This window comes from Diprion similis, chromosome 10 (genome assembly GCF_021155765.1).
Source record: "Diprion similis isolate iyDipSimi1 chromosome 10, iyDipSimi1.1, whole genome shotgun sequence".
NCBI classification, from domain to species: domain Eukaryota; kingdom Metazoa; phylum Arthropoda; class Insecta; order Hymenoptera; family Diprionidae; genus Diprion; species Diprion similis.
In genome coordinates, this window is record NC_060114.1 from 13,569,495 (window position 1) to 13,713,673 (window position 144,179).

Consider the following 144,179-nt stretch of genomic DNA (forward strand, 5'->3'; position numbering starts at 1 on the left):
GAATCCTTGAAAATATTCTTTGTACCAACAGGTACTGCAATGTAAATTATTCAAACTCCAATTTAAGCTCCGTATTAATTATTTATCCCTGCATGGACATGCTCGAAAGCCAATGGTCGTCTATAACGTATACGACACGGTGAAAACGGAGGCCATAATTTGAGTGCATCATCCTGTTGTGCTAAGCGGAATGAGACCCCTTCGACACCCGGCAAACTTCACATTCGTACTAATCTGTTCGCTGCTCGTAAACCGTTTAATTTCGTTCAACGATAAACCGCCTGGCACAGGCCACTCGAGCTCTGTCTTTATTAGGCACCCACCGTATAACGCGTTGTTGTTTCCTAAATACATCACGCCTCGATATATATATTATTTACACGATGAAGAAATATTGTGAACGTACCGAGATATATATATATATACATTCATAACTTGTTAGACTTGGCGTGCAGGGGAAAAGCACGGTTTTTAATGGGGACATAAAACCGACTCGATTTGTGCAATAAAAATTTGTTTATTTTACACACGACGTTATTATTCTACGAATTCTTTGCTTATCTACTAATTTGGTATTTACATTTAAAACCAACGGCTTTAGACTGGCCGTAAGCGCCATCCCTCAAACTTCCCGCTCTTACACTGAAAAAGAAACGGAATATCCGATCCGAATTTTGAACAACAAATTCAGATTCTTGATTAACGATTTTAGAACCCTCGGATACCATGTTACATGAAATTTTGACGTTTTTTTTTATTTCCGCTATGAAATAATGGTTGAAAAATGAAAGAAATATAATAATATTTATATTATAAATATAAATATAACTTGACTAACAAAAAAAAAAAAATAGTAAACCCACCCTAGTACATATGATAATATTGAAAGCGGAATTAAGCTGCGAAATATTCGTAGGTCCGGGGATAATCTGGCTCGTCCGAGGTTCACGTCACTGATATATGTATACGCGGTGGCATCTATGGTGTAGATATGACATATATTTCCAGTTTTAATGGTGATCCCCGCAGCAATAACTCTGAGCTTATTGTTAACCATTGCATTCCGTGATCGTCGCACCCGCCCGAGGGATGTCTGATCACCAATCATCGGTTATGTCTCTTGTATAATTAACCGATGTTCTTCATCCCCTTCTCGAGTCAAAATTCACCCCTTCTCTGAACCAAATTGCGGGATCTCGTATAAACGTTGTGCTCGGTAGTCGAGCTGAAATTGTACAAAAATGCGATGCTGCTTTTGATTTCTCGTTAATTGACTCGAATTTGTTAAAATTTTTTCATTAAAGAAAAATTTTCAAATTTATATTTGATAAGTATTTTTACCACCTATTTTCTACCCATTTTTTTTTCTATTTAGAGAACTTTCAACATATTTCTTTGCGGTTTACTTGCTATTTCTGGTAGCATACTGATAGATTTTCAATATTCGAAAATAATTATTGCGATTTAATGTAAATTGGTATTGCTAGTAACAAATTGATTATACCTGCCTGCATACAGTTTTTAGACCGTACTCGATCAAATTTGAGATTTTCGTCCGCGATATTGAATCCGTTATCTTAAATTTTTTAAATCTGATTTACAGTTTCGTAATCAGCGAGCTTAAAAACCTCAGAATACTAATCTTACTACCTAACTTGACTCAGCACAACAACATCTGACTCAAAGGGTTAAACAGGTGCAAAAAAAATTTTCAATATCCCTGTTAAATTTTTCTATGAAATTATTTTTCTCCCGCATGAATAAAGGAGACTAGAGAATTACGAATCATAAATCGATCTGAGTTTGCGCTTCCTAATTACTGCATAAATATTTCAATTTCCTTATCGTCGATTGATCCCAGTTGATCTCTTCCTCCTCTACATTCGATATTCACAACGTGCTTTACGTCGGTGTAACGGCTATTGTACCGAGTATATTACCTCGCCCTGACCTCCGTCAACGACGGTTATACGTCCCTACATCCCTCCTTGAACGTAGGTATATACCGAGGGTGTGTTGGCGGGAAGAAGGAGAGTCGAAAGGGGGGCGGGGGGGGGGGGCGGCACTCTCGCAAATTACAGCACGTTTCAATTATAAACTGACAAATATCCCTTGTGGACGGCAATCATTATTCTCAACGTTATTTCGGTATTATATCTACGATGGTATGCAAAACGATATATATATATATATATATACAAAGGACTTACAGGTGACTTTTCATCTCATAGATTATCTCGAAAATTATTGATGCAAATTTTTTTTTTTATCCTGCAATTTCGTTCTGATTCACATATCATAAATTTAACCCGTATCAATAGGTTCGCGGATTCGTAATAATTTACCCAAATTAATAAGATTTATCGGAGTTTTAGTAAAAAATTCCTGAAATAATGAGAATTGACTGAGAATCAATTGAATTATTAAAAATTAATTTAAATAATGCGAATTCACTTTGAAATATCTGAATTGTGGAAAATTTAGTCAAGTTCATTCGAATTAGTTTCGATTATTATTATTTTTTATTTTATTTATTATTTTGAATTTTTTCATCGTATGCATCAAATAGTTATGTGAAATGTTAATTTTTTTCACTGAAATTACTTTTTTTTTTTACTCACTTTACAGGGTAATTTAGTTTTGTCAAATATATTTTACTTTCGGAATTTTTTTTTTTTTTTCCTCGGAAAAAACGGAATACTCCGTTTTACCCACAATAAATTTTTTTTTTCTTTCCCTTCTCACCAAAATCTGAAAATGTTTTTTATTTACTTTGGTTACAATTGAAAAAAAAAAGAAAAAAAAAAGATTCAGCGGTATTTGAGTCCTCGAAAATTAAGTATTCTTTAGGTATTCCGTTTTGCCCCCCTCCCCCTCCCTCTATACGTTTTAACGCGGAAGTGTAACCCCGTGCTGCAGAGGTCACAAAAGAATTACTGCGCAGCAAAAGAGAACGGGCATGGAAAGAGAGAGAAAAAAGAGAGATTCGAAAAGTTTTATGAGCTTTAATCAGACTCGCGATGCAGCGTATAAACGTGTGTGTATATATATACGTATATATAAGTATGTATGTACAGTATATAGGTATAAAGCCGTTGTGAGGCGGAGTTCATTTGCGCTAATGAAATCACTGTTATCTTCTACAAAGCTATATATTTTGCCCACGCTATGCATTTATATATACACATACATATATATTTGCCTTCGTGTTATATCTGCCCGAGCAGTCTCCTCGAGGATGGGCCATTTCTATGCACAGAACATACCTACTGTACTCTACGGCGTTATTCGTAAACTATGCATGTGTACCTACCTACGCTGGCATCTACGTGTAGATGTGCGCATGCGTGCGCAGTACCATCGAGCAGCGGTTCCCAAATCGATCTTCTTCGATTATTTTTTGCCAGATATTGTACGGAGAAAAAAGTGAAATAAAGACGAAACATGTTGATGTGCTATTCGAATTTTGATCTACGAAATTCAGATTCGTGATTGACGATTCAAAAGCCGTTTGATACTATGCTTGCTTAAAAATGTTACGATTTTTTTTTTGTTTTTTTTTTTATTAGTATAATTTGGATCCAATGTTATCAATTTTGGAATTCTGACCTTAGACTCGTTAGCGACGTCCCACAAAATATATATTATTTATTACTTATTTCCACCAATGTTCGAATATTTTTACATTTTTTTCCCATCACGTTGGATTTGTTTTACTGGATCTTGCAAATCTGACCTCAGATTCGTGATCCAATTTTCATCCGAATCCGTTCATCCGGTACAGATATTATAATTTTTATTTATTTTTTTCTTGTAAATTTGTTGTGTAAATGAAGAATAAAAGTGATATTCGATACGCGTCGATTAGTCGATATAAGGAAAGAAAATCGTCGCAAACAGATTGATCATTATTTTTCCTTTCTTCTTTATTTTGTCTTTAAATCGATTGTCAAGTTATTCATAATAAAGAAAAGATAATGTCTGATAATTGAACTACTTGTTGGATTATGGATGAATTTGGTTTTACACAATTTCGTTCTTCGGGGACTCATTATCTTTTAAACACCGGTCCACACGAATTTTGAGTCTGGGTTCTGGACGTCAAATTTTGATTTCTTTCGCATAACCAAGAAAAAAAAAAAAATAGTTTTATCAGATAAACTTTGCTTTTGAAATCAAAATTTGTCTTCCAAATATCCTGACTCAAAATTCCTGTTAACCGGTGATTATTTTTCAACGTAAAAAAAAAGCAAACTTTACAAGTAATAAATGAAGATTTTGGTTATTATTCGAAGGTTAGAATCAAAATTTATTCATTTAAATAATAAATTGATCAAGAAAAGAACAAAAAATTTCGCCAAGTTTAATTTCTACTAATCGATTTATTTCAATCCTGACAAAACAAACGTGATTGTCGATAATAATAATAATAATAATGACGAAAGAATCTATGGTCTATTTAGATTCTAAAATTGAATTGCATCTAATCGTCAATTGATGTGATGTACATATTTTTTCTCATTTACGTTTATTTCGTTTGTCATGGAATATGTCGAAAATTGAATCACTTGCATTTTGTTGACTCGCTTTTTTTTCTTTTTTTTTTTTTCTTTCGCAGACAAAGGGAAATAAATTTCACCATATTGCGTAGAGATATCGACTTTATCGTGGGTTGATGACCGCTGATGCACGATATTGCGGATTCATACGTTACACACATCAACTGCGTGTGGGAGGGGGGGGACGGAGGACACAAACGCGCAAGGTAGAGATTATACTGCATTGACTTGTATCCCGGGATCTGATTGCGGCGCTGCGCATAAGTTCACTTCCATCATATATAGCTATAGCTGTAAGGAGTTAATAGCCGATGTGATAAAGCCTTGGCCTTAACGAGATTCACCGTCGGGGTTTCGGATGTCATATACATTTTTACCACAATTCGTCACAGTTTGAGAAAACTTGTGAAATTTTTTTTTTTTGCGAATCGCTATTACTTTGATTTGCTTGTGAATTAGGCAATTGAATAGAACAAAAACAGCGAATTTTAGATCGATTCATTTATTTTTGTTTCCCAATGACTGTGTAAGGAAGAGTGGGGCAATGTGGGCACCCTAAAATTTTTTTTATCTCAATAAATTTGGGGGCAAAGTGGGCCTCCTGAAATTTTTAAAATAATAAGAATTATTCGGAAATCATAATTACTGTAAATATTTTATTCTGATTTTAGACATTATTTTTTTGAGGGGCCCACTTTGCCCCACCTTGCCCTAATTATCAGATTGAAAATTAACATTTATGTCAATTGACTGTTTAATTTGATATTTTTAACAACATAATATATCGTAATTAAATTCTTGAACGATTATCCATAAATTCATTTTGCATTAACGGTACGATGAATTCCTCAAGGATTGCTTAATTTCGTTGTTATTTCTCTGAGCATCTGATTACACATAGCCGCGTACGGGTTAAGCTCGACCAGCTGACTCTTGGCGAATTTCGAACCGCTTTTTGCAGCCTCCGAAAAATCCCTTCTGGCTTCGTCCAATTTATTATTTTTCCTTAACAAAATTCCTCTTTGACAAAGCGCGCGAATACCGGCTCTTCCTTGACCGTTGCTCAGCTCCACAGCCAAGTTTAAATCCTTCATTGCGTCTGCGTAAGACGGAAAATGAAATGAGCAAGAAACAAGTTATGTTTAGTAGTTGTTAGTCTTGTAGTAGTAGATATAAAAGCTGACCTTCATCCAGTCCCGCTAATCTGAGACACTGAGCTCTGTCGTTCAGAAGCGTTGCCGAGTTTGCGGATTTTTTCAAAGCCTCCGCGAAAAGCCTCAGAGCTTCATCGTGGTTTCCGGTTTCCGTTTCGCGAATCGCTCGTTTGTGTATCTCGGCAATTTCTGGTATCAAAACATCTTCCTTCGAATTTTCAGCTGAAACGTTATTTTGGAATCAATCATTACGATTGCTTGATATTTAAACGACAAGTTTTTATTAGTGTACTGGATCAGTTGCCTTATTATACATCGACTTGAGAAATATTTTGTATGTCTGCTTATCGATATTAATTTTTTAACTCACTCTCATCGTCAGTATTTGTTTCCTCAGAAAATACCCCTTCGCCCAACGGTGTCAGAGGATTGAAGATGCTGTTGAGGACAGCCTTGTCGTGTTCGCTGAGCTGATGCATTATTCGTACTGATTGCTGATTCGTGCTGAACGACGGTGAATCGAGTATCAAGTAATGTTGGGAAATAGTCGGGAACGGGTTTCTCTTCCACTTGTTTACCTTCTCTCAATCAAACCGGGTATGCAAATTTTTTGGTAACATACATATAAGATATAACGTTTACTAGCGTTCGTAACGCACAGAGTAAGTTCACAGCACACCTCTAAGAGATCTGATCGTGGGATTAGTTTCTCCTTTGAATATCTTTGTCCTCGTTTCAAGTGACAATCTTCAAACGCACACTGTTAAAAAAATGGTGCCGTTAAAACTGACCAAAAACAACCAGTGTGAACTACTGCAGAACAACTTTTACGGACAATTCAGATGGCCAACATCAGTCATCAAATTATGATCCACATAGAAGTCCACACTGACATCTTCATCACGGCGCATGAATGTGGAACCTGAATTCTGAAAAATATCTGGGAATCCTGGAAAAATTTCATGTCTTCATTTTCGCATTGTATTTAAAATTGGATTGAAAATGTTTCAGCTCCCATTATCATCATTAACACTAACCAAAAATCAACCGCTGTGAACCACTATACATACCAATTTTTGCGGTCACTTTGGATATCCAACGTCAGATGGCATTGAACTGACGTTAAATTATGGTGTACCTATACACTACACTAACGTTTTTGTATCGTTGAATGGACGTGGAAGCCCAATTCTGAAAATTTTTCACCTTTTCGTCTTCGTACCGTATTTGAAATTGGATCGAAAGTGTTTCAGCCCCTCAGCATCATCAGCAGCATTGCATTGGTCGATGCGGTTGGTGGGCATGCCTTATTACCATGCCGTCGGGAATATGAGCTGCAGCTGAGGACCGGCGTTCGCTCGAGGTGGATCAACGTGGCAGTGCAACCCCCGGGCAGAGCAATGCCTTTGGCTTTGATGTCACACGCGTGATGGGGCCGCGGGATAGGTGCCTATATCGTTGTTAATAGGTTAAGCCTTCCCGCACCCGATGCAGAGCATATCGGCTCGCGTATCAAGGCGTACGTCGATCTGTCCGGCATTCTGGAGCCCGGAGGATCCGCGAAGCTTCTGTTGGTACCCCGTAATCTATTTCCATCCCTCTCCCTCTCCCTCTCCCTCTCCCTCTCCCTCTCACTTCGTCTGTCGAATGCACCGCTCCTCTGTCCCATAGCCACATAATATATTCTCGAAATGCAATTACCAGTCGGGATTATGTGCTCGTCGTTCACCTGACAGGTGTCCGTCCGTCCTTTGCTCGACTCGGCAGGTTCTAAGCGTGGGTAATTAAACTGCAACGTTATAGACGCGGACCGCCTGCCTGCCTTGCACTGCTGATAAACGACCTGCTTGTGCTAGTCAGAAACTTCCTTATTTACATGCTTTGTTTTGGTATATTTTGTTTTTATCAGGTTGACGTGGTGAGCAGGAACAAATTCGTCATCCAACTTCTCTACAGGGATCGGTGAATCATTTCCAAATCACTGCTGGAGCTGCGTCTACACTCAAACAACTCATGAAGACTTCGCGGAGGATCCTTCATCCCAGACTACGGAATCTCCATCTTCTGGGACCTCAACGAATGAAGACCTAGAAAATTCTAACTTGCAGATTTCATTGATCCTACTTTTTTTCAGCACTAAAAGCGAAGAATCTTCATCTTGAAGTCCACTCGTGGTCTGATCAGATGACTCATTCATCGTTTTTCAACATTATCAATTCAATGCTGACATAATTTTACATTGATGGAATGAAAAACGTGATGTTCTCCAAATACAGTCTCTTACACTTCACTGATGGAAATTTTATGCATACATGATAATGAACAGTGAACTTGTTGAGCCCTAATTACGCTTTGGCTATTGTGCACCGCACTTTAGACCGTGAGACTGTCTGGGAAAAAGATGGGTTGCGGGTGAAGTTAAAAAAGAGAGGTTCCGACCCGTTCCGTCCGACGGTTTCAACATTTCGATTTGATCGCACCTTGTATACCTACTACGTATACCGCAAATAAAAACTCTTTCACTCAAGTTACCCTAGTGCGGCAGGAATCGAGCGGTTACTGGATGCGGCAAAAAACAGGCGGAGGTTCTTCCTTACGATTGGGGGAAAATTACCTAAACATCCGTAAGATCGAAAAGTTTCAAAAGATTGGGATGATCCGAAGATGCGATGAAGTTTATATAAGTTTCACTAAAAATACAAAAATTCATGTCTAATCAAACGATCTATAAGGTCTCTTACGGGGACCTTGAATGCTTCTTCTTATCATTAAAGCTCGGATTCATTTCTCACCGTGATTTCCGCAGCCCGGTAATCCGTCTTTCAACGGTACAGTATCGAGGTGGCTTCGATTTGATGGAATATCGACAAACCAAGCGGATTCCAGTCTCGTGTATACAGAGAGATACAGGATAGGAGGTGCCTTCGTGATTTGTGGACGTCAATACCGCGGTAGGGTTACGCCTGACGTATCTCACCGATCATAATTACCTCCTGTTCCCAGATATTTCGCCCGGCTTCGACCCCCGATAACGCCTCGAGAAATCCGTACTCCCTGCATCGGCTAACCACTGATTTACAACCACAGCTTACGCCTTGATGCCTAATAACTAGCGGCATCTATCGTGGGACGCATGCATGCAATCCTATGAATGAGGAAACGCTTGGTTTCGGAAAGTTCAGTTTCGGGTCAGGGTACCAATTGCAACTGCTATGGAAACTGAAAAGTTCATACATCGGGTGAAAAATAAGGTTACAATTGTTTTCAGCCATCATTTAAAGTCAAGCTAAGCCATGAAAATGGTAAAAACTACCATATTGGGCGTAAGTCAAACCATTAATCAAGGCTGAGGCCGTCCGTGGAACTATGCATGCAGTATGTTTTTCTTCCTTCAATATCGGTAGGTATCTATAACTCGTTAATCGCCAGACGCAGTTAGTTCGAGCTTAATGTCAACTGGAACTAGCCTGAAAAGAGGAAAAATGATATCGCGGTGGAGGTTCGTTGAACCAGGTCGTTGTCTCCCTGCAGTGGTTGGCGGAATCGCAGGTATATTTTTCCCACAGAGCATAATGCACCTAACCTGAATGTGAGGCGAGGTGGTATGCTTGTGTTCGAAAGTCGGTACAGTTCTGTCGGTCTGTCGGGCATCTCGTGCAATTCATAAAAAACGCTAAAGTATGAGTCACCATGCTGTCCGGTGGCAGCGTCGTTGCAGTATACCTGGTCAAGAGGGCGTAGTTGCAGTGGATCATCGTCATGGTATCTGCACGCAGGTGCCTCGGCGGCAGCTCTTGATTCTTGGTAGTAAAAAGTCATACCTGATTGAAAACGAGACGTAGAAAAAGCGTAATCGGAGACTGCGGAGGGAAATAAAGATCGAGTCAGACAATCACCGTCATCATTTACACACTCCTTGATCCGAAACTATTTTTTCACAACGCATCACTCGAACCCTGAACGCTCTCTTCATTGGGAATTCGAACTGCTCTCAGAAATAAAACGTGTCATTTTCACATATTCATTCTTATGTACCTCTCCTGCAGCCGCGCAGCTGTTTTACATAAACGTCCTGCACGATCCTAGATCAACTCGAATGGAAATGGGCAACGTGGATGCGGGGCTATTAGGTTAAATACGGTTATAATACAGGCAGGGGTTAAAGGGGTATAAACACTAAACAGCCAGTAAATCAGGACTTGGCTTTGGGCCTCAGGCCAAGGGTCAGTTGGGGGGCCATCGGGTGTGGCTCATGGATCGGCTTGCACGCGATCTCCGACGTTCTACTGCACTGCTCGATGTAACGATGATGCACTGTCACCGCCATGAGAGCCGCTGACCTGGAAACTATCCGTTCGCCATTCGGCGCATGGTCTTATGGTCGGAAGTGAGTCTGATTCCATGAACGAAACACTCATTTCTCGACTACTGGTAACACAAAGGTTGAATTTCGTTTCTCAAGTTTTTTTTTTCTCTTCTTCTGCGGAGGACCTCTGGAAGAGACGCGCGATTTCCTCATCATTCTTCATTTAGACTGCCAACCCCTCCTGACGTTGGGATATTTTTCACCCGCTTTATAGGTGGCTGGGTAGTACATACTACAGTGGAATTATAAGTTTGAGTTCATTGATTAAGCGGCGTTAGACCCTCTGGATAGTCACTCGGCCGAGGGTCGGTGGAGCGATCGGGGCGCATTAATCCGCCATTAATTTAATCCCGTTGTGTCCAGCCGAGTGAAAAGTGAGCGAGTGTTGACTTTTAAACAAGATTTGAACATTTTATAAATGACCGTTGCGTCCTGCACCGAGTATCCTCGTCGGACATAGAGGAGATCCTCGCGTGCATCGCACCGCGCTTAATACAGGGGCATGTATGCATACGGTTCGCACTGGCGATTAATGCCACTGTTGCAAGGGTTAAAATCTGGTCGATTTATCAAATCAAGGGTGGAAAAACAAGATAAAAGTCAAACTCGTGGAAAAGTCTCTTCGTTCGCGCCCCTATCCGGTCAAAGCTGACACTGGGTTTCAGCGTTAAGCACGTGAGAAATGACCCAGACCCACCTTTTGCCGGATGGATGAAATCGCTGTTGACCGTTGTTACAGCCTCGTCCTCGGCTCGAGGACTCGAGCACCAGAAGCCCTCAAATGTCACCATGTTAAAAATGACAGGCGTGACTTATCTTTATCTTGTCCTCGCTCAAAATATCAACTCCTGCTTCACAGGCTTGTGTACAATAACCTCGTCAAGCTTCTTGTACGAGTCCGCAAAAATAGTGAATGGGCATAGTGGACTAGCGCTGATGACACCGGATAGACCAGCTTCTCATGCACTCATCGTTTCTTTGCACATACATATGTACTCCGTCATATCCTTGATTTCTGAGAAGTCTCTCAATTCTACGCGCCAACACTCAATTCATCTCCTTGAATTCGAATTTCTCGAACTATTTCATTCAGTTCACTTGAAACGAAATTTTGCTCGAACCTTGTCAAGGAACAACCCTTCCAGTCTCCGTACACACCGTCAATTCGTATCTTGTAGATCGGTTATAGCATACCACAGAACCCCAAGAGTGTATTCGGTATGAGTTGGGCGACAGCGGGGTGTACAAGAACATATTCGCAAACATGCAAAATTCAAAGGACTCTCAGCTCGTTCGCGTAGTCGGGTTCGAGCCTGTGTTATATCTGATTTTACGACATAATTGAGCCTTCCTCGACGAAGCCCTTTCAACTGTGCTTATACACGTGTATCTTATACGTGTATGCAAATACAGATTGAGCATGATAAATTGCTGTTGTTAAGACACCCGGCATTTCGCACGAGTCAGTCACTCAGTCAGTCAGTCAGTCAGTCATTGAGCGAGTCGACATCACGGTGTAAACCTGTTCGGTCTTACTCGTCGTACAAAATGGTACTTTGAACGTAATTTCTCCAACGGTTTCGCACCTCCGGTTCGTTCCTTCACTCCTGCATACAAGCTGATTCATTTCTCTTAGCCGTCTCGACGGCGTTTCTCGCAGGCAGAAGAGCGTCGCTAAAGTTCTTTCCGTTTCTTTTTTTTTTTTACTTTTCTCGCTTGACCATCGGTGCGCACTGCGGAGTTTCTCTCTTTGGTGTCTGGCATTCGATCGTAAAGAGAAAAAAGTCTCCCCGTTGCTTTTCGCTGCATGGCTGCAGTAGCTACCCTGAAGAGAATATAACAAGGGACCAGTTGAAAAGCCGCGATGCAAATGAGCGTCGAGAGTTGACGATGAGGCGCGACCCCCCACGAATTTGGTAATGAGACGATTTAGTTACGAAATCGGCAGTAAAACTATCCGGCAAAGAATGGGACGTCGCCCGAATTACTTCGCCCGGGTTTCTCGCATTCCAAGGGATGTTCCGTCGGGACGAGCGAGAACTTGTAAGGACCGCTTCTCTTCCTCGGGGCGTCTCACCACCCGTCGAACCTTACGTGCAGCCCTTGCCTTATACACTCGTATTTACATACGGGGAGAATGGTAGGACTGGATCTGTTAAATGACGCAGAGGCCTTTCTACCGCTGCCACCCAAAACTGACTTGACAATAAGGAGAAGAGGCGTGATGTTGTGAATAGGTTGACAAAGGGCCAGATATATTACGTAACACGATCCAACAAACAGAAGCACAAGGCGCTGTTGTAAAAAGACGGTAAATTTATAAGAGAGGGCTTGACGAATGAACCATTGAAGTTTAAGAGGGAAATGGAAACTTCGTTCCGAACCGAAGGGACAATCAATACTTACTTTTCAGGTTCGGTCTACACGCTTCAAAGTTCTATGAAATTCTTATGGAATCCTTTAAATTTCGTTAAGTTTTACAACATTTCTTCAAGTTTGACGATAGTCTCGCTAATTTGCATTAGATTCTTACAAATCCGTCTTATGAAATTATTAAAAATCTGGTTGCTAATCATTCCACGTTTCACGAGGTTCTGTAGGTACAAAGCGATTTGCAACCTTACAAAGTTTGATAAAATTTTTTCGAAAATTCCAGTGCACTTCAATAAATCATTCCAACTCATACATGAAATCACGTGACATATTTTTCGAGGTTATGTCAACAATATAAAAAACTCCAAGCCAATAGAATTACACAAAATTTTCAACATCGTTCGCAGAGACCAGGTCGAAATACCTTTTTCCAAAGTGAATAATCCTCAGTTTCTAAATCCCTATCTTCAGCCCGTTGAGTTACTTTCCTACACACTTGAAGCCCTACGATTATACAACCTAAGATTTCAAGAACTTTTTCATACCTTTACTGTACGCAAGCGTTGAGGGTTGATTAATCGTCACGTTGTTGGTTGCGAATCGATGCGAAGAATCCGCGTCGCAGGTATATTACAGAGGGGTACACGCATTATATGTGTAAAAAGAAAGGAATCAAGGGAAGAGTGCAGACCCTCTATAGGGCGGATTGTGCAAGCTGCAGCGGTAATGCAAGGAGGGAAAGGACGTTGACCTGACCTGGTGATACACATACGGATCTGTCCTTACGCGCCTGTGAACGTCATTCAAATGGGGGAGGGGGGTGAAGAAAGAGAAGAAAAGAGAGAAAGAGAGAGAGAGAGGAATGCGAACCTGCGGATGCAGGGACGTTTTTGCACGCTGTGATGCTGCGGGGCTGCACCGCATTCGCGATTCGCGCGTTCATTGTGCCCCGTATTTACCCACCTTCTACGTACCTACACCTACACCTACACTTATACTCGTATAACCGCGGCCAAAGGAGAGCAAAGAGTCGACGAAGACAGCCGACACGCACTGCACGTTCAGGGATGAAGGGGGGGGCGAGGCAATAGCGGAGGGATAAAGTCACTGCGCTCCAAGGGGGCGGCGGGGAGGGGGGGGGGGGGGGGGAGGGGATCGAGGAGCTGCTGCAAGCCTCGCGATGCGGAAGACTTAATCCTGCCCTCCAACATCCTCGTGCATAACTCGCGTTCGGTTCACGGTAGGTATCAAAAGTGCTGCAGCCATTCTCGCTCGCTGCTCAACGGCGTAATCTTCTTGGGTTTTCCCGCACTCACTTTGATGCATAGCGATATCTTGTTTCGTGCAGGAAATGTGTCGCTTTCTCGAACTGGGATTATTGTTTTTTTTTCTTTCTTTTTTTTTTTTTTTTTTTTTTTAGGCTTCCGTACCTTACAGGGAAAAAATTTAACACTTATAGGATAATTTTGTTGTCCGTTTGTCTGTTAAGATACTTTTTTTAGGAACGGGTAGAGGTTTCACGTTGAAATTGATGTCGAATACCAAAGTCTCCGGTCCCTTGGAGGTGCAAATAATTCAAGCTTCAAAGTCAACGCAAGCAAAAGATACGATCATTTATGTCACGTATTTTGATACTCGCAAGCTCACAAATCGTAATCTATAGGGTACTTGCCGTTGACCTAGAATCATGAAATTTGGCGAGAAGCAAGGTTTCGCAGTAGAAGTAAAGGAAAAAGATCGAAGATGATTCATTTTTAGTTATAACGCATAAAAAAAAAAAATTAATTTTGTACGGAACCCTCAGGGTACGATTTTTCTTGTTTTCACTCAATGCAATAAAAATTTATTTATTAACAAGAAATTGGGCGTAAAAGGGGTGATTTTTTTTATCAAGAAACAGATTGTCAAGAATTGTATTTATACGTAACGATTTCACGTGTTCGAAGACCCGTAGATTCAAACTGCCAATCAATTGGAAATAAATTCTCCTTTCCTCGTAGATATCTCTGCAACTTTTATTTATTATTATTATTATTATTATCATTATTGTTGGTTTTTTTTTAAATTTTGTATCCCGCTGCCCCGTCGCCAGAGCGTCGCGACGCTGCGCCTGTTAGTGACACAATGAAGGATGTTTTCTCTATTTTACTTCGTTTCACCTTTTTATTTTGGAAAAAAGAAGGAAGAAACGCGGCATTGTTCCGTGACGTATGGTGCAGTATTATCTACGGATATTCTATAACAAGAATAACTACGGTCAGGTGAAGAAAAAAGCTTTGCATTATTCTGCTTGTGACGCGTGATCGCGTCAAATATTTTAAATCTTCATTTTTCAAAACTTCGTATGGGTGGGAATTTTTTAATCAGAAACAACTTCAAAGGCTGGGTTATAAAATTGAAAAGGTAATCAATAACAACGCGTTTCTCATCCTTAGCTAAATCTATTCGCGGTTCTGAATACCAGTGAAAAAGATAGAAAGAATTGTTAAATTATTGAGAGAAAACACGTTAACGTTAGCAAAGAAAAGTTGACTTGAAAATTTTTCAAGAATAGGTACGTACACAACTATTGAGATCATCGCACGCAAAGTCATTATTTTGAAAAAAAAAACGTCATAGAATTTTGATTACTTGAATTCCAAAACGAGAATTAGAAGTTGCGGTCCTTAGAAATGTTTTCGAGTTGAACAATATGCAATTTGAACAAATCACTCAACAAGCTTGCGATAGAAATTTGTATAAAACAATGGGAAGAACCCTGCATAAAATTTTGGAATGCTTTCCGGAGTCAGTTCAAGCGATTTTTTTTTTTTTTTTTTCTTATTACAGTGTTTTTTGAGGATATCTGGGCTTCTGCAGGGTGAGTTTCCTTTCGCAAACGTAACTCGGGGGGACAGAGAAACATAATGTAGCTAGTATATGCGCATCAGGGACTTGCGGCACCGCAATAAGTAACTAAAAAGACATAAAACTTGGTCTACGGCTCGTAAAACTGTGTAACTTTGTTAAGTTTCGGGGTGTTGGATTCGGCCACTGTGTATACAATGAGAGGCAACCCTTTAACCGCGAGTTATTATGCGAATTTTACCGACTTTCGCAGTACGGTTACATTAACTGTCGAGTTCAACACGTTCGAAATTCCCGCCTCGCAATGAATGCCGGGAAATTAACCTGACGAAGCCTCCCCGAAAGGACCACCTGCCATCCTGCCATCCACCTCCTCACCGCCACCGTCATGGCAATAATCGTGAACGTGAAATTTCATGCCTGCTCGATGCAATCCATTATAGATATTGCTCGTAAAGGGACGGTTCTGTCTCGTATCTACATAATGCGCTCATCCCGTTGCACACGTGTAATACCCATCCGCCATGTAGCAATTCGCCATTGTTTTGTTTCAAGCTTTCTGCAATCCCCTTCCCACGCCACTCTTTTAATCACCCGCCATTTTTCCTCCGTTATATTCGTTCGCAATTTTCCAACCAAACTGCATTTATCGTCATAGAATATAGACGGAAAAAATATATAAAAGAATAGAATAGAGAATACAAAATGCGATGATCGATGGGGCAGGAGAAAATAGTTGACGAAAATTATTACGAGGTTGAAGTTAGTAACGTTAATTTAACGATGCTTATTCGAGATGAAAACCGATACGTCGCAACTTCAGGATTGTTTGAAATTCAGTGATCCATAAATCGAAGCTAAATGTACCTCAAATTGTGCAGGCTAAACTTTTTCGAAATCTTCTTTAAAAAATAGTAAATTCACGACTTTTGTTGAGATGCTTTATTACATTCACTTTACTAACTTCAATACTCTAAATTATTGTAAATTTTGCGAAACTCTGAAACGATATGCAACAAACGCTAAAAAAAGAAGTTTCTGATAAAAATTTACTCTAGAAGTGTTTATTATAATAAAATCAATCTGTAATTTCATTTAAATATCGTACATATTATTTCCAACAATCCGATAGACTGCCAAGTGTAATAAATAAATTCTATTCAAGGTTCAATCGACGAGGGGAAAAAGTTATTTTTCCTCAATAAATTTATATCTTTCGGACATAATTTAACCCATTTATAAAATCCAACGACACTTACTTCGAAGTTAAATCTGTCTTGAGCTGTATATTTGACTTCATAAATTCAGTATAACTTGTTTGAGCGAATCAAGTGAACGGAATTTAATGTAACCTCCTCCTGTGCATTGTTATTTTGTTTATTTATTTGCTTCTTATCAAGTGCAGGGAGAGCAGATCGTGACGATGGCAACAATAATCCGAGTCCTATTATGAAAATGATTATTAAGGCAGGTTAATTTTTTTTATGGCGTTTTTTCTCCTCTCGACCAACTGCACGAAGGGTTGGAATAGCAGACGCGTTTCAAGCGTTATACCCACACTTATATGTATATATTATATATATATATATATATAATATATATATATATATATATATATATATATATATATATATGTGTGTGTGGATGTATGCATTGCTGCACTATGATGCAGGTAACGCTGCTGCAGCGAGAATTGCTGGAGCAATAGCATCCATGAACAAACATGGGCTCGTGATAATACAAGTACTAAACACTGCAGGTATCGCCCCGGTATTATTGCTTGCACTCTCGTTGCTGCTGCTGCTGATGTTGGTGTTGGGAAATTTTACTCTCTGTATTCACCTATTCGTGTAACCTTTGCCCAGCGGTCTGCGTTCACTGTTCAGAATTTTTTTTACACTCCTCCTTGCTTATGCTTTTTACTCTTCTCTTGTACTTCATTTTACTGACAGTCTATGTTAGTCGACGGGAAACTTGCTCCGTTGCAGTTTATTGCAAAAAGCGTTTGCAAAAAAAACCGAATATACTTCTGGTCTTGTATTTGTTATGCTTACGTTCAATTTTTTTCTATACTTTTTCACTTTGCGTTGGTAATTTGTCATGAATATAGTTCGCAAATACTCAATTTACTGGTATAAATTAAGTTTCATATTGAAATGAGATTTAGGGAACTGAAATTTCAAGATTCTAGATTATTCACGTCGGTCTTTGGGTTCCTGGGGTTGTAACAAAAAATGCCATGAATAAAAATAAAAAAAAAATTTACAATATCAATCCATGTCAAAAAACCCAACCATAAATTCTACCATAATTAAATAACCTACATGACAAAAAAAAAATTACGATCACATCAAAAATTACTTTTTTTTTTTTTTTTTTTTTTTCTTTTTCAAATGTTGATCAATGTAAATGCGATTACGGGAAAAGAACGATGCAAAGTTTTAAGTGGGGTACAAAGAGTAACACGAAAAAAAAAAACAATTTTTTTGTTCGTTAAACAACTTCATACGTAAAAGGTATAATCTATGAATGATTTTCCACGCACAATGCATTATAACGTTATTTTTTAACTATTTTTAACTAAATTAATTACAATTAAACCCCATAGACGCAAAAGACCATCACCAATAACTGTCAGAGGTTCCGAAGTTACCGCCCCATCAGCTCGTAGCAACAATGGTACGAAAAGAAATAAAAAAAATTTAAAAAACCAAATGGTTGAAATTCGATCGGTGTTAAATTTGGCAGTATATTTTTTTAGCGCACAGAGATGAAGCGTTACGGGGAGACAGGCTCTGTTTGGTCGGCAAACAAAGCCGTTCGTATAGCCGTCGATGCGAAACGAGTTGAAAATTTTGTGAAAATCCGTCGAACCGTGGAGGGTAGCGAAATGGGGGGGAGAGCCGGGGGCGGAAAGGTTTTAAGTGAATTTCGTAGCCAATACCGGCGGCGTAATGCGCGTGCAGTGGGTGTAGGTAGACGCGTCGACGGGGTTTTCACGGGTGCAGGATGCAGGATGCAGGACGCAGGACGCAGCAGCCAGGATGCGGGGTGAATCCTGACAACTCGGCAGGAGCGAGGCTCGCCAATATATCCGGCATGTTTTGGCGTTATAACGCTGTTAACACCCACGATTGCTTTCAATCCTCCCGGTTCATCATTCCCTTCCATCGGCATCGTTATACGCACACCGAAATCACCACATGTGCCAAATTATCTCGACGGAATTACTCGCACGGCGAGTAACAAGTTCACTCGTTTCATCCTCGACTAAAATTTGCAGAAAATACGACTCGAAATCGAGACCGAATCATCCTATACCGAAACCACCCTCATCGTCTTTAAACGTGGAACTCCACGGACCTCGTGGTTGTCCTTCTTAAGGATCAACACATTTTCAGCATTTTGATCGTATATGATCATGATTTTTTGCAAAAGTCTTCTCTGAGGTCTAAATATCGAGATTTTTTTCGGTACTTTTCTTGTAGTAGGGTGACTATATCAAGTTTTGTGCCGATTCAATGAAAAACCGCGAACTTAACCTAAAATAGTCGCCATATTCGGTCCGCCATCTTGAACTTCGCAATTCTGAAGTCAGGATCGTAATCAACGATCCGAAAAACCCTCAGATCACTTGTGATTTTGAAAATTTGTTCAATACAAAAACGTCCCTCTGAAAGGGTCAAAGGCGTTAAAAAATTTTTTTTTTATCACTCGTAATTCATTACCCCCCCCCCCCCCCCCCCCCCCTCCCTCCCCCCCACTATACCAAGTTTTGTTTCGTTTCAATGAAAAACCGCGAACTTAACCTCAAATACTCTGCCATCTTGAACTCTGCAATTCTGACGTCAGAATTGTAATCAGCGATCCGAAAAACGTTCAAATTACTTATGATTTTGAAAATTTATTGAATAGAAAAACGTGCCCCTCAAAGGTCTAAACATTCTCCAGATTCCTCAGAAACTTTTCGATGGAAGAAGAGCTCCGCAATTGTTTCAGGCGAATCGTTATCGTCGCGAGATCTTGAAGGGAAAATCCAAAGGTTGTGGAGTTGCGGTTTCGGGCTTTCGAGTCGGAGGATTGAACGGTGACAGTTTATGAGCGGTCTACACGCTCATTCGCGTATGACGCAATCACGGGGATGATCTCTGAATCAAATCGAGGTTTATACGCGGGGTTTCGTCCACCCTTATACGACCTGCACGAGAACCTCCACCTACACACTACAGGCCATACGGATGGATAGACGAGAGCAATTTCACAGGGCATGAAACGCTGACTTCATTATTCGGTTGTTAATTCGCCGCGTCGTTTCAAACGAACCGCATACATATACCTACGTATCTACATATATACATATAAATTCGGCGATGCGTTGATTTCGCAGATCAAGATATAGATATGCACGTGTTAGATCGATCGGCGGTTCACGATTTACTCTTTTCCGCACCTCAATTTATTTCAATAGTAAAACGAAAGGATGAAACTTAATCGATTTCGATAAAAAAAAAAGAGGAGAAAAGTTTCTGCTCGTGTGATTTAATTCGTTCACTTAAAAATCAAAATTTCAACTCAAAATGCGTTTATCCGAGTAAAGAAACGATATTTGGACAATTTTTTGACACGTTTCAGATATTTTTTCAGTCTCACTTACAGTAATTCTACAAACTAAATAGCGACGATCTATTTGTAAAAAAAATTTACCTCTATTTCATATATACTTGACAATTATTTATCATGCAGTATATTTCGAAAAAGTTGTCAAAAAGGACAATCAAGGTTGTACACCATAGTGAATGGTCGACCCGTTCAAATGAAAAGTATGTATAATCCGATCTAATCGAACTGAATAATCGATCCATTCAATTGTAAGCGAAAAACTAAAAAAAAAAAAAAAAAAAAAAAAACATTCCACATAACTTTCTTTTTTCTAAAATCGTCATTCATTATTAGAGTAATTTAAACTTTGAAATATTTGATCTGACTTACTTCAGTAAAAATTGGTATAATAAACCGTAAGCAAGGATCGTAATCAAATTTCTATCGTCCCAAAATATGAAAAAAGAAAGAAAAAAAAAAAAAAAAAATCGAATCAAAAAAGACCACACGCGACGGTTTATTTATCCCTGCTCAATCTGTGTCCGAGTAATCAGTAGAAGTACAACGGGACGTTGTCCCAGCTTCTAAACATCCTGACGACCGCAGGGACGCGTGTATGTCCCTTGTTTGATTTTCCGTCCTGTGTCTTCATCCTCTTGGTGGTGCATATTTTTCCCCCTGTTTCTTTCTTCCTTTTTTTATTTTTTTTATTTTTACTACCAAAGAGGGAGACATAATTATGCGCTGGTTTTCCTGTAGGCATAATAACGCGTGTATCTATACGTCAAGGATATGACGACGTAGTTTTTTAATTACTGCACGCCGCACCAGCGTGTGTGATGTATAATATGAATCTCTCTCACTCTCTCGAATTTTCTCCCTACCGCGTTTTTTTCAACCCGCATGCATTGATATTTCGTTTATTTTTTATGCGTAATATTTCTCCTCCTCTTCATCATTCTTTTATTTATATATTTTTTATTTTTTTCATAAATTTTTCTCTCTTGATCCCCGTTTCCAGGCTTCGCTATCGTCCCTCCACACGACGCACTTCGCAACCTTTATTCTCTATACTTTGTCTTTGTACTGCAGGAACGGCATGTGTATAGAAACGCAAGTTGGTAGAGGGCAAATCGCTTTTGTGTCCGGTTTGCCCGGTAATGGCGTACGGTTTATACCGTGTGTCGATCAGGAAAATGCGCATCTTATGCGCGTGTGTCAAATCGTTCGAATTTTATTGGCTGATAGTTACCACCTGATTGAACTGCTCACGCAATACCAATCGCGACTGTCAGAAAATTTCCCTAGGAGCCCACAGCTAACTGTCAGAAAATGTCCCTAGAAGCCCACAGCTAGCAGTAGCAGCATTTGACTAGACTAGTACCTACATGGATTACATATCGTTTCTTTGATTCTCCTGCCGTAAAAAGCGCACCGATTTCTGCCGCAAAATATCCACCGATAGGCCTGATTCAAATGAAAATCTGTTAAAATCCTTGACGTTTCGGTCCTTTGAGGGGCTGCTGTTTTTTTCGTTTCAAAAGTTTATTATGACTTTTTTGCACAATTCATGTATTTGATGTGAGATTGAAAATTTCTTTTTTTTGTCTGGTGCTTTTTTTCGCTTCTTCTGGTTATAAGTCCTCAAGGGGCGAAGCGTTAAGTATCTAATCGAGAGTTTTTCATTTGGACCCAAGACACCGAGAACCCAAATTCACATAGATTGGATAAGGGCGAAAAACACGTTATTAAGCTATAATTTTTACCCTTTGCCTGACGGAGGTGGCAAAAATGATGGGGGTTCGTCTTTAAGGGAGGACGTTGCACCCGCGTCAAGGGGCTTGATACCACTGGCATAGATGCATCGCGCGGATTTCGATGTGTGCACTCCGTCGCCCCCTCGCAATTCCACCTGGCGCCCCTTCGACAAGCGAGCAACGTGCAAGACGCCTTCCCCATATGCCCATTCCCATGCGCCCGTATTACATGCGCCTGTCGTATGGCTGCTGTGCATGGGCATGCCGAGCAACCCGCGTATAAATATCCCATGGCAGGCGCGGTCGCACCGCAGCACCCAGGGTGCAACAATAGGCTCTTAGCGGTCACCATAGCAACCCCATCATCAATGCCTTGGTAACAGCTCGACAGGATCTTGAAGGAGATCATCTACGAGATAGGTACTCGATGACGCTGACCTGTAGGTACCGGGGGCACCAAAGCGACACCTTGAAAAATGGGCAACTCTTGGTGTTAATTAACCCTTTGCGTCATGGTGCACTCTGAGAGGTACCACCTATAAATTTCATCACTTTTTGGACATTTATTCTATGATTAACGGATTTCTGTCGAGTCCTTTGCAGTTTGTTGGTAGCTGAGATCTTACGGAGTACAGAGAAATTTTCCTGCAAACACGAATATTTATTGCTATTGTTTCATAAACGAACGATTACAAACAGAAAGTGATTTTTTTGGAGTTATTCATTTTTAACGAGACTTTTCAGAATTTTTTCTTGGAAATCAGTACCATGTGGTTTTTGAGGGTGCTGATAGCAAATCTGCTATTAGATTTGCAAAATTCCTCATCCAAGATGGCGGATTCAATACGGCGGCCTGCAATTTTTTGCATTTTCAGAATCTAAGGTCAGATTCATTATCAGCGCCGGCAAAAACCTCTGTATACGAAGTTTCGCGGAAATATCTCAAATATAAAAATGTATGCTTCAAAGGGTTAAGGGGTGCATACCCTGTAGAACGCCAAATCCGAATCGATTTTCATGATTTTTTTTTCTCTCTTTAGAGGGTAAGAAATAAATCTTTTCAGGGTCATGAGTAGTTTTTATTACGTAATTCCAGTTTTCAAAATGATTTTTGTTTATTGAAAAGTGTGTAAAAATGGCGACGATGTAAACAGTCGCTGTTTTATCGTGTATTCCGATTTTCTACTCGTTGAGAAAAAAAAAAGGAAACACGTATTATTATATACTTACTCGCTCTTAAATTTTGATTCGAACCCAAAATTAAGTTTCAGGCATGATTTTAATAACGGAAAACTGACCGTTCTTCACATTTCGATGGTTCTTACCTGTAAAGGGTTGTAGGGTAACAAAATCGGTTAGACATTTTACCGTAACCTGACTTCGGCTGAAGTACCAACGATTAATCTTCCCATTCACGCCGTAATATTGCTGCACGCTTGATAAAACACGTCAAGTATATTACAACATTCTTTTTTATCGACTAATCGAGTATCTGCATATGTATACGATATATGTCTACGTATATGTTGGAAATAATCGTGAAACATATGGCAGGACTGACTAGCTAGCTGTCGGTACGGAATTGATTGTACAATATATAGGTAGAAAAAGTGGTATGTAGGTACAGGGTTAGAAACGATTGTTGAGCAAAAACAGCCCCCATAACGAATCGCGATTTGAACACCATTGTAAAGCATTTATCACTTTGTGTTTGACCGCAAATACTCGAGATACACCTTATATTCATTTTTGTAATATCCTCCACCTGTTCAGGAAACACAGTTTGATCTGAACTTCTCGGTATAATTCTGACCTACGGTAATTTTTTCCTTTCTCGATTTCCGGTCTGCACCCGTTGTTTTCATCCGGATGCAACGAACTTGCAATCAGTGCAATGTCGCTCGTGTCTTAGAAAAGGAGAAGCGAGAAATAGAGTAGATTCAGAGCTCTTTGAGTATTATTTTTAGTCAAGAAGGGGCGGGGTTGGAATTCCGAATTATAAAAGTTCCGGAAGCTTCTAATTCCGAATTATTTGGTCGCGATCAACGAAGTTTCAAAATGCAAGATTTCGAAAATTCAAGTTTCGAAAAGTAAAGTTCCGATAGAGCATTAAAAAAAGAGCAAACATATTACAAAAGCTTTCCGGAACGCCGTGAACGTGATGGAAATTTGAAACTTTTCTTTCTAGTATCCAATTAGAACCAATTAAACAGCGATTTGTCGAGGTGCCGGTGAACTTCTCGGTATATAGGAGAAAAAAATTTAATCATAATTTCGCTTTACGCGTATTGGTATGAACTGCATAAAGCCGTGAGTGAGAGACTCACTCGGATGAAATTGCAGGTTTGCACTTCACGACACGGAATTCAAGAATCAGAAAAACCCCGAGGGAGTCGATGAGATTAAAGGACATTGCAATAAGGGTAAAAAGTAGGTGCGATAGAGATCCAAATGCGCGGTTCAATTCCCAGCGACAATTTCGCTCATCGGAGATAATGACTAACCGTAGTGTTTCTGAATTTTCGAAAGTAGCTGCGGCAGCGAATTACTTACGCGGGCCCATTCGTTATACCGTGTGTCCATAAGGAAACTGCGCACCTTATTTTTTGATTTTTATTGTCCGTCAGTTACCGCCCGATTGAGCAGCCGATGCAATGCCAATCGGGATTGAAAAAAAATGTCCCTAGGAGCCCACCGTTAACTGTGAGCTCCTAGGGACATTTTCTGACAGTCGCGATTGGTATTGCGTCGGCTATTCAATCGGGCTTGCACTGCCGGCCAATAAAATTCGACCGACTTGACGCACGCGCATAAGGTGCGCACTTTCCTCATGGACACACGGTATAATAGGGAAAAAGGTGTAACGCGTGGTGCAGGGTATTTCTGGATATGCATCGCGGTTCGCGATGCAGTGGGCATTGATTAATGACACGCCTGTTGCAGTTTGGTCACAATGCAATTTCGACCCGCTGTCCACTCGTGTGTGTGTGTGAGAGAGAGAGAGAGAGAGAGAGAGAGAGAGAGAGAGAGAGAGAGAGAGAGTGTGTGTGCATGTGGTGGGCCATTCAGCTTCGGTGTTTGTACGAAGTGACAAAGCCCTGACAAGTGTGACACGGTGACATGCAACGCCCGTCCACCGACGACAACCAATTAATCACTATGTATACACTGCATACCCTCTCCCTGCACGCTGCACGATGTTTTACCGTATAAGGTGCAAGTACGTATGTATCCGATGGACGAGTTAAACCCTGGTGTGAGTATACATGGTGTGCCTAGGAGTGAAGGTTCTTTTTCCAAAAAAGTATCTCTCTCGCGCTGGATTGGACTTAAGTAAGATGTGTACCAACGGCGCCAAAATACCCTAGATCGCTGGTGATTAATTTTTGTGACGTTGAATCTGCGTGGGGAAAAATGAGCGAGACTTTAAATAACTCACACCTCAACTATACGTGATGGTATTAACGAGCAGGGCAGCGTTCGTCAGAAAAACAATTCCCTAAAAATATAGAGATTTCTTTAGACAGTTGGTACACATCTCACTTAAAGGATTTAACCTAAAAAAAAGGCGCGTGTCGTAGGGGTTTTAGGCGCACCATGTATACTCATACCACGAGCCAAACACAATGCGGAATTCGTACGTGGAGATCGGTATTAATATTCTAATATTCCCCAGTCCTCACCGATTTGCACTGTTATTAAGGAGTGCCCTGGTCGATTTCGACGTTAACGTGCATATCTCCAACTATCCAAGTCCACGTATCTCAAACCCGAAAAAGAACTTAATAGTAGAGTAAATTTTTTATCTGAATCATGATTCTATACACAATTCTGAACAAAAATACTCCAATTCATTTTCATTTGACGCATTTATAAAGAAATGGCACGGATTCTACGAAATGGCGATAGTGAATTCGTAGAATCCATGCCGATTCTTTACTTCGGTTCAGAATTGTGTATAGCTTTCAAGCCCCTTTTTCGCGTTTGAGATACGTGGACTTATATGGTCAGATGTCGATTAGCACTTATTTGTTTTTATCCAACTTGTTTTCACACCTCTTGCTAATTATCTAACCCAAACAATTATCAGGTGCGACGGAAACTTCAGCGAGTCTCGTTTATCATGACAATATTGCAGTTTTATGTTATACACGAACAGCGAAATGGATTAATGAATAGTTGATCTAGCCGCAAATCAGATCGTGTCTTATAGGTATAAGGGAGAGAGACGCGGGGCTGGAAAGTAGACAAATTCGTTTCTCTTTCGCGAAGAACTACGTGGAATGTGTATATATATACATACACATCTCCGTTCTTTATATCCTCGTCGGATAAACTATTGATATCGATTGTTCCCTAGGGTAAAACAGAGAGAGTTCCCAGGCGTTTTGGTGGAGAGATCACGAGCTTGACTTCACCCTCTTATCAGCTCGTTACTTCTGCAATGTGGCTGCCTGCCATTCAGGGTTTGAAATTCGTCCGAAATTCATGACTGCCAATATAATGCCAATATCTGAGAGCATTGTTTAGACGTGGATGTTTTAGGGTATTAGAAACTTTTTATTTTAACGTGTGCCACACAACATGGCGATCGGTAAAGAGAGCGTATTTCTTTTTGTGTACCTATAAGGTCAACCAATTTATAACTAGAGAACTAACTGGGAATTAAACATTTAGTTAGAAAGTAAAAGTTCTACACAAAAAAAAACACCCCGTCTTTCTTCTTCTTCTTCTTCTTGTTTTTGTCTACAGAACCCTGCTTGAAATATCCTGCGTTGTACAGAAATGGAATGGGACCGACAGGAAAGGAAAGGAAAGGAAAGAGAAGCGCAGGAAAACATCAGCTTCCACTCAATGATTACCAAAGTATATTTGCATAGGACGCGAGAGCCGCGATCACTTTCCTGCCGTACACATACTGTATACACATATATTTATATATATCTGTGTATATATATATGTATATATATATATATATATATACCCGATTTACATTTTATTTTAATCGCGGTAATCGATCCGGCAGTTTCGTCTCCGCACCGCACGGATATGCGGCCCTCGTCCTCCACCCCCACCTCCCCCTCCGCCTCTCCTCACCTACCTATGTATGTACCTCGGAATTAAACCTCCAGCGAGAGACTACTTTATTTTTATTTAAACTCCTCGCGGGCCTCCATTAGGCATTACCGGACGGGGAAACTACGCTCAACTTTTAACGATTCCGATATTCTAACTGCCAATCGACGACGCCGTTACCTATTCTGCAGGGGGGATGGAATTCTCACGATCTGTAGACTGCGGGGTGAGTTTAATTTATCAATCTGATTTCCGTTACGCTTCTCTCTGCTTATTGTGTCTCGTACGGATATCGCATGACTTTATTGCAGGCAATTGGAATTAGTTGAGCGGATTGAAAATGAAAATTATAGTACGATTTCTTATTATGCGTTGATTATTCAATCAATTGCTTTCATCAATTCGGACGAATTTTTTTTTTACGTTTAATCATATTTATATCTAAAAATTGATTGATTTTTTCTCCTGGAATAATTCAATTGCGTTCGTAAATCCATTTTCAAGAGTTTTTCGATTTACGTGATTATTGATTTTTTCATAATACTTTTCGATACGAATAACTAATCAAATCGAATTTTCGCACTGAAAAACGAAGACGTCTTCATAAATAAGTTGGCAAATGGGTTGAAAAAATTAATCATTTGTGGATCAACAATTTACTCAAATTCACTCAAAAAACAAAGTAGCTTAATTCAATCATCTTCTCACGAAAGCAATTTACTCCAGATTTAAAAATCGGTTACAAATCGGTTGCAGATATTTCCTATAAACTACATTCGATGAGAATTAAAAGCGCGGGGATTGTTGAGATGGACGCTAATCTATAGGTGTGCCAATTACGCAATAACGCTTGTCGAATTAGTTTTAGCCTGTATCTTTCAGCCGCGTATAGCGAGAGATAATTGAGGCACTTTAAGGGCGGCGCCATCAATATTCCAATAATTCACAGGCTTGGGCGACTGCAAGGGGTTGCGTATTCCATTCCCTCGGGTGTTAGTCCGGTCCTCCAGTTCTCCGGCAATACATCACACTGTCCACAGTACCGTAACTCACCCTGAACGCAGAACGCTCCATACACCAACCGATCCTGGTCAATAAACACACACACAAACACAAACACATACGCATCTGGATCCGCGTGTTAGTGAAGCAGATATACGACCGGGATCACCGAACGTAGCGTCTAATCTACCCCTAATTTTCCACGAGATGGGGAAAAACCCGCGATTCCGCTTTATTATCCCGTAATATCAATTTCATAAGTCGGCTATGTTCGCCTTTCTTGGTTATTATATCTGCGATGCTGCGTAACCAGGGGGAAAAAATGATCGAAAACTTATTCATTTCGATTTTGCTTTACCCGTTTTTTTTTTTTTTTTTTTTTTTCCATTCACTTCTCGCAATATTTATATATCGGTTATGATGGTGATTTTTGCTTCGCGATGCGTGAGATTTTTCGAAAAATTCTTACCGAGGTTTGCCGATTCGGTAATTTGTTACTGAGTATACAAATTAGATTCATCGTCAAGTTAGCCAGAACTAAGCTTGATGGTATGTTTTGGGCTTTCAACCCTCTTTCCCATAAATTCGTTCCGCCTACAGTTGAAATTGGTAGAATGTTTTTAATTAGCGTCGTTTTTATACTGGGCAGGTTTTATATCAGTTTAATTGAATCATTTCAAGTTTATGTGAAATTCTTATCGTTCTTATAAAGTATAGTAATACGGTTTTTCGTTTGAAACTTTCTCGTAGAAAAAAGAAACACTGGATCAACTATTCAACGTATTCAACTATTCAATTTATCGTCCTGATGATCAACTTTCGACATGAAGAAAAAAAATCCTCTTGAAAATAAGATGTCTCTACAAACGAATTTTACCCACGCGAAAATCTTCTTTTCACTTCTTCTTTACTTATGTTCATATCAATTGGAAAATTTGAATATCTCCATATATGTATGTATCTGTGAAAAAAAAAAAAAACAAAAAAAATTTCCTAAACGTATTCAGATTTGCATTGAGTGTTTCTAATCTATAATATGGAAGAAAAACCAAAAGAATAGAAAATGACAGAGAAAAACGATTTGACAAAAAATAGGCGAAGGAGGGAAATAAAGAGAATGAAGAGGGGAACAACGGCGTACGGATTTCAATTAAATTGAACGCCTCGATTTTCCCCGCGTGTTTCCCGACGCCGGGGGGCGTCGGTGCAGAAACCTGGAGCAATACCAGGCTCTGCACTAGGTTGGTGCACCCGTCGCGTCGCGTCGTCGCATCGAGTAGCAGCCGGACAATCGGGCGCAGCGGGAGTCCGGAACCCTTTTGGTCTGCTCGAGGCCGGGGTTATCGCTATCAATCTAGATCGTATAGCTTCGGGTCGTGTAAGGTATCGAAGTGAAATGATATAACCGCCACTGAAGTGTGGCGCGGTGAACGAAGTTGGATGTAACGAAGGCGAACGCATGCTGCATACGATGAAGAGGGTGCACGCAGGGAGCAAAGCGTCAGGCCGACTAATGACCAGGTTATAACTAATGTAAGTAAGCAATCCAGAACGCGTACCGAGCCGCGAAGATTTCATTTCAGGATAAAACCCGCATTTCTAGCATCTGGCGTCGCGACGCCCCGCGTCGCTTCTGATCACAGCAGTTCGGACAGCCACTTGCGCCTAGCCAACGGCCACCGGTTGGCCAGAGGTCGCCTAGCTCGCTAATCGCTTCGGAGGGTGTATCGTAGTTAGTACACTCTGGTTCAAGAAATTATGATCCAAAAAACTGGGTGATAATGGTGTAAAAACACCCCAAGGAATTTAAATTTACCGCCGCTAGAGAGCAGCTTATGTTTTCGACTCGAGACAACGACCCCGATTTTACTTCTTTGGAACTTGGGCGACAACTTTTTTTACCCACGTGATTCTTCGTTAAAAAAACCAAGAAAATGAGACCCCGTAGAACCCTTAACGATATGGTGTATCTAAGAGATGGAATTTGCAAGATTGGGACGTTTAGGTTATATTTATCTTGATTGGCATCTCAGCTTCCGGATCATGTTATTATATTTTTGTTCAGACTGTACGCCAGATAGGTCCTTAAATACTTTTAATGCATTTTGGTTATGCCCACCATTCGTGACGCGCCACGTATCCCCCCGGGTCAAACTGATCTCGAACGATTAATGCCGCATTATAACCCTTGAGCAGTAAAATGATGGCTCACGTGAAACTCGGGGCGTTTCATTGCTGCTTCATAACTAGAAAGCAAGAAAATAAAAGTAAAAAGCTACAGTGATGATGATAACAGCGCAATATACTAGCGGTAGTAAAATACCAAACGAAAATTTTTATGGAAAAATCTTTATTATTGAAACGAATTTGCGTCGACAGATTTTTCTTCAGTTCTTAATTCAATATCACCATTTGTTGACAGTAATCGATATGAATTAGTGATATGTTGTCGAATCGAGTGTTTTTCATGCAAAAATGATTTGAAAAAAGTGCTCTATAGTGAATTTGTAGGAAATAGTCTTGGGGATGAATTATCGAGCCATTGTAGAAGGCAATGGAACAAACATGATGGACTTTTAATCATTCTGTACCAATTCGAAACGAACCATCGATATCAGCATTTTTTTCTATCGATCACAGTATTTCTTATTTTTGTATTTTCAAAGAAATTCACGAAGCTTTCGGTATAAACTTTCGTCCAAGCAACCGCATTATTATTCTATTAGAATCGAAAACAGTATAACACCGAAAGGAAAATTGATGACAGAACGACCGAATCGTGCGGGTAATTGAGACGAGGAATTTGCTTCCTCTGTTTGAACACCGCAGGTGTGTTTTTTTACGATTGCAATTAGGTACCTGCGGTATAACCCGAGTAGCATTTAGGCGTATGTGAGCGCGCTTACACACGTGCGTGTATACATAGCTGGTGGATTTTGTCGCGGCGTAAAATTGATTACCAAATACCGTCGGAGGGACGGGACGGCGTGTACGTAAAGGGAGAAAGAGGGAGGGCGAGAAATTCCCCTCAAAACACCTAAATTATCGAACCGTGGGCAGCGGCACTGACCTACACCGCAATTCCCTCGGTCGATTGCATCGCTCTCATTCGGCCACGCCGGTGCCCCACTGCTGTAAATTGATACTCGTAATCACGTCTAATTGCTCTGCCGTTTCGGATCAGAGTTTAAACAAAAAAAAAAAAAAAACACAGGCAGAAAGCAAGGAAGAGAAGCTCCGGCATTGATTTTAATTATTCTTGTTCAATTCTTTTTTTCGTTTCTTCGACAAGTGCAAAATGAGGAATCAGATATTTTATTGATATTTGTACGGATTGACATGTAAAAAAGTATGTTTTCGCAAATGTGTTATAGTAAAATTGTTCAACTTCTTAATAGCTCGAATCATTGATGAAAACATTTGTGTATATTGTTGAAATTTCACTTTAATTTCTGTTTTAAAAATATATTATCAATCAAGGGTCGTTTTTGTATAATAGGGTATTGAAAAAATTCCTAGTGTACAGTTTAGAGACAATGAACTCAAATCAAAATGTTGACTATTGTACGTCAATATTGACAAAAAATTGTTTGATATAGCTTTAATTCGATCACCCGAAGTCGTCTTCTAATGTCACTTGAGTTCAAGTAAAGCTATTCTTTTTTCTTTGGTCAAAGCCATCGTAGTTGCGCAAAGTTTTCGCAGTCTTTCGAAGTTTTTAGAAGTAATGAAAACGTCGCCTGAATCAGGTAAATAATAATAAATCGTCGATTTGCACTTGAAAAAAGAAAAACTAATATTGAAGTCATTTAAATGGTAGTGAAATCAGGCTTACCTCGAACCCCTTATTATAAATAGAATACAATAAATAAATAAAAAAAATTCAAAATTAATCCTCGTACTGCACAGAAAAATTCTAAACGCTCAATTGATGATCAATTCAATATTTACGTCTTGCCCAATAATTAATCTCGACGATTTCCACTCCGGAGTACCTATAGTATATATATATATATATACATGCCTATGTGTATACCTATATATATATATATATATGTATAAAACGTTGTGCAGTGAACACAATAACTCGAAGGTACTTCATACTACATACGCATGTAATAATGCACAAAGAGGCGCATTAGTCACACACCATTTTGCCACCAGGCGTGACGACGCTAGGTGCTCTCACCCTCTCTCTCACTCTCTCTTTCTCTCTCTCCTCGGCTTTTTTCTGATCGTTAATTCAACGATCCCCTCACCCTTTCGTCCTGCCTGCCCGCAATGCCGGCTTCCCACCCCATTATGTCATCCCCGTTCGTCTTCTTTCCTCGCCTCGTGCGACTGCCCCTATTTTCCCGCGCATTTTAAAATACAACATGGCTGACGCTTCTGACGCGTGGTCACGTGGCTCTATAGGGGCCCCTTTCCGCCGCCCCCCTTTCCGTAATGCACTCCGTGTCCCTGCATTGTTCAAGGCTTTTGTATGATAAAAACAATAATAACAAGCGTCACTACGAAGTTGATAATTATTACGACGATAACAATGACATGGACTATTTTTTTATAACAACGTACTACGTGGTTTCAGTGATGATTGTAAAAAAAAAATATGTGTCACACAACATGTAAGATCATTGCCCGTGTGGATGTTATGTTTGAAAAATTTTCATACATTCATACTGGCACGATCTGATCTACCTGAATTTGGAACATTTTTTTGTCGTGGAGAAATCGACGAACCTGAACTTTCGGGGTCATGAAGGAAACAGAGAACAAATGTCCTCAGACAAAATGTGACAAAAATAACTGTTTCAGAATAAATAAAAAATCCTTATAAAACGTGTATAAAACATTGAAATTTATAGTTTGAAACCGAAAAAAATATCGCAGACAATATCGGGGTTGAAAAATTGTGATCAATTGTGTTTCGAACAGAAAATTACTCTCAAAGATATTACTTGTTGCTCGGTGTCTGAGTAAGAATCTTTTAAACTGTAACCTCTGATAAAAAATTTTATAAATGAAAGACCAATTATCTCAGAAATAACTGATAATATTTTCACGGATTCCATATTCCGGTTTCCTCTTCCGTTCGGATCAGATAATCAGTAGACGCTTCGCGGGGTCACACTCATTATATATATATATCTACGTAATTTGCTACCAGTGGTGTGAACAACGCACATAATATAACAATTATCGCGCCGTTAGCAGCGATAACAGTAATGGCAACGGTGATACACAGAGTGATTATGTAACGACCTCATGAACCATCGTCTCATAGAATGCAATGCGCATACGCTAAGATCCACGAGAAGTTGTTTGCCAGGGTGACCAACTGTCGTGAACATAACCTCAAAAATTTCACCACTCGTCGCTGGGAGTTGTGCTCAGCAACGTCAGCCATAAAAATTTTTGAGTTTACAATATACATCGCGTCGACGTGACATTTGAATTTACGACGGTTGGTAGCCCTGACAGAGCAACTGCTCTCGAATTTTAGCACATGCGCATTACATCGCAGCAGACGACGGGCCATTTTACCCTTAGATACAGTCACTCTGTATAGCAATAATGATAATAACAACGACAATAATGACGGGAACGGTAATGGCGTCGCGTGCTCTGGATGCCCGGGGCGTCTCGGTGACGTCGGGTGACATCAAAGTGACGCTATGTACCACAGCCTCCGCAACATGCGCCAAGGCAGAACTAATGAGATTCACGTTACCAAGGCTCGATGTATACCTACCGATGCTGCCGCTGCCGCTGCTGTGCTGCTGCTCCTTGAGAGAAGAAGAGCCGCGAGATGAATCCCGGGTTAATTTTTATGCCGTCTCCCCCCTTTTTTTTCTCCCCAATTGCAGATATCTTCCCGTCTCGAGGGCCCCCACCCCACCCTCGCTTTCATTTCCTCATCTTCGTTTTTCTTCCCTTTCACTTTTTCGTCAAAGTCAAAGAAACCTGTATTTTAATTCTTGCGTTTATCGATTCTGCAGGCTTACGGTCTTTACGCGATATTTGTAATTTACGAATGTCTGAATAGTTTGTTTTTTTTTGTTGATTTTTTCTTTTCCTACTAAATTTTCAAAACTTGCGTCACTTTTTGATTCTCCTTTTTACATTTCAATTCAAAACAATATCAAATACATTTTGCATAATCAACATGTATGACTTGTGGGGAAATATTTTTTACACTGCTTCCGGAACATTAAGACAGTTGTTTAACAGTTTCTCTTTTTTTCATTAACGAATAAATATCGAGACACGAAAATTACACAACAACGCGGAATTTTAAATGAAAAAGGTGAGGATTTTAATTTTGTAACACAGACAATGTGTTGAAAAATTCTCTCCTAATTCCGTATACATAATGCTTATGTATATCTGCATAACTATATGCAATGTACGTATGGCATATCTGTCCTTATGCGCGCATTAAGCGCCTATTACAATTCGCAATTGTGTAAAGTTGAAAAAACGTGGGGCGGACGCGAGCGCGCGCATTATTCAAAAGAGCTCTGGGGGTTACGTCGCATCGATAGCTTCGCATTTCCGGTTTCCGGTGTACGAACCCCGCGCAGGGAACTCCCGTCCCATAGAACATCACTTTGTATATACGTCTATGTATACGTGTATATGTATACAATAGTGTGTCGTATATATAGTTTCGTTACCCGAGCTATTATAAAAATCACCCTTCAAGTGCAACGGCATATTTATTGCCAACATCCGTTCAATTAGGGGCTGCTGATACTTCGCGAAGAGCCAACTTACACTGCGCGTAGGTATAGGTGTAATATATTATATACACCGACGCTTTTCCTTTTCGAAGGGGGTTTTGTGTACAATGTATACATCGTGTAACACAGTTGTAAAAAAAATTAAGATTCAAGTTTGGAAAGAACTTCACCGTATGATAAATTATAATTAGTTGTTAAATTTAGAAATCGAATTATTCGTAATTATTCAAGGTATTGAATAATTGCGGTAAAAATACTGATATCTTAGTGAAATTGATGAAATTATTTTTCAACGTGAAGAAGCAATAAGGAATTTCTTCGAATAAAACTCTGACTTGTTGCAAACAAATTTTCTCTTTCCGATTGATTATCGCACGATATCTTCATCATTTCTCAGTTCTTACACAATTGCATCCTGCGACAACGTTTGATACTCTATACTCCCAAACACAAAGAGACGTTCGATTTATTACTTTACTCGTCGATATCCCGTCATTTTAATTCTTAATTTATCTTCCCAGCAAGAGATAAGATTTCATAGTTAAATTATGCGTCTAATTATAGCTATTTGTGTGGTAAAAAAATAAAAAAAAAAAGAAGTACGATTAGAAAAAAAAAAGTAACGTTTAACCATTCCGAGAATCGAGCAGGCTTGTTTATTCAATTGCAGTAATGCATCTTATCTATTAAAGCATTCGAGGTTAAGTTAGGTTATCATAATATATTCTATATATACACATTCGATTTTATCGTTATTATTTCACAATATTCTTTTTTTTTTTCTCTACTTATTCGTCTTCGTGTATTGATATAAATGCCAAAGTGAGCGTGTTTGAACTATTTTATTTATTTTCGTCTAGTTTTGTAAAAATAAATTACCTACGATGTTTTCTCTCTTTGTATTAATTCTTATACAAACAGTTCGAACAGTTGAATATCGAGGTCCCATGGTGTAATGGTTAGCACTCTGGACTTTGAATCCAGCGATCCGAGTTCAAATCTCGGTGGGACCTTAGCAATATTTTTTTTCTATTTTATCTTTTTTTTTTCTTCTTTCAACCCAGCATTCCTTTATTTTATTAATTTTATCGCAGTAAAGAGAAACTGTGTATTATTAGGAAACGAAAAAAGCATCAAACTAAGTAAATCCTGATCTGTATACCTATATATATATATAGTAAAAAACTTGCACATATATTTATACGTTATATACGATATGGGTGAAATAGTTTCTCCGAATGATCTATTTTTCATTCTAAGATAATAATAGCAATTATAATGATAATGATAATAATAATAATAATAATAGTATAATAATTATTAAAATCACATCATGTCTGCAGCGTTTGTGATCGAGAACCTAAAGGAAGAGAAGAAAGGGATGAGGTATATTATAAAATTTTGCACACCTGGAGTCTCGAGGCCGTAATAAAACCGAGAGAGACAGAAAGAAAGAGAAAGAGAGAGAGAGAGAGAGATAGGGAGAGTTTATTGAAGATTTTTCTCTATAAAATTCAAGTCGACGTTATCGTAAACAGTTTTGAAAGATTATTACCGCTCTCAAGTTAGTTCATCAAGATGTGACAACAGCCCCATCAAAATCTCGCTTCGATCGTAAAATACTTTCCCAATTTAAATTTAAACGGCATCATCCCTCTTGCCTCTCGCAGTAAGGAATAGCACCGGTAGCACCAGCAGCATCGGTATAATAAGAGAGAAGTGCTCTACGCTGCGGTTAACGAGCAGAACTTCGCGTAACCGAGATGACGAGGAGAACCTCCAGGCGGACGTGAAGAGCCCTGAAGGTAGCCGAGTCGAAGAGGAAGAGGATGACGGTTTAAACAAAAAAATTGACAAAAAAAATTAAATAAATAAATAAATATCAAATAGAGGATTAGCAAAACGGGTCACGAACTACACTGACTGACAGTAATTATTTTCACCTGCATTATGGTTTATATACCTACATGCTCGAGTTGTGGGTTTTATATCAGTTTTATTGTACATCGGGTGGCGTTAAAATTGAAGCGAAATCGTTTAGAGCCCGGGAATATGGGCGAGCTCATCGTTTTCTCGGGGTGGAAGGGAAAGGGGACGAAGGGCATAACTAATTTAGAGCCCTTAGTTATGGAGCCCCGGCGGAGGTCTTATCCCCGAGATAATACGTTATACTGTCAGGTCTAAGATCGCTTTCTACAAATTCAGGGACATTAAAGACGGCGACTTGATTGGATAACAAACATTTTATTGAGTTTAATTTTCGAAGTGAAACGCGCGCCCTGCAATGCCATGCATACCTATATATGTGTATATATACATATACATATACATTATATATACATAGATGTATGTATATGGTATAAGAGGCGCTTCCTCTCGAAAACGTTAAACTTTAACAGCTTCTTAGCAATAAATAATATTATGCACACGAACATCCGCCGCCGACGCCGCCGCCGCCGCCGCCGCCGCCGCACCCCATAAGCCAAAGAAAAATCCTCATTCCACCCTAGCCGTGCAGGCAATTAAATAAAATGTGATACGTTCGAGTTATGACGCGAATCTTTATTGTTTATGACACAGAGGCTCGAGAGAGCCCCGCGGCTTTGGACTCCCTTGTATGCAAAGGCGTAAAAAAGTCACCCCGTCGTCTCAAGCACCGTGCGTTCTTCGAGTTCAATTCAATTGATTGCTTAGAGAAGAGAACGAAATCGCCCTGCAATCGTGGTTCCGTAAAATTGCTCAGTTTGTCCAGGCGTTTCGTGTTTCATGCCCTGAATGGCCAATGGGGGCGAAGGAGGCGCGTGGCCAGAAGCGCGGATTGGCTGATCGTCGAGAGTGGTTAGTTTGGCGTTCGAAAACCGCGGAAGCCTTGAATTTCTCGACGAGTTTTCCCGAGGAAGGGGTACTGAGATATTTTTAAACCGATCTCGCGTCTCCTCGAATATATTTCCAATAAATCCGTATAACATCTTGGGCCAATTTCCTCGCCCCCGGTTACCTCGAGTCATAAAAGTCTGATATTTAAGATTTACGTCCGTCACGGCAATTATAATGTCTTTTATTACACGACCCCTTACCCCCCTCCATCGCCATCTTAGATCTCTTCCTCCTGCTTTTCCTTCTTCCCCATTCTACAGCCGCTTGGAATAAGTTTCATCGTAAAAATGTTATTAGGCCACGCTTTCCAGTTTCCATCGACGAATGGGGGGCCGCCGTTTAAACAAGACGCGAAATTTTTATGCCCCAAACTCCTCCGGGCGTAAAAACGATCGCGTCTCGTCCCCCTCATCGGGGTTCGTAAAATCCATGTAACACGCACATGCCTGAAAACGTGCGTCGTGCATTGGTAGGTATATCGGATATGTCTGCACAAACCGGAAACGCGTCTCTAAGTTGCAACTCGGAATTGCTGACCCCTTGAATTATTCAAGGTAGGTCGGATCACGCTCTCTTATTTCCTCGTTAACGGATACGCAGCGCGCTGTAATTCGCTGTTTGAAAATGGCGCCAGATCTTACCGCTCGCTCGTTTCATGGCTGCGCCATTTGTTCCGCTCGCACATTCGCAGCCGGGATCAGCCGCTTGTTGGATTATTCATCGATGGCCGGTAATTAGGTGTTCAGAAAGTCGCATGTACGCGGATCAATTTTGCCGAGCAGTTAAGCCCCTTTTTCCCATTCACGACTAGTCGCCATCCCGAAAACACTAAAACACTACCCATCTCGATGATTTTACGACCCGTGGCCACGCTTTCCCGCTCTTTTTCATTCGGGCGAAAACGCGATTTAGGTATTTGTCTGTTTGTTTTTCTTCCACTCTCCGGATAACTCACGAAGTGAGCTATTTCATCGTCGTAACAAAAAGATTTCATCATACACGGATATTTCCACCGTTATCTGAGTTTAAAAGATAGGCGGCATCGACGAAGATAAAAATGGGTCGAACTTTTGATCGGTGAAACGGTGATGTCATCAATTTTGCCAAACTGTCATACAGCCTTCGATAGCTCAGTTGGTAGAGCGGTGGACTGTAGTTGGCACGATCATGAGAGACATCCATAGGTCGCTGGTTCAAATCCGGCTCGAAGGAGTAAATTTTTTTTTGGAACCCCGTCTGAGATCGTTTTTCATCCTTCGCTTTCTCGGCAAATTTATGGTTTACAACGAGTGAAAACCGGATTAATAATACAAAAAAATATTCTCCTTAAAGTGAAAGTATCGTGATAATATGTGTTTGTAGTTTTTTCTTACCATCGATTTATCTTCTTCCTAAACGTATTTTCCATTCTTCTTTCAATTCTAATCTTAATCCTCATCGCAATCGCATCGTAGGTGTATAATACGTCGCTAAACAGATACGAAGGGTGCGATGGGTGTCGGTTGAGATTCGTCGTGCGGCTTCAGCGAGAAGGAAAAACCACTCAAATTAATTTCAATTTGAAGAGGAGTTGGAAGGGGGCGCTGCATATTGTCCGCAGAGAGTGGATATATCCAAGTTGACATGTAATCAGTGGATCCCCTGTTTCGTTCGGATAGGGAGGAGGAGCTGCAGCGCGACGAAAATTCGGCAACACCCCAGCTTCTGTATTTCTATCTTCTCTTATATATTTCGTTTCTATATATGTATTATACGCACAATGGCCCTCTTATGGTTGGTTAACCTTTGACTGACACCCAACCCTCCTTCCAATATCCACTAGACTCTTCCGCTACGCCTGCAACACCCTCCCGTCCATGCTTGTCCGCACGTACAATCCGCACACTAGTTCGGTAAAGTTGTACATTTTTTTTACCCTGCAGTCCTGTTCCAATCCCCTCGACAAATCTCCGGATCTTTCCTATAATTGCTCGCAGTGATGTTTAAGGACATATTATTACTGTTATTATTATCGATTGTACGTCAGGCATGAAAATTGTGGTGAAAAAGTTGAGATGAAGTTAATGAAATGTTTTGAAATTATTACTCACCTGCAAAGCAAACAGATTTTTCTATTATTATTTAACACTTTCAGTCACACATTTTTCCACTCGATGTTTTGGACGGAATTTTGATACTCGGGGGTTTTTGGGGTCGAAAATCTATGATGGCGGATGAAATATGGCGAACGTCAAATCTAAAACAATATCAAAATTTGATGATTCTGACCGAAACTTGTTACTCAGGGTATATTTGATAATTTCGAATATCCAAGATGGCGGACGTAACATCGAAAACATTATCAAAATTTGATGATTCTGACCGAAAGTTGTTACTCGGGGGTTTTTGGGGTTATACGAAGTAAGAAAGATCATTTCGGTGAATCGGAAGAAAGTTTAGAGAGAAAAGGAAATCGGAAGCTTTTACTTAGCTCACACCTGTTAGCTACTCGATAACTACGGGGATTATTTTATCTCTTCGAGTATTTATTTTATTATATCCGATTTAGCCTAACCTGAGCCGGCGACATATGATGCTCGAGTCTTAATGCCGTTGGGGTTTCACACATCCTTAATTTTCATCCAACAGGGTGACGACGTCGCGTTGCAAAGTGCAACGGGCAGTGGCAGCTCGCTATTGTTGAATCGTTTTAGATTAAATCAGGGATGATTCAGATGGATTATATTCACGGTTGAGCGGCACTCAGTGCCGCCTCTCTGCGTCCGCCTCCCCATGACTGCGGCATGAATCGATTGGCGGCAAAAAAAACGGTGACACGAACTTGTCATAATCCTGCAGATTGCGGGCGGAGAACCGATCAAAGGAATCACGGGGTTAGGTTGGCGGAATGCGACAGGTGTTCCTTTCTCTCTTTATATATCCCACGCCATTTGCACTGTATCTAATTGTCGTTTATCAGGGTCGACCAGTTCTCGAGCCAAATACTGGTACCTACACTTGTTTACCCGAGCAAACAGGTGTTTTAGGTTAGGTATACGTAAGGCGAGAGAGTCGAGTCACCTTTCAGTCTTTACTCCTTTTACTGCCCTCCAGTTTCTAGGTTTCTCACTACTTTCCAACTACTTAATCCTCGAACGAGAATTCGTATTTTTCGGCTCAATCTACGCTTTGTGGAAGCCAATTCAATCCTCGGATCGTCGCTCTTTGAATCTAATTGGAAATTGCGTCTGAGGGTTGAAGGTTTAATGTTCATGCCTTTAGGGCGTTTCGTTGGAAAGCAAATTCCTTCTCCTCTTTTTCGAATGACATTTTCAAAACCTGTCATTTTATTCTCTACAAATTACTTCCGGGAACAAGATCATCTCATTGAATGCAGCTCTGTGATAACAATTTAAAAAATGATAGTAGGAATGAATTTGAATTCCGATGCTGACCTTAATTCAAAATTTAATTTACCAGATCTTCCGAAGATTTCATTTTTTTTTCGTATACACGTTTTTCAATCGAGAGCGAAAGCAATTTTGCCATCAACTGAAGGAAAGTGTATAAAACATTGAATCGAGGATTGCAACAATAATTTCCACGTTTCATGTTACCGACAACTTTTCCCAATTCGCCTACGGATGAAAGGCTGGTTTTTTTCAAAAGCGAGAGGTTGGCTTCTTGGTGCTTCTGACGGGGGTGGGTGCAGTCGGAACAGACGTAATCGATTCCGCAGGAAGCCGAGCGGAAATCGCTCTGTGACGTTCAGACGTTACCGGAGCGAGAAATTACTCATCGTTTCGATTGAGGTTAATTAATTAGATAATCAAGGGAATCCCGCCCATCTCACATTCAGACGTCTACTTTCTTCCCTGCTGTTTCGACGTCAGACATCCCTCTGATCCTCCGGGGACCAGGTACACACTTCGCAGAGTCACCTAAGGACACGCTTCGGGCTCATTCTGTGTTCTCCGTTATTGGATGAGAAGGATCGAGGAGTGGAAGGAGGAGAAAAATGAACTAGAAGAAAGTCATCGTTAATTAGTGGAAGTAACTAATTGGTGGACGCAGGTGGTCGGATTTTAATTTTTTCATTCATTATATCTATTTCTGCATCATTTTTTTTCCCACTGAGTTTAAATCCTATTTTTATATAAGTATTCAAGTGGAACGGGAAGCTTTGTATATTATATATTCGGGGGATGGAGATCGTTGATGAAATTTTTTGGCAAACGTGACTCATGATAAAGCAGGTGGTGAAAAACAAAGATATTACATTTCGTTCAGGGGCAATTTTTGTCCGATTCGATATGCATACGTAAATCCATACCTGTCTTTATCGCGGTGAAAATAATATAAGTGATGATGCGATGGTGCAGTCGATGCCGAGGAGAAAGAACTTGTTGATGTATGCACGCTGATTTAAAAGCGATACGAATATCCTTAGACCTCTTTACATGGCGTTTTACAAAACATCGGAAATAACACCGAATCACCGTGTTTTTCACAATTCTACAACGCCAAGTGTCTTCCCCTCATCCAGTTTGCCTCGTATTTATGATTGTCGAGTTGATGCGTATAGCCGTTCGTTTTCCTCGAGTGAAATTGAGTAGATCGATGCCAGAGATATGTTGAAACAATAGAATAGTAGAGAGAACCAGATAATCAAGAGAAGGAGTATAAACCGAAGAAAAAGAGAAACGTTTGAAAATTGCAATGTATGATCAGAAATGTCGCTATTCCGTAGCGTGGAATTATTCATATACAGAGTGTCCCTTTTTTTAACAATCTAAAAATCGACGAGATATGAAATTCTTTGAAATTTTCAATGAACTGATAAATATCTTGGGAAGTAGATTAGCTGCAGGATTTCTTTCAAAGATTTTCTTATTTGGTTACTCGAATTAAAACTTCAGATAATATTAGAGACCCTCAACATGATCCGTTTGTTTTCACTCTATCGTTAAAACAAATTTCTAATGGAATTAACCTACCCATTATATGTTAAACAATTCAAATAGTGACAGGAAATAAATATCGCACTCACAAGCTCGATACGACTTGTCGATTAAAATGAACAAAATCAGATCGACTCTACTTCGGAAATTTGACAGACAGTCGATTCTCTCGAAAACTGTCTTCTCCACTCTTCAAATCTTGGCTGTGTGACTTTTAGGCAGAGTATTTTTCTTCTCCCGATTTCCACAATCACCGGAATATTTCGGTTTGTTGTTATGTTCAAAACTGTATACCCTGTATACGCAACGTTAGAAGTTCGAAAGCGATTTCATCTTTATGGTTTTATAATCGTCGAGGCACTTTCGACCGTTGATAGTATCGTGGAAGCGGTTTGTTGGCTGCGTAAATATGTACATATGTACCTACTTGTTATACCTACCTGTAACTGCGATGCATGTTAAGCTGTCGCTGCTGCCGGTGCAGCATAGATCCAACTACTGCAATCATAGAAAATTGTACGATGAAAATTACAAGCGTATAACGCACGGTGCGCGAGGCGAGTCAATTATGATATTGGCGATGCGGAATTACCGCCTCCTTCATCAAACATTCAGACCAGCTAACATTAATTTCACCGTAATCGACGATACACACCCTGACCTAACAACCTCGCAGCTATCCGTAGTATATTCAGAATTTTCCGGCATATTTGCCTCTCGCGCGATGTCAAAATCGTCGTGATCGCAGCCACGAATTACTCGTAAAAACGCAGATTCGTAGTCCCAACGGTTTTTGAATTAGAGCGAGTCAAAGCAAGCCAATCGCGCTGCGGCGTCGCGTCACGTGCTCGCTGTTCATTGGCCGGCGCGGTGAGTGACCGTTAGAACTTCGATCGGCTGCCATTTGAAAACCGCTGAACCATCGCTCTTGGCGTTTCACCGAATCGCCTCGGTTTCTCGCTGGGATTTTCCATCACCAATCTTTGAATGATTTAGAAATATATCATTTCGACGCAGGTATTCGAATGCAATTATATTCCGGGATCGGGAGAGCGGCGGAATCTTGGAGTGTTTGAAAGCAGAGTTTCTAGTGTTTTGACAGTTGATCCGAATCGGCCGTCCCACCCTCGGCTTGTGCCGCGTTTAGGTCGCTCGGTATTTAGTTAGTCAACCCTGCCCGGAGGCTCGATGGGAGCCAGCAAGTGTCGCCGAGATAGAACCTTTCATGTGCTAATCTATATTGATTCAATCAAACGCCTGTTCAACGACCGCGGCTGAGTCGGCTTCCCTCTCATCCTCGCCTACCTCTGATCCTTCCTCGTCGTCCTGTGTTTTTCCTGTTCTGCATTTAGGAGTACAAAATTATAATATATCGTACGCATAACGATCACACGCGAAGGGCTTCACGACGACGATCGCGGATCAGTACATTAGAGCCCCGAAATTTGTCGGGTGTGCATTTATCGGCTTGCACAAACAGAACTATGTATATACATACATATACGTATATTTACCCTGAATTCATTCGAGACGGTGTAAATATTTACTCTTATATATTTACGTCTGTGTATATAATATGTGTACAATTCCTACGAACAAATTGCTGTGCAACCAGTTATTTTGTATTACACACCAGTATTTTTATCTGTATGAAACAAACGCGCGGGGTCATTTAGACGATATTTATATCCGTACAACCTGAACAAAATTGATTCGTATAGATATACTTTGAAATAGACTAATGGGTATGACGGGTAACTGCGCAATAAAATCTTTGTTCTCAATATCATTTATCACAAAGTAGAAAATGCAATTAACAGTCTTCCAATTTAATATAACCCGGCAAAACTCATCGACGTAAATTATAAATCAATTAGACCACAAATTTTATTGTAATGGATTCATAATCATTCAAACGAACCTTTGTTCTTCTAAACCGATTCGAAGAAATACAGTTTTTTTAGTGTAATAAAATACATTTGCGATCTGTAACGATTTTCAACAGTTTTTTATTCTGCCTGTATATTTCGGCCTGTTTCGACCGTCAAATTTTCGTTGCGACCTTCACGTCTGTGTGCGTTACGTGAAAACACGTAACGTGACAGGCGTAAATTATATCGCGATTTAGTGTCGTCATGTGAATTTGGTTTCTTTAATATAAAACTATTTTCTCTCACCCTCTCGCTTCTTTATCTTCCGTTATAGCGGAAATGTTTTCGATGGACGAATAAACGATTCTCAACATTCCGAAAGTATGTTTTACAGAAGACAAGGATATTACTATCGGCTTATCAAACATTTACCGTTTCTCAAGCATTTCGATATCTACGATCCTCAGGTAATCGTGATCGTAATCTTACCAACAGCATGGCTATTTTTATACCTCTTAGACTAATTCATTTACAGTTCTCTCCACTTTATCATCAGGTCTAACCTAAAACTTCGTCACACGCCTAATTCGTAAATCAATCATATTTATCATTATCGACTAATAACTTCTCATTGATATTAATATCCGACAGTCGTTTATCCGCGAAGATGTCCTGGATAACCTTGTCGTCTGCATGCTCGTCTACTGCCTTTTCTATTTCGGTCTTTGGTACGCCGACAAGGTACGACAAGGAACCAATTAGTCTCTAACCAATACAGAGAATACATTTACAACTTACATTTCATACTTCACCGTTTTTATTTTGAATTTTACATCCAGGTCATCAAACAAATCGAGAAAGTAAACGAGAAAATGGACGCGGTTGTACGTGATAATAAAACCGTACGTATAATTTATTGCAAATTACTTTCCCGCTGATTATTATCATTGTTATTTTTTGATCCTATTGGAAATGTAGAAGGATAAATGTCTGAACGATCGATACCGTAAATCACTACAGGGATTGAGTTCTAAGCATGGTGTGAGTATATATGGTGTGCCTAGAACTTTTACGACACGCCCCTTTTTTCAAGGTTGAAGCCTTTATGTCAGATGTGTACCAACTGTCTAAAGAAATTCCTATATTGCTAGGGAATTATTTTTCTGGCGAACGCTACCCTGCTCAGTAATGTATGGTTGTGGTGTGAGTTATTTAACAGATTCAACGTCACAACAATTAATCACCACCGATCTAGGGTATTTTGGCGCCGTTGGTAGAAATCTTACTTAAGTTCAGTGCAGGGCGAGAGAGAAACTTTTTTGGAGACAGAAGCTACACTCCTAGACCATGTATACTCACACCACGGTTATAGATAAGTATTTTTTCAGGCACTTGATACTCTTCGAAAAAAAAATCATTGTTGGTAGTTAAATAATAATGTGGATAAATAGTAATTTATCTCTGATTGTCGTATAAATAGAAAATATGGTTACAAAAGTCACCAGATCGCAGGTATTTGGAAAATTGTGAGAAATTAATTAGATTTGGTAATGTGTAGAATCTATTTGTAAAAGGTAAAATTCTCGTTTTGTTTAAAATCCGTAAACAGCACGAAGAGATTATAAATCGACAGGAATAGAGAGGTTAAGTAATAATAATAATGATAATAATGATAGAGAGAAGTGAGGAAACGAGAATGGCTCGAATTTGTTTGCTTGTATATAATATCGTTTTCCCCCTTTTCATTAACAATCGCGATATATATTCCCGATTTATCCACCATTATCATAACGATTAACGATTTTAGAAACTCGAGGACCTGAGCACCCTGAAAAAGAAACGGTTAGAGTACGAGGATGTGGTTGTCAAAACGGTGCGTAAAATCTTTGATGATCAAATCATACGAAAATGAAAGACGTAAATTAAAAAAATGAATGAGAAATTTGAAAATCGAAAAATCTATTTCCTGCTTTTCAATTATTGCAGAAGGGAGTACAGCGTCAGATCGAAACTTATCTAGACAACGAAGTGAGCGTCTACATTGAGGGGATGAGACAAAAATTTCAAACAAATTAAAAACGTAAACAAATAATAAAAACGTCGATAATTGTTTTTTCCTCAGCTGGAAAAATTGACCGCGGAACTGACAACGACGGAGCGGAAAATAGGCGATTTGGAAAAAGTGTTTGGAAAAGTAATCGCAAATATACTCAATAAAACGCATTCGCAATTTTTCAAACTTGCAAATTACACGTAACAGGTTATTTTCAGTGCAAATATGTGGGAAGCACTTTCAACACGGGAACACCCGTTTCCGGTCCGGAAGGCGAAATGGCGATCGAGGACGGTCAGATATCCTCGGAGGAAAAACCGGAAGACGTTAAGGTCCGCCATTTATACGTGACAAAAAATCATCATAACCTCAATTCTTCCGTAGATCAAGAAAAAATAATTCCTAATTCGATCAAAGAGAGAGAGAGAGAGCACAGAAAAAAATGTTGAAAAATAGATATCGTGCACATTTTTCTCCCCTGTATTAATCAAAAACCATTGGTACACCGAAAAAGAAAATTTTAAATCTCGGTCAAAATCAGTCCTCTTCTTGGATAAAAAAATTATTTCATCATCTTTACTAACCTCGCGACACTCTGAAATATTCAGGTATTGGAACCGTCGTTCCCGCCCCCCTTACCTCCCGAACCTCCACCCCGGAAGTACGGAATCTTCGTCGCCAGGCCACCCGGACATCGCGTCATCCCCGGATTTGGACCACCACCCCCTCCACCGCCCCCAAAAATCGGATTCAAGCTGCCTAGCGTCTGCTGAGCTTTCGGAATTCGGTTAGTTTTCTGATCTCGCCTGTCTCTGTTTCTGATACCCTCACCCCGGAGAATCAAAAAAATTCAGTTTTGCGAACACTGTAAGTTGTTCTCTGATTTTAGCTGCCGTGTCGGATTATTCCGAGAAAAAATCGCAAAATTTAGGAGCGAAATGGCCGATAGAAAATCGCAGTGCAGATATTTTCAGAAATTTATCACCGCTCACGAAGACACTTTTAAGGCTTGCGCCTATTCTGCTGTCTGAAGAATAAAATACGTCAAGTTGAACAGGTTCTTATTTTATACATACATATATAGCGGTGAATTGAGTGAAATTGAACGTTGTGAGAATAAATATACATTTATATTGAAGATAAATTATAATTTTCATTACTTTAATTAATTAGAAACAAAAAAAGTTGGGCTATTTAAATTAACGGGTTTATATTCCGTTTATAAAAATATTAATTTTTTATTTTCTTTTTCGCGTAATAGTTTGTAGGGATAATAAATATCTTTAGATAAATTTAATTTATTACTAGTTTTATTATAATTAAATCATGGACATCAGAATTATTTTCAAGGGAGATGTGAAGGATTTATTTTCTATTTTTTTTTATAATAATATTGGTCTTTTATTTGTTAAAGAAGTTTTGAATAAAATACAAATGTTTAATTTGCTTTTTGGGGCTTCTACGAGAATAATTAATTCGTCTGTTTACTATATTTATATGATTTTACTGAAAACGTAGTAAGAAATGGATTGTATTTTATTTCTCTTCGGTGTAACGCGATGTTACGTTTCTAGTGTATGATAATTTCTCACCGCAAGATCGGTATATGAATATACTGTACATAACGTGGAAGTCCCTAATTGAACTGAAAAGGGAAAGTCAAGACTTTCAGCTTCGGTTTACTTTGAGATGCAGAGTTTAATAACTCTGCTCGTGTTGACCCTGTGAAAATGCATTGGCAAATACGGGTCGCTGGCAATTAAACTTACGCAAGCCTGTCCAACGACAACAAAATATTCTTACGTCAGACAATCGATCATTCTTCATCGGTCATGCTTTGTTCCACTTAACAAATGGCTTCGCCAAATTCCGTTGCAATATTGGCGGTGTAATTTCACTCTAAAAGCATGACTGATTCACGAAGTTGTATCAAGTTTTAAGAGACTCAAAAAAAAAAAAAAAAAAAACCAAGTGAACAAATATTTTTAAATTTTGAGGATATATTTAGATACTTTTGATCAGTTAAGGCCTTACGTACGTCTACCAGTGCCAAAAAAGCGGTGGAAGAAAAAAATAAATAGTACACATTGTTTATTGGTATTTAAACTTTATAAGAAATTTTATTTCACTTTATTTTTACAAAAATTATTATATCAGAGATGACGTGATCCACAACACTAATTGTAAAAAAAAAAGTTGCTCCAAGGTCAGCATCATATCTCCAGTACATGTTGATCGATCTGCAAAATTTAAAAAAATTCTTGTAAAATAAAGTTTTAACTATAGTACATCGAGTCGGGATTTTGAATTTCGAAAAATTTAGCGATTTAGGGCAGTTTAAAAAAAAATTATGTGTTTTACGTCATATATTTTACACTTTAATTATTTTTATAAAATTTTAAATCGATTTTTTAAGTGCGTTTTGCTCGAAGTCGCGCGTAGCTAAAGCAAGATCTTTATGACTTTTTTTAATTTGTTTTGTCAACTTACGTTTAACCTCCCATTCCGGCTTCGTATTGCATGCCTTCCTTGTCGCTAGTTAATTGTTTTTGTTTATTTTTTTCTATTCGACGAGCTGTTCTGGCGCGTTTTTTGTCGCTTCAGTAGCATTGATTCGTGCGTGTTTTAACCGGTTCACATTTTCTACCATAAATTTGGATCTGTGGGGAATTTTTGCAATTGACTTTTACAGAAATAAGCCTGAAACTACAGAGAACAACAATCTGTTTAAAAAAAATCAATTCTTTGAAAATTCTGGACGTATGTAAAACTCAAAATACTAGTATCCGAAAGAAAGAAATATATTTTTTTGACCTTAAACTAGATGAAAAAGAAAACCAGAGGATTTGAAAAAATTCAGAAAACGAGAACTGCAGCGATGAAACATGATTTTGAGTTCGCAAGATACTTTTTTTTCGTTCTGCGCCACTGAAGATGAGCGTAATCATCAACAGCCCGATGAAATCTCTCGAAGGTTCGTGATGGTAGCTGGAGGAAGCAGAAGCGCCGACTGTTCGGTTCAACAAACTCCTTCTCGACCACAATAGTAAGTATTTTTCCTTTCTTCGCGTTACGCCACACTCTTGACTTTCACCCGAAACGAATCCCGACTCGGAATGATACATGTAGGTAATCGCTTTTCAATTCGTCATTTAATGGAGTCATTTAATAACGTGGGATTGACTCAACTTCATTTTACTTTCTTTTAAAAACTAAAACGTGTATCACATATACTAACAGTCTTGAAATACTTGTACAAGTAGTATTTTTTCTGTTTTCTTTTTTCTTTTCATTTCAATTTGACATTTGACTGGGATTAAAAAATTCATACTACTTGAAATCTTGTCTAAAATCTTTTTCACACCATTTCGATTCACCGTTATGAAATCTTCATCAATGATATAGCTCTTAAAGATACTCAAAACTTTTTATAGTTGACGAAAAATCATGATAATTATTGAGTGTTTCGACCAGGTTGTTGGTTTAAATTTAAGATTGAAAGTTTTTTGTGCTTATCGATGCGTAATGTGGTAGAAGTACTTAATGAAGCTTGATAATGAGTGGGCTAAAAGAAATTAACGATTTTAACAAATAGTCGGTATAAACACGTTGATTGTCCTCCATAGTGTTGGGTAATAAAATTACCGGTATTCGTCCACGCGGCAGATCGTTATTATATGCTCGAGGTTGATTTCAAAATTATATGTAAGTAATTATGATGCGAAGAAAACAATTCTTTGGATTTTCGAAAAAACACAACGCAAAAACAAAATACCCCCAAGCGCCGACGTTGATTAGTATCGATTTGTACATTTCGTTATTAGGATGGACGATTTTATCACCAGAAATCTTATTTCTCCTGCAACTCCTCTACAGGAGAAGAAATCGGCTATCGATCAACTTGAGACTTGACTCGCTTTACGGTTTTCCCTTGGTCCCCTTCGTCATTTGAGTGATAGAAAAATAAATTAATGTTCTCAGAAAACGATTGCAACACATCGCCGAGCGGGTATTTTACCGATCAGATGGATGCTCATGTAACAGTCACGTTTCCCTTGAGCAAATCGTGTGGGTGATTGGCTTGCTCAGGGTCGTCCGAATCGAGTTTCCTTATTTTTTTCACCTAGAAATGAGGCCAAGATTGCTCCGCGATGGCGGAGGTCAGGAAACGAAGACTCGATCGCAGCTTGGATCAGAAAATCGGTTGACAAGTCTTGACACTTGAACCAATTTCGACTCCGTTCGAGGCAAACGTCAGCATTTTTTCTCCCCTTCTTCTTGCCCCGTAAATTTGGCCGATCGCTTGCCGATTTATTCAACCGATCGAGTGCCGATTTATTACCGTAATGAAAAACGGTTCTGCCAGTTTGCTCAAAGTCGGCGTAAAACAGCTCCGAACAGCGTAACGCGGGAACTTTCACTGACTTCTGATCGTGAACGACCGGCTGCGCGGCTGGCAAGTTGTTCGGTTCGCGAAGAAGGCGAGAGAAGGCTGTGAACCGCCGTCTTTCCGCCTATTCATTTCGTATCCAGTCATTCTCTGGCACCGAGACTCGCCGGTTGAGCTCCTGGTTCGTCTCAGCCGCTGTTAACAGACAAATTCATTGAGACGGTAGCGCGCGTCAACCGGTGGAGGAAAAAATCGGTTTCGGTTATTTTGTTTTTTATTCTTCTTCTGTTAAATCTTTTTTAACTTTCGACGAGAGACAAGTGATTGAAAATCGGGGAACTGTCGAGTCCGTTCTGTCGTAAACGAGGTTTGCGATCGGTTTTTAAAAATCGCCAAAACTTTGAACACCTGCCGGTGATCAAGTCACGACATCTCGAAATTCGAACCACCGATTTTCGAAATCAGTCGTAAAATATCGGGACGATCTTGCAACTGAGATGTGTATTTCTTAATACGAAATATATTATTAATTCAAAGACGAATAACGACGATAAAAATAAATTGAATTGCCTTTTCTCAAAAAATTTTTCTCATTCGAATAAATCCAACGCTGATAGACATATTGCAAAATTTTTAATACACCAAGTGACCGACAGTCGAAGGTGTGTAAACAGCTGAGATAACAGTTGAAAGATCAGATCTTGAAAACTGTCTGGTACCGGTATTATAAAAAAGAACATGGAATAAAAAAAAAAAAAAAAAAAAAAAAAACGAGACTGCAAATAAAATAAAAATAGACCAAAGTGTGAAGAAAATAGCAAGCTAAAGACAGTATATTTTTTCTAAGCCTTACCATTGGAAAACAATTATCATCACTGCCAGCTACGGTATTATTACTATCACTATCATCATTCTTCTCAACGCGATTGAAAAGTGAACGATAATTCTGCTTTAATTCGTGACATAAGTGAAAGATTTAAAGGCAATAAGTACGTAGAAATAAAGTAAAAGGAACTTGAGTAAATAAAAAATTTGAAAAAAATAAAAATAAAAAAAAAACATTAAATATGGATACGGGAACCGTTCGTCTAGTAATTTTCTTGGGGATGTTCCTCGTGTTCGCTGGTGATTACACGGCTCTGATGTCGACGATATTCGGCATTAACGGTGATAAAAATGGCACAACGTCTCTCACCAAGCGGCCGCAAAACTCGCCGAAGGATTCGCCACGTGGTCAGTCGCTGTCGGAGGAGGAAAATTTTTTGGAGGATAACGGTGAGCCCCCTTCTCCTCCTCCTCCCCCTCCTTTCAAGAAAAGGAGGATAATTCTGATCCAAATTCTATTTGTTTCGTTAGATCCTTGGAATAGATCACGATTACTTTGAAACAATAATGAGATGCAGACAATTCTAGAATACCAGTACGATTCTTGATTTCCTTAATTCTATGCGCATACGCTCAACGACAAGTCACTGTCTGTAAGATCATACAAGAAGCGAAGCGCATTATACGTTGGTGTAATACATCAGACGGAAGCTTCATTGAAATTCCCACAGCGTAATCGCTGTATAGAACATGTATCGTACAAGATTGGGTACGTTTATACATATCATAAACCGTGTACCTACTTCACAACGATTTCGACGTAAATTTAAACCATTCGATCGTCATGCGAGTGCCGCATGAACCAATATAATGAACCTATATGGGTATAGATTTTACAACTAGACATTATAGGCTCATCGGTGTAATTTATCCAGACTGTAAACGATTCGTCTGAAAAGCGGTAAATGAATATTAGGGACACACGAAAAACAAAAACAAAAAACAAACAAAATTGTTGATTCTACGACCACACATGGATTCAAATATGGCGAATGAAACCGTCTTCTTATGCAAATGTAACCATTTTTTTATCCGATAATACAGGTTGTTGTAATTACGATCACTTTGTTTGTCGTATAAAATTATACTTTTATTTCAGTCGTAAAAATATTTTTCTTTCCATATTTTGTAAAACGAAGAAATTCCTTCTCAGTGTGTAGAGAAATTTTTCACTCCTTATTATTTTCCACCGAATCAAGTTCACGGAAATCGTGAAGATTTTCTTCTGTGAAACCCATGATATTTATTCGATTTTTTATTACTTGACGATATTTTGTCTACGTTAATCGATCGAAAATCGATTCACCTTCCTTTTTATTCAACGTTATTTCCCTGTGGTTTTATTTTCTTATTCACCTTCGGGATTTCCATTTTGTTTGCTCAATCATTCGGCGGATCGGTTAGTTTTAAGTTTTTTAATTAACCTTCTGGTAACCGATTCCAAGTTTTTGTCCATGAAGCGAATACGCGAGCGACTTCAGCGGCATTTTATAAATCGTTTCGGGGGACTCGGTTAATCTTGTTTTAATTTAATCCCACGATTCCGCCTTGGAATGAATTCAAAATTCTAAGGACCCTCAGATTCACTATTCAAAGGTCATCGGCCAACGCCCTGCCTGAACTGGCAACTGGCGAAATCACAAGTATATCATCATCGCGCAAATGTGGCGCGTGTTTCGCGCTAAAACTTACCGATCAAAAAACCGGCATTCGTTCCGCGAAAGCTTGAGCTTGGATTTTTGCATATATATATACGGATTGAATAAAGTAATTTTTTTCTCCCCTCGAGTCGGCGATCCGATTTCTCTGACCGATTCGCACGAATGATGAAATTTCGCGAATTCTCATTCATCGTATTCCGCTTTTGACCTCCTCCTCTCCTTTTTAATTTGGGGCATGTATTCAACGGTATCGGTAAAAATTATTATACCTCATTACATCCTAGATTTGACTGGCGTGAATTTCATTCATGTAATCATTTAATCGGCACGAATGCGGATGCGAAATAATAAAATTCAGCTTTAATAATCCGACACGATATTATACAATTTGGTGTTGAATAAAAAATTACATAATCAAGTACTCCCAAGTGTATTATACATGTAATTGGCAAAAAAATTCATACTCGATCCTTTTATTTCGATGCTTAATCCCGGTGGGAATACAGCGTTGCGAATACACAGCGACGGTTAATAATAATTGTAAAACTGAACCCGCGGTTTTTGATTCTCGAGAACAAAAACTAGACTGCTGCAAGGCTGCCGTTTCCAATGACGTAACCCACGCGGTTGATTTGAATAATGGAATAGGTGCACGAGGCTGTGTGTACATTGAAATGAAATCCTCGTTCTCTGAAAAAGCGGCGGGGAAAAAAAACCAGAGACAAAGGTAGAAAAAGAGAGACGAAAACATATTATTTGAAAAAGTCTAGAAAATGTTTACTGCACACCTGACTCGCGTACATAATAAATATTAATATATTAATCATTGTTATTGATCTTACATCGTCAATTGACTAGCCAGTGTGATCATGTTTCCGATAAACAGCCACAAATTTTCGAATTTAAAAAAATAATACGCTGCTATCCTTGAACCAGTTACATACCCATAAACGCTGTTATAAAAGTATGCAAAAACGAAATGCAGTTCAGTTGCAGTTAAAATTATCTCTTTTTTTTTTCTTTGAGTTCACGTCGCAGCAACATCTCGGCAGCTCAAAATCGTTAATTTGTTTTCACTGTTTGTACTTGTTCTTTTCTTTTTCTTACTTCGTTTTTGACATTTTTTTTTCTTTGAGTTCACGTCGCAGCAACATCTCGGCAGCTCAAAATCGTTAATTTGTTTTCACTATTTGTACTTGTTCTTTTCTTTTTCTTACTTCGTTTTTGACATTTTTTGTTTTATTCAAACGAATCCATTTATTCGTCCAAGTTGACGACGTCAAAACTAAATATGCTGTCAATTACTGACCAACTTTGACGGAAAAATTGATTCATTTAAATAATTCCTGCTCACGAACTCACAAAAATTATTCTTTTTTGTATTTCTTTCTTCACAGGAATATCTGAGAAAGCGAAGCTCATGTCAACGATAAAAAGCGCCTGCCTGCCGAAATTGATTTGCGAACTTACAGCATCGACGAATCAGGATCAGCTCAGCGACATGGAAAGATCACTCCTTAATCTGATAAGGTGAGGATTAAGGCAAGGGTAGAAAAAAAATGAGGTTTTCTGTTTCATTTTTTATTTTTTCTTTGTCATTTTTCTTTCGCACAGTTTTTATTTGTCCACATTTCTTCTATACATACGATCAATTTGCAATGTCGAATATTATTTTTCTCTTGTCCTCGGTTTCGTTTGAATTTGAAATCAGAATTAATTTTTACCTCTCTGGTTTTTTTTTACTTTTACAATTCTATCGACATTCCGTCTTTTCTTGTTGTTATTTTTCATTTTATTTCTATCAGTTTGCAAGGAATTATCAAAGATATTATCTTGCTTGGTATTGACTGAAATTTGACATCAAAGGATATCGTCATAACCTTTATTAGTCCCGGTTACGAAATCCGACGTTTATTTATTCGTATCTCCCGTTCACGTATCTCAATTGCCTCGAGCGGTTTTCAACGTTTCAATTCACGGAAGTGGCCATTCTACATGCGAGTATAAAAATCGATCAACAAAACTCGAACGGACAAGTCCAACCTCCGTGAAACCACAAGATGAATCGATGCCGCATTTTACCGATTAACGCTACCCGAGGCCAAATATATTGGAGATTCAGTTACAATACAGACATGGCTGCATATCCACCTTTCATGTATGACCCAGAGATCGATGGTTCTTGAACTTTAAAAAAGGACACGCTCTAGCATATCGGTCAAGGCACTTCCGGGCTAGAATTACAGCTAAAAGATACGATGCGAGTGGACCGAATCGAAGGATAACTTCCTAGCTTCTTTCTGCTTCTTTTTTTTTTGCGTCTTCTTTTCTTTTTTTTTTTACAGTCCAATAAATCTGGCCTTACACTTGCGGCCAAATATAGTTTCCACTTCCCCTCATCTCAACACGCTTCTTGCAACTCGTTATTTCTGCCTATATACAAATCCGGGAAGTACTTTCACGGAACTTTCATTTTTGCCTTGCGGTAGAAATTAGAATTCTATGTTTTTACCTTGTAACCGTACTCGATCGTCTCATGTGTCAATTTGTGTTTTAATCTTGAAACAGGACCTCATTAAACCAGAGTTAATACGTCTACAAACCTAAGAAGAAAAAATGGCGATAAACATATATTGTGTTAAGGGGTTATATACAGTCAGGAGGCCCAGAAAAAATCGATTTTTAAAAAGTAAAAACCTTCGATTAATTACTAAGAAACATACTTAAATATTTTGTTTTAAATCTTGCTCACCGACTTTAAAAACCCAATTTTGAAAAGAAAACGTTTATAGTTTCAGAAGCACTTTACATGTAGTAGAAATTTTTTTTTCCAACTTACATCGAGTCATCAATATTAGTCAGATTGACAAGAAATTTTCTGTGTCTGTGTACTCAAATCCATGTACACTACGAAAATAAAATGATACAGAAATCAATTTTTTGAAAATTTTAACTGTATATTACCCCTTAATAGTACGTATTTTCATTTGTCATTGAATTTTGCGATCAAGGTTGTGATGTGGTATAATTTTTAAATATCACTACAGAGTGTATTACAAGGCAATACATCCTTTTCTTTGTTAGTCTTTTCATAACCACGCCCAAATCCTTACGCGTGCAGTATAATCAATTTTGCGTAATGCGTGTAAAATGAATATTTATACACGGTAGTCAGCCTTTCGATTTCAAGCGTTGTTACCTAACTATAAAGCCCGCCACTTTCTCCCGCGACTTAAACGAGCATATAATACACAGGACTTGGTTTCCCCCTCCTCCTCTCTCTCTCTTTCTCTCTGTCTGTCTTTGTCTTCGTACTTGAGAGTAAGAAAGAAAGAGGATCATTGAATAGCCGGCGATAACGCGTGAGTTGCATCGCCTTTCACAACGATTCTGTAACACGTCTGTTTGTTCGTACGAAAATCGATTGGTATGCGAAGAACAGTAACTCGACGTTGCAGGCAGGTACCTTGTACTCGCAAATACTCATTCAGGCACGAGTCCAAGTACCTACGTAAGTACTTAGGGTGTCATTGCGTCAGAGTTAACGATTTCGATGATTGCTTGTAACATTAATTGGCGAAGCGCGTGACGTCATACGTATATACAGGCTGGAGTCACGGTTTTCGCTTTTGCCCGATCGACTAACGGAATGAATTAACCACGTGGTTAGAAAATTTGCGAAAAACTTAATAACAAGACTTGATTACGCAGCATCCTCCTAAATATCAATATCGAAACTGATAACTGCGTTTTTTTTTTTTTTTTTTTTTTTTATTGCGAACGTGCCGCAAGGAATCGAAGATGGAATTTAACGCTCTCGAAGATTTGCCGGAAAGCTTTTCCGCGATGATAAATGCGGCGAAGAGCAGTCTGCAGATAAAGACTTTCCGCAAACAGATATACCGACACGATCCGGCACTTGGTTCGACTGCATATATCGACCTCCGCGAATCTTGCAGTGGCTGCTGCAACGGCACCAAAATGGCGCGACGGTATCTGGTATCCGCGGGTGACAAGCGAATTGGGAAAAAGGAAGAAGAGCTTCTGGATCGCCAATTTCCCGTCTGTCTCTCAGCTTCTTACCGCCCACCGATCCAGGAATCGCACTATAAACACCGGATATCTTTCCTGCAGAGCTCAGATCTCGCTGCGGATATAGGGGGGGACCCTTCCTATTTGCGCCACTTTTAAATCCCCCAACTTTACACCGGATCAGATAAACGCTACTCGGCTTTCTGCTGCACCGCCTTTTGCTTCTGCATCCGAGCTCTCCGTATCTATCGAATTATTATTACCTCTTGAGTCAACAATAATCAGCACGTCCGGATTTAACCTCTTCAACCACGGTGGGATGCTCAAAATTTCCATGTCCTAACCTTAAAATGATTTTTGTTACTTCGCATAACCCCATAAACCACCGAGTAAGAAAATTCGCAGTAAAATGTTGAGTTGAAAAATGTCTGACTGAAAGGATTAAGCGCTTGTTTTACTAAAACTATTGCAGTTGGCTGCGAAGTTGCTGAATTCCATCATGTGTAGTTTTTCAAATTTTATCGAATAATCTTTCACCTTAATTTCACTATCGTATAAAAAAATTCTTACACCTCTGCTTGTTCGAATTTTAAAAAATCGGTCCAGTTTTTTTTACCGCGAATATCTAACGTCGTTGTGTCTGAACCAATTTGCAGTTTCTTCTAAGAGCATTAGACACACACACACACAAACCATCGCGCAGTTGTACTTTCACCGAAAATCATCACTTTCTAGCGATTGCCTCGTTGAGTGCATCAATTCTCGAACTGGTACTGCAGAGGTTCCTAAATCGACAGGGTGCCTAATCTTTTCGGTGTATTTATAGTCTTGCGCCTCTCTCTTAATCCCACAATCTTGACTTTTATTGAGGGAAAGCCGTGAATATTATAGAGTATCCCACAGTGTTACCAGTAGCAGCGCATTCTCTGGGCAGTTATAGTTGTGGATGTATCCAGTGCATAAACTACCGACTCGAGACAAGTTATAACAGGCTTTCGAGTTGTTTCCCACCCTCGAAGTACCTGATTATAGAAAGTGAACGCGTCGCCTTCTTACCTTGTGCTTGTTCCCCTCGCGTGACTTGCTGCTAACTTTTTACTTCTCTTCGTTATGCGAGAACGAGACACACGGGCCACTCCCCGTTCACGATCGCCTGTCACGATTTACGCGTTGCTTTATAATAACAAAAATAGAAAATCCCCATTTTTTTTATCGGAATCTCAAACAATTACCATTGATCGAAACGTGCAAATCGAATATCAAAACCGCAGCCTGTACACAAAGCCCTGCGTTTTACCACATCCAGATATTGGATAAAGGAACGTATATAAACCGTTGAAACCCGATCCGTTGACCCGATTTTATTTTTCCACGAGGTGCAGGCCATGTGCAGAGCAATAAAACCGCGCCTTATCTTATATCTCGGAGAACTGCAGTTTGTCCCGATTTTTCGCGACGGACTGGGTACGGCGGGGGGAGGAGAGGGGGGGGGGGGAGAGGAGGGAGGCAATCACTGAATTGTAGAGCGATATCTCATTCCGTGCTACCTATGCAAAATTACTACATACTCCGCGTCGTTGTCGTCGTTGTCTCTTGGGAATTGCGAGAGGGAAGAGATTTATGGGGCAAAAAGAGTTCCCAACTTGGATGGCAGGGACCCGAGAGTTGCCTGTTATATCCGGTTGTCTTGAGCTCCGAGACTTGAGCGGCGGCGAAAACTGGGTGGGAAGTAACAATTATTCACCGGATAATGGTTGTTTTAGACTTGTGGCAAGGCGATGTTTTTTATTTATTTTATTTTTTTTTTTTTTCTTCTACTTGCGATTGCGAATTGGCGTTTCTTAAACCCAAAACCTAACGTAATAACTAATGGTTAATTGTTTTTTTCGCAGAGACACCAGTCTCAGCACAACAGCCGAGGTCGCATCGAGGTATCATTTTGCCGCTCACATGGGTCAGCTGATTTCCGGTCTCGAGGGTCAAGGCTGCCACAATTTTTACCCGACCTGTCCTTTTCCCGGTTCGACTGTTCTCAGCATGATGAAGAAGGTCCGGATGCGCTGATCGAGGAATAAGAAACGTCCGTAACTTCCCGCACTGGGGATGAAGTGGATGGAGAGTTTTCTGGATTCGCAAAGTTGCGTTGAATTCGGACGAGAAATTAACCAACAGTTGAATGTTGGGCAGATTCTGATGTAAATTGAGCGAAAATTTATGTTACAAAATCTTTTTTTTTTTTTTTTTTTTTTTTTTTTTTTTGGCGAAGTGTAGATCGCGATGCGTGCAAAGACTGAGGATACCTAAATTGTTTTCTGTAGGGATACGAAATCTAAATTGTAATATGATGGAAGAAAGGAAGTTGTAATAATACTCAATTATGTTGTTACGAATTGTTATAGACCATATACACTTTGTTTTCCGTACACCAGGAGCGAAATTTTTTTTTCCCTTTGCTTTTGTTTTATGTACGCTAATTAACAATTACGCCGTGTGATTTTTTTTATATATAATATATATATATATACCTATTCTACATGATGAGTGATATATTGTAGATATGTTTAAGATAGCGAAGCTAGTCTGACTTGACGTGAATAAAATGAACGATCTGAATCGTTGACTCGTATTTGTACAGTGCATTATTTTCGTCTTTAGTTTCATTTCGGAATTTCTAGCCGTTTAATATAAGTATACATACATATATATGTATACTAACCATTTTTTGTATTTACGATTTATTTAAACATACCCGTTTTACATGTGTAATTAAGATTATTCCTTACTGTAATATCTAGTTACATATAAATTGATATATCACACATACTTATCATGTATCTATATACGTGTATATCACATATGATTATCTTGTATGTATCAAATAATTGTAACTCGTGTGTAAATAAAATTCCAACATTTTAAACTTATCAGATTTTAATCGGTGTTAAAAATTGTCGTAAGAACTTTTTACTGAACAATTATGTGCACGTCTGAACGATCTTTTGTTTCGGGTCATAGACGAGGAATAAAAATATGGCGCCTCCTTCCAATTCTCACATCGCGATTTTGTCATAATTTCCTCGTTTGATAAGGTTAGATTTTTTAAAAACATGATCCTTCGCAAGATTTCCGTCGATGGCACTGCGGAAATTGTCAATATCTTGTTACAAAACTGCCTGAATGAAAGATTCTAAGAATAGACTGGAAAAATGAATGAAACAGTGTAACGAAATACTTAAAGTTCGAAAGTTAGCTGCGACAAGTGTTGGGATAAAAAAAAAAAAAAAAATAAATAAACAAGTAAACCTAAAAAATGGTTTGTAACTAGTATTTTCCGAGCGGATTTTTCCAAGGTGAAAAAATGGTGTGCCTTGTGACACGTACGCGCGAAAGTTGAGGATGAGCGCGACGCGACGTGACGACACGACGTAGTCCGATGGTGCTAACGGTCGAAACATGCTGAGTCTGAACGCTGATGGCAAGTGTTCTCTACGGTGGTTTTCGTCTACGTCATACGTTACACAGACTCGATTTCAACCCGGTGTGTTGCAACGCGTTGCCAGACTACCTGACCAAGGTTTGCGCGGGGGGATTCGACTTCACTTTCTCTCAGCTTATGAACGGCACCGAGTCGAAACCCCGCCACTTGAACAGCCCGACCATAGGCATCGGGGGACATTCAACGGCTAGTTTTTAACACAGGAAGACACAAGGGACCCGCGCTCCGCGGACGGGAAACAGTTATTTCGCCAAGAACTGAACCTCGTCACGTGAGTACAAATAAAACCCGTCGTCGTATCGGTAGAATCTAATCAAGAACATCATTGCGATGTGTGGTATATTACATGTGTAGCAAAAACCATGTTCGTGGAATACAAAGCATAATAGTGTAGGGCATTCGCATTGGAGATGGGTGCAAGGTCATCCTGAACGCACTCCTTCAGGAGCGATAACTGCCGATAATTGTGAAAATATTAAGCTGGCTTAACAACTCAGCTCTGATTTCCATCAGCAATCGTTCTGCACCCTTGAGCTATGGAACTCCGGAGGACAGTCGTAATTCTAGGACTCTGCTTCCTGGCCATGCAGTCTACAACGGCAGCGCCGAGCCCTCAGGAACCAGCGTTTGAAATTCCGGTTCAGCTGGTCGGGTTCCCGGTCATCATAGCCGCGGTCAGACTGACAAACTTCGTAAAGAAGCTCGCCTACTCTCTGAATCCAGGTGAGACTTGGTCGTGATAACTCTTTTACCCCTTTTTTAACCCTTCTTTCTCATCACACGCTCATCATTTCTAACTCAATTCAATTGCATCAGAGACCTACGTTAGTCGCGCGAGACGATCCGCCATTCGGGCTGTTGACGAGGAGCTCCTGGACGTCGGTGAGGTCGAGAAACGACTGGTCGAGGAGCTGGGAAGTGGCGTTTGCGTTTACGAAAGGGTCTGCTCAAGGTACGCGACCAAAACTCTCCAGCGGCGTGGCAGAGAGCGAGCATTGGACTGGGACCACGTCTTCAGGTGATTATCAATCCATTTACGATTAATTTTCACTTAGTAGAAGGGATAATGAAGAGCCTCTCTCTCTCGCTCTTCCCCTCTATATTTCGCAACCAAATTTCTACAATGCACATATTCTGAGAGTTAACGACGATCATCAACAAGTGAAACTGCGTCACTTTCGAAGTTCCCGTCCGTTGCGTTCGATCATCAACAGGTCGCGTTGAGTGGACTCGGTAAACCCGTTTGACATTCCGTCAACGTTTTGCGTCAACAATCAGTGTGTGTAGCGCGAAGAGTACAAGCGCCAGTCGTTTCTTTGTCGTATCTCGAGCCAGTGCGGGAATAAATTATCTACAGACCGCAAAGTCCTTGTCCAGTTATTGAAACGCCCAAGAGTGCTGCGCAATTGCTTCGTCCTTATAACCGACACTCTTTAATACCTTGAACCGATAGACTCTCGTCACTTTCTTCACGCCCATTAGACTCGTGTTTATTTCCACATTATCGTGGCTTAGTAGGTATTACACATAATCGTATGGTACTCTAGAGACGCAAAGCTGTTATGGTCTACAAGTGCATGATGGACTGTCAAAGGCGGGTTTGGACGGTAATGTGTGGTCCTTGTGGTCACTGAGGGCCGAGAATTAGTCGAAGTTTAATGGACTCAGCCACCGTTCAAGTGTCTTGTCTCGCTGGCAAACGGCTCTGCTTTGGAAGCCTAGAATTCAATCCTGGTCTTCACGAGTGCATTTCCCCAAACCAACATCGTTTAATCTGAAATCCGGCGTCAGAATGCTCGGTCTGGACGATGGGCTGATTGGAAGGACCCGAACCACTAGATCGACCATCGAGTGGCCAAAGTATCTTACCGCAATTACTTAGAAGTAATAACCGAGAGTTTTAGTGGCCTGAGTCTGGACAGCCTTTAGAGTAGCGTTCATTTTCCCGGTGAATAGTCGATTACAAAGTGTAACAGGTGAGCGCGTGGATCCCGTCAGGAGTCGTAACGGGGAACAGACGGACGATGGAGCGTTAAAAGCTGGTGCCATCAATGGGCGGGTCTTCGGACGACTAAAAGCTGAGAGTTAGTTGGATTTTAATAGTTTCGGCTACTGTCCGAGTACCCTTTCTTTTAGTCCCTTATCTGCCCAGCGCGTGCATGGCACCAAGTTTCAGCCTGAGTGTCTCGCCGCGGAGATAAGACCCTGGAGTCTTAATAGCCGCGGCTCGTGCGCACTAATGCACCGGCTGGTATTCCGCGTTCGCGTCTCTTCTTCGTGGCTGACCTCTCGCTCTGCGCTGTCCTTTCTTTGAACACAAGTATTCGAATCCGTGACTCTATCTCGCGCCGAGAAACCCCCTCCAGGAGATATCGAGCGCGTGCCACCGCGGTCCTAACCTCAAACTGCGTTCCAAATGTCCTTCGGTCATACTGACAGCTAAAGTGATCCATCTGCGCACACAGCCGTGAGCTTGACCCTTCGTTTCTTTCTGTTCCTCGCTACTCGACTGTCTTGACGAAAAATTCTTTTGGCGCCAAATAAGACCGGTCAGATAAATATTGGTCTAGACGGATTTAAAGGCCGGGGCGACGCAGATGTAATCTTTGGAACGTGACGTCCTCATGCCTGACTCTCTAATCGCTCGTCTGCGCTCTTTTTCTATTTCCCTTTCTACGCCTGCCTATAACAAAGTGTTAATGTCTGATAAGACGTCCGCTGGTATTCTTTCACACTCCAACATCTTTCTGCGGGATATCCGTATTATACGAGTCACAAGATATTATCTAAAGTCCATATTGTTCGTCGGAGAATGTCGACTTTTGAAGGTCTCGTCAACCAAACTACGCCAGTTGGAATGCGATAAAAAAAATTACACGACAAGTCTTATTTTTGTGGTTGGGTAAATCGTTTCATCTATTCGTGGTTAAAAAAAAGCGTTTTCTTTTCATTTTTTCAGTCAGTACAAAGTCTCACCGGATCCTATGAAGGAAAATTACCTCCTAAGTGTGTTTTTGGGCAACATAGTTGGTAGCCCGCGACTCTGTCATCAGTTGGCGAAACGAGGACGAGCCTGCGACGAGAGCACCCTGCAGTCAGAATAAACGGACGAAGAATGAAGATGTCCATTGAAAAGTTTCAATTGTACATATTCATATGATATTCATTCATCACTTTTTCTGTATTACATATCATTATTGTTATAGCAATGAAGCTGTGAATAGAGCGTTACGCGGTTTTGTATAGAATATATTTTTCTACTGTCATGTATTATTATCGAGCCGATGAAGCTTTCGTCGTCGCTTTCGAATGGTTGTGTAATAAAATATGTTTGAATTATCGAATGTTTTCCCTCTTCGCTCCAAACTCTTCGGTCATTTCAAATGATTCTCCTGACTGACTTTCTCTAATTATATTTTCTCAACTCGTTCAGCATTTTGTTTCTCGTTATAATTTAATCGTAACACTCTATCCTCAACTTTCTCTCACCTCCGTCGTGGTATACGCCTATTTACAAAAAAAGCAGAATGCAATCTCGAGTCCCTTGACCCTGTGCAGCGGCGTGATTGATATGAAATTTTCATACGTTCTTACGGGTTTTATATTCGCGGAGTGAAATTAGCATTCGACAATACTTCATGAGTGGGCATCCACGCAGTGTTAGCGGAGAGTCGATGAGAGAATCGATTTCGCAACATACGTAAGCGGTTAATAAGCACACATCTTCTAGCGTGAATACCATTGATTTTGCATGCGTATATTTGTTACTTAGCTACGGCCGTAGGCTGCCTCTGACGACGTCTGACCAAATCTGGGTCCGCTGGAGAGAGTTGAGTGAAGCAGCCGCACACCAGCAATGCATATACGTGCATGTGTCAACCCACGCAAATCTGCGAAAAGTCTTACAGACAGCTCGTTGTCCGGCAGGTACAGTTTCGCAGAACTCTTCGTGCCGATTGCTTCGCTAACACGTTCGATACGAGCCGTAATAAATTGTGGACTCTTAATTACGGTGATGCCAATTTTGTTTTGAATATATCTTGACTGAAAAAGTGGGATAAGGGTATAGTTGAACAAGACAGTGCAGCACATGGTCAAGATCAAGATTATCAATACTCATAGCGTGACGATTAACGGTGATAGTGTAAAGTGCTTGAAAACACAAAGAAAGAGTCAATGAAATATTGACTCTAGGATATTGATCAATCACGGAAAGACTGTACCTACTGAAAAATGTACTCGTGGTCAAGAATGACGTCGACTCTTTTTTGGATTGGGATTATATCCCTGGTCGTACTTTGCGGTGAGCGAACCACTTCAGCAGTGTCAGTAAAGAAGGAGCGCGAATCATCCCGACAAGAACCGTCGGGGTTGAACCCCTGCAATTTTAACTGGGAGGTAGAGACCAACAGTGTTTCAGATCTGCTGAAGTAAGTATTTGGAAAAGTAATTTTGACAGATCTAGGCCGGTCTTTTAAATGGATTGCCTTGACATACGGAGCGAAATATTGATGACGATTATCTTCTGATCCCAAGATGCATAGAGAACCTCGCCGAGGATTCGAAGTCGACGTCATTAGCATTCCCCAAGGATCAGGAAACCCAGGCTCGTCAACGTCCTGGTTCCTATGAATTCAGCAACGGAGGACTTGGCAATGCTCCTTACCGACCCAGCAGACCGGTAAGCAGCTGGTTAACCACTCTTTTCGACTTATCACGCTTGTTTCAATGCCCAAAAATTAAACACCCACGATTCCCGTAGAAAGATCCTCCGCAATATCCGTTCGGATCTGGGCCTTACGGTTCTGAGGGATTTCCGGAGTCCTCTGATCTGGGCCTAGCCGATGCCCTGACGTCTATAAGCCAGTACGACGACCTGAAGTGCGTGCCGCGTCTTTTGTGCGAAATCGCCGGAGGCTCAAAGCCGGGAGGCGGCGACTACAAGGCGTCAAGTCCTGGCAGTTTTGGCATGAACACAGTACTCGGGTGGGTAGAGAGCGCAGTGCCTTAGGCTAATTGCAATTAACATAAGGTGGGCCGAGCTCGAGAGTCTATGAGTGAAAGTAAATTCGCGGATCTTCAGCGATTTTTCCCCCACTTGAACCATATCGATTGGGATTTTTCTCTATATCAATTCTGGTCAATCTCGCTGGGGTATTTCTGCGCACAATGAGTTGGCACACAGGTGACTCACTGCGAAGGATAATGAAAACTCATTTACTTTATCACCTGCCACACAGACTCCTGACAGGCTATAATTTCGAGGAGGCATCACCGCTCCTGGGCTTCGCAAAGGCGGCGCTTCTCGGTTACTCGAACAAGGGCGACCCCTCCGTCTGCTACGAGGAGTACGTCAGGTGCCCGAAAAACCCTCGAGCTCTTGTCCACTACCTGAACAACCACAACGGGGGGTTTTTCAGGTTCTTCCAAAACACTCGGAACTCAAATGGTGCGTATTTGCGACTGGAAAAATGTTGTCCATTTCGATCTGGGACTAATGTCAGCGTCTCTGTTTTAGTAGCTGAGAGTTCAAACGGGATTGGGTACGCCAGGAAGCGGCCAGCTCTTCCCCCAGGACTCTCTGGACCAGAATCCGACCGCACTGGAACTGGCGAGCTCAAGTTCGACAACCTGGAATCGTTGCTGCGACAGGACGAGATGGAACGCATCCTGCATCCTTTCAACGAACATTCCAAGGTTGTTTTTCCAGAGGATGAAAAGCCCGGCACCAGGGTGTCGAAGTCGTTGCAGTCGAACCCGTCGTCGGCATTCTTTCCGTCCACTTCGAAGGACCAATCACTCTTCTTTCCACTCCAAGTGCGTTGCGTAACTTCTCGTTGATGAGGAAGGGAGTAAAGACAGGAATTCAACGACTAACTTCTCGTTATTTTCCTCCAACAGAACGACGATGAGAGCTTAGAGGAGAACAATATCGTGGCGTTCGAGAGTGCCGAGGACTCCCAGGGTCTGCGGAATTACAATTCGTATTCGAAGTACGGAAAACGATTACGCCTGCTAGTTCCTGATCAAGTAAAAGACCCCCAATCCATCGTCGTCTTCCCTGACGATCGCGATGAGCGCAGGGTGAGGTTCGTTAGTCCCGAATTTTCAAACAACCCATCGTCGTATGACAGACGCGCCAAAATATCCGAGAGGAGTTATTCCAGTGATGAACGGATCTCGACTTCAGAGAGTCAAGCACCAGTAGAAGAAGCAAAGAAAAACCAAGAACTTTCCTCGGACAATCATCAATCCCATTCGATTTGACGGAAAGACTATTTTTCTTTGCGCATCGACTTAAATTCAACAGCATATCGTCGGCTGAAAAGCAGTGTTAAACACTTTATTTGGTCTACTAATGTTCACTTATTGTCAGCATCGGTGAAATTATTTCGAAAAAATGGACTGATAAAGTTCAAGAAAAATGAATAATAAAAATTTGGTATACCAATTCCAGAGAGTAAAATTATTTGAAAAAAATCTAACCGAGTGAAATACCAAATCAAGTCGTTTCCCAAAGGCCTGACACGTGCAAGTTCACAGGTTATTCATACTGCCGTCAAATTGTCCGTAGGTCAGTAAAGTTCGGCGTCTGGAGGACAGCGTTCAAACAAGTTGCAGGGCGCTGCAGGCCACGATGATTAGATACCTATCACCGTGAGGTGAAAGGCTACCATGTAATTATTTCATCCGTTGTGGCGTGTAATTCTCTCTTCTAGTATCACCGGGACGGCCAGGGGTTGGGGTGGAAATTTTCGACGGGGTGAACCGTGAGCCGTTTGCCGAAGGGCGTGTGGCCTGGACAGCGCCAAGGGGTGTGCTGCTGACAGGAGGAGACAATTGGCCTTCCAATACACGCCGCCATCCTCCTCGACCGCGAGTCACTTTGTACCAATAATTCTCAAGGCCCTTCTCCTTCACAGTCCGTGTCTCGGTCATGCGGAAGAAGCGAGTTCGTCTTTCCGATTTCCTATTACCGCTTCTCCTGTTTCCAGGATGAATTCGGCTGAGACGCGGAAACTGCACGACGCTGCGCTTCTTCTTTTTTTTCTTTTTCTTCGTCTTTCGCGCAGTGGATGTATGAACATAATCTTATTCCATTAGGGTGGTTTTGTCGGCATTATTTTCCCCAAGCGGTGAACCGCCGTCAAAAGAGGATCCTGCATATCGTATTACCGTCATAATTCCCTGTTATTAGGATCCGCTGCCGGTTTCATGTCGGCTTACCACACCCCAAGTGAACCGCCAAATCCCTTTGAATTGAAACGGGTGCGAGAAGAAGCAGCCGAGCTCAGTGCTCCGCGACAAAGCAGCTCTAAGGCAAAACTAAAAAACTCATTACGCAAAATCGGGGCGAATATACCACAGCTGAAAAGGGCCATTTAACATTCACTCGCTACACCCGAAGGTGTGCACCTGAAATTACGGACTAAAGATGTCCGTCGCTGACTTTCGGCTAACCAGTCGACGTCTCTTCACGGTGTCTTTTTCTTCCTGTTCTCGGTTTTTGACGGATCTCGATCCAGGCTCAGCAGCCTGACGATGAAATAACGGGCTTAGCGAGCGTCAGTTGTCGCCGGGTGGAAACTAATCTACTAGCCATTTCAAATCGCCTATAAATATCGCGTTTGGTATCGCCCAATGCCCGATGGGACGTCAGTCATCCGCGTTGATTGCAGCATTGAAGTCACGTGCCGCGGATCAGCTAGGAAGCGGGCGTCCTGGTCGCGTGTCCATATTTTTGTACCGTTGCCGGCGGGGATTTTTTTCTTTCTTCTTCTTCTTTCCTTTTTCATTCTCATTATTGTTATTATTATTGTATACTCGACGGCGTGTCACGCCGCCCGTCTCTGCGACCCCATGATGCGAAATGAATTTAGAGGCAGATCAAACATGCGCGTATAATGCGGGATGTTGGTTATTAAAATGCAAAGATCTCCGGCGCATTGAATGGGCCAGATAAGCGATATCTCGGGCTAAAACTTGAGACTAGCCAGTGGTGAAAGGGCAAATATTTGCTCACGGTTAAGTGCGGAAAGGGAGCTTTGGATACCTGCGGCATAAATACGATTCCTTGCTCGTCAACGACGATTCCCTTGTCTTCCGTGTCCATTTTCCAATCCCGCAGATCGTCACGGGAGAGAAGACAGCGCGGATTATGTCCACGGACTCCGGATCTATGTCCTCGGATTTTCTGATAAAAATCTGTCTTCCGTCAAGCCTGGCCCTTCGGGGTCTTCCAAGAGGTTGCCAATTTATATGTTGATTCACCAGTGTCCGCGGTCACTATAACCGAGGGGACAGATCACGATATCTTCCCGCAGCTTTGTAGCCCCTCGAAAATGTTCGCCGGTAAATATTGAATACTAGCCCGCATCGGCAAAGAGGAGGAGGAGGAGGAGGAGGAGGAGGAGAATTTTTCCTCGGTACTTAGATTTTCCTACTCCTCTTCCTGTAAGCCGCTCTTCACTCGATAAGCATCCGCATTTCCCTACGTTTTGTTACTCGTTTTTTCATCCATGGGCGTGAATCATTTCCAGACATTGACCGAGATGTGATTATATGGTGTCAGTGGCGCAGCTATGGTGCAGCCACTGCCTACCTCTTCCGCGTTCCTCCCCTCGGCACTTTCGGCTACCGTGGGGTATTATTAAGCCGACAATACGTGGGGTTACACTGCGGCTAGCCTAGCCATGCAAGGGTTGAAATTCGACTCCCATGAGCCACGGGCGTCACAAATGCATTACGGCGTCAACGGGTCTGACATCCAAATACCTGACAATTACAGCGAGCGTGCTCACTGCGGATTTGTACAACTGGTTTTATTCTACCCATGAAAAATTCAGAAGATACGAATTGATCGAGAGGAAGCACAGCTTGATTGGGGAGTGAACGTGATCCGCAACTCAATCACTGTGGTGGATAACTTACCTTCGATATGGTGGTCTAATGAATATCCGCGTAGCCTTTTGTGAATGTAACTGACAACGAGGCATTTCGAAGTAGTGAACCATTGGTAAAATGGTTTTATTTCTACGTATCTGACGTGATGAGTATGGTGAGAGATGAAACAGATCAGAACAGTTAGTATAAGAACCCGGTTTTTTTGTACGATGAACCTACAACCGTGAGTTTGCGATTTTGAGGGGTGTTTTCTTTGCCTCTGCAGTGGGGTAATTAATATCACTTGAACCAGAACAGTGTTTGACACCGCATTAATTCACCGGTTGAATAATTTCACCCATAATTCAACCCTTCCGCTCGTAACTCATTTCACCGAGGCAAGTAGTCGTTGCTCCATGCCAAGTGACTTGCGGTATGCTAATAGGTCACCGATGCAAATTCAGGGCGTGAACCACGGCGAAAATAAACTATGTGTACTCACCGAGCGCTTCTCTAATCGGAAGAAACGAGCTGATGAGATGGAGATCTTCCGCATACTAAACCATTGAAAGGTTGCGGTGTTTTATGTATAGACAGGAAAATAGATCATAGGCATCAAGAACAGCTGAAAGATAAAAGTTGAAATATATGTTTGATATGAATTTGTGAGGAATAAAATGCGAAGGAATCACGTTCGATTTTGTTGTATTTGAGACCGAACAAACTTGAAAAATACGAATTCATATCTTATTACCCCTTCAGTTTCTCACTGAATACTGCGGTACCTAGGATATATCCCTAATGAGATACGATGTTTTAGATATCCTTTGTGGCTTTTTCAATAAGATAATTCAACGAGGGGCCTGATTATCGATTGTGGAACACGAAGTTTTTTAAACGGTAATCACAGAAAGGTAGGCATATTCCAAAGATAGGCAGCCCAAAGATGTATGATATTCTCCGTATTTCAGGAGTTGTTCCAACGATGCCTGAAATGCCTTTCTTGAAATTTTTGGGATCCAGTTAGTCTAGAAATAGTCGTCTGAATCGATTCTCAGACGAAAAGGCTTTCAGCCAAAAAAAAGAGAGGTTAACCTCTACAGATTTCATCGGACCATTTTAGGCGAATTTGGAAATTGTTAGGATCAATTAATCATCCCTGTATCTATAGCGCACAGGCTTGACACGCTGCGGGAAACAAATCAAAACTCACTGCCGAGAAATATCAAACTTGTACCGGGTTTTCAACGCATAACTACAGAGTTTCAGTTCCACTTTATTTAATATGCCTTAGTTCTACTACATGTGTTCAGGTTTTTGTGTACGTTACTTTACCAAGTTTGAGAAGAGTGAAATTGAAATATGTTGTACTAATACTTTAAACGAATGATGCTCTGTCATACCATTGGTCATTATAATATTATATCAATAATTACGACAGTATACTAATTAATATGATGGATACGATATTTTGAATAGAGTAGAAATTAGAAACGTAAGGATATTTAATGCATTCAACGATTATTACATGGAAAGTCTGACTACCATTAGTGAGTAAGAAACTGCGATATACATTGTATTCTGCAGAATGAGAACAATATTATATGAAATAGTTATTATTGTAGTTTGTAGGTGCACATTGCAAGTGCGATAACTTTGAAAGATACCAGAAGTGTGATATTGGATTGTTCGCATTTGACGTGAAACAGGGAACAATAAATAATACCTGAATGAATTGATCCGCAGTTGTTTTGTATCTTTTCACGTGCTAGTCTCGCTATGCTCCGGATACCTCTTCTCCAATCCTTAGGATCCTGAGAGTCCGGAAAGTGTTGGGTGAAACAATTGTGGAGAGTTTTGGTTCGCAAGAAACTGAAAAAATAACCACTAAGACAAAATTGATAGATAGCGCACAGTCCGAATACAATGCAAGGAACGTATCAAGAGTGACGGCCAAAAAATGAAAAATTTTCGTTGAAATTTCGCTGCTGTTGATCCTACGATATTTTTTGTGTCTTTTTCGGAAGCCCGAAGGTTCAATAAGTCGTAAAAGAGTCCTGCAAAACGATGACCAGACGGTAGGTTTTCGAGCTCTAAGAATCGCAAAAAAGCAAGGCTAACCCCTTTGAATTTTTAACGAAAGATTCGACGGTTTTGGAAAGTGCTGCAATTAATTTTGCGAGGCACTATTCCGACGTAATTTTGCGAGAGAAATCGATTGAGCGCAGTCCCAATAGGCTGCGAGCAACGGCTGAAAAGTTACAGCCAAAAAACTGCAGATTTTTATCGTCATTTCTCTGCTGTTGGTCCTACGCTCTTTTTTGTGTGTTTTTTGAGTTCCTGGTGGTCCAATTACTCGGGAAAGGGTCATACTAATCGATTCAGGGACGAAAAATTTCCGGCTCCGAAAATCACGAAAAAACTAAGGCTAACCCCTTTGGATTTTTGGCGAGAATTTCGACGGTTTTGAAAAGTGCTGCAATTAATTTTGCGAGGCACTATTCCGACGTGATTTTGCAAGAGGAATCGATTAAGCGCAGTCCCAATAGGCTGCGAGCAACGGCTGAAAAGTTACAGCCGAAAAACTGCAGATTTTTATCGTCATTTCTCTGCTGTTGGTCCTACGCTCTTTTTTGTGTGTTTTTTGAGTTCCTGGTGGTCCAATTACTCGGGAAAGGGTCATACTAATCGATTCGGAAACGGAAAATTTCCGGCTCCGAAAATCACGAAAAAACTAAGGCTAATCCCTTTGGATTTTTGGCGAAAATTTCGACGGTTTTGGAAAGTGCTGCAATTAATTTTGCGAGGCACTATTCCGACGTGATTTTGCGAGAGAAATCGATTAACCGCAGTCCCAATAGGCTGCGAGCAACGGCTGAAAAGTTACAGCCGAAAAACTGCAGATTTTTATCGTCATTTCTCTGCTGTTGGTCGTACGCTCTATTTTATGTGTTTTTTGAGTTCCTGGTGGTCCAGATACTCCAGAAAGGGTCATACTAATCGATTCGGAGACAAAAAATTTCCGGCTCCGAAAATCACGAAAAAACTAAGGCTAACCCCTTTGGATTTTTGGCGAAAATTTCGACAGTTTTGGAAAGTGCTGCAATTAATTTTGCGAGGCACTATTCCGACGTGATTTTGCGAGAGGAATCGATTAAGCGCAGTCCCAATAGGCTGCGAGCAACGGCTGAAAAGTTACAGTCAAAAAACTGCAGATTTTTATCGTCATTTCTCTGCTGTTGGTCCTACGCTCTTTTTTGTGTGTTTTTTGAGTTCCTGGTGGTCCAATTACTCGGGAGAGGGTCATACTAATCGATTCGGAGACGAAAAATTTCCGGCTCCGAAAATCACGAAAAAACTAAGGCTAACCCCTTTGGATTTTTAGCGAAAATTTCGACGGTTTTGGAAAGTGCTGCAATTAATTTTGCGAGGCACTATTCCGACGTGATTTTGCAAGAGGAATCGATTAAGCGCAGTCCCAATAGGCTGCGAGCAACGGCTGAAAAGTTACAGCCGAAAAACTGGAGATTTTTATCGTCATTTCTCTGCTGTTGGTCCTACGCTCTTTTTTATGAGTTTTTTGAGTTCCTGGTGGTCCAATTACTCCGGAAAGGGTCATACTAATCGATTCAGAGACGAAAAATTTCCGGCTCCGAAAATCACGAAAAAACTAAGGCTAACCCCTTTGGATTTTTGGCAAAAATTTCGACGGTTTTGGAAAGTGCTGCAATTAATTTTGCAGGGCACTATTCCGACGTAATTTTGCGAGAGAAATCGATTGAGCGCAGTCCCAATAGGCTGCGAGCAACGGCTGAAAAGTTACAGCCGAAAAACTGCAGATTTTTATCGTCATTTCTCTGCTGTTGGTCCTACGCTCTTTTTTATGTGTTTTTTGAGTTCCTGGTGGTCCAATTACTCCGGAAAGGGTCATACTAATCGATTCAGAGACGAAAAATTTCCGGCTCCGAAAATCACGAAAAAACTAAGGCTAACCCCTTTGGATTTTTGGCGAAAATTTCGACGGTTTTGGAAAGTGCTGCAATTAATTTTGCAGGGCACTATTCCGACGTAATTTTGCGAGAGAAATCGATTGAGCGCAGTCCCAATAGGCTGCGAGCAACGGCTGAAAAGTTACAGCCGAAAAACTGGAGATTTTTATCGTCATTTCTCTGCTGTTGGTCCTACGCTCTTTTTTATGAGTTTTTTGAGTTCCTGGTGGTCCAATTACTCCGGAAAGGGTCATACTAATCGATTCAGAGACGAAAAATTTCCGGCTCCGAAAATCACGAAAAAACTAAGGCTAACCCCTTTGGATTTTTGGCAAAAATTTCGACGGTTTTGGAAAGTGCTGCAATTAATTTTGCAGGGCACTATTCCGACGTAATTTTGCGAGAGAAATCGATTGAGCGCAGTCCCAATAGGCTGCGAGCAACGGCTGAAAAGTTACAGCCAAAAAACTGCAGATTTTTATCGTCATTTCTCTGCTGTTGGTCGTACGCTCTTTTTTGTGTGTTTTTTGAGTTCCTGGTGGTCCAATTACTCGGGAGAGGGTCATACTAATCGATTCGGAGACGAAAAATTTCCGGCTGCGAAAATCACGAAAAAACTAAGGCTAACCCCTTTGGATTTTTGGCGAAAATTTCGACGGTTTTGGAAAGTGCTGCAATTAATTTTGCGAGGCACTATTCCGACGTGATTTTGCAAAAGGAATCGATTAAGCGCAGTCCCAATAGGCTGCGAGCAACGGCTGAAAAGTTACAGCCGAAAAACTGCAGATTTTTATCGTCATTTCTCTGCTGTTGGTCCTACGCTCTTTTTTATGTGTTTTTTGAGTTCCTGGTGGTCCAATTACTCCGGAAAGGGTCATACTAATCGATTCAGAGACGAAAAATTTCCGGCTCCGAAAATCACGAAAAAACTAAGGCTAACCCCTTTGGATTTTTGGCGAAAATTTCGACGGTTTTGGAAAGTGCTGCAATTAATTTTGCAGGGCACTATTCCGACGTAATTTTGCGAGAGAAATCGATTGAGCGCAGTCCCAATAGGCTGCGAGCAACGGCTGAAAAGTTACAGCCGAAAAACTGCAGATTTTTATCGTCATTTCTCTGCTGTTGGTCCTACGCTCTTTTTTATGTGTTTTTTGAGTTCCTGGTGGTCCAATTACTCCGGAAAGGGTCATACTAATCGATTCAGAGACGAAAAATTTCCGGCTCCGAAAATCACGAAAAAACTAAGGCTAACCCCTTTGGATTTTTGGCGAAAATTTCGACGGTTTTGAAAAGTGCTGCAATTAATTTTGCGAGGCACTATTCCGACGTGATTTCGCAAGAGGAATCGATTAAGCGCAGTCCCAATAGGCTGCGAGCAACGGCTGAAAAGTTACAGCCGAAAAACTGCAGATTTTTATCGTCATTTCTCTGCTGTTGGTCCTACGCTCTTTTTTGTGTGTTTTTTGAGTTCCTGGTGGTCCAATTACTCGGGAAAGGGTCATACTAATCGATTCGGAAACGAAAAATTTCCGGCTCCGAAAATCACGAAAAAACTAAGGCTAATCCCTTTGGATTTTTGGCGAAAATTTCGACGGTTTTGGAAAGTGCTGCAATTAATTTTGCGAGGCACTATTCCGACGTGATTTTGCGAGAGAAATCGATTAACCGCAGTCCCAATAGGCTGCGAGCAACGGCTGAAAAGTTACAGCCGAAAAACTGCAGATGTTTATCGTCATTTCTCTGCTGTTGGTCGTACGCTCTATTTTATGTGTTTTTTGAGTTCCTGGTGGTCCAATTACTCCAGAAAGGGTCATACTAATCGATTCGGAGACAAAAAATTTCCGGCTCCGAAAATCACGAAAAAACTAAGGCTAACCCCTTTGGATTTTTGGCGAAAATTTCGACAGTTTTGGAAAGTGCTGCAATTAATTTTGCGAGGCACTATTCCGACGTGATTTTGCGAGAGGAATCGATTAAGCGCAGTCCCAATAGGCTGCGAGCAACGGCTGAAAAGTTACAGTCAAAAAACTGCAGATTTTTATCGTCATTTCTCTGCTGTTGGTCCTACGCTCTTTTTTGTGTGTTTTTTGAGTTCCTGGTGGTCCAATTACTCGGGAGAGGGTCATACTAATCGATTCGGAGACGAAAAATTTCCGGCTCCGAAAATCACGAAAAAACTAAGGCTAACCCCTTTGGATTTTTAGCGAAAATTTCGACGGTTTTGGAAAGTGCTGCAATTAATTTTGCGAGGCACTATTCCGACGTGATTTTGCAATAGAAATCGATTAAGCGCAGTCCCAATAGGCTGCGAGCAACGGCTGAAAAGTTACAGCCGAAAAACTGGAGATTTTTATCGTCATTTCTCTGCTGTTGGTCCTACGCTCTTTTTTATGAGTCTTTTGAGTTCCTGGTGGTCCAATTACTCCGGAAAGGGTCATACTAATCGATTCAGAGACGAAAAATTTCCGGCTCCGAAAATCACGAAAAAACTAAGGCTAACCCCTTTGGATTTTTGGCAAAAATTTCGACGGTTTTGGAAAGTGCTGCAATTAATTTTGCAGGGCACTATTCCGACGTAATTTTGCGAGAGAAATCGATTGAGCGCAGTCCCAATAGGCTGCGAGCAACGGCTGAAAAGTTACAGCCAAAAAACTGCAGATTTTTATCGTCATTTCTCTGCTGTTGGTCGTACGCTCTTTTTTGTGTGTTTTTTGAGTTCCTGGTGGTCCAATTACTCGGGAGAGGGTCATACTAATCGATTCGGAGACGAAAAATTTCCGGCTGCGAAAATCACGAAAAAACTAAGGCTAACCACTTTGGATTTTTGGCGAAAATTTCGACGGTTTTGGAAAGTGCTGCAATTAATTTTGCGAGGCACTATTCCGACGTGATTTTGCGAAAGGAATCGATTAAGCGCAGTCCCAATAGGCTGCGAGCAACGGCTGAAAAGTTACAGCCGAAAAACTGCAGATTTTTATCGTCATTTCTCTGCTGTTGGTCCTACGCTCTTTTTTATGTGTTTTTTGAGTTCCTGGTGGTCCAATTACTCCGGAAAGGGTCATACTAATCGATTCAGAGACGAAAAATTTCCGGCTCCGAAAATCACGAAAAAACTAAGGCTAACCCCTTTGGATTTTTGGCGAAAATTTCGACGGTTTTGGAAAGTGCTGCAATTAATTTTGCAGGGCACTATTCCGACGTAATTTTGCGAGAGAAATCGATTGAGCGCAGTCCCAATAGGCTGCGAGCAACGGCTGAAAAGTTACAGCCAAAAAACTGCAGATTTTTATCGTCATTTCTCTGCTGTTGGTCCTACGCTCTTTTTTGTGTGTTTTTTGAGTTCCTGGTGGTCCAATTACTCGGGAAAGGGTCATACTAATCGATTCAGGGACGAAAAATTTCCGGCTCCGAAAATCACGAAAAAACTAAGGCTAACCCCTTTGGATTTTTGGCGAGAATTTCGACGGTTTTGAAAAGTGCTGCAATTAATTTTGCGAGGCACTATTCCGACGTGATTTTGCAAGAGGAATCGATTAAGCGCAGTCCCAATAGGCTGCGAGCAACGGCTGAAAAGTTACAGCCGAAAAACTGCAGATTTTTATCGTCATTTCTCTGCTGTTGGTCCTACGCTCTTTTTTGTGTGTTTTTTGAGTTCCTGGTGGTCCAATGACTCGGGAAAGGGTCATACTAATCGATTCGGAAACGAAAAATTTCCGGCTCCGAAAATCACGAAAAAACTAAGGCTAATCCCTTTGGATTTTTGGCGAAAATTTCGACGGTTTTGGAAAGTGCTGCAATTAATTTTGCGAGGCACTATTCCGACGTGATTTTGCGAGAGAAATCGATTAACCGCAGTCCCAATAGGCTGCGAGCAACGGCTGAAAAGTTACAGCCGAAAAACTGCAGATTTTTATCGTCATTTCTCTGCTGTTGGTCGTACGCTCTATTTTATGTGTTTTTTGAGTTCCTGGTGGTCCAATTACTCCAGAAAGGGTCATACTAATCGATTCGGAGACAAAAAATTTCCGGCTCCGAAAATCACGAAAAAACTAAGGCTAACCCCTTTGGATTTTTGGCGAAAATTTCGACAGTTTTGGAAAGTGCTGCAATTAATTTTGCGAGGCACTATTCCGACGTGATTTTGCGAGAGGATTCGATTAAGCGCAGTCCCAATAGGCTGCGAGCAACGGCTGAAAAGTTACAGTCAAAAAACTGCAGATTTTTATCGTCATTTCTCTGCTGTTGGTCCTACGCTCTTTTTTGTGTGTTTTTTGAGTTCCTGGTGGTCCAATTACTCGGGAGAGGGTCATACTAATCGATTCGGAGACGAAAAATTTCCGGCTCCGAAAATCACGAAAAAACTAAGGCTAACCCCTTTGGATTTTTAGCGAAAATTTCGACGGTTTTGGAAAGTGCTGCAATTAATTTTGCGAGGCACTATTCCGACGTGATTTTGCAAGAGGAATCGATTAAGCGCAGTCCCAATAGGCTGCGAGCAACGGCTGAAAAGTTACAGCCGAAAAACTGGAGATTTTTATCGTCATTTCTCTGCTGTTGGTCCTACGCTCTTTTTTATGAGTTTTTTGAGTTCCTGGTGGTCCAATTACTCCGGAAAGGGTCATACTAATCGATTCAGAGACGAAAAATTTCCGGCTCCGAAAATCACGAAAAAACTAAGGCTAACCCCTTTGGATTTTTGGCAAAAATTTCGACGGTTTTGGAAAGTGCTGCAATTAATTTTGCAGGGCACTATTCCGACGTAATTTTGCGAGAGAAATCGATTGAGCGCAGTCCCAATAGGCTGCGAGCAACGGCTGAAAAGTTACAGCCGAAAAACTGCAGATTTTTATCGTCATTTCTCTGCTGTTGGTCCTACGCTCTTTTTTATGTGTTTTTTGAGTTCCTGGTGGTCCAATTACTCCGGAAAGGGTCATACTAATCGATTCAGAGACGAAAAATTTCCGGCTCCGAAAATCACGAAAAAACTAAGGCTAACCCCTTTGGATTTTTGGCGAAAATTTCGACGGTTTTGGAAAGTGCTGCAATTAATTTGGCAGGGCACTATTCCGACGTAATTTTGCGAGAGAAATCGATTGAGCGCAGTCCCAATAGGCTGCGAGCAACGGCTGAAAAGTTACAGCCGAAAAACTGGAGATTTTTATCGTCATTTCTCTGCTGTTGGTCCTACGCTCTTTTTTATGAGTTTTTTGAGTTCCTGGTGGTCCAATTACTCCGGAAAGGGTCATACTAATCGATTCAGAGACGAAAAATTTCCGGCTCCGAAAATCACGGAAAAACTAAGGCTAACCCCTTTGGATTTTTGGCAAAAATTTCGACGGTTTTGGAAAGTGCTGCAATTAATTTTGCAGGGCACTATTCCGACGTAATTTTGCGAGAGAAATCGATTGAGCGCAGTCCCAATAGGCTGCGAGCAACGGCTGAAAAGTTACAGCCAAAAAACTGCAGATTTTTATCGTCATTTCTCTGCTGTTGGTCCTACGCTCTTCTTTGTGTGTTTTTTGAGTTCCTGGTGGTCCAATTACTCGGGGGAGGGTCATACTAATCGATTCGGAGACGAAAAATTTCCGGCTCCGAAAATCACGAAAAAACTAAGGCTAACCCCTTTGGATTTTTGGCGAAAATTTCGACGGTTTTGGAAAGTGCTGCAATTAATTTTGCGAGGCACTATTCCGACGTGATTTTGCGAGAGAAATCGATTAACCGCAGTCCCAATAGGCTGCGAGCAACAGCTGAAAAGTTACAGCCGAAAAACTGCAGATTTTTATCGTCATTTCTCTGCTGTTGGTCCTACGCTCTTTTTTGTGTGTTTTTTGAGTTCCTGGTGGTCCAATTACTCGGGAGAGGGTCATACTAATCGATTCGGAGACGAAAAATTTCCGGCTCCGAAAATCACGAAAAAACTAAGGCTAACCCCTTTGGATTTTTAGCGAAAATTTCGACGGTTTTGGAAAGTGCTGCAATTAATTTTGCGAGGCACTATTCCGACGTGATTTTGCGAGAGGAATCGATTAAGCGCAGTCCCAATAGGCTGCGAGCAACGGCTGAAAAGTTACAGCCGAAAAACTGGAGATTTTTATCGTCATTTCTCTGCTGTTGGTCCTACGCTCTTTTTTGTGTGTTTTTTGAGTTCCTGGTGGTCCAATTACTCGGGAGAGGGTCATACTAATCGATTCGGAGACGAAAAATTTCCGGCTCCGAAAATCACGAAAAAACTAAGGCTAACCCCTTTGGATTTTTGGCGAAAATTTCGACGGTTTTGGAAAGTGCTGCAATTAATTTTGCGAGGCACTATTCCGACGTGATTTTGCAAGAGGAATCGATTAAGCGCAGTCCCAATAGGCTGCGAGCAACGGCTGAAAAGTTACAGCCGAAAAACTGGAGATTTTTATCGTCATTTCTCTGCTGTTGGTCCTACGCTCTTTTTTATGAGTTTTTTGAGTTCCTGGTGGTCCAATTACTCCAAAAAGGGTCATACTAATCCATTCAGAGACGAGAAATTTCCGGCTCTGAAAATCACGAAAAAACTAAGGCTAACCCCTTTGGATTTTTGACGAAAATTTCGACGGTTTTGGAAAGTGCTGCAATTAATTTTGCAGGGCACTATTCCGACGTAATTTTGCGAGAGAAACCGATTGAGCGCAGTCCCAATAGGCTGCGAGCAACGGCTGAAAAGTTACAGCCAAAAAACTGCAGATTTTTATCGTCATTTCTCTGCTGTTGGTCCTACGCTCTTCTTTGTGTGTTTTTTGAGTTCCTGGTGGTCCAATTACTCGGGAGAGGGTCATACTAATCGATTCGGAGACGAAAAATTTCCGGCTCCGAAAATCACGAAAAAACTAAGGCTAACCCCTTTGGATTTTTGGCGAAAATTTCGACGGTTTTGAAAAGTGCTGCAATTAATTTTGCGAGGCACTATTCCGACGTGATTTTGCGAGAGAAATCGATTAACCGCAGTCCCAATAGGCTGCGAGCAACGGCTGAAAAGTTACAGCCGAAAAACTGCAGATGTTTATCGTCATTTCTCTGCTGTTGGTCGTACGCTCTATTTTATGTGTTTTTTGAGTTCCTGGTGGTCCAATTACTCCAGAAAGGGTCATACTAATCGATTCGGAGACAAAAAATTTCCGGCTCCGAAAATCACGAAAAAACTAAGGCTAACCCCTTTGGATTTTTGTCGAAAATTTCGACAGTTTTGGAAAGTGCTGCAATTAATTTTGCGAGGCACTATTCCGACGTGATTTTGCGAGAGGAATCGATTAAGCGCAGTCCCAATAGGCTGCGAGCAACGGCTGAAAAGTTACAGTCAAAAAACTGCAGATTTTTATCGTCATTTCTCTGCTGTTGGTCCTACGCTCTTTTTTGTGTGTTTTTTGAGTTCCTGGTGGTCCAATTACTCGGGAGAGGGTCATACTAATCGATTCGGAGACGAAAAATTTCCGGCTCCGAAAATCACGAAAAAACTAAGGCTAACCCCTTTGGATTTTTGGCGAAAATTTCGACGGTTTTGGAAAGTGCTGCAATTAATTTTGCGAGGCACTATTCCGACGTGATTTTGCAAGAGGAATCGATTAAGCGCAGTCCCAATAGGCTGCGAGCAACGGCTGAAAAGTTACAGCCGAAAAACTGGAGATTTTTATCGTCATTTCTCTGCTGTTGGTCCTACGCTCTTTTTTATGAGTTTTTTGAGTTCCTGGTGGTCCAATTACTCCGGAAAGGGTCATACTAATCGATTCAGAGACGAAAAATTTCCGGCTCCGAAAATCACGAAAAAACTAAGGCTAACCCCTTTGGATTTTTGGCGAAAATTTCGACGGTTTTGGAAAGTGCTGCAATTAATTTGGCAGGGCACTATTCCGACGTAATTTTGCGAGAGAAATCGATTGAGCGCAGTCCCAATAGGCTGCGAGCAACGGCTGAAAAGTTACAGCCAAAAAACTGCAGATTTTTATCGTCATTTCTCTGCTGTTGGTCGTACGCTCTTTTTTGTGTGTTTTTTGAGTTCCTGGTGGTCCAATTACTCGGGAGAGGGTCATACTAATCGATTCGGAGACGAAAAATTTCCGGCTGCGAAAATCACGAAAAAACTAAGGCTAACCCCTCTGGATTTTTGGCGAAAATTTCGACGGTTTTGGAAAGTGCTGCAATTAATTTTGCGAGGCACTATTCCGACGTGATTTTGCGAAAGGAATCGATTAAGCGCAGTCCCAATAGGCTGCGAGCAACGGCTGAAAAGTTACAGCCGAAAAACTGCAGATTTTTATCGTCATTTCTCTGCTGTTGGTCCTACGCTCTTTTTTATGTGTTTTTTGAGTTCCTGGTGGTCCAATTACTCCGGAAAGGGTCATACTAATCGATTCAGAGACGAAAAATTTCCGGCTCCGAAAATCACGAAAAAACTAAGGCTAACCCCTTTGGATTTTTGGCGAAAATTTCGACGGTTTTGGAAAGTGCTGCAATTAATTTTGCAGGGCACTATTCCGACGTAATTTTGCGAGAGAAATCGATTGAGCGCAGTCCCAATAGGCTGCGAGCAACGGCTGAAAAGTTACAGCCAAAAAACTGCAGATTTTTATCGTCATTTCTCTGCTGTTGGTCCTACGCTCTTCTTTGTGTGTTTTTTGAGTTCCTGGTGGTCCAATTACTCGGGAGAGGGTCATACTAATCGATTCGGAGACGAAAAATTTCCGGCTCCGAAAATCACGAAAAAACTAAGGCTAACCCCTTTGGGAAGCGCGGGGTGACATAGATGGTGTCAGGATAGAGAGTGTCACGCTGTCAGTCGATAGGAGTAGGATAGGGTCGCCCCGGCCATGCTTCCTCTTCCTCTTCCTCTTCCTCTCCTTCTTCTTCGGCCTCCGACTCCCTGGGACGGTGGATGGAACGGCCGCGCCGGACCCATTACTACCTCGTACTCGCGTGGGAGGGGTGCTCGGTCAAAGCAACACGAGCACTAAGTGGGGGTCACCATACGCTGAGCGGCTCCGCTGAGCGGAGCCCAGGCTACAGCGCTGAACAGGGACCATCCACCATCGGGCAGGGACGCATTCACCGATGTTTTATCGGTGGATTGGGGAAGGCGAAAATATATTAGGATATGATATACGTATGTGAGCGTGTGTGTGTGTGTGTATGTGTGTGAATGTATGAATGTATGTATGTGTATGGACGTGTACTATATGTATATATATATATACATAGTGGGGTGGGACGGGAGGCGCAACTCCCAATTAGGCGTTAGAGGTAGGTCCGCACGAATGCGGTAGGTGCCGGGGGGCTCCCCGAGGTTATGCCTCGTGCGGTTCCGGGGAGTCCCCTACCCGTACCAGGGTGGCCGCTGGTTTTTTAGTGGGTGCGAGTCCCACACTACCCTGGAGTTTCTTGCGCGAAACTCCAGGGTGTGCATAAAGCATTTTTACCAGCGATAACAAAAAAAAAAAAAAAAAAAAAAGGCTAACCCCTTTGGATTTTTGGCGAAAATTTCGACGGTTTTGAAAAGTGCTGCAATTAATTTTGCGAGGCACTATTCCGACGTCATTTTGCGAAAGGAATCGATTAAGCGCAGTCCCAATAGGCTGCGAGCAACGGCTGAAAAGTTACAGCCGAAAAACTGCAGATTTTTATCGTCATTTCTCTGCTGTTGGTCCTACGCTCTTTTTTGTGTGTTTTTTGAGTTCCTGGTGGTCCAATTACTCGGGAGAGGGTCATACTAATCGATTCGAAGACGAAAAATTTCCGGCTCCGGAAATCACGAAAAAACTAAGGCTAACCCCTTTGGATTTTTGGCGAAAATTTCGACGGTTTTGGAAAGTGCTGCAATTAATTCTGCGAGGCACTATTCCGACGTGATTTTGCGGGAGGAATCGATTAAGCGCAGTCCCAATAGGCTGCGAGCAACGGCTGAAAAGTAACAGCCAAAAAACTGCAGAATTTCCCCGTTATTTCTCTGCTGTTGGTCCTACGCTCTTTTTTATGTGTTTTTTGAGTTCCTAGTGGTCCAATTACTCCAGAAAGGGTCATACTAATCGATTCGGAGACGAAAAATTTCCAGCTCCGAAAATCACGAAAAAACTGAGGCTAACCCCTTTGGATTTTTGGCGAAAATTTCGACGGTTTTGAAAACTGCTGCAATTAATTTTGCGAGGCACTATTCCGACGTGATTTTGCGAGAGGAATCGATTAAGCGCAGTCCCAGTAGGCTGCGAGCAACGGCTGAAAAGTTACAGCCGAAAAACTGGAGATTTGTAACGTCATTTCTCTGCTGTTGGTCCTACGCTCTTTTTTATGTGTTTTTTGAGTTCCTGGTGGTCCAATTACTCCGGAAAGGGTCATACTAATCGATTCAGAGACGAAAAATTTCCGGCTTCGAAAATCACGAAAAAACTAAGGCTAACCCCTTTGGATTTTTGGCGAAAATTTCGACGGTTTTGGAAAGTGCTGCAATTAATTTTGCAGGGCACTATTCCGACGTAATTTTGCGAGAGAAATCGATTGAGCGCAGTCCCAATAGGCTGCGAGCAACGGCTGAAAAGTTACAGCCAAAAAACTTCAGATTTTTATCGTCATTTCTCTGCTGTCGGTCCTACGCTCTTTTTCATGTGTTTTTTGAGTTCCTGGTGGTCCAATTACTCGGGGGAGGGTCATACTAATCGATTCGGAGACGAAAAATTTCCGGCTCCGAAAATCACGAAAAAACTAAGGCTAACCCCTTTGGATTTTTGGCGAAAATTTCGACGGTTTGGAAAGTGCTGCAATTAATTTTGCGAGGCACTATTCCGACGTGATTTTGCAAGAGGAATCGATTAAGCGCAGTCCCAATAGGCTGCGAGCAACGGCTGAAAAGTTACAGCCGAAAAACTGGAGATTTTTATCGTCATTTCTCTGCTGTTGGTCGTACGCTCTTTTTTGTGTGTTTTTTGAGTTCCTGGTGGTCCAATTACTCGGGAGAGGGTCATACTAATCGATTCGGAGACGAAAAATTTCCGGCTCCGAAAATCACGAAAAAACTAAGGCTAACCCCTTTGGATTTTTGGCGAAAATTTCGACGGTTTTGGAAAGTGCTGCAATTAATTTTGCAGGGCACTATTCCGACGTAATTTTGCGAGAGAAATCGATTGAGCGCAGTCCCAATAGGCTGCGAGCAACGGCTGAAAAGTTACAGCCAAAAAACTTCAGATTTTTATCGTCATTTCTCTGCTGTCGGTCCTACGCTCTTTTTCATGTGTTTTTTGAGTTCCTGGTGGTCCAATTACTCCAGAAAGGGTCATACTAATCCATTCAGAGACGAGAAATTTCCGGCTCTGAAAATCACGAAAAAACTAAGGCTAACCCCTTTGGATTTTTGACGAAAATTTCGACGGTTTTGGAAAGTGCTGCAATTAATTTCGCAGGGCACTATTCCGACGTAATTTTGCGAAAGAAATCGATTGAGCGCAGTCCCAATAGGCTGCGAGCTACGGCTGAAAAGTTACAGCCGAAAAACTGCAGTTTTTCATCGTTATTTCTCTGCTGTTGGTCCTACGCTCTTTTTTATGTGTTTTTTGAGTTCCTGGTGGTCCAATTACTCCAGTAAGGGTCATACTAATCGATTCGGAGACGAAAAATTTCCAGCTCCGAAAATCACGAGAAAACTGAGGCTAACCCCTTTGGATTTTTGGCGAAAATTTCGAAGGTTTTGGAAAGTGCTGCAATTTATTTTGCGAGGCTCTATTCCGACGTGATTTTGCGAGAGGAATCGATTAGGCGCAGTCCCAATAGGCTGCGAGCAACGGCTGAAAAGTTACAGCCGAAAAACTGCAGATTTTTATCGTCATTTCTCTGCTGTTGGTCCTACGCTCTTTTTTGTGTGTTTTTTGAGTTCCTGGTGGTCCAATTACTCGGGAGAGGGTCATACTAATCGATTCGGAGACGAAAAATTTCCGGCTCCGAAAATCACGAAAAAACTAAGGCTAACCCCTTTGGATTTTTGGCGAAAATTTCGAAGGTTTTGGAAAGTGCTGCAATTAATTTTGCGAGGCACTATTCCGACGTGATTTTGCGAGAGGAATCGATTAAGCGCAGTCTCAATAGGCTGCGAGCAACGGCTGAAAAGTTACAGCCGAAAAACTGCAGATTTTTATCGTCATTTCTCTGCTGTTGGTCCTACGCTCTTTTTTATGTGTTTTTTGAGTTCCTGGTAATCCAATTACTCGGGAGAGGGTCATACTAATCGATTCGAAGACGAAAAATTTCCGGCTCCGGAAATCACGAAAAAACTAAGGCTAACCCCTTTGGATTTTTGGCGAAAATTTCGACGGTTTTGGAAAGTGCTGCAATTAATTCTGCGAGGCACTATTCCGACGTGATTTTGCGGGAGGAATCGATTAAGCGCAGTCCCAATAGGCTGCGAGCAACGGCTGAAAAGTAACAGCCAAAAAACTGCAGAATTTCCCCGTTATTTCTCTGCTGTTGGTCCTACGCTCTTTTTTATGTGTTTTTTGAGTTCCTAGTGGTCCAATTACTCCAGAAAGGGTCATACTAATCGATTCGGAGACGAAAAATTTCCAGCTCCGAAAATCACGAAAAAACTGAGGCTAACCCCTTTGGATTTTTGGCGAAAATTTCGACGGTTTTGAAAACTGCTGCAATTAATTTTGCGAGGCACTATTCCGACGTGCCTTTGCGAGAGGAATCGATTAAGCGCAGTCCCAGTAGGCTGCGAGCAACGGCTGAAAAGTTACAGCCGAAAAACTGGAGATTTGTAACGTCATTTCTCTGCTGTTGGTCCTACGCTCTTTTTTATGTGTTTTTTGAGTTCCTGGTGGTCCAATTACTCCGGAAAGGGTCATACTAATCGATTCAGAGACGAAAAATTTCCGGCTTCGAAAATCACGAAAAAACTAAGGCTAACCCCTTTGGATTTTTGGCGAAAATTTCGACGGTTTTGGAAAGTGCTGCAATTAATTTTGCAGAGCACTATTCCGACGTAATTTTGCGAGAGAAATCGATTGAGCGCAGTCCCAATAGGCTGCGAGCAACGGCTGAAAAGTTACAGCCAAAAAACTTCAGATTTTTATCGTCATTTCTCTGCTGTCGGTCCTACGCTCTTTTTCATGTGTTTTTCGAGTTCCTGGTGGTCCAATTACTCCAGAAAGGGTCATACTAATCAATTCAGAGACGAGCAATTTCCGGCTCTGAAAATCACGAAAAAACTAAGGCTAACCCCTTTGGATTTTTGGCGAAAATTTCGACGGTTTTGGAAAGTGCTGCATTTAATTTCGCAGGGCACTATTCCGACGTAATTTTGCGAAAGAAATCGATTGAGCGCAGTCTCAATAGGCTGCGAGCTACGGCTGAAAAGTTACAGCCGAAAAACTGCAGATTTTCATCGTTATTTCTCTGCTGTTGGTCCTACGCTCTTTTTTATGTGTTTTTTGAGTTCCTGGTGGTCCAATTACTCCAGTAAGGGTCATACTAATCGATTCGGAGACGAAAAATTTCCAGCTCCGAAAATCACGAGAAAACTGAGGCCAACCCCTTTGGATTTTTGGCGAAAATTTCGAAGGTTTTGGAAAGTGCTGCAATTTATTTTGCGAGGCTCTATTCCGACGTGATTTTGCGAGAGGAATCGATTAGGCGCAGTCCCAATAGGCTGCGAGCAACGGCTGAAAAGTTACAGCCGAAAAACTGCAGATTTTTATCGTCATTTCTCTGCTGTTGGTCATACGCTCTTTTTTGTGTGTTTTTTGAGTTCCTGGTGGTCCAATTACTCGGGAGAGGGTCATACTAATCGATTCGGAGACGAAAAATTTCCGGCTCCGAAAATCACGAAAAAACTAAGGCTAACCCCTTTGGATTTTTGGCGAAAATTTCGAAGGTTTTGGAAAGTGCTGCAATTAATTTTGCGAGGCACTATTCCGACGTGATTTTGCGAGAGGAATCGATTAAGCGCAGTCTCAATAGGCTGCGAGCAACGGCTGAAAAGTTACAGCCGAAAAACTGCAGATTTTTATCGTCATTTCTCTGCTGTTGGTCCTACGCTCTTTTTTGTGTGTTTTTTGAGTTCCTGGTGGTCCAATTACTCGGGAGAGGGTCATACTAATCGATTCGAAGACGAAAAATTTCCGGCTCCGGAAATCACGAAAAAACTAAGGCTAACCCCTTTGGATTTTTGGCGAAAATTTCGACGGTTTTGGAAAGTGCTGCAATTAATTCTGCGAGGCACTATTCCGACGTGATTTTGCGAAAGAAATCGATTGAGCGCAGTCTCAATAGGCTGCGAGCTACGGCTGAAAAGTTACAGCCGAAAAACTGCAGATTTTTATCGTTATTTCTCTGCTGTTGGTCCTACGCTCTTTTTTATGTGTTTTTTGAGTTCCTGGTGGTCCAATTACTCCAGTAAGGGTCATACTAATCGATTCGGAGACGAAAAAATTCCAGCTCCGAAAATCACGAAAAAACTGAGGCTAACCCCTTTCGATTTTTGGTGAAAATTTCGAAGGTTTTGAAAAGTGCTGCAATTAATTTTGCGAGGCTCTATTCCGACGTGATTTTACGAGAGGAATCGATTAGGCGCAGTCCCAATAGGCTGCGAGCAACGGCTGAAAAGTTACAGCCGAAAAACTGCAGATTCTTATCGTCATTTCTCTGCTGTTGGTCCTACGCTCTTTTTTGTGTGTTTTTTGAGTTCCTGGTGGTCCAATTACTCGGGAGAGGGTCATACTAATCGATTCGGAGACGAAAAATTTCCGGCTCCGAAAATCACGAAAAAACTAAGGCTAACCTCTTTGGATTTTTGGCGAAAATTTCGACGGTTTTGGAAAGTGCTGCAATTAATTTTGCAGGGCACTATTCCGACGTAATTTTGCGAGAGAAATCGATTGAGCGCAGTCCCAATAGGCTGCGAGCAACGGCTGAAAAGTTACAGCCAAAAAACTGCAGATTTTTATCGTCATTTCTCTGCTGTTGGTCGTACGCTCTTTTTTGTGTGTTTTTTGAGTTCCTGGTGGTCCAATTACTCGGGAGAGGGTCATACTAATCGATTCGGAGACGAAAAATTTCCGGCTCCGAAAATCACGAAAAAACTAAGGCTAACCCCTTTGGATTTTTGGCGAAAATTTCGACGGTTTTGGAAAGTGCTGCAATTAATTTTGCGAGGCACTATTCCGACGTGATTTTGCGAGAGAAATCGATTAACCGCAGTCCCAATAGGCTGCGAGCAACGGCTGAAAAGTTACAGCCGAAAAACTGCAGATTTTTATCGTCATTTCTCTGCTGTTGGTCCTACGCTCTTTTTTGTGTGTTTTTTGAGTTCCTGGTGGTCCAATTACTCGGGAGAGGGTCATACTAATCGATTCGGAGACGAAAAATTTCCGGCTCCGAAAATCACGAAAAAACTAAGGCTAACCCCTTTGGATTTTTGGCGAAAATTTCGACGGTTTGGAAAGTGCTGCAATTAATTTTGCGAGGCACTATTCCGACGTGATTTTGCAAGAGGAATCGATTAAGCGCAGTCCCAATAGGCTGCGAGCAACGGCTGAAAAGTTACAGCCGAAAAACTGGAGATTTTTATCGTCATTTCTCTGCTGTTGGTCGTACGCTCTTTTTTGTGTGTTTTTTGAGTTCCTGGTGGTCCAATTACTCGGGAGAGGGTCATACTAATCGATTCGGAGACGAAAAATTTCCGGCTCCGAAAATCACGAAAAAACTAAGGCTAACCCCTTTGGATTTTTGGCGAAAATTTCGACGGTTTTGGAAAGTGCTGCATTTAATTTCGCAGGGCACTATTCCGACGTAATTTTGCGAAAGAAATCGATTGAGCGCAGTCCCAATAGGCTGCGAGCTACGGCTGAAAAGTTACAGCCGAAAAACTGCAGATTTTTATCGTTATTTCTCTGCTGTTGGTCCTACGCTCTTTTTTATGTGTTTTTTGAGTTCCTGGTGGTCCAATTACTCCAGTAAGGGTCATACTAATCGATTCGGAGACGAAAAATTTCCAGCTCCGAAAATCACGAAAAAACTGAGGCTAACCCCTTTGGATTTTTGGCGAAAATTTCGAAGGTTTTGAAAAGTGCTGCAATCAATTTTGCGAGGCTCTATTCCGACGTGATTTTACGAGAGGATCCGATTAGGCGCAGTCCCAATAGGCTGCGAGCAACGGCTGAAAAGTTACAGCCGAAAAACTGCAGATTCTTATCGTCATTTCTCTGCTGTTGGTCCTACGCTCTTTTTTGTGTGTTTTTTGAGTTCCTGGTGGTCCAATTACTCGGGAGAGGGTCATACTAATCGATTCGGAGACGAAAAATTTCCGGCTCCGAAAATCACGAAAAAACTAAGGCTAACCCCTTTGGATTTTTGGCGAAAATTTCGACGGTTTTGGAAAGTGCTGCAGTTAATTTTGCAGGGCACTATTCCGACGTAATTTTGCGAGAGAAATCGATTGAGCGCAGTCCCAATAGGCTGCGAGCAACGGCTGAAAAGTTACAGCCAAAAAACTGCAGATTTTTATCGTCATTTCTCTGCTGTTGGTCGTACGCTCTTTTTTGTGTGTTTTTTGAGTTCCTGGTGGTCCAATTACTCGGGAGAGGGTCATACTAATCGATTCGGAGACGAAAAATTTCCGGCTCCGAAAATCACGAAAAAACTAAGGCTAACCCCTTTGGATTTTTGGCGAAAATTTCGACGGTTTTGGAAAGTGCTGCAATTAATTTTGCGAGGCACTATTCCGACGTGATTTTGCGAGAGAAATCGATTAACCGCAGTCCCAATAGGCTGCGAGCAACGGCTGAAAAGTTACAGCCGAAAAACTGCAGATTTTTATCGTCATTTCTCTGCTGTTGGTCCTACGCTCTTTTTTGTGTGTTTTTTGAGTTCCTGGTGGTCCAATTACTCGGGAGAGGGTCATACTAATCGATTCGGAGACGAAAAATTTCCGGCTCCGAAAATCACGAAAAAACTAAGGCTAACCCCTTTGGATTTTTGGCGAAAATTTCGACGGTTTGGAAAGTGCTGCAATTAATTTTGCGAGGCACTATTCCGACGTGATTTTGCAAGAGGAATCGATTAAGCGCAGTCCCAATAGGCTGCGAGCAACGGCTGAAAAGTTACAGCCGAAAAACTGGAGATTTTTATCGTCATTTCTCTGCTGTTGGTCGTACGCTCTTTTTTGTGTGTTTTTTGAGTTCCTGGTGGTCCAATTACTCGGGAGAGGGTCATACCAATCGATTCGGAGACGAAAAATTTCCGGCTCCGAAAATCACGAAAAAACTAAGGCTAACCCCTTTGGATTTTTGGCGAAAATTTCGACGGTTTTGGAAAGTGCTGCAATTAATTTTGCGAGGCACTATTCCGACGTCATTTTGCGAAAGGAATCGATTAAGCGCAGTCCCAATAGGCTGCGAGCAACGGCTGAAAAGTTACAGCCGAAAAACTGGAGATTTTTATCGTCATTTCTCTGCTGTTGGTCCTACGCTCTTTTTTATGTGTTTTTTGAGTTCCTGGTGGTCCAATTACTCCGGAAAGGGTCATACTAATCGATTCAGAGACGAAAAATTTCCGGCTCCGAAAATCACGAAAAAACTAAGGCTAACCCCTTTGGATTTTTGGCGAAAATTTCGACGGTTTTGGAAAGTGCTGCAATTAATTTTGCAGGGCACTATTCCGACGTAATTTTGCGAGAGAAATCGATTGAGCGCAGTCCCAATAGGCTGCGAGCAACGGCTGAAAAGTGACAGCCAAAAAACTGCAGATTTTTATCGTCATTTCTCTGCTGTTGGTCCTACGCTCTTCTTTGTGTGTTTTTTGAGTTCCTGGTGGTTCAATTACTCGGGAGAGGGTCATACTAATCGATTCGGAGACGAAAAATTTCCGGCTCCGAAAATCACGAAAAAACTAAGGCTAACCCCTTTGGATTTTTGGCGAAAATTTCGACGGTTTTGGAAAGTGCTGCGATTAATTTTGCAGGGCACTATTCCGACGTAATTTTGCAAGAGAAATCGATTGAGCGCAGTCCCAATAGGCTGCGAGCAACGGCTGAAGAGTTACAGCCAAAAAACTGCAGATTTTTATCGTCATTTCTCTGCTGTTGGTCCTACGCTCTTTTTTGTGTGTTTTTTGAGTTCCTGGTGGTCCAATTACTCGGGAAAGGGTCATACTAATCGATTCAGAGACGAAAAATTCCCGGCTCCGAAAATCACAAAAAAACTAAGGCTAACCCCTTTGGATTTTTGGCGAAAATTTCGACGGTTTTGGAAAGTGCTGCAATTACATTTGCGAGGCACTCTTCCGACGTGATTTTGCGAGAGAAATCGATTAAGCGCAGTCCCAATAGGCTGCGAGCAACGGCTGAAAAGTTACAGCCAAAAAACTGCAGATTTTTATCGTCATTTCTCTGCTGTTGGGACTACGCTCTTTTTTGTGTGTTTTTTGAGTTCCTGGTGGTCCAATTACTCGGGAAAGGGTCATACTAATCGATTCGGAGCCAAAAAATTTCCAGTTCCGAAAATCACGAAAAAACTAAGGCTAACCCCTTTGGATTTTTGGCGAAAACTTCGACGGTTTTGAAAAGTGCTGCAATTAATTTTGCGAGGCACTATTCCGACGTGATTTTGCGAGAGGAATCGATTAAGCGCAGTCCCAGTAGGCTGCGAGCAACGGCTGAAAAGTTACAGCCGAAAAACTGGAGATTTGTATCGTCATTTCTCTGCTGTTGGTCCTACGCTCTTTTTTATGTGTTTTTTGAGTTCCTGGTGGTCCAATTACTCCGGAAAGGGTCATACTAATCGATTCAGAGACGAAAAATTTCCGGCTCCGAAAATCACGAAAAAACTAAGGCTAACCCCTTTGGATTTTTGGCGAAAATTTCGACGGTTACGGAAAGTGCTGCAATTAATTTTGCGACGCACTATTCCGACGTAATTTTGCGAGAGAAATCGATTAAGCCCAGTCCCAATAGGCTGCGAGCAACGGCTGAAAAGTTACAGCCGAAAAACTGCAGATTTTTATCGTCATTTCTCTGCCGTTGGTCCTGCGCTATTTTTCATGTGTTTTACAAGTTCCTGGGGGTCCAATGAGCCGGAAAAGTGTACTGCAAAACGATTTTCAGACGAAAAACTCTCGAGCTGTGAAAATCGCAAAACCAAGCCTTATCCCTCTGGATATGCTAGGAAACTTACAGCTGTAAAATCATCTGAATTCTGTAATGGGGTTCTCAATACCGAAGAAAAATATCACATATCCATAGCTGCAAAGTTTGAGATGCAGTTTATTCAACAAGCCTTATTCCTTGTACAATTGTTCAAATGTCAGGATATACCACTTAACAAGTTTTTGAGCAGTGCAATTTAATGTCATACTCATACGTAAAACTAATAATGATGTATCATACCAATAATTTATATCATAATTAACGGATTGACGTAACAAGTATGATCTTCTTAAGAGTATTCGAGTTAAACACACAAAAAATTGCAATCTAGAGAACGAACAATGCATAAGACGACTGACTAGTATAAAGGAAACAAAATAGCGATGAACATTGCATTAAGCAGAATATGAAAAATGTTGTACGAGATAGTTATAATCATGCTTCGGAAGCGTACTTCAAATTCCGGTCCGAGTACACGTGTCACCTTCGCAGTGTACGAAATGTACAATATCGTGTGTCACTTATTTGCGTCGTCTGGAATAACATGAATAATAACTACGTATATCAATTTGTATCTTCATCGTATCTTCACAGGTGTTGGTCCTCCGATGCTCAAAGTACCTGTTTTGCAATCATTGAGGTCCAATTAGTCTAAAAGAAGTCTTCTGAATTGACTCTGAAACAAAAAGTTTTTCGCACGAAAAAAAGAAAGGCCAACCCCTCCTGATTTTTTCTCTTGAATTTTGGCCTATCGTAAAGAAAGTCTAATCAATCCTTTGGCGCACTATATCTTCGCTATTTCAAGAGAGGAATCTACTTTGCGCAGTTCGAATATCCTCCAATACAACGTATCGAGAGTCACATGCGAAAAGCAGAAGATATCCTTCTTTTTCTACACTTCTGGGGGTCCAATTAGTGGAAAAAGTTAAGAATTATCACATCATAAGGATAACCTAATATAAAAGGAGAGAGTTGCTACTTTCTCAATTTCACCATTACAGTGAAGGTTCTAATATTTTGATATATACGAGAGTGTTTTGTTCCATCCGGTTTACCCAAGTACAGGCAATTTGAAAATCGCGAAGTAACGGGTTTATTTTCAGCATGATATATTACGATAACATTTTTAGTTTTAAGATGATTATTACGGTATCATTTTTAGAAATAAATAAATTCATTGTGGTCTTGAGCTGCTAGGATGAATGCTATAGAAATTTATTTTTTCGCACTTCCGTGTAATGCGTCTATATAGTGTACGAAGGTTCATACAAACCGTTTCGGTAACGAAAAATTTCCGGATTCACAAATTGCATAAAGAAACAAGGCTAACTCCGCCACATTTTTCTAACCATACCTCTGCTGAAATTTTGTTATAAAAATTTTTGAGGTTATGTAAATCTCGGCGAGCTGTCATCCGAATTCATGACGGTTGGCTGCCCTGAAAAACAACTGCTTTTGAATTTCACCGTCTACGAATTACGGTGTAGCAGACGACGGATCATTTGGCCGTTCGATAATCACTCCGCATATATTCCTGTAATCGATTCAAAGCAGCTGCCTGAAGGTAGCAGAATATCAACTGGCGGCAAATTAAAATCAAATAACTTTTATATGCATTATATGAAACCTAACAACTGTATCGCGACATTTCGAGGCGACCTTGTTGCGGCTAGACTGATTCCACGACTTCGCGTAATCAGCTCCTTGATAAGCGTTCCTCATCTAAACCCTGGCGAGGTTGAAAGCTTATCGTGCAAGATAAGCTGCTGTGGTTGAAACACGTGGTGCTCGAGGAGAAGCGGCCACCATCCGCACTCTGTGCCGTAAGTGCGGGGCTTACCTGTTGCATACCGTCTTACGCGTATGATTCTCGGCAGTTCCGCTATGCGCACGTAACTCTGTGACACCTTCGAACGAGTCCCGGCTCAGCCCTGTTCAGGGTTACGGCAGCAGGTGCGTGCGCAAGGTGAGCGCCTATCGGTGGCCCAGACCGCGTGTCGCCGTCTCGCTGCTGCCGCGGAGCCTTATCACCTATTTTCAGTTCTTATCGCCGCCGAGGTGAGTCGCCAGGTTCCATTCATGACTCATCGTGACTCGCGATGCATCGATCAAATGCGGTTCCGTTATACAGACAAGGTGTCCAGTTATTTGTGAAAACGTAATTCCCTGAGAATTCCAGGTTTTCCAGAAAAGATACATTATTTATTCGGTTTGTAGTCACGTACACAATAAATGAAAAACATAATAGTCAGACGAACAGGAATATTTTATATTTGACTAGAGCATAGCTCAATCTCAGGCAAATTCGTAAGACTTTGCTAGCACGTACAATTTTTAATAAATCAGAGCTTGATTCGTGACCGTTGCCCGAAAGCTGAAAGGAAAATTTTTTTCATCCGATCAAATGGCTAAATTTTTATGAACCCAGGATGAAAATTAGTATATTGCATATACCACCTGAAATTCCCTGAGATTTCAAGCTTTTTTCCAGGTGATATCAAATTTCCTGAGCATTCCCTGACTCCATAATTTCCATAAATACTTGACACCGTGTACAGAAATCAGTCCTACAGGTCAAATGTTCTATAGAATATTTTTCCACAGAACGGAATTCAAGATTCACATAAGAAATAATCCTGCATCAACTTATTCCACAGGATAACTGTTCTACATAATAATTTATTCAGGAATCCCGAATTCCTTTCTAGTGTAGCAAAATATTTCTATCGAAACGAGTCGGTAGAACATATTCTGTAGAACATTGACCGTGTAGAACTCATTTTTTTAGAATCGATCCTCCTCCCATCGATTATCGTAGATAATTCCGAAAAATCAAGTAGCCTCGCTCATGCGCTAAAGCTAATTGTTCAGTTCGTTTATTCCACTTGTTTAGCATTCCCGCTCTGTGCTGTTGATTCCCTGACCTGCCGCAATCTCGACGACATCAGCCGACAACACTGATTATATCAATAGTATTTTGCATCGTACCCTGGTTGTACACTTCCGTCTTCTACGCCACATGATTCCGGTACGGTTCTTTGTTCTATCCTTTTTCTTCTCCGTTGCGTTGTTACTTTATTTTTAGCATTTCACTTCGTACGCCGCATTTTACTTCCATGTGGTGAAAGTATTTCAGTTCCTTCAACCGTCATATTTTCCGTTCGTCCGACACTCAAGAGTCGCGATTTGAGTCGAATTATTTAAACTGAAGCGACAGAAACCATTATAAATTTAATTGCCGATCCCCCCCCCCCCCCCCCCCCCAGCCATAAAATCTGTCAAGTTAAGACAAATAATCGAGTAAAATCTGCTCAATTTTATAAAAATAAATGAAAATCGAATCGGAGCGAATAAATTCTACCCGAAATGTGGAATTCGGTTCAATAAAATATTTGCACGTTTGTGATACACGTGTCTCACCTCTGCGCTGAAGAAACGATTGGTAAGGTCAGCTCCCACATAATTGAGTTATCTGGTTCATACACTCTTTGTTGAGCGTGAGTTTATCTCAAGGCGATAATGCGTATCTAACGAGTATTACGCGTCGCGTCGTACAGTCTAGTCAGTGCAACTAGCACACATAGATCAAGTCGCACATTGCATAGTATTTGCGGTGGTTTTAAAAACACGTAGATATATAAACATATGATGCGCGCGATATGCGTGCGCGTTATCTTGGAAATTGTTATCGTGCTCGTTGTCGGAATTAGTAACTCAACTCACCACACGCTTAACGAGCATCGTACACATGTAGAGTGATACCATAAACCACGTTTTTCTGCCTTTTTTTATCCTGTTTTACACAGCTTAAATACAGCTTTCATGCCGCAGCCACTGTGCTGTATATATACCCGTACAACCGACGCAATATCTTGTTTCAATGAATTTGTCATGCGTCCGAGTATGCGCCACGGGTAAAGCCGAAGAGTTGACAGCTCATCGGTTCTCCGGTACGCGCAAAAGGGCGCGAAAAAAATTCCGAAATAATTCCAGAGACTAGACAGAATTTTACCGGCTGACGCGACGCTTATCCTCGAGAGGTGGTCAACCCCTCGGATAAAGTAATTGAACATTATACCGCCTGAAGAATTATCAATCGTGTAAATATGTACCCACACTGGGAACACGGGGTTGCAGGGTGAAAAATATCGGGTGAATAACGAGCGCCGGTTCAGTTGATCCCGATGCATGCACGTGCATTGAGTTACATTTTTCGTGCCCTTTCTTTTTTCCGGTTGTTCAGCGTACCTGCATAAATGCGGTCAATAATTCACGGCTGGATTGTTTCGCGCATACATCCCTCTTTCATTAATATCGCATGAGTATTATGAGAGGTGCAATGGACGAGCAATATTTCACGATCGGAAGCCTCCAATAAAGCACACCACGCCAACTTGGCTGGCCAGGGATCACGACACGCGCCCTTTGTGGTCTGACTCATTGTTCTTTTCCGCGAAATCTAATCAGGACTTTATCAGCGTTGCAGTCCCGATTCTGCTGCTGGAAAACCGCTTTCGGTCTTCGACTACAATGAGCCCAATCAAGGGTCATCGATCGTCACGCCTTGAAGGAAACCGGTTCAATTCGTTAAAACTCACGTGTCTTTTTTATTCCGGGCTAGAAACCGTCCAGGACCGTGAAGATCGGATTTTTTTTTGCTCTCGCTTGGATCACCATTTCAGGGATGTTTGTATTTCGAAGCTTTTTCGACTGGGCGCATTCGAGTTTGGCAAGTGTTATCTACACGGCGATTAATGTTTCAACGCTATATTCCTCCCAGTACTCGTATGTATCTAGCATTCCGGCCTCGGTTCACGGCTCAATTATTCAGTGGGTATAAGCCCGAGTAGTTGAAGTGTATAGAGAACAGTTTGAGAAGCCGCAAACTCTTGAATAGCCTCCACCGACCGCAGTTCTCGCCATTGTCCCTACAGAGCTTTCAACGAAATTAACTCAAGTATTACACAGAGCAATGAATTGCTCGGAGAGATTCTGTTCAAATTTGTTTTTTCTTACCGTTTCAGCACCTAACAAATAGTCAAGGAAGCATCGGGCGCAGAATGGAAAGAAAATCAAGTCTGACTGTGATGGAATTTGCGATTTTGACGAGAGAATCATTCAATAGAATTCGACTGAATCAACTTCATCTTCGGTACTTTAAGACCGATTTTTTATCGTCATTTGTTTTAGACAGTTTTTTTGCCGGACTGTACGGCCGATGCATTCCCAATCAAGATTCAACTCATTGTTCCAATCAGGTCTTATTCGATTATACTAATTGTGGAGGGTAATTGATTCGGGCTACATCTCCGACTTAATTATCAGAATTATTCTCTTCGTTCATCTTCCGCCACGAGAGAGTCCGATGATCGATGGTCTTCCGTAGGTCGTAAGCGTGCCCCGCAGAAGCCAGTTGTCGATGGGGGAGCCAACCGCGTTGGAAACCAGGAAGCCCGTATCTAGTATGGTTTAATAGTTAACGATCGATGAATTCAGGTGTCTGCAGAAGAGGAGCAGCACGTATGCAGCCCAGTTCAACTTGGCTATACCCTCACAGAGGGAAACACAGGTATACAGGCTCCTCGCACAAGTGTCGAATGCTAGTCACGGGTGATTCAGAGCTTCGTACCGCGATGTGTCACGAGCTTATAGACCAGGTGGCAAACTAGCTGCACAAGTAAATGTAATAATAAAAGAAATAGACAAGAGAGAAGGAGAAAAACGAAAAGAAACAGCTACGATGAAACAGACAAAATGCATGGAGAAAATAAAACGAGTGACTGCCAGTTGCACGCGGAACTTATAACTCCCTTGTACTTTTCCTTACCGGGTTAAATCCGCTTCGAAATTGATCGGTTAGTCAGTCCTCGGCATTCCTACTTGACTGCTTAACAATGCCTTCGTTTTTTTCCCTCCTCATGTCAGAAAAATCGGAGGAGTATCAAGCCTTGAGATTCTTCATCTCTGTGCAATTTTGCTCATCGTGTGAACCAGAAGCGACGAAGAGACGGTTTGTCGGTTTACCACGAACGTTTCACCTTATTTGGAAATGAAGATCTCAGTAATTCAATCAGACATTTTGTACATCGGACTGGGAAGGACAAACTGATACATTTTATGACATGTATCGCGAAAACTCGTTTTGTATTTATCGTTTATCATAAATGTATATCAAAAATTGATAGAAGTTGGACTGAGTCTGAGTTCTTTTCAGGGGAGAAGCAGAACTTTCGGGAATATCGGGGATATCGTAATCAAGGAATTAGTTCCCGTGATTAAGATGCCTCTTCTGAAGAGTCAGAGGCATTATTATAATCAAATTCTGGTAGTCAATAGCCTGTGTAGTATGAGTTTCGCGCATTCACAGAGTCCTTAATTAGAGTCTAAAAAAAAGTGTCAAAAACGTAACAAGTTTCCAGAATAAATCCCGACGGGTTATCCCTGTCTTTTTTCAAGAATGCAGGGAGCACAGTGGAAACAACGAAACGGCGATTACGTATTGGAAGTATGTAAAATACATTCACCCGAATATTTCCGTTCTTCGTTTTTCTTTTATCTCGGTTAAAATCGTACCATCGAAAATCCGTATCGCGTAGGTATGCAAATATAAGCGTAATCTGGTGTCAGCGGTGGGACCAATAACGTCAATCACGCACAACGCTGCAGTGCAGCGTCAGGTTGCATCGCGTGCGGGTGCAGCAGTTTGTGCCGTGGTTCGCGGAGGCTCAAAATCAACAGAGGGATGCGAGAGTTGCGGAAAAGGAGGATGAGGATGAGGAGGAGGAGGAGGAGGAGGAGGAGAAGAGGAGATGAGAGGAGAAGCGAGTGCAGGGGTGTCAGAGAGGGCTTCCAGAACGGGAAACGTATGCAGTATGTAAATGTTGTCATATCGTTGCGATCTGCATATGGATGTGCACCGGATAGCCAGGCGGACAAGGTTAGGTTGCACAATGCTATGAAAAGCGAAGCTCTGACACGCCACCCCCGCTGTGACATGAGCAGTCCGTGCTGTTCGGACCACGTTTCGCCCGAAAAACCACATAGCAGTGGTTAGGGTTATTGGAAAATAATACACAGCACGGAAATTCGCAGTTAAATCGAGAACCCTGCATCGCCGCAAATCAGGCCTTCGGCACTTCGAAGTCCCCCAAGCCCATCCCCCTTCCTCCACAGCCTTCCGACTTTCGGAAGTCCGTATTCACGATCGGGTTCCCCACCGAGTTCGTAGGACGACGGATGCACGGCTCAATCGGTAATTTGCGACGGGTGTCTTGCGGTCCGGAGACTCGATCGCACCGAGGATGAAGTCGAGGTAGATGCGGAGGCGGAGGAGGAGGACAAGGAGGAGGAGTAGATTGGTTTGCGGTCACATCTCTAGTAATGAGATGCCCAGATGCTGCTGTTGCCGCTGTTGCGTCTCGGGAAACCCATTAGCCCCCCTTCCCCCCCTTCCTCTCCAACCCCCTTCACATCGTCTAAACACTCGCGACTGCCTAGACGATCAGTGCACCTGTATACAGTTCGCATGCACAGCACCTTGACATATGCATGGGTAAACAGATATATGTTTGCGTCAACATTTCGATCCACATGGTGCATATGCTGTAGCTACACCAGATTGCACGATGGTCGAACAAGGACCACGGGATCATTGACGTTGTCGTTCGAATATGAATTCTGAATTATTTGCATTTTTATTCTCTGATTGATGTATCTTTATCCAGCGTATTTTTTAGCAACGCTCCGAGTAGTGTTGCTACACCGAAATGTTTCGCAAGAAATTAATATGGCCGTCGCAGTCAAGTTTACGCTCCACTTCGCGACTTTGGACAGAATTTTCTACTTACCGTGATTTGGATTTGATGATTTTCAAACGTTCCGAAGTTTCCTTCCTTATGCACACTTTATAAACGTCGATACTTTTTTTTTCATGAAATTACAGGAGTTAAATTCACATCGAAACCGTACCAAGAATTCATACTTTACGGTTCAGTGTTTGAATGAATTACTTGTGCAGAAACAAGTGAAAGAATGTACAGGACGCTCACGGTGAGAGGAGAAACAAAATTGTTGTTGTAAGCTTAGATTAGTGTAAATGAAAAAACAAAAAAAATTACGGAAATGATATATGATTCGTAGGAAATAAAATAACTTGTGTATACTGTATATTAATATTTTTATATAAATATACATATATATACATATATATATGTATATATATACATGTATATACGATTCGTCATGTTCACATTTATTTAATTATATAAAAATGAAGTACAAGGTAATAATAATAATAATAATAATAATAGTAATAATTGATACAAGACGACAAAAAATTGGCGAGTTGTCGTCGATAATGCATTTTAAATCACAAGTAATACAAATGATAAACGATTATAATACTAATAATAATGGTAATAATAATGATAATTATAATAATAATAATAATAACACCACGTTTGTATACGTATACCTATATATGTATAAGACTGAAAGATATCATCGCATTTGACGATAATGCAATAATGATAGAAATCACAACAATAATCATATGAATCATGAAAGACTTGCGGGCAGCGAAGAGATGCGTTTACTTACGTACGTATATTTAATATTTTACTGCAGCAGCACCAACAGCAGCTACTTTATATATTCACATATACATGTATAGATACGTATATATTTTCATATATCACGCCGCGACTGACGGATTTTGACATTGGGCAAAATACCTATGCTAAGGAGAAACGGTAAGAGTTTAAAATAAGTAATGAGGAAATTTACAAACTAGGGTATAACGACTGGGGCAAGTTCTCAGTTCGTTGTCAGCACTTTATCTTGGCAAATAGGTGACACATCGTTTATAGACGTTACATGTACATACGTATAATTGAAGAAATATAGTCTTAAGAAATAAAAAGTTCAATAGCTAAGTGGCGGTAATAATTAAATATAATAATTATAATAGTAATAATAACAAACGAATTAGAACCATCGGGTTGAACAGCACGGAATTGGATAACGTAGATGTATGCTATTTACGTACGAACATATGTATAATTGTCAATAATAATCTATAAAAGTAACAAACAAGTAGAAAGAATACGCATACTAAGAAGAAAATATCAAAATATATACAGTCGCCTCTATTTACGTTGTGGCGCGCATAAAAACGTTCCTGCAAAATGAAAAAATTATTTTTTCTAAAAAATTATATCTCGTATTTTGAATTTGAAATCGTATTGAATATTCGTAGTAAAAAATGAAAACTTTTCAATTAATTCGTTGTTTACTCGTTTTCCGTTATAAAGACGTCGTTCGATTTAAAAATCCTGTCTTCAACTTTATTAACGACATATATAACGACTTTTCGCGCTTTAGAGCGGCGTTAAGAGATCCGAAACACCGACGGCAACGTAAATTAAGAGCAAAATAATTGTCCGAATTCGATCGTTAATGAGGGGAAGTGGCAAGGTAAAAAGAGAAAGGTAAGCAGAGGCGACTATGTACGTATGTTGTATATATAAAATGGAACGAAATATAATATAATTAGGTGGTATGGTAATGATAATATTAATGATTAAATTAATAACGAAAATATTCGGATAAAATAATTCATGTAGCAATAAAACATGAGCCGTAAATATTGTATATGTGTATTACATATGTATAGAATTATAAGAAGTGACTTAAAAATATAACACAGCATCGTATGAATTTTATAATATTTCAGTCCCAGCACGAAAGCCTAAGAACCAAATTATAAACTTTATCTATCGTACTGTGAGTTTGAAAAATCAAAAAAATAATGATATTCGAAATAAGAATTGGACCCAATTTCAGTTTGTTCCATCATTCGGTTATTCAATTTTTCATTCGTTAGTTTCATTCAAAACACTTGTGAGCATCTCGGAAATTTGCCAGACCGCTTAGTGACAAAAGTCTGAGATACTCGAAATTCCAAAGTTTTCCGATAGTTTTTATTGGGTCGAATTCCGTGGTGTAGAAAAACTTTTCTCTTTTATCATAATGACGATAATAAATACAAGATAAGAATAAAAGTAAAAAATTATACATTAATAATAATAATAATAATAATAATGATAATTAAAGTACCATTTCAATTGTATATCCTGCTTGCGAAAACGTATTTTTATATTATTATATATTGTATTATATTATATTATGTTATATTATCGTGTACGTTACGTTATATTACTATTATTATGTATATCACGTGAGCGTCACTTATTACAGTTTTCTGCTTTACATATATATACATATATAGTATATATATATATATATATATATATATATATATAGTAATATATCATATATGGTAATAAAATAGAGATGGAAAAAAAAAACGTTAAAAAAAAGAAGTTTAAAAACAAAGATTAAAAAAATATCAATCGGCCAGTCGAGAAAAGAATTTTATTGTTAGTATTACAAAACAGCATCTCTAGCAATGTGCATCGACTCTCGCAAAAAATCGTTCCCCTTTAATTATTTGGTCACTTCTTTGGATTGGTCAGCTGGACGAAAAATATTATAATACAATATATAGTTTATAGAATAAATACATCTCAAAATAAACTTTTCACTCTCTCCCTCTCTCTCTCTCTCTCCATTTTCCCCATTTTCACCTCAAATTTTTTCTGTTTATAATATTTACTCGATATTATCATGTCTTTATTATTTGCATTCCGTTTTTTTTTTTTTTTTTTTTTTTTTTTTTACATTCTAGTCCTTGACAAATTTTGGAGAAAAGAAGTGAAAGAAAAAAAAAAAAAAAAAAAAAACAAGCAAAAAAAAAACAAAGAAAAAAGAAAAAAAATACTGCATATAAAACGGCTTAGAGAGTCCAGACTCTATCACAAGGCAAATGCGAGCTCGTTGCACAAGGCGTGAGATGTTACAAATGTTTCATCAATCAATTATTCTCATCGTATAGTATTATATTATATATCCGTGATTTATTCGATTCAATTTCTCTCTTTGTTCTTCGATACATCTACGTATATATTTGTTGTAAAAATTTCTTTGCTTTACAAGTGGCGAGTATAGGGGAGACGTTCGGAAAAACCGATACAACTATAGTAATATACGGTCGAAATAATATATAAGCATGTAATTCAATTACGTGGTCCATATATATATATAAGCATTATATCGCGAACATTTGGCTAGAGGTAACATTTTTCAAGCATTTCTTCAATTTATCGTAAATATAAAAATTGGAAGGAGAGATATTGTGAAAAAAAAAAAAAAAAAATAAATCATCAAAAAAGAAAATTAATCAAATCATTTTAAATCGATTATTATATAAAATTAACATTGTATCTTTGTGGTGGTATGCGGAAAAATTAATGATACAAAAGTTATTTCACAATGAAAATTGGCACTGTGATCAATTGGAGTATAAGATTAATATCCATTTGGTTGGAACAAAAAAAAAAAAAATATACATATAGTAAATGTGAAAACCAATAAGAAACGATCTGCTAAAAATTTTCGGTGAATGGGTTTTTTTTTTGTTTTGTTTTTTTTTTTTTCCTCTTCACCACAATTTCACCATTGTATCGCCAATGAAATTTTTTTTTTTTTTTTTTGTTTTGTTTTAAGTTCAAGTTATAACGGGTATAAAATAATTATCGCAATAATAAAATGACAGCAGTAGTAATAATAACAATAAAAAGTATGATCATCAATGTACAATTGAATTGATTCGAAAAGTCATGATTAAACACAGATAAAAACAAATATGGCAAACTTAGAACGTACAGTCAGACATGAGCAAATAATATGCAAAAAAAAGAGCATTTTCATTATACGTATAATAATATGATAATAAACCGTTGATATATAAGGTATATCGAGGCTATATTAAGTGAGCAGCGAGTCGCATACTCGGCAGCATTGTGTTAGTTGGTTTAAAAGAACAAAAACAAAAATACTTACTAACGAAAAAAAAGTTGAATTAATAAGAAAAAAAATTTTTTTTTTTTTTTTTCTCTTCTATGTTTATACATATATATATAATATGTATATATGTATATTCATACACGTACATATTTATACTGGTACAAAACAATCTCAACGCTCAATAATAATTGGTCCGGTAAAGACTAGTCGGTTATTATTATTATTATTATTTTCTTTACAAATACACGACAATTAATAATAATCATTACACGTTCCACGGGGGACAGAGCCTTTGTTTTTTTATGTTTCCATTTTTATACACGTATAATCACAAAAGATAAATTATTAATTAAAAAATAAGAATAACTACTATACGAAATCGACTATAATACGTAATATATATATGTATATATATATATATAAGGCAAGTAATAACACGAAGAAGAATAAACGAGACAAGAAAATCGCAATATTAATTTACGAGACATGCGTATTTGCATGAATGAGCATTAAGTATCATTTCATAATATTACGTGTATTCTGGATGTCTGTAAAGGTTGTCCCGGAATCGCGATATTCAATGGAGATCATTCGAAAGGTGATAATAATATTTCAGGATAACTACGACAATAATAATGATAATAACAATAGTAATGATAATGATAATAGTATCACTAACCACGAATAAGGTTAAATGATGAAGAATCGGGATGAGATAACGAAAAGTGTACAAAAAAAAATAAAACAAACTAATAATAAACAAATAAATAAAACGAAATAGAAACGTACACGACGTATAATAGTTGTCTTCAGGTTATAATGTGTTAACTGATTATGTATAGGCGCATATTCATGTACCGATAAAGATACTGACAATGAGAGAGAAACACAGCACGTTGTATGCCTGAACAATGTATATATATGTATATATATATATATATAAATAATATACACATATACGTATTTATGCAGTAATTAATTTGCGGGTTACAATTATTAATACGATTAATCATAATATAAGTAGGTAGTTATGTATAATAATTAATTGTTATTATTGTTATTATTATTAATATTATTGGATATTTTTCTCTTAAATTATTATTATTATTATTATTATTATTATTATTATGAGATCACAGTGACGCTTTGACGCGCGGGGATCTCGGGCGGGCGGGCTGTTCTATTTTGTTTCATTTTCTGTTTCATTTTTTGGTTTTTCTTTGTCCTTCACTATGCTCATTTATTTATTATTTCATTCCTTTCGCTATTTTTCTATTTTTTTATTTTTACATTATTTCCCTTCGATATATATTTGTATATACATATATATATTATATTTGTCTCTATTTTTTTTTTTCATCTATTTTCTTTCATTAATAATTCTCTCGACTTGTTTTTGCATCGTCATTCACACGTCAATTCTACCGTTTAGTCAATTTTTTAACATAGTAAGATAAAATGTCAATTGGTAACAATTCAAAGGATAGTGACGCAGTCGATTTCGATATTGTGCGTAAACGGAAGAAAAACTTCGTTGTGATTGTTGAAGACAAGGCTTTTGACAGATTGCGAAAAGAGAGAAGAATTTTTTGTTTCTTATCTCACTACATTTACTCAGTTGAAAATGGATACGAAATTTTTTTAACCACAAGATGCTAAATCGAGGTGAAAATGGCGACCGCGGTTCGATTCTCGGTCGTCACCTCGCGATTTTGACCGTTATTCTTTATGAGCCATAGTTGAATATCAAACCAGTTTTAGTTTTAGGTGATTATTTATCGGCGGCACGATTAAAAAACGTTAATTTCACCTTCGATATTGTGTCGAGTTAACGAAAATTCTTCGAACCTCGTGATCGCCGTTTTGCGCATGCATGCAGGTGTCGAAATAACAGCGTCAACTATCCCCTTTGGTTATTATCTATATGTATACATAAATGCAAGACACACGCGTCGAGTGAATATCATTATTAGTATTATTTTTATCAACAATTCAAAATCCAAACAATATAAATTTTCACAGCCTGCCCCCCACGATCCACAATGTCACAGTTACAGCTTATATCTTTCACATTCCCTCTCCCCTTTCCATAGCAACTCTGGCGGTAGTAAAGCGAAAAAAAAAACAAAACAAAAAAAAAACAATTAAGTAGTGATAATAATAATAAATAAATAAAAACAAATCATCGAGAGATACCTTTGACATCAGATACAATGAACGATATGGAAAAAATTGAATATTCCAAAGCTGCTTTCTCCTCGGGTGAAGTAAAGAGAAAAGATTGAAAATAAAAGAGTAAAAAAAACAAAAAAATAAAAAAATAAAAAGGAAAACAACCATCACCCCGTTTCACACTCCTGCAGAGCTTTTGTTTGCTAACGATCTACAGAGCTCCAATTCGTCACACTTCATATTTCGAAAATGACCGTACGGCTCGTTTCCGGTCAAGTCTTTCGATAAATTAATTACATATATTCTTTATATTAAAACGCGAGCTTTTCCTCTTGCTTTCGCGTAATTCTCGTTTGCAATACATTCGACATATATATATATAGATATATATGTATATTTATAAATAATTGTAGTGCTCCTCTACAACCGTCAAAATAAAATGCTGCATTGCATATGTCATGTACATAATTTAAAATATATATGTATATGTCATTCGTTATAATATATTCTACGGATTGTTATTAATATTATTATTATTATTATTTCATTGTTTTTAATGTTATCAGCATCAGCTTTATTATTATCATCATTATTAATATGAATATTATATATTACTACTGCTAATACTACCGTACTAATATTATTTATACTTTTATGATTATTCATGTAGTGTTATTATTAACATTATTAACCATATCACGACTATTTCTAGAATTATTATTATTGTTACCGAAGTATTAGGTTATTTTAAATATGGCTGATTAAAGTCTAAAATGCTTGTATAAGTTTGCCGTTTATTTGTTAGAAAAGAAAAAAGGTAATGAAAAAGCAAAGTTTAAAATCTTATAGTTACCACACTGTTATTATATTATTTTTGTATAAAGTATTACCGTTATAATTAATATGTTTATTACTCTTTATTTTCATTTCTGGCAAAATTATTATGCAGTTTATTTTTAAGATTATCATTATTGTTATTATTAGCCTTATTACTATCATCATTCGCGTTATGTAAAATTATCAAAAAGCAATTATTTACAGGCAGATTTTTCTTCTTCATCTCGCGGGAATGTCGCGTTACCGAGAACTTCGGAGATCATTTCATTGTTTCAGTTACGGTTAAAAAATAAAAAAATCTTTTTCAAACTTGTATAAAAAAATGCGCAAACGATTTGTTTATAAAATTTAGTATGTATCAAAATCCACACGCGGCGATATACCACCCGGTGATAAAGTATCTTTAAAAAAAGGAAATCTAAGGACGAAACCAATTTATTTTTATTTAGAATCTTGACGTCGAAGAAATATGATATCCCTTAAATCGCGGTTCTTGTCAATGGCAGTGGATATTATATAGTAGATATATACATTGTATGTACGTGAAAATATGTTTGAAAAATGGATGGTGAAACTCGTTGAATTTTTTTTTTTTTTTCTTCTTTCCTCCTCATAACTTCGTTTAAAATTTTTAATTCTTACACTCGCATTTAGCATTAGTGTCTAGACGCTGGAATATTTTTTCAACTACTTTTCCATTTCGACTTCGGTCGGATGCAATTTATACGTACGCAAAAATTTTCGACATTCGATGCCGAAGAAATGTTTTTTTTATTGTGCTATACGATGTTTAATTTTCATATTGTTCTATCGTTACCTATTATTATACAATTATTATTATTGTTGTTATTATTACTGTGATTAGTAAATTACGAAAATTAAGGTTCAATTTAATTGCTGAAAAATTCATTTTTCAATTGTCCATACTTGACTTGTCTTTTTCACTTATCCGCGAGAAGTTCGAATTTCCCCCAAAAAACAGAACAAAAAAAAGAAAAGTAAATTAATAGCCAGTTTTACTAAACGTGATCTAAAAATTTATAGTATATACGTTAGTATAAATGAATTTTTATTTTTTCCTTATTCAATTGTGTCTCTTTATTATTACTTTATTTTTCATATCATTTTTACCGCGACGTAACGCTGATTGTCGCGTGAACACAGTCATTTCAAATTGCTTTCAATTTTTTTTTTATCAACATCTTGTCAATTATTAATTTTCAATTCTTTTTTTTTTTACTTTGAAATGTGATTTCAAAAGTCGAAACATAAAAAAAGAAAAAAAAAATTTTTTTTTCATCGTATATTACAATGTTTACTAAACGTTATTTAGTTACCAACGCCTATAAATTCTTCAAAAAACACACACATACTTATCAATACAAACATGCGTCTATCGGTGCGAGATACTATAACTTCATTACTTAGCTGTACAATTTGGAAATTGGATATTCTGAATCCGGATATAATTTCATAATAATCGTCATATTATTTTCTTATAAAATTCGATATATAAAAAAAAAAGGTTAATAGTAGGCTTCGTAAAAAAAAATATGTAAAAATTTGACAGCAACTTATTGCTTATGCTAAACGTTACAAGCTGAGAAGAGAAAACAAAAAAAAAAAAAAAAAAAAAAAAAAATACAAAAGGTGATCCTGAAATAAGAAAAAGAAAAAATTTCAAAAAAATCTCAAAATACGTACAAATGACATAGATATAATAATATAATATAATTAGACGCCACTCCCAAATTAGGTAGTTATTATAAACAGTCTCCCGCTGGAGATGAGCGTCGTCACTAATAGCTAATCTACCGGAGATCATTTGAAAACTGTCCACGGGACTCGCAGCTAGCCAATCAGATGCTGCGATCCTCGGTCTCTACATTACATCAATTACGGGATATCTATTTTAATCGTTTATTACACCTCGACTTATTACTCATTTATTACTTTATACGATTGTTCGTGTTTTTTTTTTTTTTTTTTTTTTTTTTTTTGTTTTTTTTTCCCTCATTTATCTTTCCTACAAATATCTATAGTACCTCAGAGTATACCTATAATGATATACTTTTAAGCACAGACGCGTAATCTTGTTTTCTTTCCTTTCCTTTTTCCTTCACCCGTATTTCATTGTGTGTATATATATATATATATATATATGTATATATATATCATAGATTTCGAATTACACGACTTTACCTAAACAATGATTTTATATGTTTAAAATTTTTTCACGAATATTCGATAATTATTGTTATTATTATTATTATTTTATGCACAAATATAGCGATTCCCCGTGAATATATTTACAATCATACGTGCGTGTGTATATATATATATATATATATACATTGTATATATATATATATACAATGATGTAAAACGGGTAGCGACTAAGACGCTTCTACGCTCGCTGCTCTTGATAATCACGGGTAATACACGCACTTTTTATCATGCACATCGTGTATCATTATTATCATTATTATTACTATATTGCCGTATCATTATGTCGATATAGCATACAAGAACGTCTATACGTATATATGATTATAATTAAGATTACCGTTATAACGATTATTTTTTTTTTTTATATATGTCATTATTATTATTATGAATGTTTTATTGTTTCTATCATTATTATTTACTATCAAACACCGAACGCCGATTGGTGTATTTTCGATCGCCCTTCTGCCAAATACAGTTCCAAGAAGTAAATGAAGCACATTCATTGAATTGTGTTTCGTTTTTTTTTTTTTTTTTTTTTTTTTGTTTTTTTGCTCCCTTCGTTTCGAATTCGCAAATTTATATCACACGAATTTTCACGCATTGCCCAAACTGCTTCTGATGTAATGCACGAGCGTTTATTATACGTGTACACAAAATTTTAATAACAACTAATGAGGGATCGATTGGAAAAATTATAAGAAAGCGTCGGGCGAGGGCATACGATCGTTAAATGTCTACATAAATTTTAACTGTTCGAAAAAATTTATGCATATGTGTGTATATGTGTATATATGTATAAATATATATATTTACACACATATGTGTATGTACGTGTATGTAATTAATTAATTAATACATCAATTAATTGATCATTAATTTTTATTTATTCGTAATGAGATCATCGTTTGATTATTCAGTAAAGTCCTCTTTGGATCTTGCCATTGTTTATTCGATCGGCAACAAGTAGATCATATACTTTGTTGTAACCACTTGCGGTGAAAAATGAGTAGATTCGAAATTATGATACATGCGCACGCGTTTGTGTGTTTACGTGTAAATGCTTCTCATTTTCACTGTTAGGTAGATAATGCGTTCAATTCTTATCTCTTCCTCTCCTTCCTCTCTTCCTTTCACTTTTCCTGTACGTAAAGTGATAATAAGAGAGAACAAGAAAAGATGACATTGAATGATAAAGAAAAACACACACTCGCGTGTTGTAAATTTGTTTGTCAAAATTTTTTTTCACCTATGTGAAAATTATATTTTCCTATGTTTCTTTTTTGTTGTTTTTTTTTTTTTTTTTTCTCATCACCTTCGAAACACCGCGAAGAACACAGAGTTCAAAAGTCGCGAAAGAAGCACAATACCATCAAATCCGTTCGCTCTTGCGAAAAAGAAGTATTTTTAAGTGAAGAAAACTTTTAAAATGAGTATAAAAGTTAGGCGACAACTTTTGGCTTCGGTTGTTATTTATTCGGTGAGGTGATGAAAAAAAAGAAAATAAAAATAAACAACAAAGAAAGATTGTGAAACACGATTAAGTGGAAACAACGTGACGTATATTACATTATTATGTAAAACCGAATGCGAATTATTTCCAGAGAGAGATGTTTTTTTCTCACCGTTAAATATAAGTTAAATTATAGGTACTTAATAACGCACCTTTAAGATGTATATATAATTATATATATACACATATAAATGTATAATAATAATTGCGTAATATTCGCGTCCGCTAAACCTAAAACATACTCATGTATATAAATCGGGGTGGTTATACAATTATATCCGTATTATCTCATATCAATAATAACATTATATATCCGATGGTTGCTATAATCCCTAGTTCGTTTGTTATCCAATAATATCGTAATGCAATTGATTTATTCACTTATATTCAATTATTTAATAAGCTTCAATTATTTACTTCATCAATTTATTTACTCATCGATTTACTTATTTTTTTTTTTTTTGTCATTTCATTCACCGTCCGTCGTCGGCCCGCGTCCAGCGGCGCGCCTCGCGTTTCGAATTTCGCAATTGCGGACGATTTTCGAACCGCCATAATTATAGCCGACATTTGATTCCTCCGTATCAACATTCGCCACCGCTAATTATCACCGGCGAAGAGGAATCGTAGTCATGGGCTAGGACTGACCTGGATCTGAGATCTGTGGCCAAGCTGCGTGCAGCCTCTCAACACGTCCGGCTCTTCTTCCTCTTCTTATTTCTCTCTTCCTACTCCTTCTCCTCCTCTTCTTCTTTTTCTGCTACTTATTCTCCAAGAGCTTCCTCTGGCGGTTGACGAGAAAAAACAAAATCAGCAAACATTCCGGCGTAAGGAGACGCCGTCTTCTCCGCGAACCGCTGCTCCAGGGTTCTATCGCAAATGGGACACCAATCGCCATCCCAAATACAACGCGACTGTCGTCCAGAGCGTTTCTCGGAGCGGTGCCGGGATCAAAAGTGACAAGAAACTATCCGCCGACGAGTCATCGCCACCGATAACCGGTAGACTCGATTTCTCGGCCTGGGAATCCTGGAAAATAGCAAAGCAAACGAAAAAAGAACATTATTAAGAGCCAATCGATTTCACGATCGGACCAAAATTATTCACAAGGTTTTCGAAAATCCAATTTTCAATTCTATACTAACGATTTTTTTTCAAGCTTCATCAATTTTTTTTTTTTTTTTTTTATTCATCCATCGAAGATCAATTTTCATTTTCACCACCGCATCGCTATGGTGTATACCTATATATAACATATTAGGATGAAAGAATTAAACACGGGCAATTAAATGCGCCGTGATGTCTGGGGATGAGTTCCCTTTGTGCAGGACTTATATCTTGACCCCATTCTTAGTTTCCGATGCCCATTGCCGTTGTCTTAATCTATATACACGCGAGGGCATGGGTATAATAAATAAAGAAATAAGAAGAATAGAAGGCGGAGAGAGCCCAATCTCCGGCGGTGCTTTTATGGCCGACCATAATATCTGGTCAGGACCCTTCGCCCCGATCGAGAATACCGACTTGGCCTACCACCCCACAACATTCGGCCGGGTCACACCGTCCGAGAAAAGATTATCACGCTTCTACACGTGGAAATGAAGCTTCGCATTAACCGAGAATTATGGGCCGCTTCTATTCCCTCCTCGAATACTATAATACACATCACAAGGGGGGAGAAAAAGCCGTGAAACTTTCTGTTAATTATTTACAGCCATCCCTCCTGGATATCGTGTCGTAAATATACATATACACACGACTTCTGAAATGGCTGAGGAAAATATCTCCTTAAGACTTTCACGCGTGCATGGTGTGGTGGAAATTGGTGGTAAGACAAGTGCGGAAACACAGAGATCCATCCAACGTGCACTTAGCAGTTACACGAGAAACTCTCGAGTACGGAAGGAGAATGTAAGGTGCACAGAAAGAAGCTAGGAAGTTGACTGACATCGGCACAAAGAAGATCTCAAGATAGAAGGACACTTCTGATGAAATTGGTTAGATCCGAGTGTCTCTGGATTAACAGTCTCCGGAATTAAACGGGGCTTGAGGTGGCACCCTTTTCTTTTGTGGGAGAGAAGATTGTTAATCGAAAAATCTCTTCTTCTTTCTCTTCTCCTTTCCGTTGTATAGGGTACTCCAGAGTGAAGTGTTCCCCTCTCTTCAATTAGACGACGACACACTTAATTCCTCAATTATCGGTTCATAGCCAGATCGAGTTTTATACTCAATCCTCAGATGTAGGTACCGGAGAAACTTCATCATCCCCAATTGTCAGACGGATGATGCGGATCGTCTTTAATCTCGGCACCCCATCATTGGTCTCTTCGACTTCGTTCGTTCGTTCTTTCCTTTTTTCATCATCGACTACCGCAAACAAGCGGGAGAAGAGAAAATCCGATGTTATCGAGGGGGGAGAAGAGAAACGGGCCTTGCGTCTTAACCGAGCTCGATACATATTTGATCAAACGACCCCGTCGCTACCGCAGAGACTTTGACAAAGTGTGGGATTCGCGGGTCACCGCAACGCCGGAACGGTGGTTGCCACCATGGGATATTTATTGCGCCCCGGGGATCAGAGGGTGATAACTAAATTCGCATTTATGGCCGTAAGTTCACGCCCCGACAAACCCTCCGCAAGCGATTCTTGTCGCCGGACAAAAACGACGACTCCGTACCTGATCGTGAGTGAGTTGGTGTGAAAGACCGACTGCTGGACTAGGAAAAAGACGCTTGCTACTGTCCGACATCGAAAGTGCATCTAGCCGTCCTATAGGCACTCGATTGCCAAGTTCTAGCCGTGATGCAATCCAAGAACTGACCAATCCATTATCCAACTTCGAAAGTAGGTATCAGGTATAGACCAGATCGAAAGGCACGGTGTCCAGGACGATTTAAGAGTCCCCGCGGTGAAAAATGTACTTGAAAACCAATCGGTGGACTTACCTTGTTCTTAGAAGCGTGAAAGTCATCGGCGATGTTCCTGAGGTTGGCGCCAACGCTTGCCCACTCGTTCTCATCGGCGACATTGCCATTCAGGGAGTAACTGGTGCTCGGTTGTTCCTTCTTGAGTGCCGAGTTTTCGGACACTAGACGTCGTCTCCGGGGACGAGGTCTTGGACTGGGTACAGGAGCCGAAGGGTTCAGCTCCGGGAATTGAAAGGCAACGTCCCTCGTCGGGCTGCTCGGAGCAGAGGCTGTGACCTGGGGCATCGGGGGTGGGAGTTGTTCGATGGCCGATGAAACGAGGTCCGGCAATGGCAAACGGGAAAGGTCCGAATCCACCAGGACAACAGGGGGTTCTCGCGATCCTGGAACCTCACCGGATCGCCGGTTTACTCGGTCTGAAATCACAAGAAGAGAATACGACTGGTTAAAAGTTGTCTTTCCTTTCATTTTTTTTCGCAGGGAAAATGGTTTCCAAAAGATGAGCGTTACACGTGAGTGGCTTTATAGTTCAATACTCTTATCAACACGTAACGAACTTTGATTACAGTTGGTTTGGAACTTCGTAAAGAAAGTTCCGATCATACTCTGAAGTAAGGTGTAGAACTATATTCAGGGATCAAATTGCTATCTCATTGTGCATAAGGACCAGCCAATCCTGAGTTCGAGGACTCTATAACGTCATGACGAACCGTGGGTCAGTTTCGGGTGAGGATGGGTACATATTTGGTGTTTGCATGCCCTGCACAAGCGTTACGGTATATGCTCAACGAGTCGGTATACACGCATGTATACAGAGCATAAGTATGATACATGGTGGTGGGTTTTGGATGAGGTTCTTTGTTTGTAAAGCACATTGAGAATGAGGTAGAGGATAAGGATGAGGACGAAGATGAGGTCGGCTTTGGCTCACACAATCAGTGAGTTTGTAGACAGCGAGTCTCGCCTGGCTACCGCTTTATCTAAAGTTCCAGAGTAAACTGAGAGGACGGATTCGAGCGCTAACCGCTGCCGTCTCGTCGTCAAACTTGCACGATAGCGTGCGCCGGCAGGCAAGGTATATGTACACAGCGAAGAGAAGAGAAGAAAGGAGAGGAGAGGAAAGAAAAAGTAGAAGATAAGTTTATCGCGCTAGCTGGCGAGCTCAGCGCTCGTCCTTACATGCACCACACCACCAATTTTCCACGCAGCTGACACAATGATCGGTGAGGATGCTTTTTCCGATAAACAATTATTCTTTTAATATTTTCATTCCAATTTTCAATCCGACGATCCTTATATATTATTGTCTACGCGAGAATCCTGCAATATTTTATACACTGCACCAGGCGTGTGCAACGCACATTGCATGGTAGGTAGTGCCTAGCTTGGTGTGTATATATCGGAGTCCAAATCCATCCTTGACATTTAAGATCATAGAAAATACTCCAGCATGAATGCATTGACGACGTCTCTCTTTCACTTGTGCAACTCCAACTGTGCAACGGCTTCTACGGTACAACAGCAACCATGACACCGTCATACTACTTATAATATATATGGGCTACTACTACACAGGCTTGAACTGCTGCTTTTGCTGCTGCTGCCTGTTGTGTTCACAGTTGCGTCGATTTGTAAATAGAAGGTTTATGCCTCTCGGAGATATGTGTAAACACACCCACACCCACTCACACGCTAAGTACAACACGTTGCACACAAATCGATTCATCCTATAACGCGGCGGCGATTACGCACACCGCATAAATCGCGTACAGGGGAATACACGGTTCTTTGTCCTGGGCTCGGTGACACCGCACGTTCCATCATGTATAATACATCCCTACGACCATCTAAACACGCATACCTACAACAGGTTAGTGCTACGATTTTTTGATTAGCGTAAAGCATGGTTTCGTTTCTGTATAATATGATCCCCCATCTTTTTTTTTTGGATCATCGAATTTCGGTTCTTCAAAGCGCTTTTTCGCCAAAAAAAGTGTATAGTTGAGATAATTTGTGCAATTCCAGACAGAATGAGAAGTAAACTGAGCCATCGTGAGACTGTTTTCATGCAATATTCAGGTCGTTAGTCGGAAGAACGATGCACCGTCGAAATTTGAATACTTTCCGTTCGTTTGTTTATTTGTGATATATAAAGAAAAGGGGTGAGTTTCCTCGGTCGGTAAGGACAGGAGTACTAAATACCCTTAATACACACACGAGAGTCAAAGAGAGGTATCGCTGCAACGTGACACGAACTAACCCAATGCATGAACCCTAAGGACGGAGGGTGAGTGAGTGAGTGAGTGAGTGAGTGAGTGAGTTGCGTTGGTGGAAGTATACCACCAGCGGCACCATGACTGCGGCAATAAAAGGCAAGCGAAACAAAAGTCGAGCAAAAAGTGCACCAGCACGCACGTGGCAGGCACCCGCATGTGCACTTTGGCTTCGTGTGTCTTACAAGCCGCACGTATAAGCTTATGATACTACCAATACTGTATACACAATGCGTGTACATGTGTGTATACATTTATATATATATATACATGATCCACACATGTACAATATCTGTAACCCTAACGTAAGTGAAAAAGAGGCTAAAACGGTGATTGAAAAAGAAAGAAGAAACGGAGATAAATAACAAGAAGCGTGCTTGTGTGCGTACTACCAGACCCTTTCCTTTGTCCACGACCTGCGCACACAGAATCGCGTGTAATTATACTCTGTCAACGAAAATCGTGGCAAACGATTGTCTGTGTTTAGTTTCTGATGTCCGATAGTAAGAGTCAGCTCTAGCTCTCGCTGCGAGGTAAAAAGAGCGTCAAACTGACCGTCGCACACACACGGTATAGAGTTGTAGCTGTGTGATAGACTCAAAGAGAGACAGAGGAGAGGGAGTAATCTAACTTCGGATGTTATACCTATGCGTGGTACCAACGACGCGACATATGACATACTTATACTTGTGTGCGGAGGTTAGCCATGGAAATGCAGCAGCAATGAGCTAACTGTGATCACAGGCGGTGGAGGAGGGGGAGGAGGAGGTAGAGGACTGGAGTGGAGAGCGAGCAGACAAGTGACTGCATCGAGATCGGTTGATGCAGAGAGGCAGGCGGCCTAGCGTTGGATCGAGGAAAGAAGGGAGAAAAGCACAAAGAACTGCAGTAGCCAACTTCAAGGCCGTTAAGAAGTCGTGTATGATATATACACTTTCGCCGTCGACTGTGTGTGCGGCGCAGAAGATTCTTCTTTTTTATTTTTGAGCGGCGCACCTGCAGCACACAGCATCCCTAAATTTTTCAATATCAACGTCTCTTGTCCAATTGTCGAATATATTTTGTTTTTTTGTTTTTTTATAACAGGTTCTTGCTTATTTGTTTCACGGTAGAAGTTACAAGGATCATCGATATGTTAGACGTGCCAAATGAAACTATAACTTGGTTTCTATTTATTTACTTTTTTTTTTTTGTTTTCTTTCGATTTTATCTTATTCTTACAAATAACGTCATCGAGAATTTTTTTTTTTCATCGCAACGACAACGGTGAAAATTATCACGCTTGACGAGAAACGAACGAACGAACTACGCAGTCGATTTTTCCAATATTACGTAGAGGTACAAAGAACGTTCAACCTCAAGGATACGAATTATTCTCGCACTCGAAACCGTATGTGTACCTACATACTCACGCCGATATATATATATGTATACACCAATAACACTTAACGCGGGTAGACACTGCAGTACTTAGCGAGTGAGTGACTGATGCAATTAAAAAAGGCTGCAAGTACCCTTAGCCAAAAATTAAAAAAAAAAAAAAAACGGAGGTAAAAAATTGTTTTTTTTTCATTGCATGTGTAGTTAAATATCTGTTGAATTCATCTCTGAAGAAAAATGATACTTACACAGAAGTTTTTAATTCTCCACTTCAATTATATAAGAAACGGTGTATTATTCTTCCGCATCGAATCGTCGTGCAAAATATAATTCAATCGTACTAATAATAAACTTCCCCCTGAACGGAATTGAATTATTCATTCGTGTTTCTACTTTTTCTTTTTCTTTGTGTACTTTTTTTTGCGACAAATAATATATTTATATAAATACTTACGAGATACAAGATATGTAAACGAATGAAAAATGAAAATAAAACAACTTCAGTCTCTCCAATACCAATACTTATATAATTTGAAGTTGATATTAATACGCGCAAATAAAAATCCCACCGTCTATAACGTATAACCACGGTAACTTTTATTCATCGTTTGTGTGGGTTTGGAATTGAATAATGTGGGTCGTGGAACCGTCAGTGGATATCCCCCGAGAATCTGATGACTCCAATGACACACAGAGCTGGCTAATAAGCCGAAAAATTTCCTGACTGCATTTGAATGAATATTCGACTCTATTTATTCCTCAAGAATTATACAAATTGGCGAAATCGCACGGTATAGATAAAAGACTGATTGTGAGCTGACAATTCGTTATGTTATGGTCGTTTGTAATTAAGATCGTGTTTTATACTTGTATTTTATACCTACGTCAATCTGTTATCTGTAAATATATAAATAAAAGGCTACCATGTATTTTATTTATATACATGAAAGATAAGAAATCAATATTGAGTCACGCTCGGTGTGGTTACATCACGATTCATTTTCTCTTCTTTTTGTTTCTTATCTCATATTTTTCGAATATATTTTATCGGATCAATTGTGCTGGACAAATTATTCAATTAATGAATCAACAATAAAGTGAATGAAATCGAATTACTCATCACGCGAGCATGTCACTGCGCAAACGATAATAAAAAACACACAATAAAACGGGACAGCGAAAAAAAAACAAACAAACAAATGAAAAAATGGATCGCAAGTGATAATAATAACAATAATAAATATAATGATATAAACACTGCGTTAATTGACGCATTGGATTACGTAGCGAGTTGTATGGCTGGCATAGTGGGTCATCGTACAGCAGTAGTCACAGCAGCAGCAGCGATCACACACACACACACACACAAAAATCTATGAATGTATGGATACGTAGGTGTGTAATAATCAATCGTTGCACAAGACGTGGGTACAGTTTTTTCAGTTAGTCATTGAAACTTCCGCTTAAGCATGTAGGTACCATAAACATAGCTGCAGCAGAGCAGTTCGTCGTACACACACGTAATACGCGCATAAATAGCATAAGAGAGTTTTGCACTTGTGCAAATAATAGACTGCTGCAGAGGTTTTGTTGTAATTTTCATCATTTTTCATTTGCCTTTAATTTTTCTTTTTCCTAAAGAATAGGCATTTACCCCCCCCCCCCCCCCCCCCCCGGCAAGTTTCTCTTCTCTTTTCATCGCTTTTTCCTCGCAGGAGTTTGTGTTCTACGTATTGCAATATTACGCGTACAACGCCAATGCGCGAATCCTACGCAAAACTTGCCATCGGTGTGTCGCGCACAGCTGTTTCTATTAATATATCAAACTGCTATACATACTCACACAGAATCTGATGCAACAGTTCGAGCAAAGTTAGCGCGTTTGCTTTTCTCGCCTCGCTGCTAGTATAAAACCGCGATACCATAATTCCCGTGTGGAAAATCTCGCCTGATTGAGAGTCAACGCGTTTCGAATCGCGATCACGCTTTATATTGCAGACGATAACCGGAAGAAAGAATAAGAAGAAAGAAAGACGGAAAGGAAAAAATAGACAAAATCTAAATAGAAACGAATATTACCTTATTCTTTACACCTCGAGCAGGCGTCGATTTTTCAATTTTTTCTTCAAGACTATAAGAAGAATCGAATTTGCGCCGCCGTTTCTTTCCGTCGCGCGGTCGCTGAATTTACATAAATTATCATATTGAAAATATCGGTAGAGAAAGCGGGAGGAGGAGCAGTCGAGGCGAGTTCGAGAATGAATCACGATTTTTAAATCGTCAATACTACGTTTCTGATAGTCTTTAAAAATTCATCTCACAAAAAGGGCTGTCGCTACAGAAAATCGTCAACAATTCCGCCGAATTCTGCCTCCCCAGGATTTTTTCCGCCCCACACGAACCGATCTGAAAAATTCTCATAACGTGGCTCGAATTGTCGGAAACACAAAGAGCGAGTTTGAATTTCGCGCCATCGTTCCCGGGTCAGCGACCTTCGAAGGTCGAGTCTTCGCGTCGTCTCGAGCTGGGCCACGCTGCACTGTTCCACCGAATCCTCTCTGCCCCTCCTCTCTTTCTCTCTTGAAGTGAATAACGACGTACCCACTGGTTCCTATTCTCTTTCCTCCGCGTCAGCAGTCAAGAGTCGCACCGCTAGATCACGCCATTTGCATCATCCGAACTCGGAATGGCGTGTGGAACTTCTCTTGAACGGTGAAAACGGCGATAGGAACAACCTAACGGCTACGTGCACATGGTCAATACCGGAGCGCGCGCGGTCACCAACTTGTTCGAAAGAACCTCCTTTCCTCGGGAGAGAAAAAGAGAAAAAGAGAGAGAGGAGAGAGAGAGAGAGAGAGAGAGAGGGTCATGGTCGGACAACGTCTGCCGCGCTGGTTCCTCACGCCCACACTACCAGCGAAGGCGACGAGCATCCATGCCCTTCGTTGTTGGTGCTCATTTTATTGCACAACATTTGTTAACGTGCCAATTTTTCATTGGCAAAATCGGCTGGGTAATCCTCGATCGCGAATCCGGCGAATCCTGTAGTGATTACGAGGAGACAAAAACCGTTCGTTTCTGCGACACTCGAGTTCACGTTATAGACTGGCAAAGAGAAGGTGGACGATGACACGAGTACCAGTTCGGTTCGTTAATCGTCATTCGATCACCTATGGTGGACAATGGATTCATTATGAACGGGACCAATCGTGGAAGCGGTGAAATGGATGATGTGACATCAACTTTTCGCAGCAAAACTACTCTGTTGTTGTAACTAGGTTTCAACTTCTGAAGTTGGATGAGTTGTTTAGAGTGGGACGTTTAACTATATTGTGTAACTTTTACAAAGCGAAGACTCTGCCGGATGAATCCATGGGAAGTTTCGATTGAAACTTTTTCATGAAATTTATTACTTTTCGGAACATTATTGGGAGCTTCTTTTATTGAGAGTTTCAGATAGTGTGGAACCGTGTTCTGTTACGGTTTACTGAATTTCAAACAATTCCAAAATCGCGGAGTAACGATGTTTCCTAATCATAAATCGTTACGATAACGTTAGTAACCTCAATATGGTTGAGATTCGTGATGTTGAAGTTAGTAACGTTGCTGTAACGATGCATTGTTAGGAAAAATCGTTGCTTCGCACCTTTAGGATTGTCTAAAACTTAGTAAAGCATAATAAACCAAACATACTCTAAACTACTTGAAAAGCCAACTTCTAGAGAGTCATTTTAAAATTGCAAAATAATGAACTCTTCTCTTACGTTTCGGTGCGTTGATGTTCCTAACTTCAACCTCGTTGAGATTCTTCGTCGAATTTGACCTCTTTTTTCATTCCGTGTATTACATACATTGTTTTTATTGTTGCGTGCTGAGTTTATTCGGAATCAAACAATTCTGGGAAAAATCACACGAAGGATGATTCTGCGAAGCAGAAAAATCCGATCAAACGGATAACTTTCAACGGATCGTGTTCTCGATCAGTAAGGACTGCAGTCGACGATGAATCGATTAAAAATCGTAAGCGTATCTATTAAATATTCTGTTTTAGATAGAAACGATGAACTAAACAAAAATATTTGTATAGTCACGAAACTGAATAGCGCGAATGTCACGATTTTGTACGACGATGAAACTTCCTCAGAATATCAATCGAGATTTCGCATTAGTTTGAAAGCATTTCGTTTACGTTGTTCAACTAGACTTAATGCTTGATAAAAACCAAAATATTGTTTTACTCACGAGAATTTCGAGAGTAAAACTTTTCGTCAAGCAGCAGCGACAAAACTTGATAACAAAGTTTGCGATAAGCTGGCTGCACGATGTATCAAACTCATCCTCGACTTAGAAAGTGGAAGCCATACTTTAATCTGTATGAAAATTAAAACTGATTACAAGCTACCAAGATAAAAAAAGTACGTTAGAATCGAGTGTTAAAATTCCAACGTCTGACTAGCAGTGAATAAAAAAAAATCAAATTAGCGTGTATATTTTTTTCAGTAAGAATGCAACATCCATAACGATGTGTGTCCAGGAAAAAACTAAACCATGACAAATAAAATGTACTAATATTTTGCAGAACCAACTCTTTGAAAGTCATTCTAAGAATGCGCAATAATGACTTTTTCCCTGATATTTCGGTTAAGTTACCCTCACTAACTTCAGCCTCGTCATGTTTCTGCTCAGGAATATCATCCGCCTATTTTGGCGATATAACGCGATGACGTCCGCGTCACGTCACAAGAAAATACAAGCATGTTACAAAGCGTCGTCGTGCGAGTGGAATGCGGGTCAACGAAATGAAACAACGACCCCAATATGCATATATATATATATATACACACAAGGCTCGGAATGAATGTAGGTAGGATTATAGGTACTTTGAACCGGGCTCGCGTTTGAAATTTTTTACAGGTGATTCACGGCCCCACGTGGTCGAGAAGAGCGTCTCTCCTCTCAATCCTTTTCCTCTCCTCCGGCTCTCCATCAGCCTGAATCTTGTTTTCTATTTGTCAATCTGATGCAACCGACGATGATCGTGATGATCAGCAATGACACGTCATCGATAACCGTTAAGCACCAACGTGCCGGAGACTTGGAACGGTTCTTCTTTCCACGTAATTCGTAATTCGTAATTCGTGATTCGTTTTTGTTTTGGAACACCGTAACAGTCCAACCGCATAATCAACCGACGAAAGAGAAGACGGGGGCATGTTTTACTCTTAAACTACGATGTTTGGAGTCTCGTTTTTGCGGAACCGAGAACGAAACAGTGCATGGATTACATATATAAATAAACTCACGGTTCTGTCCTGGATTCTGGTAGCTCCTCATCCGTATAACCTGTTGCAGGATGCCGTAAACGTCGAGCAGCAGACCCTGCAGGCGTCGCTCTTGAGCCTCGGCTTCGTCTTCGCTCGGTAGAGCGAACGGTATGGCCATGGTCGTAATTATTCGATGATGAACAAGGCCAAGAAATTTGGTAAAATGAAGCGTTGTGGTTCACGAAGTTATTAAAATCGCCTAGTTTTTCCGCCACTAGGGGGGATACAAAGACAACTGCGATCTAAATACAGATTTCGATTTTGTTTATATTAGTCCGTCGAAATCCCGAGATGTTTTTCTTTTATTTTTATTACTTTTTCTTATCTTTTAGTGGCGTTCTTTTAATTTCACTTATCAAACGACGCGGATTATTTATATATAATTGTTCAAAATCACTGATGTTTCGATCCGATAAATTCACTGCTCCAAAGATCGACGTTTCGATCTCGCGTAAGGTGGGTCTTCAAAAGGTCCTCTGTCCATAGGTGCTGCTTCCTCGGCGTATTTCGTCACTCGATATTATCTCTCTCTCTTTTTCCCCGGATTTTCCAACTTCCGGAAACGGTAGTTACTGTCTTTTCACTTGTTTTCAAACCGGCTTCGGATCGTGGAACACTTTTTCTTCTGCGGATCGAATTCTTGATTTCGATCGATCAAACTGTCAAGAAACTGTTGAATTTGGTCCTCGACGTTGATTGCGGCACGGATTTTTCTTCGTCCGCGGTTATCACAGCTGAGAGGTTGACGGACTGGCGGAAAATCGAATTTTCGTAAAGGGTTCAAGAATCAGCGACGATCTCACAGACGACGTTGCAACGAACTTGCAATGGCAGAATAAGAGAGAGACAGTAAAAAATCGAGCGCCAAAAGGAAAGAGTAATAATCAGACGTTCCTCGTGCTGTGCGGGTAATCGCTGTTCTTTTTCCTGCGGCTCTTCTCGTTACTATCGAAAACCGCAAGAAGCGATTAAAAATAAAAAAAACGAAACTTTTCACAGTGTTAAAACCGCATCGGCAACTCAAACTCGTTGTGTAACACAGGAGTTGGATGTAACGGCGAGATATAATTGTCCTTTCGAAGAATCTCACGTGTACAAATTTCAACCCTTGAAGTGTCTCGAAAACTGTTCTTCAACGAAGAAAGGAAAAACAAAAACAACAACAACAACAATAGCAACAACAAGAACAAAACGAAACAAGAGCCGAATACGCTAAACCGAAAAAGTTCCCTTTTACGGTCAAACAAACGGTCAACGAAACCGAGCGGTACTGCATAAAAAAAACTTGGGATATCCCCGTGGATTTTCTTCTTCGTCGATATCAATTTTAGACGTGTGATGATAATAATGATGATGATGTATAAGGCACGGGGGTAGTTCGGATCTCGACTGAGCTTCGGGTAAAAGAAAAACACGACTATTCTCCTCGAGTTCTGGTGTGCTAATGCTTGAGTCGCGCGGGTCGCGGCTCACGCTGCCCGCCACACGAGCCTGTCGTGCCGTCGCGATGGTGGGGGTCAGAGTGTGTGGGGGGGGGGGGGGGGGGGGGGAGTCACGCGTGGTGGGGGGACTGCGCGCGTAGCTTGCGCACAGGCTCAACGCGCTCGTAGAGTCCCCCCAGAAATGCATCTCGACGGGTTCTGCGACGAACGCATGCGGTTCTCTCGCTTGCTCGCAGGTGCGAAATGGGGATGCACGTGTGGCGGGACGCCTCTCTCTCGCACCCCCCCTCCCCCTTGCACCGTTCAGGCTCGCTCTTCCCCCCCCCTCTCGGTCCTTAGCCCCTCCACTGAGGTCTATCGCTCTATCTTTTCTCCTGTTTATACATGCTTCGATGTTTTCATGTTCGAACCTGTACGGTCCGCCCCCACTATACCTACCGCTCCTTCTTCTTTGGACGTGAAAAATCCCGCGAAACACCAGAGACCCGCGGGTTCTCTGTACGCACGAACGATTCAATTCAGGTTAATTTGGTTTTTTCGTTTGCTCTATCTTTCTTGTTCTCTGTTTCTCTCTCTCTCTCGGTCCGACGGATTTTATCGGGGATTGATAATTTCGGGATGTTTCTTGTTTCTTTGCAGTTTGGGCTGGAAGGTGTTTGTCTACAACTATGCTAAGGGAAACAAAACTGAAATCGATCATGATTAATAAAAGGTAAACTTATTTCAGAAACTCAGCACACAAAATTATGCTGCGAAATATACTTTACACGTGTCAATTATTGTGAAAAAGAAATTTTGCAGCATAAGGGTTATGTAAAGTAACTTCATGAATTTTATAGGCGTGCATGTCTATAACTTGCAGAAGGTTAATATTAGTAGAGACTCGAGCTCCGGTCGCGGTTCTTTACTCTTTCAGATTTTTCATGTTTTACAAACAAACTTCGTTACAATTAGAATAACATGTGAAATTCCGCAATCGTAAGAACATAAGGAAGTTTTACGTATTTGAGAATTGGATGCTTACGAGAAACCACAGCATAGTAGATAAATAAAAAAATGTTTGTTTATTTTTTTCCTACCGCATTTCGACATTACCGCAAACAATTTTTATATCCACTAGGTGGTACTTCACGCAATGGTAGCGGATTGCCCAACCTGAATTCCCAGATCCCAAGCTCAGACTATTCTTGCTACCATTTTGTCTGTCGCGAAATAGCTTTGGATAACTACTCACAATCGCTGGAAGCGATCTTGTAGCCTAAATGTAATAGCAATTGTGCACGTTCGGCGGCCATATTGACCTTGGCTTTTATCATACCTTCCAATTTTGTGTAGATTTAAACCAGAACTATAGCACTTTGGTCTCGAGATCATGCGATTCGGATTATCGCTTAGAACGGAAACAGTAATCGAATCTGATTGAGGCGAGTATCGAATCGGTGACAGTGATAGGGACTCCTGCACCTTCGATTCGCCATTTGATCTGCACTCCCTGGAAAAAGATTGCACGGTGCAATATTTATAACACGGTATACGGTTTGATCACAGTCGATTGGTGAGAGTAAAGTGACGGATGTGTCTTTAGCAGTGACTATGGTCGCTTTGCAGGAGGAAACCAAACCCCTCAAAAGAAAAAAGAGTCAAGACAATTGGCGCATCCGCGGTTTGATCGGTTCTTCGAAAATGGTCTACTTATGGCTCACCTCAAAAGCATATTTTCACTGTATTGAATCATAATTATCTAAAACACGAGATTGCAGGATAAGATTTCAGAGAATCTAAGAGTAATGAAATCAGTCGAAAATATGCGTTACTGTAATTTACGTCTACTCAACGACAACTGCAAACATAATCTTTGAGAGCATTGTGACAGCTGAATGCATCAACGACAAAAAATATCGTGCAAAACTGATCCGTTCAAGAAGTTCCAATGACGATAATTTTGCATAAGAGAGATACACTCCACTCATACCTTATTGTTACGTAGTTATTAATACACGCGCATGAACCTCGGATCCTCGAGGAGCCAAAGAGCTCCTTGGTAGCAGGTATCCGGTAATTTCATCGCTGCACGCGCCTCCGCAGTAAATACGTGACGTATGTTCGGCGAGCGACGAGACGCTCAACCGATGTACGCGCCTTCTTATCGCCTCGGCTGACAGCGAGCAGCGGATGGATGGGACAGCAACGAGAAACGGGAAGTCGAGGCGACGGGGAAGGACGAGGATCTACGTATTACGTTGCGACCAAAGGCAGTGCGTGCGTAAAAAATTGAGCGCACTCAAAACTTCAAGTTACATGTCTGTCGAACCTGGATAGAGAAAAAAATTTTGCCCTTGACGATGAAAAATTTTTATTTTTATCAGACGTGCGTAAAAAGTTAAGCTTTGCGTAGCAGTTTCGCGGAACGAAAGTAGCCGATTTCATCTCAATGTCGTAAAAATAGGTTCGTGCATGCGCGGTCCACAATTGCTTCACTTTTGTCCCTACGGAGAAGAATCGACTACGCGCATCCCGCAAAACTACCACGCAAAGCCCCACCACGTTTCATTCGCTTGTTATAAAAACTATCGCGTGTGACTCGGGCCAAAAATTGGCGATCGCGACGCGTGTGATTGCAAACTTCACGCTCGTCGCAATCGCCAAATTTCATCCCTTGTCACGCAATGTACTATTTTACAACACCTGCTTGGAAAGTTTGAGTTACGAAGTTTGTGGAGCCTGCGTATAGTGTCCCACTTTCAATCAGTGCGGCAAAACGATGCTGACGCATGCGCGTAACTGAAATGCTTCATTTTACACACTAGAGTTGTTTTTGGCGCAGGCGCATCTCCAATGACTCAATCTTACGCGCTGTATCATTTGGTGTAAGTTACATAACCGCAAGTTTGCGCGTGCAAGCGCAAACTTTACTGCATCGCAATCAGCCGCTTTCCTCGTGTGTAACACGTGTGTACTATTGTTTTATTGCGAATAAATCTATTTATAAAGATTCAAGGACTTTTAGTAGAGGGGTTGTGATTGCGTCCATCTTAAATATAAACAAGTTTTAATCAGCCACGTAATGCTACACAACCGCATGGTCGCGGCTTTACGCGCAACATTTATACCGCACCCGATTCCGTCGTTCCTATATCATCGTGTTTCATCATTTCCTCGGACCGCGCAAACTTGAAGTCCAACAAGATTATAATATAATTTCCGACGCCGAGGTTTCGCAAGCAATACGTGGTTGAATTTGAAAAGCGATTACACATAACCATCCGCGAGATGTGCTTTCGGCTTCCCGCAAGCTCGAGTGTCATAAACCAACGGATCTGACGGAGAAGTTGATGTTACGCGGTGATACGTAAGTTACTACGTTACAATGCATCGTGGCTTCGACGATGCGCCGGCTACTTGGATTTTTTTCTTGTTGTTTTCATTCTTCCCTGAATGTTAATTAAATGAATTTGGTAAAAATTTAACCAGTTCCGAACGAGAAGGAACAGCATTAATCGAAACTAAAATCGTAGAAGTCCATTCATTTATTATTCAGGTATATACCATCCGAAAAAGTCGATTAAGCACACGCACACACACACGAGATGAATTTTCATGCATGAAACACTCATCCGATGATTTTCATGGTGAATACAATAACTTCCCTCTCTTTTTGGAATATTCAGAGAATCAAGGGGGAGTTTCAGAAAATGTATCATTTATATGAGAGGTATGAAGTACAAGAATAGGTATCTTCTTTTGTGAAACATCGGTGGAATGAACGTGTAAAGTCCATATAAGGTGCACGGAACAGAGATCCGATTAGGGAATATCAGCAAACACCACCACCATATTCTGCACTTTATATCAACCATATAGGCGCTATATACAACGGAAGCGTAACTTAACAGCGTATCGAAGATAACGACACAACTAATGTCACGCCACGCAGTCACACACATGTACATGTATGTGAGGTGTTTTATTCGTGCCGCCATCTGCCTAATAACGTGTTATTGGCGTAACCATTACTAACCGTGTTAAACACACACACACACACACACACACACATACAGAGTTGAAAATATTTAGCAAGTGATGAAGCACGGATATATTTTCTTCTTTTTCTCTATTTTTATTAATACCGTCGTTATCTCTAGGCCACTTCCGTGCCAGAATACAACGGTTCGCTCGTTTCTCTTTTCTCAGCAATGTTTTTTCTTCAACTAATTGGTACTTGGAATTCCGGGTGGACATAGATGAGGAAATCATAATCCGATGAAAATTATCTCGATTACAAAATCGTTTCGTGTAATTGTTTTCACGTCAGATTATCATTATTTGCATCCCTTTGCCAAGTTCTCCTTCTCTTTGTAGGATTCAATGACTTCATCACGTCTGTGTTTATAAGTATGTCAAGCTTGATATAATATATTATACTGGAGTTCTGTGGTGCGATCAATTCCGTCGCGGTGTTAAATTGTCTAAAACCATTTTTCAACCGAGTTAAAAATTATCGGATGAGTTTCAGCTCCGAAGGTTCCTATCATCTTGTGTATTACATATAATATATATTATGTATCCATACAACGATGTACTGCGCAGTTGTCTAACCATAACTGTTGGTGTCTAACTGCGCAAAATAAAGAAAGAAAAACGAATCTTGTCAACAATTATTGCCATATTATAATGTATAGCGATCGGTGAGAATTCCGGGTGGATTTATTATGTATCGCTGGATTTTCTTATCTCTAAAGCCTCTCTGTGTTACTTTTCATCGAGAAAAATGTGGAAAAGACATGTATATCTACTATGTTCATCGAAAACGTGAGAAAAATATGACAACATAAATTCATCACTGTTTATACAATTGCGTCGGGTAAGCGATATTTTTATCAGATGGATGTACGTCGATTTTACTGTATGGGTTTTTCCCTCTATAATAACCCGAATTCGTAAGTATCTTCCTGCATTCACACCACTTTGCGTCATCATCAAGATATAATTATTCGGTGAGTCTTGGAAATCGGTGATTAACGCTTAAAATCTGCAAGCGTGTTTATTGATTAAAACCATTTTATGCAACTTTTCTCGTATTGTCACAAATTTGGTATCATATCAGAATCGTTGTGACATATGGGTGCCGAGACGAGTTATATCGTTCGGGTAAATCTTACCTACAATGGGAATAACTGGTATTATAGAAAGAATCGTACGTTACAGCGAAAGTTGAATTTTCGTGGAACTGCGTTAACTGAAATCAGCATTAAACAAAGACGAATATTGTCGAACTCGTCATTGTTACAATCTGCATCATGCTGTATGTCTTCGCGGAAAAAAATAACAAGTTGATTCAACGCAAGCAAGCTAAACACGTCTCCGAACTTTCACATCACCTCAGTTTTTTTTTGCATTGTCACGACGTAAGTTACTTCCCGATTTTTGAAATAGACTGAAAAAAAATGGTAATTTCTATTATTTATTTGGCCAGTTATAGTCCGGTGCAGCGGTTATCGAAACCACTCGTCAAGGATGACTAGAAAATAGTTTTAAAAAAAGCTGAAAGATACAAAAATTCGACTTTGTTTTTCCAAATTTTCTTCGAGGTGTAGTGGCACAAGACTATAAAAAAAAAAATTTTGCCTGACTTTCGCTCATTTGCTTGAACAAGATGATTAACTGATTATTCTTTCACGCGTTATCGTCCGCTAACGAAAATATATATATATATATATATATGTATGTATATTTTCTGATATTTTCTAAACCGTTTAATTTCGTCTTTTGCCGCAACTGAACGCTGCCGCAATGGTAGCCACTTGCATTGTTGCACGGTAAGTACAACATGGATATCGAATTACACAGCAGCCTCATTACGCGTAGGTACCTATACAACACATATCGACGCAATGAAGAATATTCCAAGAACTAATATGTGTGTCGACTAACAGGCGTAGCAACATCACACACGTAAATCCTGTTAAAATAAGGGACACACATGAACGGTAACGAGTGTGCGTTGTGTGCGAGAACGCGATAAGAAGAATTCAGTCGTGCAGGCTTAGGCAGGCTACGTAGGGAGGGCGAAGGAGGGGGGAGAGGAGAAAAAAAATGGAGAAACAAGATAAAAATAAAATAGAGAAGAAAAAAAAGTAAATAAAGTGAAAAATGAAATGAAAACAAATGTAAACAAATAAAGGAAATATAATTTCTGTTGCCACTCGCGAAGCTGTCGCCCCGCGCAGCCTTCGGATTGGTCATCAGCTGTAGTCCAGAGATCAGGCGAGTTCGCAGAACCAATAGGAGCCCCGTACGGAGTCCAGGGACAAGGAATCGCGAACCTGGTTCCTGGGACCCGACTTTTACGAGGTCCCCGCATGGGTTTGATCTTTTCACCCACTCGGGAAGGAGTGTTTTCGACTTCTCACTTTTTCCTTCTTCTTGTTTATGTTTTTTGTTTTCCATTGCGCAACGGCGACGATCGTCACTCCTCTGTCACACAACACAACCCGGCTCAAGAGCAGAGACCCCTTGGAGCTACCACGTTGAATCATTTCACAGGCACCGGTGGAATGGTGATTCACCCGGAGTGGGACTCCGCAGGCATCGACTCAGGTGAATTGACCCGTGCCCTCCGCATATGCCTGATGTCGCTCGTTTAATGGAATCCGGGTATCTATCGAGCGAAAAAAGTATTTCATTTCAGTCGTAATTGCGACGGTTGATAATGAAATTTTTTGCCAAGCCCAACGGTGAATTGATGGTTTAGTTGGAATCTGATTTTCGTTCTTTGGAAAATGGCGTGAAAATCTTATTTAATATTTCACTAGTCATGACAGAGGAAAGTTGGGGAATTTCGAGTCTCAGTTTTCCTGTTCCTGTATACAAAATCACGTACTATGTCAGAAGATGGTGAAAGGTGTCTAAGAGTAAGGAAAAAGATAGCGAAACTGAACATCTTTGTATAATAGTGGCAACATTCCTCGGTTAGCAATTTACGTATGCTATGATGAACGCATTCTAAAATCACGTATTAAGGAATTTACGAGTGTCTGTTATACTTGAAATCTGGACGCGCGGTTAACTGTACAAATTGAGTCATGTTTCAGCGAGGAGGGGGTATAAAAAACAAAGCGCAATACCGATAAGGTGGGGGGAGAGTTGCTACCTGGTGGGGAGGCTGCAGCAGCACCAAAAAAATCGACCCACTTAGTCAGAAGCCCAAGCCTTGGGCACCACCTATAAGTGAGTCACTAGAATTTTCCTTTTTTTCTCTCCTCTTTCTCTCTCATCTTTTTTTCACAAATAGCGGAGAGACACGTACGCGGATTGACCGAATGCGGTGGCAGCTGCCTTTCTTGAAGATTAGGTACACACGTGTAATTTCCGTTATCTTCAGCGAGCTTTTGTACACGATCCTTGCAGAAAAGTCACTGTATTTTCATGGTTGAAACTTGGCTCGAATTGATGAAAAAACATATGTAGGTAATTGGATTCCACAGCGAGCGCGCATTACGGTGAACCTGTGCGGAGATTTGGAGGAAGGAAATTGGACGGACCTGCCTCAAGCGATGAGTCACTGATTCGGTCCGAGCATCATATGTACAGCTATTTCAGATACTGGCTGCAGTATCGTGCACCCGGCGTGTATCGACCGAGGATTAAAAGGCCTGTGTAAGCAGCCGGGAATCGAATGAAAATAAAACGGGGCAATAATGGTGATAAGAGTAAAAGAGAGGTAGCGGGTGGGAGGAGGAGAAAAAATAGAATAAAAATAGCCGTGTAAAAACCATGAAATGAAAAACGTGGTAGCGAAAAAAAAATCCAAAGTAAATAAACGAATGAACAAACATAAGCGTGGTCTCAATTCACCTTATCTCTTTATACAGTCGTCCAAGCAGACTACGCGTGAGATGACATACCGTGATTCTTATCAATTTCTGTGGTATAACATTCATCCTTACTCCGCGTACGCTCGCATCCGTATGGCTTGTGTTTTAGCCGGAATCAAGACGAATCCAACGACACCCCACAACGCACCATGGCTATAAGGCGATGACGAGATATCGCGCGTTGAAATAATGGCGCGATAGCTGCGCGCCGCTGCTGCGGCGGAGCGCTGAGCTCACAGCGCTACTGCAGTTTATAACGCAGTACGTCTAGTTATCGGATAATCGAAATGATACCGTGTTTGGTGTCGTTGGATCGGTCTCGCTGCCGGCTACGCAATGAGCTCGACGAAAATGAGAAATCCGGAGGTCGGGGTTTGTCGTATGTCGAAATCACTGATTCAAATTCGGAGAGTACATTTGCTGAATCTAGAACGCATGCTGCGACGGATATTGAGCTCGACGGGCTTTCCTGCCACGCGAAGAAAACAATTTCGCGTCAACGAATTCAAGGATTATTATTGTCATTTCGCTCAGTGATCAAATTATAAGTCACGCCGGGATAAAATACTCGGTTAATACGCCGAGAATTTATGACCGGAAGTGGAATACGGTTGCAGCCGAGAATCGCGCGGTCAGTAAGACCGATGTGCGGCATACCGCTTCCCTTCAATTGGATGAAACCTCATCACCCGAGTAACTCGGTGAACAAGATTCGAATGATCGGATCGAAAATTGTGCGCAATTTGTACTTGTTGAACATAGGCTAAAATAGAGCGAATTGAAAACACCGCTCGGTAAACATACCCGCGGTCAGCCAGATAAGAAATGAAAATATTCTTTTCCTAGTCGCTTTTTCCTGCTGGCGTTATATGTTTTATTTTAGTCAGTCCTTGATTTTATTTTTCTATAGGTCCGTTTACCATCAACCGTATAGACTGCCGTGGTTTTCTGATTTCATCAACACGCTGTACGATATTACGCACAATCAGTATACACGATAGGCCAATTATAGATGACCGACAAATGATCTGAAAAATACTGTTGAAAACTTCGAAAGCATAAGTCCATACTACTGTACACACAAATTATTTATTCATCGACCCTCGACCATTTCTGACGAAACAGGATTACGACGCTTGAATAACGCCACGCGTGCGTTCCGTCTGGAAAGTAAAAGTTTGAGCACAGCATACTTCGAGTTGACCGTTATCGAGTCTCGTTGGGCATTGAGTCATCAGACCGATGTTTCGACAGCCAACGTTACTCGTCCTCGCTTAATTTTAGCTACACATTTCATTTCATATCATGCCATGACGAATCTGTGTTACGTTACACGTACTACAAATATAATAACTTGAAAAAATATAAGGTATGAAAAATTAGAGCGTTGGAAGAAGTTCAAGTTCGAACGGGAACAAAAAGAGCATTGCAAAAATATGCTGGAATATTCAACCAGGCGTACGATGACGTTTCAATTTCTCTTTTTGTATTTCCACTCAATTTCATTCCGCTACCCGAGGGAATTGAGACAGTGTGTCGTATCCTGTACGTGCGTCGTTACAAGTGTGCACGGAGTTTACAGGGTAATTAGCCAGTGCAGTACGGATGCATCAAGAAGAGAAGCGTGACACGTCACTGCGCGTTGCACGTTCGAGCCGAGTATAAACTGACAAATAAATATGACCAGCGGAAGTCCGTCGAGGAGTTTAATGCCTCTTGTAAGTGAAGTACATACGGTACACATATAACGAGCAGTTTGTAATCGGAAAAATCTCTCCCGGTTTCTGTAAACGAGAACAAGCATTAAGTGTATTACAAAGTGTCTAATATAGAGCAAGCATACGCCCAGCAAAAAAAAAAAAAATCCGACTCCAGAATAATGGTCATTCTTTAAAATGGTATAAGAATATTGTACACACCTATACTATTGCTATATATTGCGGGAGAAAAGAGACCAGAGATAAATTATAATGTTTCAGGTGCACGTATGCAGCACAACACAACGATATAAGGGTTCGCGTCGATGTGCAGCCCACATGGAAACACGTGCATTGTAGTTTCGTCGTCCCTTTCACCTTTTGCTCTTTTATTTTCGTTATCCACGTCTTTTTTTCTCTCCACCTTATTATTGTTATTTCTTTTTGCCATCCCCGATCCCGGTCCCCTGCCGTGTGTTTTTCTTTTTCCTCCCTTTTGCCCCCTTTGCCCCTTGTGCACGCAGGTTTCTGGACTCTGTGTCTAGCCACGGCGGTGTGCACCTGTGGGAAGAAGAAACAGGTTCGAACAGATCTGCGCAGGTCAGAGACTCTCTCATGGAGTCTGATGGATCCCCACCCTTCCCCTCGTCGCATCCCTTCTGTGCCTCCGACAGGCTGAATAACGAATTATGTGATACGTTTCGCTCTTTTTTACCAATCGTGCAATTCGTGATCGCAGAGTTGCGTCGAAGCTGATTTTGTTTACTGAATCGGTTTCAACCCCTTCTGCATATGCAGAAGGTAAAGTCCTGCTAAAAAAAAGATGAGAAGTATAACGAAAAAAAAAAAAAAAAATCAAATTTCAAGATGCCTTTGGAAAAACAAGAGAGTGGTCAAAAGCTGGCACATCTGTCTGCCCGTTTTCCTATGCATCGTGGATGAAATAGGATCCGTGGCCTCGTCACCCTGTTTGTCCAGACTCCGAGTGCACTGCGAAGTGTCGAAGATGAATAGCCCAAAGATTTTCAACTGCTACTTTGCCGTGACTAAAGGGAGGCGACCTTTCAACCATTTGGTGTACAAGGGGTGCCTGAATTTGCAAAAAAATAGAGAGAACAAGGGAGTATTCAACGATGCAACACGTGCAGAGAGGATGCGAGTCCCGGTTTCCTGCGTCTCTGGCATAACCTACATAGTGCTCATTGTACAATGATCCCGAATTTCGTCATCGTGTTTACAGGATGATCAAACTCGTTACAGGAATTATGTTTTTAGTTCGATTGTCTGTAAAGTACTTCTGTAGCTGAAAACTTGAATGTATTTTTGATGGATTTCACGACGAAGTATCGTTAGTTTCAAGTTTCAGTGCTACGTTATGCCTAACAGACCACGGTCTTCAGATTTGACCCAGGGTAATGTTCTTGACGCGCAGCGTGGGCAGGCAAGTTTGTCTAAACCGTTTAAGGGTCGAACTGCAACCCCGTGTACACATGGCGAGGCAATAAGGGTATGTTGACGCGAAGATCAACAAGACTCTCCACTTCTTCTCTCACCCACTCCAACGTTTTGGTGACATTTTGTGGTATGGTTCACAAAACAACATTTACCGATGTGTTATTTCAGCTTTGTACTAGTATGTATCACGTACATGTATCAGATTCTGGTTTCGAATAGGATAGTTCAAAAAAAGGCACTTAATATGCTAACGAACTAAAATCAGTCTACCGATCACGTCGCTGATTTCAAAGTCAATCGTTGAAGTCGACTCGCCAACCGCATCCAAACGTGACGGAGTTTTTGACCTGGCGATGATCATGCCTGCCGCTACCAGCCCCGAAATACGAACGTTTTCGAGACACCCTATGTGCAGGGTTGTTTGACTCGAGTAGAGGATCGGGTCTCTCCTAATCTGTTGCCAGAAGAGCTGGCGAGGATCGCAGAGTCGGTAGTTGCTACAGGGCAAAGTCCACCATCTGGGCCAGGGATTGGAGAGTGGTGTAGGTGTACCTCGTGAAAAGCGCGCACCACCATAACAAACACCAAGGGTCCGTAGCGTCGCGTTGGGTTCGAGACAGGTCAGAACCAGACCCTGCTCATTTATCTTTATGGGATCACCCGTCCAGGGTTCGGGACAAAGCGAGGCTGGCCTCCCTCGTCGGACGGACGAAATTTCGTGGAAGTTCCCTAACTTTTCTCAGATATTGGGACCCCGTTGCGAGAAAAGGGCCTCTTCCCTCCCCCACTCGCTCGCTCTCCGTTCGAAAAGGCCGTTTGTGACGAAGGAAGGATTGGCACCGAATCCAGCGAGGTGCGGTGACGTAATTCGCGGAGCGACAAGTGGGTGGTACACCTGAACGGCAATTCCCCTCCCCCGAGGGTTTTGCACTTGGTTTCTTCTTCTTCTTCCTAATCATAACAAAATCAGGGCAAGGGTTTAGGGTGAACGGTGGTTGGCGTAGGAGGACCCGAGTTAATCACAGTAATTCTGTTACGGGTTCTACTGGCTTCCATGGTGAATTTTAATGAGTTCGAATCTCTGGCTTCGCGTACGCAGAGTGAATTTGTTGCCTAACCCTGCAGGGCCGAAGCTGGACGGGGTTGAGATCACCAGTGCGTACCGTATGGGAAATAGCCCGAAGCTGCGACGATGCACGCGTCTAATCGGTGGGCGTATAGAAGATTATGGGAAGCCAAAAATAATGATAAATTATCACCACCTCCCTTGGACCGCAGCACATCCACGTATTAGCCTAACGTCGACTATCCGGATGGACCAGAAAAAAGCTTAATTGCAAAAATGGAGCACCAAAAATCGTCTCGAGGACTGCAGGGCTGCAAAATCTCGCTGTTCTTTTTCTCCGTCGCTCACTGCGATGGACTCTTACACTATTCTTAGTGTGCCGTGTGTTGGCCCTTTTTTGTTTCCATACACCGAGCTCTAGGGTACTAATTACGGGGTTCACGGTGCCCCTTGACCGATCCGGGGAACCCGGTTCTCCTCTTTTTCAGAAGACCGGCGCACCTATCCGCGGGTGGAACTCCAGGGCTTTTGGAAACCGACATGCGAAACAAGTCCCGAGCAGGTTCGCCAAGCTGACGATCCTCGACACGAAGCTTATCACTTCGCAGCACCGGATGAGGACGTGGCTCCCAATTAGCCTGAGGAACTGGCCACCGACCGACCGCATCGCACCGAGACACGTGTCGATGAGGCGCCGCCATTCCGTCGCGGTCGCGACGTCGGACTCTCTAGACTTCCAAGGTCTAGACTGTCGCTGTGAGATCAGACTGGCTGCTGTCGCGAGAAAGAGGAACAGTACGCGACTGGCGTGAGAACTGATTGAAAGGAGAATCGCGACAATGTCGATGATGCCGACCAAGCGAATGAAAAAAAATTGGAAAAAAGGCCCGTGATGCCTCTGGATCCGCGCTATGTGCGGAACTCTGGCCCCGGGTCCCCAGCCTCCGGGCAATGAGTCACCCCTGAGTCGCCGTCCGGCCCCGCCGGGCGCCTTGCCTTAGGCCCAATTCTAGACCCAGACTAGCTAACCTTGTTAGACCGCGCGTACACCTCGCACCCTGATGCTAATCGCCGCAGCGCTTAAATTGAGTTAATACTGTAACCCTGAACGTACTTTACGCGATCCTCTTGTCGGTTGTAACGTAACCTGTAGCTTTTCTAAACACCGGATTCAACCCTTCGCGCTGGGGCATGCAGCTGGAGAGTAATTATTCGGAACGGAGTAAACGAGATATTTATAGAAAATCTTATCACGATAGTGTTTTTCCGATGCTATGAAGAAAAAAAAAGTCACCAATTTATGGTACCATTAGAAAATTGTTTTTACCGAATTTTTATTTCTACGAAGACATTTCCTTTCATCTTAAACCGAAGGAAAAGAAGCAAAGTTTTCACTCTTTCATTAAATAAAAAAAAAACTTCAAATTTTTACGGAGGGTTGTGAAGTTTTTTTTTAACTGTTCACGAAAATCGTCGTCCAATGGTTTTACATCTTCGTACAAATATCTAGTGAATTGTTTATTCGTACTTTTTGCGTGAAACTACACTATTGATTTTTGAATATAATCGACGAGCGAAAGTTCGCTCGGGGTTCAATTCAACAAAGTCACCGAGACGCGACTCTACTCCGGTATACAGTAGTGAGGAAATAAATGAAATGGATTTCCATACACCGAGGCCTGGACCAGTAGACAGAATGATACTTTGGGACTATTAATATCAATATGACAGGTTGACTAATGACGCGCAATGTACAAGCACGACTCTGACATTACGAGATTAAAGTCCTGCCGAAGTATATATATGTATACGTATACATATTAGAAGAAAAAAAATGATGAAGAACAATAGAGAAGGAGGATGGAAAGGGAAAAAAGAAATACCGACTACTGACAAGTCGAAGGAAAGAGAGGCGGAAAAAAATTACTCCTCAACTCTCTACTAATATGATTATCTCCTATGGCCTGTCATTTGTTTTATTTAAATTCACCTCCTCCTTCTCCTCGTATTCGCCTTTCACAGCCTTCCGGTTTTGTTATGCTTATACCCACTTCGCCACGATCATATCTCACGAGAAGGGGACCAAAAATATCGAGACCCTGATCCTTTCCAGGGGTTAAAAAGACGCAGAGGATCTAGTAGGGGGACAGAAATATTTTACGGTAATCGACCTCACTCGTCTAAAATAAATTACAGAAATCATTATACATCATTAAGACGAATTTATCTGTCTTCGTTTCTCTCTAACGTAACGAAATCCAGACTTTTAAACGTGAGTCGATAGAAAGTGCAGGTATTCGCAAATGAATTATAAATACCGATGTAATTTCAAAGTACTGCATAAACAGCACAAAATTGAATTTCTTAAAGAGAAAAGAAAAATACCAAATAGGTCACGTTTGTTTGCCTCTTTTTCCCCAAATCCCCGTTAATTACCTCCATTTGAAACCATTAGTGCTTACGCTTAATGTCAGTTCAAAAATATCTACTACCTGGGTGAAAGTTACAGGTGCTCACCGAGGCTCGGTTATACTCTCGGGCGATAAGAATCGCTGTCATCAATGAAACAGTTTAAACTCGTATTAATGCTCGGCGAACGGCAATCAGCAGGTAACCGAAGAGATTAGAACCACTCCAAACACAGTATATACGAGTGAAAATGAAAGGGCGTTTGCCTGAACGTTCGAATCATAATCGGTACCAAGCGTTTTGCAGTCCAGAGCTTCCCATCAGGTCTGTCAGAATCGATGCTCGATAAGTTCCTGTAATTGAGCCGCATCATCCTTCAGTCCCTTCAGCATTTTACACAGCACAGCACTGCCCGATCACTCCGATAAGCTACTATCTCACCTTCGTTTTCACCCATTTCCGGTTCTCCAAACTGACACCCTGAACACATATCTTCCCGATCAAGTTTTGTAACGACACGATTCCGCTTTTGGGCTGTAGGGGAAAGGATTCGACGAATTGAAGTTTCGACGAACGGTCACTCTACCAAAGGTGTAAGGCATTAACCTGCTCGATAGAGGACCAACTTTCGTACAAGGTCGCGCAGTCCACCAGTTGACGTCACGACAAGTCATAGTGAGTCGATGCTCGCGCAAAAACTACAACATAACCTCAACTAGAACGTTGATAAACGGATAAACAAAGGTGGTGGGTCACGTATCGCGTTAACTCGCATCGTTTCGCGAATTCAATAAAATGTTTCAATGTTCGGTCAAGGGTCGTAAGAATCGCGGTGGGACCTGCAGCGGTAAAAGTATTCGCAAATCCACTATGCGTGGAGTGAAGAGTTCAGTCAACGTTTCGTGCGTGAGATTCAAATCTACCTCGAAATCTTAAAACAGTTTTGAATTGACCGCTTGTTCTGACGTCAAATGGCGGAACCATTTTCTATTGGTTCGTTGGAAAAACTGCGCTGCAACACACATAACTCCTTACTCTATGACTCTACTTACATCTGAACTCTGCACGGTTTGAATCACGGCTATTGCCTGCATTACCGTTCTGCTCCGTTGCTTGAACAAAGGGAATAAATTTTATTGCGATGAGACTTAGGCGTCTCGCCTTAAGCTCGGTATGAAACGGGGGAAGAGACTTGAATTAGGTACGTGCTAGGTATCCTGTGGGAATCTGAACTCATCCGCTCTTTGTTTCAGACGAATGAGAGAGGGGGACTATTAAAATTAGCCCTGTTAATTACGGAGGCATAAACAGCAGCACGTCGGTCTTGAGAAATGGCAAGCCTGTTAGTCCACGCTGTACGAAAAACGCTGAAAGTAAGCTAAAAAGTTTCTCTCTCTCGTTGGACTGGACTTAAGTAAGATGCGTACCAACGGCACCAAAATACCCTAGATCGGTGGTGATTAATTGTTGTGACGTTGAATCTGCGTGGGGAAAAAATGAGCGGGACTTTAAATAACTTACAACACAACTACACACGATGGCTAATTACTGAGCAGGGTAGCGTTCGGCAGAAAAACAATTCTCTAACAATATAGGGATTTTTTTAGACAGTTGGTACACATCTAACTTAAAGGCTTCAACCTCAAAGAAGCGGCGTGTCATAGGAGGTCTAGGCACACCATGTATACTTATTTTCACCGTACCGAACCACTCACTCAGAATAAATGATGCGAAGAAAAAATTCATACGGTTTCAACGGGATTACACGATTTTCGCGATCGCTCGAAAGTTTTCTTCGCGGTTCGAGTGACACGCCGTATTCGCGTTACTCACGCTAGGTGACCGCAATCAGCAACCATTCACCACTGAATGGGGAGTCTCGCCCCCAAACTTTGCGGAGGCATTGAAACCGCGGCATGGCAGTCCTACTTCGGGCTCGTCTATCCACCGAACCACTCAGTTATCGCGAGTTCTGTGTTTAGGCCCGTGTTTTGATAGCCTCTAAACCGGCACGTGAACGCAATCACACTCTTGTTTGTACCAAATGGTTAATAATACCGCCTCTGTTAACGGATGAATCCACGCGAGTAGACACCGACATACATGAACCGTCGGCGTTGGGATTCACCCATGAATTATGTGGGCTGAAAACAGCCGGTGGGAATCGAAAATGGTTCTTAAAAACATGACCGAGATTTTTTAATCACTACTCGCACAATTTCAAATTCGACAACTGGTTGTCTGGTGTGATTTTCCACAGCACAGGGCTTAAGTGGGTTCGCAAATTTCCTGTTGAACATTGGCAGATTGAATATTCATTTCGCTCTTCCCCTCGTGCGTTGGTAATGTATACAGGCATCGTGCGATTGAATTACGAATGATTGGCCAAGCTCGATTCAGAAACTGAAGGCAAGGCAATTCCGTGTTCTAACTCTGAATAGATCGTTCCGTATCAACGCTTCTTCCTGATGACTATCGTATTCGAGTTTGAACATTTCTAGGTAGTACACATGCGTGAAGTATTTTCACCTTATTTTAGTAAACCGCACTCTTAATTGTAAACGTTTCATATGTTTTTTCTTTTTTTTTTCCGTAGAAATCATATTACCGCTGGTTATAATACGCCTGGAGGATATCAATTATGTACACCTGTGAAAAGTGAGAGAAAGGATGCGAAATGAAAATGAAAATCAAAGTAAAAGACACAATGTTCAGCTATAATTGCCGTCCATTCGTTATACCTAGATGTACGGCTGTTAATTAATTCCTGAACATTCCGGTTCTCTCGATGCGATTCACGAACGACGAGACGGGTAATAATTATTACCGAGTATCCGTCGAGGAGCAGCAGCGGTCTCCTCCTTGTGCTGCACACGCCGCTCAGCTTTATATTTCACTCGTTCCCGACCACATCCGGTGGTCCCGACAAAAGCATCTTAATTTTAAAATACAGAAAGACAGTGCGAAGGATAGAAGGAGGGATCCTTGCAAATTATAGAAATAAAAATGATTAAAAAACGATTGAAATAACGGAGGTAAGAAATAAAAAACCGGTCCTTCCTCGACCCAGCGGTCGTTTCAAGGTCAAGGACGATCCTATCCTAGCGGAAACCGTCCTCGATCTCAGCGCCGTTCGTTCCCTCTAGGAAAATTCGTGTCGTGCAAAAACTTGGGTTCATAATAATTGGAAAATAAAAATAAAATATGGAGAAGAGAATGGAAGATCGATGCCTGAATCAGTGATCGATGATCGAAATGAAACATCCGCCCCCTTAGTGGAGAGGGTGAAAATATACTGTAAGGCAGGCAAGGACTTCCCGTTCTTTCGAGGATGAAAATACTACTACTAATAAAAAAAAAGAAAAAAGGTAACAAAGAGATTAGGAAAAATATTGTACGAGGGGGGCAGCAGAAGCGACGTTGAGAGGCGATGATCGGTAAGCGTCGATTCGAACGACGAACAATACTCCACGCCTTCTCTCTCTCTCTCTCTCGCTGGTTCTTTTTCCCGGACTCTGATTGTGAGGGTAATTCTTCAGTCATCGGTTTTAGGGCGTCACGCATCGACGGACACAGGTGCGGCGGGGTTGGTTGGTACTTCTGCCTTTTGAACACCGTTCGCCGGGAGTGAGGCCAATGCCAGGGTGACCGGCTCTGAATGGCTTCTAACGTTACCTGCGGCCCACTCTTTGTATTACACTCCGCACTTCATACCCATACCCATACGTATATAGTATATAATACTGCGATACGAAATATCCCTACAGGATATTATTCCCCTCGGCCACGTCCCTCCCTCCTCGATGATGTTCATTATCGCCAAACGACGTGCTCAATGCAGATCGAACCTCTGTTATAAATTTGTTTTCCTTTTTTTGCTCTTTTCCATTCAAGAGGTTCGTTGCATTGCCTTATGGTTTTTTTTTTTGGAATTGTATTTTTATCTCAGACGTTACTCAAAAATTGATCAAAAGTGAGTAACGATCATCGACATAATTATTAAAATCTGTAAAGATTAGACACTGGAAGTGGCAGAGTGTCGAATTTGCAAAAAAGTGGAAATTCTAATTTTATAGGATTGGGTCTGTGCATGAAAAATCTTTATGAGCGTATTCAGCAGAGAAACCAAAAATAATTTGGTATTATTTTTGTATTACTCTGTGTTAGAAAGGTAAGAAAAATGATTTTTTTCCCAAAAGCAAAAACCCAATTTTGAAATGCAGAAGGCTAGAGTACCTACTTATATCCCTATTCATTCTGACCAATTCAAAAGTACATTTGGTTTTGCATAGGTGTGTCTGAACTTTCTACGTTTCGACTCTTCGATGGTTCGATTTTTTACATTTTGAAATTCTGCGAAACAAATCATCGCGTTTTAAAAAATTTGACAGTGTGACTTTTCTGTTTTCCGATCTATCCGTACTGCTTTCCCCAATTTATATTGAATTTTTAGAGAATTTCTATGACTGCAGACAAATAATTCCACAGGCGTAGATGGCTAGCACCGTTTAAGAATGGAATCAACGATGCGGAACGGAAGAGTACGCGAAAGAATAAGAGAACAATGTTCGCGGAATATTTACGCGCGTTATCGGTGAGCCCCAAGAGTGATTAAACGACTTGCTATACGTATATCGCTCGAAGCAGAGACGGGGATCGGGAACGAGATAATTATTTGTATTACACGGCTCGGCTAACAAACTTCCGGGCTCACCGAGCGGTGGGTTGATTGACGCGTTGCATCTAGAGAGCGATAATGCGATAGTTGTAACCGCGAGCCAAAGTCACTTTTCGCAATTTATGAATCTATTGTCTGCATCTGTTTGTTGAAAAATCTGGGAAAAAAATTAAGAAAAGAAACAGTACCTATATTACGCAACGAGAGTCGAAAGTAGGTGATTCTCGCACGAGTGTAGTTTTTCGCCCTAGCAAATGGTGATGAATTTTAAATACCTATACAATTT

The 144,179-nt window shown here is 40.6% G+C and overlaps 6 protein-coding genes and 2 non-coding genes across 9 annotated transcripts; 6 read left to right on the forward strand and 2 right to left on the reverse strand.

Moving 5' to 3' along the window:
* Positions 1–5,060: 5,060 nt before the first annotated feature.
* LOC124411520 (tetratricopeptide repeat protein 36) lies at positions 5,061–6,241 on the reverse strand. Its single transcript, XM_046890671.1, has 3 exons — positions 6,084–6,241; positions 5,744–5,935; positions 5,061–5,658 (listed from the first exon to the last, which is right to left on the reverse strand). Exons 1-3 carry the CDS (start codon positions 6,190–6,192, stop codon positions 5,408–5,410), a joined length of 552 nt encoding a protein of 183 aa, XP_046746627.1. The 5' UTR covers positions 6,193–6,241; the 3' UTR covers positions 5,061–5,407.
* Positions 6,242–35,417: 29,176 nt separating this feature from the next.
* On the forward strand, positions 35,418–35,489 carry Trnaq-uug. Its single transcript has one exon. It is a non-coding gene; the product is annotated as a tRNA-Gln (tRNA).
* Positions 35,490–38,472: 2,983 nt separating this feature from the next.
* Positions 38,473–38,565, forward strand: Trnay-gua. The gene is made up of 2 exons: positions 38,473–38,509; positions 38,530–38,565. It is a non-coding gene; the product is annotated as a tRNA-Tyr (tRNA).
* A 5,964-nt stretch (positions 38,566–44,529) lies between these two features.
* Positions 44,530–46,998, forward strand: LOC124411519 (formin-B-like). The gene is made up of 8 exons (XM_046890670.1): positions 44,530–44,631; positions 44,816–44,905; positions 45,004–45,066; positions 45,972–46,037; positions 46,151–46,192; positions 46,287–46,358; positions 46,436–46,549; positions 46,826–46,998. The coding sequence occupies exons 1-8, from the start codon at positions 44,548–44,550 to the stop codon at positions 46,988–46,990; spliced, it is 696 nt and encodes a 231-aa protein (XP_046746626.1). The 5' UTR covers positions 44,530–44,547; the 3' UTR covers positions 46,991–46,998.
* A 4,412-nt stretch (positions 46,999–51,410) lies between these two features.
* Positions 51,411–59,262, forward strand: LOC124410945. The gene is made up of 3 exons (XM_046889695.1): positions 51,411–51,882; positions 54,551–54,683; positions 59,078–59,262. The coding sequence occupies exons 1-3, from the start codon at positions 51,675–51,677 to the stop codon at positions 59,247–59,249; spliced, it is 513 nt and encodes a 170-aa protein (XP_046745651.1). The 5' UTR covers positions 51,411–51,674; the 3' UTR covers positions 59,250–59,262.
* A 1,521-nt stretch (positions 59,263–60,783) lies between these two features.
* On the forward strand, positions 60,784–64,020 carry LOC124410939. Its single transcript, XM_046889686.1, has 4 exons — positions 60,784–60,952; positions 61,195–61,404; positions 61,498–61,699; positions 63,641–64,020. Exons 2-4 carry the CDS (start codon positions 61,218–61,220, stop codon positions 63,783–63,785), a joined length of 534 nt encoding a protein of 177 aa, XP_046745642.1. The 5' UTR covers positions 60,784–60,952; positions 61,195–61,217; the 3' UTR covers positions 63,786–64,020.
* Positions 64,021–64,588: 568 nt separating this feature from the next.
* Positions 64,589–66,980, forward strand: LOC124410904. 2 transcript variants are annotated; one of them, XM_046889624.1, is made up of 6 exons: positions 64,589–65,111; positions 65,218–65,362; positions 65,444–65,667; positions 65,922–66,130; positions 66,200–66,498; positions 66,583–66,980. In XM_046889624.1, exons 1-6 carry the CDS (start codon positions 64,915–64,917, stop codon positions 66,946–66,948), a joined length of 1,440 nt encoding a protein of 479 aa, XP_046745580.1. In that variant the 5' UTR covers positions 64,589–64,914; the 3' UTR covers positions 66,949–66,980. The 2 variants fall into 2 exon arrangements, with proteins under 2 accessions (XP_046745580.1, XP_046745582.1); XM_046889626.1 differs by having other exon boundaries at positions 66,203–66,498.
* Positions 66,981–111,889: 44,909 nt separating this feature from the next.
* Positions 111,890–123,390, reverse strand: LOC124411326. The gene is made up of 3 exons (XM_046890411.1): positions 123,252–123,390; positions 114,314–114,711; positions 111,890–112,396 (listed from the first exon to the last, which is right to left on the reverse strand). Exons 1-3 carry the CDS (start codon positions 123,388–123,390, stop codon positions 112,238–112,240), a joined length of 696 nt encoding a protein of 231 aa, XP_046746367.1. The 3' UTR covers positions 111,890–112,237.
* Between the last annotated feature and the right edge of the window lie 20,789 nt (positions 123,391–144,179).

Bases quoted from the DNA above. Each gene is read 5' to 3' on its own strand.
- LOC124411519 (XM_046890670.1), top strand. From the start codon at position 44,548: ATGTTTTACAGAAGACAAGGATATTACTATCGGCTTATCAAACATTTA. The intron at 46,193-46,286 runs GTGAGCGTCTAC...TTTTTTCCTCAG, and splicing joins AAACTTATCTAGACAACGAA to CTGGAAAAATTGACCGCGGA. The intron at 46,359-46,435 runs GTAATCGCAAAT...GGTTATTTTCAG, and splicing joins TGGAAAAAGTGTTTGGAAAA to TGCAAATATGTGGGAAGCAC.
- LOC124411520 (XM_046890671.1), bottom strand. From the start codon at position 6,192: ATGCATCAGCTCAGCGAACACGACAAGGCTGTCCTCAACAGCATCTTC. The intron at 5,936-6,083 runs GTGAGTTAAAAA...ATAACGTTTCAG, and splicing joins AACAAATACTGACGATGAGA to CTGAAAATTCGAAGGAAGAT. The intron at 5,659-5,743 runs GTCAGCTTTTAT...CGTCTTACGCAG, and splicing joins ATTAGCGGGACTGGATGAAG to ACGCAATGAAGGATTTAAAC.
- LOC124410939 (XM_046889686.1), top strand. From the start codon at position 61,218: ATGGAACTCCGGAGGACAGTCGTAATTCTAGGACTCTGCTTCCTGGCC. The intron at 61,405-61,497 runs GTGAGACTTGGT...CAATTGCATCAG, and splicing joins CGCCTACTCTCTGAATCCAG to AGACCTACGTTAGTCGCGCG. The intron at 61,700-63,640 runs GTGATTATCAAT...TCATTTTTTCAG, and splicing joins GACTGGGACCACGTCTTCAG to TCAGTACAAAGTCTCACCGG.
- LOC124410904 (XM_046889624.1), top strand. From the start codon at position 64,915: ATGTACTCGTGGTCAAGAATGACGTCGACTCTTTTTTGGATTGGGATT. The intron at 65,112-65,217 runs GTAAGTATTTGG...TCTGATCCCAAG, and splicing joins AGTGTTTCAGATCTGCTGAA to ATGCATAGAGAACCTCGCCG. The intron at 66,131-66,199 runs GTGCGTATTTGC...TCTCTGTTTTAG, and splicing joins AAACACTCGGAACTCAAATG to TAGCTGAGAGTTCAAACGGG.
- LOC124411326 (XM_046890411.1), bottom strand. From the start codon at position 123,390: ATGGCCATACCGTTCGCTCTACCGAGCGAAGACGAAGCCGAGGCTCAA. The intron at 114,712-123,251 runs GTGAGTTTATTT...TTGTGATTTCAG, and splicing joins CCAGAATCCAGGACAGAACC to ACCGAGTAAACCGGCGATCC. The intron at 112,397-114,313 runs GTAAGTCCACCG...GCTATTTTCCAG, and splicing joins TTCACGCTTCTAAGAACAAG to GATTCCCAGGCCGAGAAATC.
- LOC124410945 (XM_046889695.1), top strand. From the start codon at position 51,675: ATGGATACGGGAACCGTTCGTCTAGTAATTTTCTTGGGGATGTTCCTC. The intron at 51,883-54,550 runs GTGAGCCCCCTT...CTTTCTTCACAG, and splicing joins AAATTTTTTGGAGGATAACG to GAATATCTGAGAAAGCGAAG. The intron at 54,684-59,077 runs GTGAGGATTAAG...TTTTTTTCGCAG, and splicing joins TCACTCCTTAATCTGATAAG to AGACACCAGTCTCAGCACAA.